We start from the raw sequence: 125,914 nt of genomic DNA on the forward strand, positions 1-125,914 counted from the left end.
GCCCTGTGTCCTGATTATGGTTTTTCCTTACTCTTTCCACTCAGTCCTCCTAGTTCACTCCAGGACCCCAACTCCTTTTTGCCTCTTTTCTTTTCCACCATCACAGTTAAGTCCACCCTCCTGTACCCAACACATTCCAATTCCAGATGTCTTGCAACACTCAGCTCAGGCAGAATCATCCAGCAATAGTCTATAGGGAAAATATAGCCAGAGCCCAAAATGGCTACTCTTTCATAATACAAAACTATTCTGAAGCCCTTCTGAATATTTTTCTAGAATATAATAAATAAAACCTGCACACACTGTTGCATCAGTTTAATATTCCCCTCCCAGGAAAAGTGTGTCTGTTCCAAAGTGCAGCCAGCCTGGAAGTGTTGTGTGGCAGCAATGAGCAAACCCCTTGAGTAGGGAGAACTTCAGGAATGGGAAAAGAATATAAGGCATGTTTTCTTTTCTCCCCTGTCAGACCTTTGAGGTAGACCAGACCTGAACACCAAAGCCATGAATATTAAAACTACTTGTATGATAGGGTTACGTTAACAGAATCATGCAAATCTGAATGAGTCTCTCCCCTCCTTGCCTTTATTCTAAAGAGAACTAGGGATTGGTCAAGTCTGAAATGCTTTCTAAAATTCCAGTTCCCGCTTTGGGCTCAGATTTCTTTTATCTGACCGTTTCCTTGGCTCCAGCTCTTCCTCAAGGTTATTCTCACAACCCATTGCACCTCCCTAAGCCTTCTCCTTGCATGCTATACAGTGTTATGGGACACAAAGCTGATAGTTTTATTGCAAAAGTATGGCCCATAAGACTATACAAAGTTTGCCAGGACCCTTTTTGTGACTGTTGAATGTACTCTTCAAGATCTGGGTCAACCTTTTAGAGCCTTTTTACATTTCCTGGGAGTTCTAAGAGGCCAAATTCCCGAGGCAACATCTCCAGATGTGACCTGCGCTAACCACTTTAGGAGCATGGTCCTCAATACGCTGGACCAAGCCTGATTCAGCCATCAAATTTATGCAAGTTGTACACTGCTGTTCTTTAGTAATATGGAGAGCATATCCTCTGGAGATCAAACTATTAACCCCTTCCAAATCTAATCTGTCTTTCAGGATATTTTCTCGATGCTTTGGACAGTCTGATTCTTCTCTCTCCCCACCTTGCTCTCTATGTTCCTTTTCTGGAGGAAGGGGAGTGTTTCATCTAACTTCTTTAGATTTAATGGTTTGATGTTTCTAAACAATAACTTTCCTGACTGATTCCTCAAATGAAGAGTATATATGTAGCTCAGGGTTGAGCTGTGAAGTCCTTGGTGCTCTCTGAGCCTGGTTGTTTTCTTGCAGACGTTTCATTGCCAGACTAGGCAACCTCTTCAGTGTGAAAAGGAGAGTAGGGGTTGCTCTCTGTTTATATACAGCAAACAACAAGGCTCAGAGAGCACCAAGGACTCCACATGATTCCTACAAACTCCTGAAGAAGCAGTCTGAACATGTATGAAAAGCCTGGCCTATTGGCCATGCCACTTCAGTTCCAGATCTTGCTATGTTGAATGGCAAGAGCTGAAAGACGGTTCTGCTTATGTTCAAATAAATAAGAAACTCTTCATCAGATCAGAAAGGATCCATGATCACATATAGGTCAAATCCCATTCAAGAGAAAAGAACTAGAACTGTTCTCCCAGACATTTAAAATATTAATAAATATTGTTAAAATCAACAAGAAATGTTTTTTTTAAAAACTGGGGCTGAGGAAGTGAGCTGAATATACATTAGAACAGGAATACAATCTCTGTGGTTGGGGGGTTTTAAGAGACAGGCTGGCAACTGGCATCCAGGAGTAGCCATTTTGGAAAGGATTCCTGCCAGTGGCTGTGTAATGTCACATGAATAAACAGGGGCATTTTAAAGGGGTCGGCATGGTTAATTCCCTGTTTTAGGTCTGTTAAGTCTATTCACAGGCTTAACATTTTTTTTCCATTTTTTGCTGGAAAATGGTAACAGCTCTCATCCAGTTTGGATTATTTATACTAAGGGCTTTTAAATCTGCAAAGAAAGAGGTTGCGGGGCCAAATGTGGACCAAGACAAATAGTTTAACCCTTTCTCACTTTTCCTCATTATAAGCTCAATTTTAGTAAAAACAAAGACCAAGCAACATACTTAGATGAACCCCGGGTTTTGGTTACCTATTTCTTTCCTTGACAAAACTGGACAGTAAATATAACCATCTTTCTGTAACTCATTGGTTCTGATCAGGCCATTTTGGATTTTCAGCAAAATCAAAATATTTCTCAAAGAATGTACCAATAATACCTTCTTTTTGAGGGTGGGTTCATTCATTTCCAAATTTGCATGTGCTCAACCACCTCATCCTACTTTTGAGAGGGATGAAGTAAAACACTGCAGACTAGAATAAACCTGGGCTGAGTTTAACTGAAAACAGAGTTCCTTAGGTCAAACAATATTTTCTGGAAAATTAAAAAGAATTCAATGACCAGAAATAAGTTCATTGTATGCCTCTTATATACAGTATTTTGTCCTGGACACTTGAATGGTAAACAATGCACTGCTTATCAGTGGAATGAAAAATGACTTCATTGGCCAGAGGCTAGGGAAAATGACAGCTGCATAGTCAACATGTATATGGAAAAGCAGCTTGCTAGAAACTATATTGAGGCTAAAGTTAGTATCTAATTATCTAATTCAAACATGTAGGATTAACCTCTCCTGAAAATATGTGTAAGTCTAATGGAAATCCTAGAACATTATGCTTATGAATATGCCTTCAAATATGCTCTATATCAGCTTTGGACAGTATCTCCTTTTAATTCTCACCTTTTCTCCAATTCTTACAGAACCCAGGTTTAGGAAAAAACCCACACCCAGAGTGACACCATTTTCTTATTTTCACATGGAAATGTTTTCACATATTAATTTGCTCATTCATAAGGTTTATATGTTGTATTAAACATGGTTTATTGAATAAGGCACTTTTGTTTGAGTTTTCATAACACAAATAAATATGGCCTGCGTACACAATGGCTGAGTTCACTCAACAGCTAAATCAGAACTGAACAAACATGAATTGGTATGTAAACTCAGACTCTGAATACTTGCTGCGTTAGAAAACTAGAAAGGAGGGCATTGTATTGACAAGAAAAAGGAAAGGTAAGCATCCAGGCTAGATATGAAAGGTTCACTATGTTAAAACTGGAATATTGGACAGATATAAACTATTATAGAAAGTAATAATTGGATTGTCCATATAAATGACACATAATTGGCTAGGCTATGGAGCACTGCCGGTGCATCATGATCTCTCCTATACAATCACTGTATAGTTCGATCAAACAAAGTGTTGCCTGATGCTGCCCAGCTGGCCTTTAGTGGGATTGGTTGACATTTTTAAGGTCAGGGGCCATTTCTGCAGAATCAATAATAATAACTCTAGGTTTATTTATATTATACAGTATTTTGAGACTATCTCGAAGGAAAAATGTATGAGTGCTTTTTCTTGCTTGACTTTTATTCCAAGTTCTCACTCATTTCTCCTGAAGGCCTAGTCCCTTTATCAACCAAGTCACCCTCAAGAACCCAAAGAAGCTCACACTGGTATTTTATATCCATATCAGGTGTCAGAAAAGCATAAGAAGGGACTTTCTTTAGAGGTAGATCAGATTATCCTTAACCAAAGACTTGCATAGCCATTTGATATTTGGTTCTTAAATTCGGATTTCTAAAAGGCTTTGGGGGGTGAAAGGGGTCACCAATGCACATGAATAAACATAGCAATCTTCTTATGAATTGGCAACCAGTAAAACAACTGGAACAGGGGCTAAAAATAAACAAAGAGTTTCCTATGTAGAAGAGATTGATTTTTTTTTTAATTCATTCAGAAATTATCTAGAATCAATGATGAACACTGAAGGGACCAAACCGTGAATGATATTAATTACTCAGGATGATAAAAAATACAGCAGACTCCAAAATATTTATCTTTGGATTTGATACAACAGAATGGCAAACACATATTTTTTAAAAAGGATATCATAGAGTTGAAAAAGCTGAGTTAGCATATCATTATTAACCACTGTTAACTAAACACTCTCTTCTTATAACGTATTATGCCCAAGCAAATAAATCATATTATGGCTTAATATGATAGCTGGATTTACACAACATGCTAGGTTCCCATAACATGCTGAACTCCAAACTATCCTATCCCAATTTAGCTTAATCGAACATGTTGTATGAACTTAGCCGTAACAGAATGAAGCAATATATTTGACTGGGGAATTTGAATGACTAAAATATTTAGCATCAGTATTTTGTTATTTCTTATTAACAATTATTACTATAGGTAGGGTTAATAAAATGTTTTAGTGGTTTGTAGTGTGGAAAAAAATTAATAGAGTATTATAATGTCTTAAAAGAGAAGTTCATACCACTCCACTGAAAAAAATTATACAGGTGGTCCTCACTTAACAACCACAATTGGGACTGGAATTTTGGTCACTAAGCAATGCAGTTGTTAAGCAAATCCAATCTGATTTTACGACCATTTTTGTGGTGGTTGTTAAGCAAATCACACGGTTCTCCATTGATTTTGTTCGCCAGAAGCTGGTTGGGCAGGTCGAACATGGCAATCACATGACCATAGGACTCTGTGACAGTCATAAATGTGAACTGGTTTGTAGCACCTGAATTGCAATTACATAACTGTGGGGATGCTGCGAAAGTCATAAGTGCAAGGACCGGTCCTAAGTCAGTTTTTAGTGCCATCGTAAGTCCGAACCATCACTAAATATATGGTCATTAAGTGAGGACTACCTGTACTGTTCAGATGCATATTTTCACTTTAAATATGTCTTATTCACATCTGGAACAAAAATGCTAAATACATTTATTACCACGTAGTTAGCATCAAGCACTGGAGCAGACTCCATACTACTCCTTTATTACAAATGTGTAATGACTTAGAAATTACCCATGTTCAGACTATAACTTTTCAAATCAGCTTGACAAATCATATTTTGCTCTCTTTTTGTTGTTGTTGTTTGTTTTGAAACATCTATGAAATGTAGAATTGGAATGAAATAGAGAAAAATCAAGTTTACTGTACTTTGTAATTGATGTAACATAGATAACTGCTAAAAATCTTCCTTTATTAATTCCAGAGACTAAAACTATTTAGTAGGACTGATAAATTCTGCCAGCATTTACCAGCCATTAAAAAACAATTTTGTGACCTTTATATATAAATGAATTATTATTAGAATATGACCTTTAAATATGAAGATAAGACCTGGAAAAAAGCTATCTTCCCAGTCTTCTTAAAGAATCAGCAGTGAAAATGAAGAAATATGAAAGCAGAGAATTATCATAGCATGCAAAATGAATTTTAAGATCGTTGACCATATGAATTTCCATTATACTACAGGTAGTCTTCACTCAGCGACCACATTTGGGACTGGCAACTTCATCACTAAGTGACACAATCGCTAGGCAAAACATCATGTAACCATGACAGACTTATGATGTCACTTCCCATTTGGTCATTAAGCAAGACGTCACGTGACTCGACTTGCAGTTTTACTGCCAGCTTCTCCATTGACTCTGCTTATCGGAAGCCTGTTATGAAGCAGCAAATGGCAATTGCATGACCGCAGGCTGCTGCAACAGTCATAAAAGCCCACCAGTTGCAAAATTCCCAAATTTCAATCACGTGACTGCAGGGACACTGTGATGGTCAAAAATGTGAGGACTGGTTGTAAAGTTATTTTCTTCAGCCCCATTGTAACTTCAAACAGTTGCTAAACAGGGCAGTCATTAAGTGAGGTCTATCTTTATATGTGCCTGTATTTGACCACTGATTCAGTCTGGGTTCTGAATTCAATTCCATATTTTGTTGAAGAGTGTAAATTCCCAAGGAAACTCTTTGCATGGGAGAATACCAGCAGAGTTGATTTCATTTGTATTCTTGCTATGTTACTGTGCCATAGTTCAATGAGAATTTTGTTATCATTGTTTTTTAGCCACCTGCTTAAGGGATAGGCTATGGATGTTTAGATTCTCCCCACAGCCTGCTAATGGATGGTAAACTCTAAATTCAGTTAGCATTACAGGATTTTGATATCAGGTATAGAGAAACATCACAGAGCTGTTATTTTGCAAGCATCAAAATTCCATGTTGCTACTTGAATCTTCAGGGATTCAAAGCTCAGCATCTCCTTGGGATTTTTCGATTCAAGAACAACGATTAGAGGGCCTCCATTCTCAACAAAGAAGACAGTCTCCTTAAGAAGGCTCATATTAACATCTTTTTAACCTCTAGGACCAAATGCTATTTAAAAAAAAAAAAGTCACAAGGGAGCAGAACCTCTGGTGTTCTTCCAGCAGTGATTTCTGGTTAATTCAAGTCTTTTTTAAAAACACATGGTCTGTCTCTTGTTTACGCTTCAGGTAATGGAGGATTAAAAATATAAGAAATAAGACATAAAGTTACCTGATGACTTCATGGACATTTCTGATTTGCCATTGCCTTTTCCCTTGATCATTTTTTGACTTCCCAGTTTAGCACCCAGCCCAAACTAAACTTCCCAAATTGTCCCTCATCTGAGTACTAACCTGGACTGATCCTGCTTACCCTTCAAGATAGCTCAGTGTCAACTAGATGCTGTCAACACCTTCAGCAATGAATAAATGCATCAGAAGAAACTGAGCAAAAGGAGAAATAGACAAGCTGGCAAACTTCCAACAGATGAATCAAAATGGAGAAGTTACTACCCCCCTACAGCAAGATATCTGAATGCTAAATTTAGACAGAATATTGTAGGTGGAAAACTACAATAACAGTTTCTTTCCTAGATTATTATAGTTCATATATCGTATAGGTTTTCAAAACTGTTCCAAAATAGCAAATAGAAAGGTTGTTATAGACAATCTTTGCCCCCTTTTGTCAACATAAAATAGAATACCTCAGTGAACTATTGAGCCTCAATAAACATCTAATTTCATAGGAATAGTGAATCTCTATGAACTGTATTCACTGCATTTGTAGATTTGTACTGGGTTCTTATGGTTTCAGTACTGTACTGGCAAACTAGGAAGTTTCCATTCATAACTGATATTTTGGAGTATAAAAATAAGAATGATTATTTATTTTATTTTATTTATTTTATTTGTCCCTGCCCATCTCCTCCCACTGGGGGACTCTGGGTAGATAATTATGTTATAGTTATCTACCACTCTTGATAATATTCTACTTTCTTGGTAAATGACTGGTTTCCCAGGTTAGGAGAACACATTATTTTTCCAAATAAGAAAAGATTTTGATTATTATTATTATTAAAATTCAGGTCCTGGTGACTTCAAAGAAATAGCATATCATTTTGTTTCAAATAAAGTCACATTTCTCTTTTCACTGTGTAAAGCCTTTTAATATAGGATGATCGTATCTTCAACCAACCTGAATACATTTGGCTTTCACTTTAGCTGCATACAAGAATATACCAGTGACAAATAAATGTTAAAAAGAGGATTCCACAGATGTTTCCAAGGACAATATTTCAATTAGGTCATAAAAGCCTTAACAAGGCTCTTGGGAGCAATAAACTAAGTAAACCCAATTTATAGCCACAAGTAGCGTTTAAAAGGTGGTTTTCATCTGGAGTTCTTTTGCCTTTTCCCTCATTTTGAGTTACTTAATCCATGCTAACCAATCCATATTGATGTTCAGAGTTTAGGAGGCTATTACAGCTATTCCCTTTCTAGATGTAAGATTTCACATATTGGGTGAAAAATAGACTAAATGCAAAAAAAATAAAAAATAAAGAGCAAGTTAAGTGCTTTTGGAAGCTCACAGAACATCAAAAATATTATTGCATGGTGATCACAAGAATAAAAGGAAGCAGAGTTGGAACATTTTAAATATTGTTATACATCTTAAGGCTAAGATGTGACATGAACTGAAATGTTCAAAGGTTGATCAGGATGCTGATAATGTATAGCTGAAAAATCTAGATATTTTTCAACACTTGGATTTACTGAAATTTAAGAAACCACAACAAGGCAAGCTTACTGAGATTTATAGAAAATAATAGATAACAGAAAAATAATATCCAACAGAAGAAGGGGGCAAAACGCCTCATGTTAGAAAAGGTAAGTTCTTCTCCTAGATTCATCTATTTATTGAACTTGATCGCAGCATGTGAACTTTGCAGAGAATTTATGGTTAAATCATCAGAATATGTATGCTGACAAACCCAGTATTTGTCCTATTTGTCATTCTGAAAGAAGACAAGACAGGATTCGTATCATTAAATAATGCACCACCACAATCTCCCCCTGAATGCCCTTCTGTGCAGGTGTAGAATATCCATACTGAAACTTAAGAATGGATTTCGAAGCATTGTATATTTCACTGACTTTTTGGAAAACAATTCACACTGGGAGAAGAAAGCAGCACAATCTATAAGCAGCTACAAAGGACACCCAATATAGTATAGATAGCTCAGTTACTTGCAAAGACTTGTTGCTGTTACATGAGACGTTTGTCAGCTTAAACCCCACTGGTGCTTAGCATAATTGTGCTTCTCTTCTGCTAACACTGTCTGACAAGTTAAATTAAGGTGAATTTTATTATTCAGCAAGAGATATTGAAAGAAGAGAAATTACCTTTATCACTTTGAGCACTAGCTGGCTGCAATCCATTTGTCTTTGGTACTCCATCATTTATCACGTAATGAGAACCAGTTTAATGTCAATGTGGATTCCTCTTTTTCTTGCAGAAATGCACACTTTAATGTTGATTCTATATGCTTTGATATGGACTATAAAGACCTGGATGGAATCTGTGTCCTGTCTTCCTAAACAGAGATGGGTAAGTCTCTCTGTTTGAGTCTACATCCCTTTTATATGGCATTCATTCACTTTTCTGAATGACTTTTTTAAAAAGTGCATGAAATTCTGCATTTCAGTGCATATTTCCAAATGTATTGTCTTAAATATTTCATTTTTTCATCTATTTTCATCTTTTTTGAACTAATTGACAGAAAATTGGGTCAGTAAAAAAAAAACCAGTGGGAAACTAACTTCATACATTGGACAGTGTCCCATCATTGCGAGCCATGTATAACAAGGATATATAATTTACCAGCTGTGCATGGTAAGCAGTGATGGATCAAGACAGGATTTTCCATGATAACAAATTACAGAATAGCTAGGGAGGACTTGCCTCAATAGCAAGCCTGCAGCTGAACAGGCCCTGCTACTCTTAGCCATCAACCTAACTTCAGTTTTTCTCCTGAAGCTGATCCAACTGACTAACAACAAGGTGATAAATGTGTAGCAAAATGTCACATTTTCCCAGCATATGATATTTAAAAATCCCTGAAATACCATAATATACCAAATTCAGAAAGCAGGAATGTTTTAAGGGGCAATGTAAAGGTATCATAATCAGTTCTTTTAAAAAAAAATCACATTTGAATTATAATTCTACACTGAAACTAAGTGGTCCTTACAAATAATTTTAGATCAGAAGTAGAAAATTCCAAAGCTGCTTCTTTTACTGTCCTCTCCTCAGCTTCCTAAAATGGTGTCACCAAAATTCAGGAGTACAGCTCCTAGTTTCACAACATCACAATTCCATAGCTATATCCAGCTGGAAATGAAGAAAACTGCTGTGGTAAACCTATGATAAGATTAACAACTATGAAAACTGAGAAGAAAGAGAAGTTAGGCTGAACCCCCATGACTTCCAATAATGGCATTATGTCACTGTCCTGTATGTTCAGCCCTAAAAAGCATTAATCAGTTAATTAAACAAAGTGATGTTCAGCTCCTGAAAAGCCAACCATCCCTAGGTTCGGCAGAATGTCACTGCCAGTCACTGCTGCCAATAGTTGGCTGGTGGGACAAGTGGTCTGATTATTTTTTTATGTTCCCACCTACAGTACATACTCTGTATTATTTTGCTGTTTCCAAATATAGCATACTTTCCTGGCTGTCTTGGAATAGGGGCTCCTGCTTGTTCTGTTGAGTAGAGCCTTGAAGTTCTGACCCAAAATTTTGCCCTGGGGTACACAAGGCATTGCCATGTTCTCTGCTCACAATGGATCCATCCAGGTCTGGAGGGTGATCTTGTTATATATAATTACAACATGGTATCCCAACATAGCACTTCTTAACAGTCAAAGGTTCAGCACACCATTAGGTTAGGAGATTAAACCTTCCTCTCTACCTATCAGATGTAGGCTTAATCTTCCTGTTAACCATAACCTACATTGCAGCCTATATATTTATCTCCAGAACAGGGTAGAAATACCCTGAATTAGGCCAGCTGATATCCAGTCTGTAACGCATCTTCACATAATTCAGTTTCATGGTCAAACTGGGTGAGCATCAAGCTATTATGTGGAGTAAAATAATTTACAACCATATATTACTAAATGGAAAGTTATATCATCAGCCTGATAGGCCAATTAATTAGTCTTTGGAATACAGCAATAACATTTTGATCTGCCATCTTGGGGACATCAGAAAAAAAAATCACAGGACAATTTAGGAAGGAACTTTTCAAAACAAGGAAATGTGCTTAAGCACCTCTTAAAGAAATTATGTTTAATCAAACACAGGACTTCCCTATTGTGAGAAAATGAAGTTTGGGGCCAAAATCAAAGAGAAGCTGAAAGGAATTGAGAAGTCCTTTTATAGTCTAGGATCAAGGAGGCTTCATCTTTAAGAGCAAAGAGGCCAAATAATGACCTGCTAATCTAAGTGGAGCATTTATATGGTTTTCTTTTTCATTTCTAAGAATCCAATAAAGCTCACAAATTTCAGCCTGAAGTTTTGGTGGGACTTCCAGAGACAACATGTAGTGCTACAGCATTCTTATGTGGGGAAAGAATGTAAATGCTTTTAAGGGCTACCAAAAGGTTAAAGACTTTAACTGCTGCTATTCACTCATTTAAATCACGTTTTAGAAACTGAGAACACATTGAGGCCAGATCAGAATTCCTTATTGGGAAATGTGTTTACCATTGTAAGAGAGAGCCATCCATTATTATTCTATTATGCCTTAATAATTCTTCCAAAGAGATAGGTTGGCCACAAATAACAGGGAAAGTATGCTTCTAAGCAACTCTTCTAACATTCTGTTTAAGCTATATAAAACAGGCGCCTTTCCCTTGTATTCATAACTGGGTACATCAGAAGATCCAAACTATATGATGGTAGACCATCTTGTCTCCTTCATTATCAATATGTCCTGGGTCTTCTATCCCATTTCAATTGTATTAGGAAACTCACACACTGTGGCATTTCCCATTGTCTAAATTTAGGCTCATGGAACTCAGTCAGATCCAAGAACCATATTCAGTTCTGCTCATACCCAGAAGGCTATCTGGGAATGGGACCTTGGAAGGGGAAACCCCAATCCTTTGCACAGCCTGCCTTTGATATTAGTTATTTTCTCCATACAGTAGAAGTAGCGTAAAGCTTTCCTCCATGCAGGACAAGACAGAGAGTGATAGTATACAGAATGCCACCCATGGGGGATAAAGCAGGCATGTTCAGAAGAAGACAAGGAATGCTTCCTCTTGGACAGAGAAATACCTTAAGGGAAATTTCAGAACTGGCCTTAAAAATGCAGTTATGAATGAAAAGCATATAAACCCAGAAGCCCAAACTGTGCACAAAACTCATTTCCGCAGCTGATTTCTTCCTATACCTGCTCCTCCATGAGCAATGGGGAAGTGAACAAATGGGAGAAGGCAGCATAAACATTCTACGATTAGCACAAACATTTTTATGGAATGCATTCTTATTCAATACTGTACATGGACTACCAGTTTAGGACGAATGTTAAACAGAAACATGGCTCCAGACATCCTGGATGCAGCTGATCCAGTATGAGCAGGTGTTTTATATCCCTAGGTGAAAGAGTCTGCAGCACAACTTTGAATGATGAATGCATCTGCAGTCCTGATGTTCAAAGAAACTATGAGTCAACTTTTCAGTCTCACAGAAAAATATCTGACAGAAACAGACTTAATAGATTTCCTTTTTCAGAATGCCTGATCTACATAATACACTAATTCATAGAACCTGTCTTGGTGAACAGCTGGATCCCACTGACAGAATTTAATTCTGCCATCACTCTTCCATTCTTGCATCTTTCTTCCATTTCTGCATTAAAATTGCACTAAGAATACAATTGTGTGGCTTCACTTTCTTGAAAATAAGCTCCATTGAACTGAAATAGAACTTAGTTCTGTAACATCATGTAATGGATTGCATTGTAAGACTAGTCAGAGGAAAAAATCCCATTTCAATCAGTAGAACATTTCCAGATATGGATAGTTATTGGAACAACTGTAGAATTTGCACCCAGTTTTTGCAAAAGACTATACACTGCTCATGCTGCAAAAATAATTTAAAGGAATTACTGCAGACCTCAGGCAATCACAAATTTCTCTGCTATTCATTAAAGGATGTGCAACTTTTTTCAAATCTTCCACAAGGCATCCTTTTTTCCAGACTTCCATAAAATTCTGAAAAAAAAAAATGCCCCATGTGTTAATAACAGAAACATATTATGTGTACAAGCACAACTTCCAAGTCATTTTAGAAGCACGCAGAGCCATAGAAGTTAACACTGGATTACTATCCAGCAGAAATATGCCACTACACTACAGTACCTTAACTATTTCTGAATAAATCGTGGTTACTCAGAAACTGACATAATGTTCTATTTTGGAAGGTAAGTGCAAAATATGGCAAGGCTTCCTTGTCTTTAATAACTGCATAGAAATATTTATATCACAGGCCTCACCTGCTAAAATAGAATGGCACTCTAAATCAGAATCAGATGCAATATAGTTTGCATATTATAATGAGTAAATATTGCAGTAAAGGGAAAAGAACTCATGGCATTCACAACAAACTGCAGTGCTATCAAAATAAGAAGATGCATGTCATAAATCATTGCACAAGTACGTAAACTGCTACATAATGTCATCACATATTTCATCATTTCCCCTTGTTTTCCCCCTTTCAGATGCCCATGATACAGCGAAGAAAACATTTATTAAACACAAACTAAAACTCACATATGACGGATTTTGGAGATACCCTGAGTGAGAAATCCTTGTAACGTGTTAGCTGTTTGGCAAGATCAGTCTGGCTTTATGGAGTGGCTTTCTTTGGTCAGCTCTTTTCTGATCCACTACTTTAAAGACAAAAGGAAAGCTTCTAAGAGTGTGATCTAAGTTATCTCCAAAGGCAATATGTCTTTTGCCAAAGGACCTTGTAGCCTTGATTTGCAAGTCTCCAGAGTCATCAATCATAATCAAGGTGTGATTCATCTATCCCATTCCCTACCAGGTTTTCCACTTGTATCTGTTGGCCAAATGTGGCTAAATTTATTCAGCAAGATGAATCACCATAAATATCTGTCCTCTGCAACTAATTGGATGATAGATTAAGAATTTCTGCTTGATGCTGAAATGTCTAGAAGATCCAACAGCAAGAAAGAATAACCAAAAAATGAAAGTGGATGAGGGGCAGGTGTCACTATTTCATACAGTTCCCCCACATACACCTGCAAGATGATAATTGTTGTACATGGGGCATGTTGCTGTTGCAATATCATGTCTCTTGCTGTTTTGGCCCATGATCATGTAGCAATCAATCAATCAATCAATGTCTCTTGCTATCCCACCTGCAACTGTAGCCCTGCAGAAAGCCTAATAATATGAAGCTCGGTCACATCAGTTTAAAGACCAAACTCTTATCAAATTCCATAAGTTCAGCAGCATTGCCAACTTAACAACATCTAAAGCATTAATGTTCCCTGCTGTCTTCATGAGCGATTCATGACATTCTAGTAATTCAGCTGTCCAACTGGTTCAGTCTTCAGGATAATGAATGGATCATTTAAACATTCATTTCTCAATGTTTGAATTGTTCAAGCTGACTATCTTATATATAATATTTACCTAACATGGCCTTCAAAAGTGCTGCAATACAGTTCCAACTATCCTGGCCAACAAGGCCATACCTGTGGAAGGAACTGAGAGGAAACTAATATACTTTAGTCTTGAATGCAAACATATCTCAGTTTACATTTCCAAATCAATATATGGGCTGTAACTTAGGGTCATTGGAAAGTCACCATTTTCTGAATTTTGCATGCTGTTTGGCAACTGCTAAAAAATAGTGAATTTGGGGGAAGCCTCCAGAAAAATCCACCTGTTCCTGAGAAGAGTGTCCAAAATCCATTACATTAGAAGAATTGTTTGCAAAACTGAGTACATTAGACAAGACAATACTAAAAGATACTGAAAAAGACTGTAATTAACCTATTTACCCATCCTTAAATCTGGAGATTATAGAATTGTAGTCTATCAGATATGAAGGAAAAGCTGCTGCATCGCATGGACTGCATAAAAACTCATTATGCATTCGGTAAAATCCAATGCATGCTTGCAAAAAACTAAGTATTCAGCTGGACTCATTCCTTGGGAAGAATGTTAAAAATGCACCTTTATTTTAGTTTTTCATCTTCAATTATTTTTCCTCTCCTCACCCTTAGAAAGATTTGGGCTTACTCAGAGGTTAAAATGAAGCTCATGTTTGCTGAGGATAAACTACCCAGATCTTTCCATTTTCTTTCAGATTCATCAGAAATATGTTCTGTTTCATCCTGCTCAGCCTCAACAACAAAGGTGCAGGGAGGGGGCCCACTGGTTACTCTGAGTGGGAAAAGTTCCCAGCTGACATACACCATACACAAAGGGCCAGATATCAAACAGGATGGAAAAGCTGATGATCAACACCTGCAAAGAATAAATGACTAAGAAATAAAGCCAGCAAGTTTGCTAACCCAACACATCTGCTTGAAAAGCTTAGCTCTTTAACCCACTCTCTCCCGCCCTGATTTCATTTGCCTATTTAAAGAAAAATGTGTTCCTTCATATTAAAATTAAAATACAGAAGGAAGGAAGAGAGGCAAGGACAATAAGATCAGAGTTTTTTCTACTTGGGCTTTTCCTTTTCCTAGTAGTGCCTTTCAACTTAGTCCCATTTCTCAAGCTACTGAAACAGACTCTATTATCACCATATGGATGCAAAAACCCCAGGTAGAAGATACTAGGGGTCAGAGAATTGTTTGAGATGTCAGAAGATAGTGCTGTCAATGAGACATGGCCTGCAATGCACTCAGGTAAATCTACTGCTAAAAATATATATATTGAAAGACAGAATCAGTACTGAAGACTTTCTTTTTTTAGTTTTTTTTTAAATATTTTTATTAGTGAAGTATACAAAAAAGAAGAATAAATCAGGGATAGTACAATAAAAGAACACATACATTACAGTGATTAAAATAAACATAAAAGTTAAGGAAAAGAAGAAAAGTAAGAAGGAAAAAGGATCCATATAATAGTAATATAAAAGCATTAAATTAATCTTATTATTAAATATAGACATAGAAAAACATATTGCTCCATTTCATTTTTATAATATAAAGACATATAAGGACATATCTTTAATTCTTTAACGTCAGGAACGTAAATTTCTATCTATGTAAAATAATTCTCTTTGCTGAACTCCAAGCCTAACAGACTCAGAGTTCTTCATAAAATGTCAAATTCTCTGTTTTGAAAGTATAATTCAGCATCACCTTCACAGCTTTAGTTACTGTATTTTTCCCAAAATACAATAGTAAAATGTGTAATATCTTTTATATCCCGCCTTTATTATTTTTATAAATAACTCAAGGTGGGGAGCATACCTAATACTCCTTCCTTCTCCTATTTCCCCCACAACAGCAACCCTGTGAGGTGAGTTGGGCTGAGAGAGAATGACTGGCTTTCATGCCTAAGGCCAGACTACAACTCACAGACTCCTGGTCTCTAGCCCATTGCCTTAACCACTAAACCAAACTGGCTGTCAATGCCAGCACAAGACATCTGATATCCAACCTTTTAAAAACATCTCTAAACATCCAACATACATGAAACAAAATACTCTGATAAATTAATTAACTCAATTCTCTTGAGACATAAGTTTAGTTTTTAAAATCTGGGCCATTCCAATTCCTCACCAGTGCTAAAGTAAGATTCAGTTAGCAAGCTAATGAGATCTTCTACTTGGTGTCTTTGTGTTCATTTGTGTCAGTATTTCCAATGACCTCATTGTACAGTATGTGATTGATGCTAAGATCACTGGCAGGTTGCTTCACCACATTCCCTGATCTGCAGCAGCTCTTCCCCCTGCCAGTTCCCTATCCCAGTCTCTGCCTTTAAGGGCGGGATGTGGTTAGGTCTTTCCTGACCTTCACTGAAGATACGCACGGGATGTTTTGTACACACAGCATCTTCAATAAGCCAGGGCTGCCCAAGTAGTTTTTCAGCAGAAAGATCCCATGCCATTATTTACAACATTCCCCCAATTGCTTTTATATTGCCTCTTCATGTTATCATTACCATAAATGTTTGGGTTGTGGTTAATATGAGAAGTCTACATTGAGAACCAGTTTGGTGTAGTAGTTAGGGCATCAAGCTAGAAACTGGGAGACTGTGTGTTCTAGTCCTGCTTTGGGCATAAAGCCTACTGGGTGACCTTGGTCCAGTCACTCTTTCTCAGCCTGGGAAGGAGGCAATAGCAAACCACTTCCGAAATCTTGACACGAAAACTGTAGGGACTTGCCAGGCAGTCACCAGGAGTCAACACGGACTCGAAGGCACAGGAATACTTATGATTATGATTATTTTCCGCCTTTATTTTATACAACTCACGGTGACATATATCATGCTCCCACCTCTTATTTTCCCCACAACAACTATCCTGTGAAGTGGGCAGGGATACGAGAGAGTGACTGACCAAGATCACCCAGCCAGTTTTCATGCCTAAAGGAGGCTAAAATGTATTTCTCCTGGTTTCTAGGCCAGTGCCCACTACACCAAACTGGCTCATAGTTTCATTGAACAGATTCAGTGTAAATCAATGTAAATCCAATGTAAATGCAATCTCTATCTTTACATTGAATAGATTCACCCATAAGTGTAAAAAGAACCAAGGTGTAAACCATTTGTTAGCTTCCTAATGCAAGCTCTCTCCCCTTGTTTAGAAATGCAGACATGAAGTTCAGAGAATTACCTCCATCCAAACTGTGTTTCACGGGGTCTTACTCAGAAACAGGTTATACCTTAAGCTCTTCAAGAATGAAAGAAAAGGAAACACTTACCAAGTTGCCTATATAGCTTAACCCTTTTAGGGACTCACCTAACCTTGACTTGAACTTTGAAGCAGTTAAATTCTCAGTTGGTCCCTATAAACAGAGCTAAGAAGTGCTGACATGTGTGAGGATAAAGGTCCGAAAATGTTAATAGGTTTTAGTGTCTAATACTTTTGATAATCTGGCCCCAAGTGTCATGGGTCTTTGAGGGTAGATTCCTTCTGTCCCATAAAGTTATGTATAGAAACATACTTCATCCCTTTGATCCCCTGCTCTATGTAGATGCGGCTTTATTCTTAAAAAGGACACAAACCACATGTTCTGTTGAAGAAAGAAACCCAACGGTCTTGACTGATACTTACCGCTTGGGATGTAGTACAATCAATATGAGGTTTTCTTTATGTTAAGATTCCATGATGTACCCTATAGTCAGCAATATTGGTATAGATTGTTTAGGGCTACCACGTATGGGTGGCAAAAGTCTGAATAATCACATAGATGGTAGCAGAGAGAAAGAGAATATTCTTATACAGAGATACTTGCTGCCAACTTGCTGCCCTAAGATATTATATTACCAAACCCAATAATAAATATCAAATCAAAACCATCTTTATTGTGGCCATAGGCCAGCATAGTAACTATGAAGTATTGTGCTAAGTTCATTTTTCTTAATAATCCTTGACATTCTAGACAGCTATGAAAACAAAATAAATGATATTTTTAAGCAAAACAATAGCAATTTGGAGAATTTTCTCCACATGACCACAGGCCTTTGCAGGGGCAGTCCAATGGGAACAAATGACAAAACCAGCCCCATGTCAATGTGATGCAAGCACCATCCCCTCTGTATGTGCATCATGGCATCACACACATGTATGGAAAAGGAGGAACTTGAATTGTGATGGCACAATGATACTTTTGTCATTTGCGCTGGATCCTGTAGAGACACTGCACTTAGGAAAGGAGCAGGAAGAAGAAGCCTGGGGGAACAAGCATCTGGTATAATCTTTGCTTAACTTCTTCTGTCTCTCTGGCTTTCTCTTCAGGGGCCTTGCCACCATTTCCACTATTATTTTTGCCTGATTACTAGAAAAAAGACGGAGAGAAGAAGATATATAAAAGATGAACCCCCCCATCCAGACAAGTGTAAACAATTTCAGTAAGTTAACACCTTCTCTAGTAAGAAAAAATAATAATCTCTTCTTCCCATATCACATCCCTTCTTAATAGTCAAATTAGAAGAAATCATCATTTAATCCTAATTAGCAAAGATCTATTAAAGGCTACCAGAGCTAGCATACAAATGTTAACCTTAATACAAAAAAAATCCATTTTATAATCCATTTTATCCTTTTCTCTAAAAAGTAAAGCAAAAGAAAACTCTCTTCACTTATAGACAAATCCTTAAAGCCTTGTCTCTTCTTGGATGATTTTTCAACTTCCCAGTCTAATCTAGACTACAGCTCTGGGATTTTCCAGTGGTCTCATATCCAGGTATTAATCTAGTTCATCCTAGCTTAGCTTTTTGGGATCAGCCAAGTCAGCTAGGTACTGCCCTCAATCAGTTGTAATTTTTCCTAAGTTTAAGAATAACTTTTGTTGATAGAGCAGAATACAGCAACATGCATGACTTGCTGGCAATCAGGCAATAATTTTCATTGCGGATAGAGTTACATTTCTTGCCATGCATTCACACTTCTGCCCTGCACTGGTTCTTTATATTATTTTTATTTCTGGTCTATCTAATGTAATTTATATTTACATCATTAGATGGCAGTGTAATCTTCAAAGACAATTCCATTGGTAATGTACAGCATATTTTTTTAAAAGAGAGGATTTATGCCAGTTGCTGCCATTTCTCTATTCCACTTCATTGTCTTACCTTACATTGGTCCCAGGATGAACCTGCCTCACCTAGAACATAGGATATGAGTAATTCATCACCCAATAACAGTCCATTATGGCCATAATTCAACCCCTAAGTGGGACAGCCTAATATACATAGTAGATAGAGCAGGTGACTATATTTCTCTGGCCCCACTGTGCATAGGATGAGAATATATCATGGAATGTTCTGATAATAAAAATATATGAAAAGGGGCTCTTTGTCTCCAGAGTGATCCTGGAAAAGTGACCTAGTTGCTGACACCTCTTTAACTAAGCATCATAATTGGTAGCTAACAGGTGGCTGTAGACATAAATGCATCAAGCTCCACTATGTTAGCAAATGTGGCTGAAACAAAAAAACAGCCTAAATCCAGCAAAGTTTGCTTCTGGGTTCAATTCAAGGTGCTGGGAATGACTGATAAAGCTCCGCATGGGATGGGGCCAGGTTATTTGAGAGACTGTCTCTTTCCAGTCACAGCTACCCATCCCATCAGGTCTGGCAGGAAGGCTTGTTGTGGGTTCCACCTAGGAAGCAATCTCACCTGATGGGACCCAGGAGGAGAGCCTTTTCTGCAGGCCACACCCCCCCCACACACCCCGGAAAATCATTGCCCCTGAGGTCAGATTGGCCCCAACCTTGTTGGCCTTCCTGAAGAGCCTGAAAACATGGCTTTGCCCTCTGGCCTGGGGATCTGGGAACATGGGTATGGAGCCTGCAAAGTGGCTGTATTGCTAGGGAAAGTGGGTGTGCTCTCCCACAGATTATGGGGTGTTTTTTTTAAATGATTTTAATGTTTTTTTACTGTTTTAATGCTTTTTAATGCTTTTTGTTGTGTTGTTTTTGGTTATTTGGTTGCATTGTTTTTGTATTGTATTGTTTTAACTTTGTATATTGTTCAGAGTCATGTATGTGAGATGGGTGGCTAGGTAAATTTAGCAAATAAATTAATAGAGCACACTATACAGTTAAGCAGAGAAGGATACATCAATGCTACAAAAGGTAATTGATGCAAATGTTTCTTATATTCCCCTCTCCGTTTCCTATATATGCTTATTGAATCTTGATTACACTAACACACTTGTTCCCTAATATATCAGAGCAGAATTTCACACATTTGAGAGACATTTACCTCTACATGCTCTCTGTGGTCAAATACAAGGCATTTCACTACCATCATTGTCACTGCTTGCCACACCCTTTCTTTTCAAGTGGAACAATATAATCAAATAATAAGGAAAAGAGTCCAATATAATCACAGTCATATCCCAAGTTTCTGCCAGTTTAGAGTATATGCGTCCTAGTTGGTAGAATTCAGACAACAGTATGTTGGTTGCAAGGTAGTCTTCAGTGTAGAGATCCAAGCTTGCATAGTGTCAGATTTTTCTTGTGGCAACTCTCAGGCCCAGAAAAGCATGAACATGCTTGGGGTAAAAATGGGCATTGGTTGCACCTTTGCCATGCTGGCCACAATGAACCAAAATTGACTGATATTGCATTCAGCCATTGGAAACCGAAGAAGGAATGAGAATTGTTTCTGTTTGATGAGTATCTGCTTAGGCACCTATCTGTTTTTTGAAGCATATGCTTAAACATAAGCCTACTTGTATAGATACAGGACAAAAGAACAAATATATCTTATTATTGTTTGTAGTGAAAGAGGGAGAGAGTTAGTGGACACAATGATGATGAAAGTAGGTCAAGAGGAGATCATGGAAAAATGTATATTAAAAAAAGGAAAAAAGTGTAAGAACTAGAGTAGAACTGCACTAAGAAAAGAACAATTTTGATGGAAAATTGTAAAAAAAAAATACTTGTTTTGGAAGTGGATAAGAGGGCTAAAGAGAACCGGTTTGGTGTAGTGGTTAAGGCATCAGGCTAGAAACCAGGAGACTGGGTGCTCTAGTCCTGCCTTGGGCACAAAGCCAGCTGGGTGACCTTGTGCCAGTCACACTCTCTCAGCCCTGGGAAGGAAGCAATGGCAAACCACTTCCAAAAAACCTTGCCAAGAAAACTGCGGGGACTTGTCCAGGCAGTGTCTGAGAATTGAACAGATTAAAAAAAGGAGGGAGCCTAAACAAAGAACTTCCAGCAGAGTGAGTGGAATTTGTTTTTTAAAAAAATGACGAAATGATGTGGGATGAAACCGAAGTGAAGGAAGGCTGGAAAGCTGAATTGTATAGATTTGTATAGGAATGATACTGATACGTTGAAAGAGTGGCATTGAAATGAATGTTATAAATGTCAACATCCAAGAAAAAGTAGATTTAAGAAAAGTTGTAAAAGTTATGAGAATGTTGGAAAATAGTGAAGCTCCAGGTGTGTATGGTATAACTGGAGAAATGTTAAAATATGGATATTGTTTGCTGATGAAGAAGCTGAGCAGGTTCCCTGGTAGACAGTTATGCAATAGTTATGCTTGACAGATTCTGGGCTGATCGCCTCTTTCCTCTGCCGTGGCATATCTGAATGATTCTCAGAGAGCAGGCTTCCAAGGATACAGTAGGACTCGCACAAGATAGGAACGTGTTTTGTTTCAAGCCTGGAAGAAAATAGAGCCATTGAAAAAGTTCCATCTGAAACACTGAATTTGCTCTGTTCCATCAAAACCCACAAGGTTATAGAGTTTTGACTGCATACAAAACTCTCAAAACATACACGTTTTTGAAAACTCTGAACATCCTCAAAATTCAGAACCTTTCAAGGTTGTCAAAGCATGAAGAACCAAGTTTTAGTCTGACCTCAAAACAAACAAAAAACCCACTTGGACCACATGGGTTTTTTTCCTGAGCTCAAAACACTTGGAATGTTTGCCATGTTACAAGGCAGTCAACTGATCAAAGATCCTTTCCTAGAGTCTGAACTATTACGAGGTCTCTACTTACCCAACACCTTAAGAATGATAAATGTGCTATATTTGTATCAGTCCTACCACTATTTTGTTGATGTTTTGTTTGTGTTCCAAAAATTCCCAAAAAGGAGCTTGAAAGAAAGACCAGAGAAACACTATGGCTTCCAGTTCAATCAACTCCCCACTCAAGCCTTTGGCTCTGAGGTTTCCTGGAAGTGTTCCATCCTATACTGCATTCATACAACACACTAATCCCTAAACCCTGGTTAAAAAAAAAACAATTGCTATGTACATGTTGTGCCCAAAGAAATGAACTGCACTATGTTCTAATGTACTGGTCTGATTCATATAGCAACCTAACCACATTTCCAAAAAGACAACGAACCACAAATCACTTCAGCCCTTTTTAACTTAGTCTAAAGCAGTGTTTCTCAACCTTGGCCCCTTAAAGATGTGTGTACTTCAACTCCCAGAATTCCCCAGCCAGCATTGCTGGGAGTTGAAGTCCGCACATCTTCAAGGGGCCAAGGTTGAGAAACCCTGGTCTAAAGTGTTGTAAAAAATCAGTCTACCTGTAAGCAGGGTCTGATGGATTGAGTGGGCTCTGGCAATGTTCACCAGTATGACTATCAGTTTCTTCTGTGTGTGGATGACATGACTTGTGACTGCTGTTACCAGCATAGTCTCATAATGATGGGAATTTTTGCTGTTCATTCACTTGTTGTAATTTCTGAATGAATCTCAATATCCTATGAATACTCATTCAGAAATTACAAAAAGTGAATGATCAAAATACAGTGTATTTGTATCCTTTTTGCTTCTACTGTAATCAGTCTATAAGACTGCCATGCTCAACACCTACCTGATGCCTTTGATATAAGAGTTGCTATACTTCTGTATTGATTCAATGATTAAAATGTTTACTTAATGCTCTTTTGCTGTAAGATAAGCTATGTAAGAAAATGATTTAAAAGACTGAAGCTTTCATTGCCCTTACGCAAACAGTAGCAGTGAAAACTTCACAGATTTACAGTACAGTTTTATAATGGAGCTTCAGTGAATGGGGTGGGTGGGAGTTGCAGACAAGCCAGAAAAAGGTAACCAAGAACAAAATATGTAATCTGGAAATCACCTTAGAGGAATGAATTAACAGTGCTCTAAATCCAGGGAGGTTGGATTTTCCCCTTTTAACTGCCACCAAAACAGCCTAGCTTTATATCTCCAGGTGTACGCTGTACACAACTTGTGGGTTTTGCCAGAGGCATGCAGTTGAGAGGGTGTCACACATTTGACTCTCACGGTTGCTAATTCTGGTGGCTCAGTCCCAGCTCCTTCTATTAGTATCAGTCAGAGAGAGGAGCTTCCAGGAGAAATCCAGGGAACTACAGTACATTTGTACTACTGGGTATAAATAAATGGAATATTGCCATATACAATATCAAGTTCTAGCCATTCTTGTTCCTACTGCACAACCTGTGTTACAGTTCAGTTGCCTATCTAGAACAGAACTCCTGTACAGAATTCTAGTTACATCAGCCCAGAGGCATTGGGAATCAGGCAATGTACACATTTAATAAATAATTATAATAACATTGTTTAGTGTAGTGCCCTCAGTTATACTGGGATGTTAGGCATTCAATGCAAGCTGTGATGATATCCTGATGAGTGATATCACTTGAACCCCCTTGTACCCTTACAAATACACATGGTTAGGACTGCAATTCCTAGAATATATTATTATATACTATTTCTCATGATATATCATATTCAACCCATCATTTCTTTCACCCATTAATTCCTGCCCCAATTTCCTCCCATCACCTTTCAGCTTTCCTACTTCACCTAAGAAAGCTAATCAAGTCTCCCTCCTGGATAGTTTTCAATCCCTTTCTGTGACCAGTATTTAGGTTTACTGTATCTACTGTTGAATTACCCTTCAGAAACGCTTTGGCTGTACATGTAGATGTGTCCGTGTATAAAATGCAGAAACATGTTCCATAGCTCTGTTTATCCAGATTTCAACAGTTTTCTGAAAGGAAATCAACCAGAGGAAGAATGTTTTGGGGCAGTATTCCAGATGACTAGATGAAGGGGTGGCTGTCTGTGTTCCAACAATGGTTCTGTTAATTCTTTTGCACAGTTTTGGATTAGCACATACAATAGCTTCAACTATTTGTTCAGCTTAGTTGTTTTAGATGCAGAAATCTATATATTTAGCAGAAATAAATGGCCTACATGCAGTTTGTTTATTTATTTAGACAACTATAAATAAATATGTGTACGCCACCCTACTTCTGGAAAGATTCAGAACAAGTTGCAGTAATAAAAATAGCTGTATCTCATTTCAGATTATGTTTGTGAGAAGTACTATCAGCTCCCATTCATAATTTCCTATCTCCTTGGCCTCTAAGACTTAAAATGTTCCTAATCTGTTTACCTATGAAGATTGGATTTTGTTGTTGATCAGTTCTCAACATTTTAATAAGAGTAGTACATTTTTTTATGTGATCGGGTTATGCTTTCCTATAAGTGGACTTGACATAAACAAATGCAACTCTTGGTTTGGTGGTAGTTGTAAAGGTTCGAAGCCCACACTTGTACCATCTTTTAGCTAACAAGCAGGAAACCTCCCAAAAGTTTGTTTACCTTTTTGTAAAGAGTTGTTTAGTGTCCTCTTCCCAGGTGAAATTGCTAATCGACATTAGTACAATGGCAATGAGCAACTTTACACAAAGTTTTATGAAGCTATTAATAGATACCTTCAGTTACATATTGTACTCCCAATATGCCGGGGGCATCAGTTAATGGCCTTTTGAAACATGTTGGTTCCTGTTTTCATGATGAAAGATCACCTGTAAGGATCTGAAAGCTGCTGTTTAACAGTGCATTATATCAGCAGAAAAAGGCATAAATTAACCATACAGATGTTAACCTTAAAAAAAAAAGCTATTCTGTATTTTTAAGCATAAACAAGGCATTCTTCCATATCATTTCCTATTGTATGTTTCAATATAAAAAGTGGATTTTTTGGTAGGAGTATGAATCAAAAGGATTTTTTTAAAGCTTGGATCAAAACAATTTTACTGATAGACAAAATTCAGAATGGGTCATATGTTCTGTGTTCCATCAAAACAGAACTCAATGCTTTCAAGTGTTCCAGCCACAGGAGACAATGGGAACTCAGAATAAGCCCCTTGTTACCTTCTTTTGTGCCTCCAGAACTTCAAGAGTGTGTGGGATGGCAGATTAAGCTACCAGACAATGAACTTGCAGAAATATTAGCAAAAGGAAGGATTTTTAAAACATTTCAGAAAACCTTAAAAAAAATTCCCATTGGAAACGATGGAATCATTTTTTCCTACATGGATTTCAGTTCTTTAAAAATACCTTTTTCATTATCCTACGCATTAATACAGGAAAGAACACAGTAGTCTCATCCAAGTTCTGCCAGTTAGCTGCTCCCAGCCCTAGGGTTAAAGATCAACTTGTAGTCAGGCAAATCTCACTCAAGAAAGGCAGTGGGGTTTCTTAATCTTTAAAAAATTAAAATAACCCTCTTCCCCAATTTTTCTATTGTCTGGAGACAACAGGGATTACTAATACTTAGCAAGTTCATGCAATAGAATTGTTGCCTTTTTTCTCCCCCTTTCTTTTATCAGGCTGGTTGTTAAAGAAAATAGTCAGTACTCCACTGCTGAAAGTTGTACGTCTTCCAGACAGTTTTGACTCCTAACAACTACCCCTGCAGTTTTATTGGCAGGATTTTCAAAAGCAGTTTGCCATTGCCTTCTTCCTAGGGCTGAGAGAGAGTGACTGGCCCAAGGTCAATCAGCTGGCTTTGTGCCTAAGGCAGGACCAGAGCTCATAGTCTCCCAGTTTCTAGCCTGATGCCTTAAGCACTGCACCAAATTGACTCTGAATAATTTCTGCATAGACAAGACTACAGCATATAGAATACAAAATATAATACTTCCCCTATTTTCAGTCAAGAAACCAATCCCTGCCTGCATTTGCTTTCTAAAACCAAAACACACATTCACAAAGGAATCAGTAACTGATAGTAGATATCCATACACATTCTTAGGTCAGCCAAAACCAAAATGCTTTGTACACCTTTAAATTCCAATAGGATAGAAAGAGAAAGCACAACTGCCCAGACTAATTTTTATTTACAAAAAATGATCTTTGAACAGCATCAGGAAGACTATAGCATTTATACAGAGCAAAATTCAATAAAGTATCCCGACCAGCTTAACTTTTGCATTTTAAACTCTAAAAGCAATTTTAAATTCTAAAACTCAGTATGGTGCACAGATTACATGCACACTAAACCCTCAGCAAACAATAGAGTCTTTCCATTTTTAAATCTGCCCTACAACAGCCACAGAGAAGTCCTCTTGTAGAGATAGTGCATGCGTTAGACGAATGGGTTTAGGTGTACATGTGTATTCTGTGAATACTCTTGTGTCCTTTTCATATTGAGACTTCAGAATATCTTTGAAAATAAAGGCACATTTCATTTCATCCTGAATCTCAAAATTAATAGGAAAAAAAATTACAGATTACTCTACATGGACACTAAAGTTCAAAAACCCAACCAGCTTTTCAGGAATTTACAGAAATTCCAACACTTCAGTGTAAACATTTCCCTACTTTCACTCGCAGGCTACAGACATGCAAGATCCCTATCCCACATAGTCTATGGCAGAAAGAAGCCATATGGACAATCCTAAAGTCCCTAAAAAGGGACTTTTACCAGTCCAGTGGCAAGCTATAAGACTATTTGCAATGCCACATATTGTTCCATGTGTGGAACAAAAAAGATATTTTTCCATTTTTTAAATAAAACTTTCAAAATGTGGCTGTTTTGGTTCAAACATGGAATAATCATAATAGCCATTTAAGCTTTGGAATGGTTGATACTCAAACTGCTTTGTACATCCTAGATTTTGGGATCATGACAGAATGAGGACAAACATTTCTATAGGAAATAACGGGAGTTGTTTGATGGTCCATCGATAATAATAGAAGAAGAGAAAAAGTAGTGCATTTTTATTTATTTATTTATTTATTTATTTATTTATTTATTTATTTATTTGTCATATTTTTATTACCGCCCATCTCCCCCGCTCGGGGGACCCTGCACAGTTCACAATAAAACATTTGGGTGGTTATCTCTGGAATTATGATATTCCAAGCATATTTTAGATGGGCCTACCTAAAAACAGCTTGAGGAGTTGGCCGCTCCCCCATCATCTTGTTTCTTTTTGCCTGTCTTCTAAGAGAGGTGCCTTTCCACACTTCTCTGTGAATCATCTGGGTAATCTTAGGTTTCTGATAAATGATTTGAACATTAATTCTACCTGAGCAAGTCAATGAAGCCAAAAAAGGACATAGACAACTTAGGAGAAAGGGCAAGGTTGTATACTAAGTGTTCTCAGTGTTTTATTTTTCCATTATTTCCAACTCTCTGTGGCCCAGCAGACAACAGTTTGTTAGGACTGTCTGCCAGTAACTGCTTCTTCAGGTTCTTGTAAACTCCTGCTTATGTCATCCATGATAGAGTTTAGCCACCTACTCTTCTGCTAGCATCTTTTTCAATTACCCTTTTTTTTTTCAAGCATCAGGATCCTCTCCAAAGGCTCTTGCTTCCATATTATATATCCCAAACACTTAAGCTTTAGCTTCATTAGCAGTGCTTTCAGTGAGCTCTGGTTTTACTTTTGTTGTTGTTTATTTGTTCAGTCACTTCTGACTCTTCGTGACTTCATGGACCAGCCCACGGCAGAGCTTCCTGTCGGTCATCGCCACCCCCTGCTTCCCCAGGAAGGAGTCCGTCACCTCTACAATATCATCCATCCACCTTGCCCTTGGTCGGCCCCTCTTCCTTTTGCCCTCCACTCTCCCTAGCATCAGCACCTTCTCCAGGGTGTCCTGTCTTCTCATTATGTGGCCAAAGTATTTCAGTTTTGCCTTTAATATCATTCCCTCAAGTGAGCAGTCTGGCTTTATTTCCTGGAGGATGGGCTGGTTTGATCTTCTTGCAGTCCAAGGCACTCTCAGAATTTTCCTCCAACACCACAGTTCAAAAGCATCTATCTTCCTTCTCTCAGCCTTCCTTATGGTCCAGCTCTCACAGTCATGTTACTACAGGGAACACCATTGCTTTAACTATGCGGACCTTTGTTGTCAGTGTGGTATCTCTGCTCTTAACTATTTTATCGAGATTTGTCATTGCTCTTCTCCCAAGGATTAAGTGTCTTCTGAGTTCCTGATGGCAGTCAGCATCTGCAGTAATCTTCGCACCTAGAAATACAAAGTCTTTCACTGCTTCTACATTTTCTCCCTCTATTTGCCAGTTATCAATCAAGCTGGTTGCCATAATCTTGGTTTTTCTGAGGGTTAGCTGCAAGCCAGCTTTTGCACTTTCTTCTTTCACCTTCATCAAAAGGCTCCTCAGTTCCTCTTCGCTTTCAGCCATCAAAGTGGTATCATCTGCATATCTGAGATTGTTAATGTTTCTTCCAGCGATTTTAACTCCAGCCTTGGATTCCTCAAGCCCAGCTTGTTGCATGATGTGTTCTGCGTACAGGTTGAATAGGTAGGGTGAGAGTATACAGCCCTGCCATACTCCTTTCCCAATCTTAAACCAGTCCGTTGTTCCGTGGTCTGTTCTTACTGTTGCTACTTGGTCGTTATACAGATTCTTCAGAAGGCAGACAAGATGACTTGGTATCCCCATACCACTAAGAACTTGCCACAACTTGTTATGGTCCACACAGTCAAAGGCTTTAGAATAGTCAATAAAACAGAAATAGATGTTTTTATGAAACTCCCTGGCTTTTTCCATTATCCAGCGGATATTGGCAATTTGGTCCCTAGTTCCTCTGCCTTTTCTAAACCCAGCTTGTACATCTGGCAATTCTCGCTCCATGAATTGCTGAAGTCTACCTTGCAGGATCTTGCGCATTACCTTAGTGGCATGTGAAATGAGTGCCACTGTTCAATAGTTTGAACATTCTTTAGTGTTCCCCTTTTTTGGTATGGGGATATAAGTTGATTTTTTCCAATCTGATGGCCATTCTTGTGTTTTCCAAATTTGCTGGCATATAGCATGCATTACCTTGACAACATCATCTTGCAAGATTTTGAACAGTTCAGCTGGGATGCCGTCGTCTCCTGCTGCCTTGTTATTAGCAATGCTTCTTAAGGCCCATTCAACAACACTCTTCAGGATGTCTGGCTCTAGCTCACTGACCACACCATCAAAGCTATCCCTGATATTGTTATCCTTCCTATACAGGTCTTCTGTATATTCTTGCCACCTTTTCTTGATCTCTTCTTCTTCTGTTAGGTCCTTGCCATCTTTGTTTTTGATCATACCCATTTTTGCCTGGAATTTACCTCCAATGTTTCTAATTGTCTGGAAGAGGTCTCTTGTCCTTCCTATTCTATTGTCTTCTTCCACTTCCGCGCATTGCTTGTTTAAAAATAATTCCTTATCTCTTCTGGCTAACCTCTGGAATTTTGCATTTAATTGGGCATATCTCCCCCTATCACTGTTGTCTTTTGCTTTCCTTCTTTCTTAGGCTACTTCTAGTGTCTCAGCAGACAGCCATTTTGCCTTCTTGGTTTTCTCTTTCTTTGGGATGTATTTTGTTGCTGCCTCCTGAACAATGTTGTGAACTTTTGTCCAGAGTTCTTCCAGGACCCCATCTACTAAGTCCAGTCCCTTAAATCTATTCTTCACCTCCACTGCATATTCTTTAGGAATATTAGTGAGCTCATATCTAGCTGATCTGTGGGTCTTCCCTAATCTCTTTAGTCTGATCCTAAATTGTGCAAGAAGAAGTTCGTGATCTGAACTACAGTCAGCTCCAGGTCTTGTTTTTACCGACTGTATAGATGTCCACCACCTTTGGCTGCAAAGGATGTAGTCAATCTGATTTTGGTGTTGTCCATCTGGTGAAGTCCATGTATAAAGCCATCTCTTAGGTTGTTGGAAGAGAGTGTTCGTTATGCAGAGTGAATTGTCTTGGCAAAATTCTATCAGCCTATGTCCTGCTTCGTTTTGTTCTCCCAGGCCATGCTTACTTGTAATTCCAGGTGTCATTTGACTGCCTACCTTAGCATTCCAGTCTCCTGTGAATGGAGTCTCCTGGTTTTACTTTACCTGGTTTGAATTATTTGTCCTCCTTGCTGTCCAAGGTACTTTATAAACCATTGCTCCAGCACTATAATTTTAAGGACAGCCAGTATGGTGTAGTGGTTAAGGCACCAAGCTAGGAAATGGGAGACTGTGTTTTCTGGTCCTGCCTTAGGCACAAAGCCAGCTCGGTGACTTTGGCCCAGTCACTCTTCCTCAGCCCTAGGAAGGAGGCAATGGCAAACCACTTCCAAAAATATTGCCAAAAAACCAGCAAGGACTAGTCTAGGGAGTCAACACTAACTCAAAGGCACAAAAATTAGTAATAATTCAAAGGCAACTATTTTACTCTATTCAGGGTTTCTGATGGGGCACTTTTGACATCCATCCATTATGACTAGAACACTATGGCCTTGCAAATACATAACTTTTTTGGCAGTGAAATGTCTCTACACTTTAATATTTTGTCTAGATTTGTCATAGTCTTTTCCCAAAAAGCAAACACCTTTTTATTTCATACTTATCATCATCCCTGTAATTTTTGCACCCAGGAAATTAAAGCCTGTTGCAACTTTTACATCTTCCCCTATTTGCATTGGGTTGGTACTAGCAGTTGATATAATCTTAGTTTAATACCAAACATCAGACCAATGTTTAGACTGCTGTTTTTTACCTCCAGCAAGCAAAGTCTAATATTTCCTAATGTTTCTTCCAGCAATTTTAATTCCAACTTCTGTTTCTGAGAAATACGCTCTGCATGTATGAAATTGTACATTTTGCATGCAAGTTAAATAGTAGGATGACATACTTCCTTGGTGCAGTCATTTCCCAACTTTGAACCAGTTTGTTGTTTCATGTTCTAACCATTGTTTCTGGATCAGCATACAAATTCTTCAGTAGGCAGATATTTATTTTATTTCTCATATTTTTATTACCACCCATTTCCCCCACTCGGGGGACCCTGGGTGGTTCACAATAAAACAGTATAAAATACAATAAAATCAGAATAATATCAATAAATATATATATAAAAAATAATAAAATCCAAGTGATGGCAGATCTAATTCCACCCAAAAGGGACCAGAACCGGTCCCGGTAGGACTAGGGAACCAACCAGCCCCAAGAGTGACTCTTCCTCTCCCCACTCCAGGCATGATGACAAAACCAGGTCTTCAGCCATTTCCTGAAGTCCAGAAGAGAGGAGGCCAACCTCACTTCCGGGGGAAGGATGTTCCAAAGGGCAGGAGCTGCTGCAGAGAAGGCCCGCCTCCTGGACCCCGCCAGATGGAATTCTCTTATATCTTCCTATCATTTTGTGGTCTCAGCCTGCTTCCCACCCATTTGACCTTCAGCCACCAAAAGTTATGCGTCGCTGAGATGAATCCTATATTTAAATAGTGTTTATTTTATTTAAATGTCAAAATAAATATGTTTATGAAAAACAAAATATGAAAATGTAAGTAAATATAAAGAATGTACCGAATAAAGGCTGGTTTAATTCATAATGGTTTATTCAATAAATTATGTCTAAACAAACCAGGTTTAGTTCAAATCTTTGTCTCCAACCAATATCTTCCTTATATTTAAACTCTTTATATTTTAATCCTTTAATTCTTTTCTTCACCAGTAAATCTATTTTGCAAATCTATTTGGTTGATTTGTATAGGTTAACTTGTGTAATCTGGTGTTTAAACTTACATATCTTCAGATCTCTGATAGGAAATCCCCTTTACGCTAATAAATATTGTGTCTATAGCAGGGAATTGGCAAGCTACCTTGATCAAGATAGTCCCTGGCTGACAATCACACAAAATTTAGAGCAAGAAGTATCTTAGAACGTTTCAGCCTTCAGATTTTCCTGATGCCTCCTTTCAAGTCCTTATGAACAACTTATGTAGGGATCAAAACATGCTAATTTCATCACTGCTAGCCAAGATTACAAAAGAATTCTATTTAACCATCTGTATTGAGTACACTCAGTAATGTTTCAGAGGAGGCAATTCCACAAGATTAAAGGGATCTGCTCACTGAAACAGTCCCGTTTCACGTGAATTTATATTTGTTACTATTTTGAGTTCATAACAAAGGGATGGGGCCATTTGCCCAGGGCATATGAACTCAGGCATCTAGGGGGCCAGGCAGATATAATGTGATCAGCTTCCCAAACAGTCAATGAGAGATAGTATGAGAGAAATAGGTCTGGAGGTGTTTTCTTTTCACTTTTGTTCAACCAGTCTTTTCCTGATTTCTATTGCACTCTCTCTCCCTCCCTCCTTGGGTTCCAGTGAGGACAATAAAGATGACATCTATAAAATATAACTTGCTGGATCATACAGATAAAACTTTGCAATACATTAATTGCACCCATGCAGATCATTCTATTTTCAGATTTGGTGACTGATCAAAATGTGCTTTATAGTTGCATCTTATTGTTCAGACAATAGTATGTTGCATTAATTTCTTTGCATTTGTAGGTTGACACTTACCGAAGGCAATATTGTCAACCTTTTCTAAGGTGTTTATTGATTTCTTCTTCAGGACTCTTTGCAAGATCATCTATAGAAGAGTCAAAAAAGTCAGAAATGGTAGCCACAACTTCATGAATGGAATCCTACTCATGAGAAAGAGGCAAGGACATAGCCATTATATTGAATTTAATTTCATGGACATAGCCATCATATTGAATTTTTTCACTCCTGCAGATGCCCTGGGTGTTTGTCTACATTGGTTAATCAATTTTAAATTATCTGTTTCAAGATTGAAAAAAAGAAAGAATTAGTCCCACTGCACAACTTATTAAACTGCTTGGAAGCCCTGGATATTCAAATGTGAGTTTAATTATGCCAAGAAAGCATGCTAACTCAGTGGCATAAAACAGGTTCTGCATAGGGAAGATTCAGGTGACAGGACTGGAAAAGTATGTTGGCCTGCAGGCCTCTCATGTGGATTAATTTGAAGCCATGCTTCAGTGATGATACTTAGCCCATACTATGAAAAACGTGGTCCAATTTTTCTACATCACTGCAGGTGAGGAAATTTGTTTTTAAAAAATAATGTGCTTTTATTTATTTTTCTGACAAACATTAATACAGAACATTAAGACAGCAGAGCAAAGTATTTTAGTTATCACATGAAAAAGCAAGAGCTTACCCAAGACATTTGCTTACTGGAGTGAATGATGTATGTGCGTTAGACAGGCAGAATATTGTAGGAGAGCAGTGTTGGTCAATGGTGGCAAAAAATCAGGAGTCTGGTAGTACCTTTTCCAACTAGCAAATTTTATTAAAAGGCTTCTGATACTGCAGCTCTCGAAAGCTTACAGCTTTTAATCAAGTCTACTTCTCATGGAGCGAGAATTGCCAGATGCACAAGCTGGGTTTAGAAAAGGCAGAGGAACTAGGGACCAAATTGCCAATACCCGCTGGATAATGGAAAAAGCCAGGGAGTTTCAGAAAAACATCTATTTCTGTTTTATTGACTATTCTAAAGCCTTTGACTGTGTGGACCATAACAAATTGTAGCAAGTTCTTAGTGGTATGGGGATACCAAGTCATCTTGTCTGCCTCCTGAAGAATCTGTATAATGACCAAGTAGCTACAGTAAGAACAGACCATGGAACAACGGACTGGTTTAAGATTGGGAAAGGAGTATGGCAGGGCTGTATACTCTCACCCTACCTATTCAACTTATATGCAGAACACATCATGCAACAAGCTGGGCTTGAGGAATCCAAGGCTGGAGTTAAAATCGCTGGAAGAAACATTAACGATCTCAGATATGCAGATGATACCACTTTGATGGCTGAAAGCAAAGAGGAACTGAGGAGCCTTATGATGAAGGTGAAAGAAGAAAGTGCAAAAGCTGGCTTGCAGCTAAACCTCAGAAAAACCAAGATTATGGCAACCAGCTTGATTGATAACTGGCAAATAGAGGGAGAAAATGTAGAAGCAGTGAAAGACTTTGTATTTCCAGGTGCAAAGATTACTGCAGATGCTGACTGCAGTCAGGAAATCAGAAGACGCTTAATCCTTGGGAGAAGAGCAATGACAAATCTTGATAAAATAGTTAAGAGCAGAGACGTCACTCTGACAACAAAGGCCCGCATAGTTAAAGCAATGGTGTTCCCTGTAGTAACATATGGCTGTGAGAGCTGGACCATAAGGAAGGCTGAGAGAAGGAAGATAGATGCTTTTGAACTGTGGTGTTGGAGGAAAATTCTGAGAGTGCCTTGGACTGCAAGAAGATCAAACCAGTCCATCCTCCAGGAAATAAAGCCAGACTGCTCACTTGAGGGAATATTAAAGGCAAAACTGAAATACTTTGGCCACATAATGAGAAGACAGGACACCCTGGAGAAGATGCTGATGCTAGGGCGAGTGGAAGGCAAAAGGAAGAGGGGCCGACCAAGGGCAAGATGGATAGATGATATTGTAGAGGTGACAGACTCGTCCCTGGGGGAGCTGGGGGTGTTGACAACCGACAGGAAGCTCTGGCGTGGGCTGGTCCATGAAGTCACAAAGAGTTGGAAGCGACTAAATGAATAAACAACAACAAACTAGTCAGAAAAGGTACTACTGGACTCCTGACTTTTTGCCACCAGAGGCTAACACATCTCTCCTCCTACATTGTCTATACCTGGTTGTGACTCAGTGTGATTCTAAATGCACTTCACAAATGAAAGGCTTCTGAAATCATTCTGAGAGGTTTAATCTTCTTGAATCTTGCCAAACAATGGTACTTCTATAAAATTATGATTCTTTCCAATTGACTCTAGGGCCCAAGCACACTTCTGTCATGTGAAGGCCTTCCAGGATGTTCAGAATGTATGTGCTGTTGGAAAAATTAATTCAGAATCCCTCTGTTCCATTTTTTTTTCAGTTTAGGCAAATGATTTATTTACTGCACATTTCATATGCCTATACTATATTGCTGGGATGCTTGTTAGCGACTAATATAAATGATTTCCATAATTATTTCCACTTCTCTGTGAGTACGTTCTGTGGGATACAATAGATATATCTACTTTTTAGTAGGCATATATAGGCTTTGATATCAACAATAACTAAGAATTTAGACATATCTACCATATCCATGATTGCAAGCTGTTTCTAGGACCTTTTGCTAGAAAGGAAAGTATAAATCCCAGAAATCAGTTTAACATTTCAAATTTTGTAATGTACAAATGTAGGATATATATCTGTTTAAATAGTCAGATTTTGATATTAAATATTCAAAAATAAGACTATTTCAAATATCAAGATCTTGTGTGATAATTGCAGTTTATCTACTGTCTTGTCCTCTGTCTTAGAGAGCCATATTGGTAGTTAAGATTCTGGGTTAAAAACCAGGGGACCGTAAGTTCTTGTCCTGGCCAATCACTCTTGCTCAGCCCAACACCACATCACATGGTTGCTGCTGTTGGGAAAGTAGAAGGTGAGAGTATTAAGTAAGTATACTGCCTTGAATTGATCAAAAATAAAGACAGAATAAAAATCCAATAAATAAATAATGGGAGCGACTAGAATAATGCAGAAGAAATCAATTCTCATGAAACTGAAAAATATCCAGAGATAGAATGTTTTCAGTGTTTTGCAGTGAACAAGAAACAGCATCTACTATTTTTTCAGGCTCAGTTGCAATTGAGTTGCTGTTTAGAAGTTGCAGTTTATAAAGTTTCAAACCTTCTTTAAAACTCTGCAACCTTTGAGGTCAAGGTATTGTGGCTAGCTCTAACAACAGCTATCTTATCATATAAAACTTTTGAATGAAGATTACAGATGGCTGCAATTTACTAGTCTTCCTGTTCTCTTTATGGTTTCTATCTAAAGCAAGCATGTAATGATGCTGGCTAGCCAAACCAGAATATTACTGACACGTATTTTATTCAGTGTTTGCTTCATTTTGGTTCCTGGGATCTTCTTGAATCTCATTAGCGAAGTCATTCTTAGAGTCTATTGTATATTAAACAAAATTCAATATTTTGTTATTTATACATTTTTAAGCAGCTGTAGGCATTACACAGAACCAAGGACGAGACAGAATGTGACAGTAAGCCAAGTGCTGCTTGTTTAGTTTCTTGGAAGCCTCTTAACCAGAATCCTTTATAACCAGAGCAGGGAGGGCAGACCACAAATCCACAACCATTATCCAGTTTTTGTTCATTTTTCCTTGTATTAGTGAAGAGGGTAATGTAGACTGTTTATAATTCTTCTGCAGTCCTGCTTTACCAAAGGAATTTGTTAGAAGAATTTAGCTGTCCTTAAAGTCATTTGTCCAACATTACTAATATTCTTAAGGGGGAACATCTAAGATTTTTCCAAGAACTCTTGTGAACACTTTTTCAAATCATTTTCATGGAACAGAAATGGCCTAGCATTTCATGTGAGCTTCTCAAAGATTCCATGCATTTAAAAGTATAACTTGAGAGGACAGCAATATTTTCATTACACAAACAACAAATTCATTTCTGCAATCCTCATCTGGCAGATATTTGAACAAATGGATTTTACGTTTCCTATTCTGAGGTAAGCGCTGGGGTAAGTGTGGGGTTTTGGTGTCAAGAGGAGTTCATCATTATTCATGTAGACAGAGTTTCTAAAGTACAGACTAGATACTGTTAGTACCTCTGATAAGATAGAGAAGACAACCTAGGCAATCAGAAATCTGATTCAGATACCATAGAATGGTCTATTCCAGCATACCCTAACTTAGTATGCTCCAGATGTGCTGGACTACAGCACCCATCATCCCAGCCAGAATGTGGATGATAAAGGTGCAAGGCCAGTACATCTTGAGGGTGCTAAGTTAGGTAAAGCTGATCAACACTGACTGGTTATAACCCCCAGAACAGTGCTTTTCAACCTCAGCAACTTTAAGATGGGTGGACTTCAACTCCCAGAATTCCCCATGCTGGCTGGGGAATTCTGGGAATTGAAGTCCAACCATCTTAAAGTTGCTAAGGTTGAGAAACATGCCCTAGAATCTCAGGCAGGTTTCTTTTCCAGATCTGCCTTGGAAAATTCAGTTCTGAATTTGAGAGCTTTTGCATATAAATCAAACTCTCAGTGACAGAATTACAGTCCTTTCGTTGTGAATAAAATGTCGGTAATGGTCTGAAAGATACTAATAATATACATTAAAATAGATACAGTGAATAAAAAAGATCTGTGCTAAGACTATATATAGTTTTGCTAATCTAAGGAAATACATAGAATCTTCAAAAATAAGTTTTGTAGTACCCTCAGTACCAGCGTTAGTGTATTCAGCAGCATTAGTTGTATGACAACCTTGAACTTCCATGATATCATTTCAGATTTCAGTAGCAAAGACAAAGAGCTTTACAAAGTGGAGATGTAAGGTCCACAGTGGGGCTCCAAGGCCACTCCTGGATGTATTCAGGATTGAATGGCCAAGTTAGGAGCAGGGTATATTTCAGGAGCACTTGGGATTATTTTCAAGGATCTCACAATAATGATAACATCAATATTAATAGAGACCCATCAGGTTGTTGTTTTCTTAGTTTCTAATTTAGCATACATTTTTCTTGTATACAAGACATGGAGTCCAAGTGAATGTTCAAAACCCCAACTAGCTCATAGTTATGATGTGATGAGTTTAAGAAATATGAGCCTCCAAAATGTATTTGATTTATATTCTGCCTTTCCTCCAGGAGCTCAAAACAGTTTACATGGGGATCTCCCTTCATTTTATCCCCACAAACATTGCTTTTTGAGATAGGCTTGGCTGAGAGGAAGTGGCTGGCACAAAACACTCACAGAGTTTCCATGGCTGAAGATGGCCATGAGCCTGGGTCTCTCAGGAACTAGTTCAACACCTTAAGCATTACACCTTTCTCACTTCCTTTCCTCTCATGAAGTGATGACTCTGGTGAACTAGCTCCTTAAAGAACAATAGTGAAACAAACAGATAGAAGTATACCTTTAATTCCATTTAAATGTGCATTTTAAATTCAGTACAAATATAGGGGGCAGTCCCATAGTTCCTAAGGCAGTCAACATCTCTTTCTACATAAGACCATTCAACAGGAAACAGTGTGTGCATAAAAACAGAACACCAATCTTTTATCTTGTAAAACAGTAACCGTTAAGAGATGTCGCTCCATTTGTACCATTTGGGGTAGCAATGTTCCCTTTTTGCACAATGATACTACTTTGGGAGTAAATATTGGCACTGTAAATGATTTTTATTGTAGGACAGGGTTGAACTCTCTTCATAGACCAATAAAAAATAAACTCTGTAATAAATAAATATTTAAAATAAATATATGCACTCTGAAGATATATAAATTAGGTCCATCCTGAAGGGAAAAATAAATCCGGATTTTGCTGCCCAATTACTATAGTCTTCATAAAGCTCCATGTTAACCATCCACATGGGTGTCAGTGATGTTAGCCATTTTCTCCTAGTTACCTACAGTCCAACTCCCACACTCTTTAGGTAATTATTTATGCTCCAAGTACAGGATGAAATAATCCAGAGCAGTTTTGTTAAGTCCAGTTCAAACTTCTCCTTGACTAGCACAGAATGAGCAAACCTAGAAGAGGCTGGCCATCTAGATTTTAAGATCCATTCTACTAAATCCAGAGATTAGGCATGAAGGCTTGTCTACCACTAAACAACTTCACTGATGCCTGCTTTCTAGATCTCAATAATTTTCAACATTTAGAAGTTTCTCTTGCTTTTGTGACTGCAGAGGCTAAGATCCTGTTCCTCTTCTGTGGTTAACTTCAACTGATTGCTAACACGTCCTTGTAGAGCTCTGGCACTCTTTCAGGATCCACCGGTCTGGGCAAGAAATGGGTGAATTTCTGATGCCTTTTGGACCTTGCCCCATCTCTGGGACTGCCATCTTTGTTAAGTGCCACAAAGTACCGCCGGCCTGAGTCCCTGTGCTTGTACACATTGGAGGAGTAGGTGTTATACCAGTTCTCTTCAAACTGCTCTCTGAAGACACATTCAGGAGTGAGCTTCTCCTACGGGGGGGAAACAAAGAAAAATCTCTTCAGCCAAAATATATAGACATAGAGATAGAGAGATGATAGAGCTAGAGGCAGAGATAATCCTATGTTGATTTTTACCTCAAAACATATGTCTTTCAGGTGTTGAGATATTTTTCTCACTTTTATTTCTTCACTGTTTTCAGGATAGTTGTGGTATATAAATAGAGATATTGCTTTAATAAATGATCCTCCTCCACAATGGGTGTTTTATTATCAAGGAAAGAAAGAAGATATCTTAGAACTCTGCCTGCTAAAGAACAATTCCTGTATTTCTGCATTTATTGTATAAGATCTTCTCTTTCTGCCTCCTTTTCATTTTCACAAGCAAAAAAATGAGATTAGGCAGCAACTGGCTTTATAAGGCTGATGCTTGCAGTGAAATATTACCTGCCATACAACTATGGGCACCTTTTAGTTTCTGGACTACTAATACTCATGTTCCCTTCTCCCTATTACTCCTAGTTATTTGGATCTATTTCTCCCTCAAAACCTACAGTGTTTTCTATATGCACATAGTACTTCCCAAACAAGCTGTGCTTTAAGTTATTTTATGCACTAAAGCAAACTTCGCAGATTTTATCATTCTTCTTTTGTTTTGTTTTACAATTACATTTCTATCCTGCCCTTTCTCTGAGAAGGCAGCTTACTTGGGTAACCCCTAATTTTATTCTGACAATAATAACCCTGTGAGGGAAACTGGGCTGAAATGGGCCCCAAGTTATTCAATGAGGCCTTCAGCTTGGGTCTCCCCTTCCCAAGCCTCACATCTTAGCCACTAATTACATCTGCTGGCCTGGGGTTACACTAGCCTCTCTTTGTTTAAGGAATTTCTACATTTCTGGGAAATCCTGAGTATAACAGCAGCTTCTAGAAGGCATGTCTGCAGGAGTGATCAAAAAAATCAAGATGGCAGCCCCAATAGTGTGATTGAAGCTCCATCTGTTTTTTAGGCATCTGCACCTCAAAAACAGGCAGAGCTTCAATTACACCGTCATGGCCCCCATCTTGACATTTTTTACCACACCCTACAGACACTCCTAGTTTCGCATGTTAGTTTGAATTTACAGGGCACACTGCCTCAGTTGGATAGAACCATGTTGTCTCCTCTTGCATAGATTAAAGAGTCCCTCTTTTGGGGGAGATGGGCGGTAATAACATTTGAATAATAAAGAAATTAATTAATTAATTAAAAAGCACATCCTAAATTGGATACAATATTGCTGGGATGAGGACAATAATTAGCAGAACCTGTCTGCCATTTGAGGAAGGGGGATAACTCAATAACAGCTTTTCCTGCAGACATCGTTGAGTCCCTTTGCCAAGTGGCAAATGCATTCCATTATTAAAAAGTGAGGTGGGCAACCATTTGCACCTGAAGGCCACAGTTGTGTGGGTTTTTAGCTGTCTATTTCCTTTGTTTCCCATCTCAGACTGGTTGAGAATTGCACTGAATTTTGGTAACCAGGTTTTGGAAAACTCTCAGGGTATAAACACATGAAGATGCAAATAGAATGGGAGCTACATTTCCTATAAGGCAACTTCCTATGAAGTTACTGTCTTTGCACCGATGGAACTCAGGTAAGTTTCACGGTGTTTCACTTAATATCTTAAGTTATCCAGATATGACCACTTGGTATTAGTGATGCAGTTTATTCCAGATAATTCTCACTTTGTGTTAATCCACTGAATACCTTCATACTATTTTTCCTGTGATAAGTAGCTACTATAAGGCTGTGATCCCTCTTGTATTGATACCAGTGGCAAAATTCCCAGGGATTATAAAGATTACTGCTAATGTGAGTCTGTAATATGAGCTGGGCGATATGGAAGTAATACTTACAGAACCATAAAGCTCTCCTTTCTCATTCATTCCAAGGTAAAGGCCACTGTCCACCCCTCGAATACTGACTAATCCCACTGCCACACTGATGAATTCAAGAATACCTGCATTGAGAAAAGAAAAGATTTGTTTTTAAGGTTTAATTAAATACGGTGCAGTTAAGTCTCATGACAGAGATAGATAGAACATTTGTTACACACAGTTAAATGTGTGATTGATACAGTATGCAGAGCGGTGTTATCAAAGCATGTTTCCCTTAGTAATAATAGAGCAGTGTGATACAGTATATATTGGGGTTGATCCAATAAAAAATAAGCACTGTTAACATCCCATTGATTTCAATGAAAGAGCTGATTTGTCCTTAAATCTCTCCAGTTAAAATACACAGGGTTTACAAGGGAACTTTAGTTGACTGTGACATTGTGTGTTAAATAATAACAGTGTTCAAATATTTGGATTGTTAGAAAGAAAAGCTTTTGATAGCTGATCTCTCTCTCTCTCTCTCTCCCTCTCCCTCTCTCTCTCTCTCTCTCTCTCTCTCCATGGTTTCCTTTGAAATAATGCCATGTGTTTTAGCTAAGGTTTTGAACACCTATGTTTTTCAACATTGTTCTATTTTCTGAATTATTTTCTCTCTAAGGAAAGCTAACAATTTTCATCATTTGCAGCCTTTGGAGTTTAATTGAAAAAAATGTTTGAGACTTGGGGTGTCTTGCTAATGTAGCAAGGCAGCCAAATCTTTTGCAAAGATCAGATATTCAGTATTTTATAAAGACTGCATACTCCATCTTTTCACTGCCAATAAATCATCAGAGATTTTGGAGTTCCCAATATTCAAAGTTCCATTGAAAGATATGGGAGGTATTCCGTCTTTCTGATATCATTTTCAAAGACACGTTTTTCCTCCCCAAATCATAATAAGCAGGTGATTTAACCAACAAAGAAACCACATCAGACAAAGTACTGAGAATGGTGATAGAAGAAAGAAGCCCCAAGAATGTTTGATCTCAATCTCAAGCTTTTTTTCTTGTCTTTTCTTTTTTGCAATTATTCCATGTTTACATGCTCTAAGAAGCTTCTCTTCTGTACAGAATTTTTGGTTGAACTAGAGTTGAAACAAAACTGTTTCCAGGATTTTGTTTATCAGTTCAGATCTCTTAGAGCAGTTTGTTGGGACTAGTGAGAAATATCAGCTGCACTTAATAGCAGTAATGATACATTTTGTAGATATTCATGTACCAACCACACAGTAGTAGCAGGTTTCTTCAGAGAAAACGTTCTCTTCAGAGACTTTCAACACCCATTTGTTTGCCCTCCCATACACATCTAGCAACCTCTTCCATTCAGCGTTTAAATCCCCTGCAGTCCACAAATAAAGTCCTAAATAAACCAGTCTAATACATTGCAGAGATTTAGTTAGATCTTGGACCAGTGGATACTATAGTGTCAGATGGGTTCCTGCAGCATGTACAAGCTAACACCTGCTTTACATTGGACACATTGGGTAGTAGTCTCTATCTTTTTCAGCTTTACTTTCCAATCTGCAAAATGGGCACAGTGAAAACTAACGGGTCTGTTCTGAGAATAGTTGAACTGTCTCAAGGCAGAACTATTTTTTGCTTTCTTGCTTGTCTGCCAGAATGTATAGTGCTCAGCTCACATGTTTCTGCTTCCTCTGGAATTAAAGCCTCTGGACAGTGTGATCTGTGGCTTCTGTCCTCTGTGCATACTAAGTGAAATTTGGTTGCATATTCTTGTGCAATCCTGCATGCATTTCCTTATGCACAATTCCCACTGGAATACTGAAGGGCTGATACCCGTGCAAAGACACAGGAGTGCATTGTAAACAACTATATATAACAAAACGTACAATTACTTTTTTAAAAAAGAAGTGAAGTACTGGAGAAGTTAGAGTGAAATCCTGAAGTTGACGTATAACAGTTCTCTCAGTCAGATCAATGTGGCTGAGTTTATATGCATTACAATACATGTAATAGTTTTGCATGTATATACACTCCCATCTTGCTTTTAGCACACATCGGACTTAGAAAACATTAGAGCTTGATTTTGAAAATGAAAAGTCCTGACATTGGTATCCTTTGATTAGAAACCATTGTCCACATCAAATAATGCCATGTGTCCTATGCGGAAAGTTCTTCCACATTGTGAAGGAAATACTAACTCTGTATGGTAATGGTGATAAGTGCCTTAAATGCTGGGTTGCATAGAAGCTGTGCTTGTCAGTTACGGTTTTCAAGCCACGTGCATGGGAAAGAGTCTGACACATGTTTATGCAATTGCTCCATGGGACAGCCTATATGTAATTTCAAGCATTATTACCTACATGGATGGATTTCCCATGCTCCAGTAAGGCATTGTGTGTTAAGCAGGCCATGGGGATGTTGGAAAGGCACTCTGTACATGTTCAAAAGCACATATGCCAGTGTGTTGGTTGTGTTGCTTGAAATGGAGCTTTGCAAACAGATTGTCACTTTTTCTAACCTGATCTCTCTATCTCCTGCCTATTTGGTGCATGGGGAAGGCTGCTGTCCCCAACGCTCTACTTCACCATTAGCCCAGGGCCCTCTGCAACAATCCTAACCCAGATCAAGGCACTGCTCATGGAGGCGTGTGTGTTTTCAAACATCCTCTGCCTGAGATCCGTTGCTATACCATCTGTTGCTATAGGATGCTTCCGTCACAAGGGAAGAAGCTGAAGAAGAGAGCAGGTGGAAGGAAGGAAGGAAGGAAGGAAGGAAGGAAGGAAGGAAGGAAGGAAGGAAGGAAGGAAGGAAGGAAGGAAGGAAGGAAGGGGGAAGGGGGAAGGGGGAAGGGGGCCTTACCGAAGAGGCTGTGGTCTTGCCTAGTGCCTTGAACGCTGCCATCCGGCAGGATCTGTAGGTGGAAGCCAGTCCTGCAATACAGCTGTCTCCGGCGTAGGATGCCCTGCAGGTGGGCTAAATCCGTGGCCCCAGCCGCGACGCCCCCTCGGGATCCCCCCTCCGCTTGGGTCAGGCGGTCCCCTAGCAGGGGCGGCCTCTCCCCCGCAGGAGGCAGGAGGAAATGGGAGCCCACCTGCTGGCTCATCCCCTCCAGGCCACTTAAAAAGCCCCCCACTTCGGCTAAGGGGGCCATGGAGAAGCCCGACCGGAGGGCTGCTGCGACTGGAGAGGAACGGGGAGGAAAGGACAGACGAGGACGGCGAGAGAGAGGGAGTCCCTCGGCAGAGTCCGACCTCAGGGCTCAGAGCCGGCGCTGGAAGGGGTCTGGCAGGCAAGGCGGGCTCCGCGTCAAGAGAGCAGCTGCCTGTCCCGAGAATCTGTCCTCTCCCCGGACATGGGGCTGGTGGGGAGGCCGGGCTGGGCTTGGCTTCAACATCGACAGCCGCTGCAGGTGGGACGGCCGGTGATGCCCGATTTGCTGCCGCTGCTGGGGCTGCTGTTGGTAGCGCCACTGGCTTGGCTTGGCTCGGCGTGTCTTTGGGGAAACCGCCGCGATCCAAGCGAGGCCGCTCGAAAGTGCCACAACAGCGCGCGTGGGGGAATCTCTCGCTATATATACGCGCGGGGCAGGTTTTCCCCCCTGACCTATGCTAATAGCACTGGAGCTGATGAGCGCCGGGAAGCTGGGGCGTTTGAAATCTTAAACCGCGCTGCTTTCCCCTCCTCACACCTTTTCCCTCCTGACGAAGGGGACTTCCGAAGGTGCCCCGGCCTCCCTCCTTCCGTCCGTCCCTCCCTCCCTCTCTCGCGCGCGCCTAATCGGCTTCCAATTTAGCCCTGGAAACACGCCTCTCCCTCCCTCCCTCTCCCCCACCCGGGTTGTTGTCGAGGATGCGAAAAAGGATGCCGCCGCTCGCTCCCCTCCGCCTGGTCCCTTTTGATGTTGAAGCTCCTCGCCGCGGATGAATCGCGAGCCCCGTTTGGCAAAGGTGGCGGGACGGGGGGGAGGACCCTGGAAGCTTGCCGCGAATTACGTGGACAGGTGCAGGGAAAGGTAAGAAGGAGAAAGGGCGTTACCGGAGGGTTAGGCCTGCTCAGACACACATGAAAAGAGGGAAGGGGGGGGTGAGAGGGAGAGAGAGAGAGAGGAATAAAGCAAAAAGATCTAACAGGTCGACTCCTCGATTTTTCAAAACACTCATAAAAGTGTTACATGTATTATCCTTGCTTTTTATCTTATTACGTGTCCCTCCCCTCCAAAAAGAGAGGGGGGATTTTCTCTCTTTTTTTTCCAAGCTAATTGGCATAGTCAGTGGGGGTTTCCCCTTTCCTTAAAGGATACCTTCTTTTCTACTTGGTTTAATAGAGGCACTACGAAGCAGGGTCATTACTGTTTTGGTGTGCCTCTGTTTAGGGTTTAACAGTATTAGACGTTAGCCATACAAACAGAGACCAGAAGAGAAACTGAGGAATGCTTGGAAAGCTCTCAAGAGTTTGAAAGGTCCTAGCAGGAACAATCAGCAAAGACAGCAGAGGGGAAAAAAACGCACAACTGTGGGTTGTGACTAACCATAAATGTCCTCATTTTCGTCAGGAACAAGTAAGATTCCTTTGTTTGCACTGGCATCAGTGTCTCTGCTAAGAAGCTGGTTCACCATGGAAAGATGACTGTTCTTGCCCATCTATGTGGAATCTGGCAAAGAAATTTCACAGTCACCAAGATTTCAGGTAGCTCCTCTACTGGACATAAATGCAGGCATAGTTCTCAACAAGGACCTGGTGTGATGGATCCATAATATGCCAATGTTAATATATCCATAATATGCCAATCTGGTGCTTCAGATGATGGAGTAGGGAAATCTGGTCCTGGCTCAGGCACCCAAGTCAACTAGGTGACCTTGATTCTTTCTCAGCCTTGGAAGTAGGCTAGAAAGCTTGGTGGACTTGTCCATGTCCACCACATCCTCCATGTCCAGGAATCAAGACTGAGGCAGGGAAAAAAAACCCTATTAGATTTTTGCCACTCTCTTATTACTGAGGAGGGGAGAATGTTCAATCTTGACTAAACTTAACTATGCTTAACTCAATTATTCCAATTTTCTGGATTCCTGTGTGGTGGGAACTCGGCCCAAGTTACGTTAGCAGGATAAGCATCCAGAGCATGATCACATATGATCTGAAACAATGGAAGCTGAGTTCCTCTCCCTTTAGGCTGCACACACATTTCTCTTATTACACAACATAATTGGTGTACAGTTTTCTTTACTCTGCACTCCATGTAAGGAGGTTTGTTTGTTTGTTTTTGCATTTATCCCTCAGGACCCAGGACTGAGTGCACATATGCTACTTAAAAGGGAATTCTAAGCATGTTTACTTAGAAGTAGGTCTCAGTGAGCTCATGGGGATTATTATTAAGACTCCAGCCTCAGTGCACTTCATGTTGAAAAAGATAATGGTAAAGTCTTCTTCAAATTAAGCTTGACTCTTGGTGTCTTCATGCACAAGGCTAGGGAGTTTTCTTGACAAAAGCACAGAAGTGGTATCTCCGTATGTCCATACCTTCTTTTGAGGTGTGTTTTTGACTTCCCAGCCTAGCCTGATATGCACATCTGCCTAGAAATTCAGTTCAGTGGGATTAACTTCCAGGTAAGTAGTGTAAGACTGCAGTCTAAGCTTCACTTTTGGCTTGATGTGTTAAATTCAAACCAACCAACCAAATATCTTCTAATATACTTTCATCAGAACTTTAAACTTCTGGCATTTTGTTTTTGTTTGTTTTTTGAAAATGTGGATTTGCCATCTCATTTCAACCATCCTATAATTTTAGCTCATCTGTGAACAGTAGTATTCCATCTGGGATATATTTTTAGACCTCCATCTATTATTTTTTTTCCATGGAATATGGAAAACATAGAAATATGGGAAAAATTGGGAGAAGATAGTTTGTGCTTTTAAATATGCTTTCCTCTCTTATATGATCTCTCTGATTGAGACTGACCCTTGTTATCTTTTAGCCCAAAGGTGGTATAAAATGTGTGCCCCTTGGTTGGTTTGCATCCTACATTATGTACAGTATGTTCTGGATTTTAAAGATGCTCTTTGCATCCACCAACTGGATACTATAGGACATGCTGTTCTGCATTATGCCATGAAAGAGTTCTCAATGAACTAAAAAAGAGAGAAAGGAAGAGAGAAATCAAGCACTGGAGGGGGAAAGCCAGTCTGAATATTTTGTTAAAGATGCATGTTTTAACATGCATGTTTGAGTAACTTAAATAGCAGTTTGGGGGGAGTGATAATGATTTATCAAGTGGGGTTGAAATAAGTGTCAATCTTTTGCTCCTCAGCTGTATTCCTAGCAAAAATTGCTCCTGTGAAATTTCTGTTTGCATTGGGAAGAATGCGCTATTAGTCTATTTTAAGTTAAGTCTATGGAAGAATAGGCGGTGGTGATAGGATGGAACAAGAACATAAGAAGTGTGTTGCCAGATTGGGCCATATGCCTATCTAATTCAGCACTCTGTATCACAGAGTGGCCAACTGGATTACTTTGTGAAGCCCACAAGCTTGGACTGGACAGACAATAGCCCTCTTTCACTGCCACTTCCCAGGAGCCAAAATATTTTGTTTTTGATTGGTGTGCAACAACTAAAGCTATCATGTAGACCTAGCTTTGCCTTCCAAAATACATTCCATCTCTCTTTCTCTCTCTCCCCCTCCCTCTCCCTCCCTCCCTCCCTCCCTCCATCTCTCTCTCTCTCTCTCTCTCACACACACACACACACACACAAGTCCAAATTGATATCTTGCTGGGTCCTCTGTGTGAGCAATCACATAGTTGGAAACTTGCATCTTACCACTTTCTTCTCTGTAATCATTGTCCTCTACTTCCTTCTGTGTCTCCAAACCCTTAAATACGGTATGTTTTATTTGTTCAACAGCAGCATGTCTACAACAATACTGGAATACAAAATAATAAAGGATATATATGTTTAACACTGAACATTAGGTAGTTGTTGCTTTCAAATGAATAAGGAATTATGAGCATTAAGGACAATCTTCTGCCATTTACACCAGCCAGTGTATTAAGGCCTTCCCATCCATAACCCCTTTTAATAGTCAAATAACTAATAGCCAGAGAGAGACGGTTTTAATGGTGGCTACCCTGGAACTGTGTCAGTATCAGTGCAAGCCTGGATATGTCTACTCAGAAGCAAGTCCCACTGAGATCAGTAGATTTACTTCCAGGAAACTATGTTTTGGATTGCTGCCTTTGGCATCATTTTGGCATCAACTGAAAACCTCTGTTTGGTCATATCTTTTAGATGTTGGTTGAATTTTGTCCTGTGCTAATAACGCTGCTTAATCACCTCATTATTTGTTTATGGTTTGTTTTATTGTTATGTGTTTTAGCTCAAATATCAGTCCATTCTGAGGATGATTGTGAGCTGAAGAGCAGTGTATCAAATTACAGAAATAAGAAGTCTTGTTCTGATCATCAGTGGAACTTGAAAGCCCTGTCCTCCAAAGATGAAATTGACAAGACTGCTAGCCTTATATATAAGCAAATGGATTTGAACAGCAGGTCCCGTAGGAGGAAGAATCCACTTAATAAGGACAAGTTAGGTTGCACACCATATTATAAGACACTATCCAAGTTTATATAGAAGGCATTATCAGCCAGTCTTTAAATTAGGAAGGTAGGCAATTGTTATTCCTCACACATGTTGGAGCAGGGTAAAAAACTGTTTCTTGCTTCTGGTGGACTATCTGTATAAGCAGCCAAATTAAATGTTCCATATAATATTTTCTCTTACATACAAATATACTATTTCTCTGTCTCCTTTAATGTATTAGGAATATATAGACCTTATTATAATGATCCAAGTATTGCTGAATCTGGGTCACACAATGATGTATCTAGTTCATTGTTCTGTTTCATAACTGTGGGAAGATACTGCATTCATAGATTCTTCAAAGGATAATAGTGTTCCATAGAAAATATAGAGATGTAGACACTGTACAGACACCAGATTGTTATGAGATTGTTCTAGCTTCATTAGTATGGCAATATTAAGAAATAAAACAAAATGAAAACTTTGAATATCATTATTTTATTTAAGAATGAACTTATTTATCAGTATTTACTTGTTACTGTTATTTCTTTGCCTCACTACTCCAAAAAGGGTCTGAGTGGTGAAGGGATGTCTCAGAAGTAGGATATGTACTATATATGTCACTGTTTGTTTGTTTTTAAATTTTCTGTGGTTTCTTTTATTTTTTAGATTTTTCTTCTTTTTTCTATTCTTTGTTCTGTTTAGACTTTTTATAGTTCAATTTAGCATTTCATTCTTTATTTCACTGCTTACCTTTTGTATTTTTGCATTCTGTTTATTTTTTTGTACCCTAGCTGTAAAATATGATAAAATGGAGAAAAAAATGTATATATCATATATATGTAATGTTTATTTATCTTATGTATTTATATCACGCCCAATGATTCCAAAGATTTCAGAAAGGTTACTTTTCCCAAAAGACATAGACTAAAACAATGCAATGAAATAAAGATAATGAGTAAAGCGGTAATAGCCACGTTAAACTATGAAGAGGCACACGTTTTATAACAGACAATAAGGCATCACTACTCTGCAGTTGTTAGATCCTGAAGGCGAAAATAAAAAGGCAGGTCTTCAGCTGTCCTTGAAAAACAATGGTGTTGGCAACTGAATAATCTCTAGGGAAAGGCATTCGAAAGCCTAGCTGCCATGACAGAGAAGCTTCTGTCCTGTATCTCCACCTAACACATCCTACCCAAATGTGGAGGGGGGGGGGATCAGAGGAGATTAGAACCACCCCCTCCTCCCAAGTACATACTGGAAGAGATACTTTTTCCATTGATGACCTTAGATAAAACTTGTCAAATCTTGAAGTCCAACCAAGAGTATATCAGCAACCAATGCTTTTCTAGGGGTCAGTGTGTCTAGAAAGTGCTGTCCCATTTTGTGCCAGCTATAGTTTCTGAATTATTTCCAATGGCAGACAGATATAACACCCCCCTTGTAGTTCTCTAACATGAAGGTTACCAGACCATATACAACAGGCCTTCTGAAAGTGTATATATACAAACACATATGCTTGACTGCTATAAATTCCTTCTTTCTTCCAAATAAAATTTATAATATATAACATATATAATCAGGAAATTCTCACAGTGTTGTCAACTCTGCCTTACTCAATGTCAGCTCAGGAGGGACAGCAAAGACTGACAGGTAGCACATTTCCAGTGACAGGTGATGTTATTGGTGTGCACTCTAAAGCATCCCACTTTTCCTCTAGAGCAACAGTGAATGACAGCACCAGAAACCACTGGTGTTATAGGTGACAGTCTCCAGCAATGTTCAACTCCCATGAGAAAAGATCCCGCACCAGCTGCATATTACTTTTATTTTAATTTCAGATATAACCCATCTAAATGCAAAACTTGTTCACATTTTAAATTATGGATTTCTTGGCATAATGGTTCATTGTACTTATTTTTAGTTGGGTTCTCCAGGCTTAGGGAGATAAATGCTTCAGTACTGATCCTTCTAAGACTGGAGAACCCCAACTAAAAGTATGTATATTCAATTATATCATAATAAATGGAGGTGACCAATGTGCTAGTATCAGACTGAGGAATGCTGGGTTCAGAGACTTCGTTCTCAGAATTCTAGCAAAGATAAAAGAGGAGGAAAGATAACAGGCAAATCTGAACTGCTAGGAAATCTGGGGGGATATAAGACAGGTACTGTATAGTTAAATTGTATTTCCATATGCAAAATCCTACCTATAACTTCTTTGAATCTTCCTAATAACCCTATAAACTGTTTAATTATTGATTTGTTTAAAAAAACAGAGAAAGCAAGATAATTAATTTGTCTATTGAAATTTAATTTAATCTAGCTAGAGTCTTGAGTTCATCAAACCATATTGACTAACTTGTAGCTTGACTGCATGAATATAACACTTCTAATGCACTAATACATTACTATGTATTCTCCCCAGCATTAGTGCATAGTATAATTTCATCTAAATAAATGTTCTTCCTGAAGACAATTCAGAAAGGAAAGAATTACTCAATGGGTTTACACTTTTTGTTTAAATTTATAACAATGAAAAATAGTTGTAGAGGAATAGAGGAGAACATGGCAGTGTTTTTTTTCTTTTTATAAGTCTTCTTCCATGTGTCTTTTCAGTCACCATGTAAATCTGAGAGATCAAATGGATTTGGGTCCTCTGCTTTATTTGCTGGATAGAGTTTGGGGCTAATTAATTGGCAGGTGGCTTAAAGCAAGTAATGAAACACCTTTTCATAACAGCAGTCCTAAGTACTGCCCTATGTGCACCTGAATGATAAAAAAAAAGAAGATTGTTGAAAGTAAGTGATTTATTGTGGAAGGATTTAAAACCTCAAAATGAAAATAACATTGAACACAATGATCAGATAAATCACTTCGAAAGGGAGAGAGAAAGCTGGCAGACTTCTTGGAAAACGATCGCAGATAGACATTATATAAGTTTAGCTTTCAAATAACAACAGCTTGTCATGTGGCTGGACCCAAAAAATCCTCCATAATCAAGCTTTCAAAGCACATCTGTGTAAACATTATCACATCAGTGTAAAACATCAACCAATGGACTTTTGCTTTGAACCAAATCTTCTTAATTGCAGGGCTAAATCAAAGAACTAGATCAAAGTTTAGAATCTGTAGAATAACCAATTGTTCAGGTAGTCCACACATTTCTGTCTTAAAATGCCAACAATCAACAGTGTTTGAAACATGTATTAAGTCTTCTTTTTTAATATATAGCACAATGGGGGAATCAAACTATAATTAATGTAGCAGCCCAGCTCAAGACATAGCAAACATGATTTGATGCAACATACTCATAGCTAAGGAAGAAGTTATTACACCCTGAACATTCAGATACTATTGCCAATCAAAGCAGGGGTTGCTGCTACAATCAGAAAGAAAGGTAGATGTGATCCAACGTTACCTGTAAAACATGTAACTGTGAATGAAGACTACCAGCTGAAAACCACAACAAATGCTCATTACTTTATTTCATTTATATCTGTAATGGTAAGTGGGAGAGACCTTGAGAGATGGGGCAAAGAGATGCTGCCTAGGGAACAGTCAGATGAGAGAGGGCATAGCCCACAGCTGCATAGTGGATGGACAAGAGGCTCAGAAGGGACCGTCCCTAAGTTCTTGGACTGTAAAGGTGACAGTGGGAGAATTGTACTTTCAGACTTGCAAGATTCTGTCAATGTAGCTTTACAATAAAGTAGAATTAGCGTATCTGGTCATGTTTTCTGTCTGGTCTACCTGGTAAGGCTGACATCAATCTCTGCAAGTGTGAAAGTGTCCCACTAAGACTAGGACAAGATCATTATTTGTCTAGCTTCAGTAAGGTGGTTCTACCATATTCAGTAAACAAAGACCATGCCTTTATACTAAAATATTCCTATTGTTTGCTTATATTACTATTTAAAGAGCTATGTATGAACATCCAAGTAAGATAGCAAATACATTTTGGTCTAATGATTTATTTCTGATTTACTAATCTACTCAATTTTGGGGGCTCTAAATAGAGGACAATTTGAAAACACACATACAAAATGTCCTGTTAGAAATAAGAGACCATAAATAGTTCATGGAATGAATTCACCCTGCCATCTTGAAAAGGCAGATTTTTAAATGTTTTCACAAAGGGTCAGAACAGGACCCTGAGAAAACTTAAATTGTGTGTGTTTCTGTGAGTACACTGCTTATGTCTCCTAGTTAGTGGGAAATGGGAAACAGTATGTTAGCTTGTAAGATAGTATTTAGATTAAAGATCCTACCTTTCATTGGCATGCTGGGGCTAAAGTCAGCTTTAGCTGCACTTGTGGCACACACTGGCCCAAATGTGCCCATCTGACTGGTGTGGTCCTTACCATTAGCAGGGAATACTGTATGTGGCAAATGTATGACTAAGGTTGATAACTTAGACCACTTTCCCTCCCTCTCTCTCTCTCTTTCCTTCATTTGACCAAAGCTGTGATGGACAATGAAAGTCAATCTCTATGAACCCTTCTAGTGATGGCTATGGCATATGGAATTTGCAGCTTGTAATAAAAGCAGGATAAGTGATAAAGAATATGAATTAATAAATGGAATGAATGAAAGTTTAAAGCAAATATGACAATGAGAGAAGATAATATACAATGCATATAAAGAGAAAAAAGATAGTTGCAAAGAATGTAGTCAAAGAGAACTCAGAACAATAAAAGAGGGAAAGTAAGTGCAGAGCAATTTTGAAGGCTGTAAAAATACTATATTGGTAATGGTAAGAATGCTAAACAAGAAACTTCCAACAGAGTGACTGCGATTGAAAATAATGAATGGGAGACAGGGAAGTAAGATGCTGGAACCAGCATTTTAGAGATCTGTGTAGAAATGATAGTGATTTGTCAAAAAATTGAAACAAATGCAATAAATGCTTTGTCCAATAAATATTGATTAAAAGAAGTCATAAATGCTGCCAGACTGCTGAAAAATGGTAAGACTTGAAGTGTAACTGGAGAAATGTTAAAATATGGATGTGGCTTGCTTATGGAGTGGTTATCTGATATGGATGTGAAGATTGCATGCATGCATGGCAGTTGGAAGGGTGCCATTATTGTTTCAATATTCAAAGGGAAACGTAGCAAGAGTGAATGCAAAGATTACAGGGGATTACTTTGTTAATTGCACCTAGGAGGGTCTTTGGCAGAATTCTTGCGACAGTGTTCACAAGATCATAGTGATCAAAATTTGGAAAGTGTAGTAGACTTTATTATCATGCAGGGAGTTTGCCAAGTGGATTTTTGCTCTTCAGCAAGCATTGAGAAAGTATGAATGTGAGAAAGAAAGTTTATTGTATGTTTGTTGATTTAGAGAAAATTATGATAAAACAAATATACTTGATTTATGGAAAGTTTTGCTTGAATATGGAGTTGAAGATTGCTTGGTGAATGGGATAAACAGCAGTATATAACAGTGTATACTGTAAAGCATGCATGAGAATAAATGAAATGCTTAGTGAACAGTTCAGCACTGAGCAGGAAGATGCAAATATGTAGTATCTCCTTGGTTGTTTACTATGTTGGTTGTATTTAGGCATAAATGTACAAGGAATTCTTGTGATAATATCAGAAGTGAGTTAGTTGGGGATATGGATGTGCGCATACTTGTGTTTGCAGCTGATACCATATTGTTGGCTGAGAAACTGAATGATTTGCAGCAAATGTTATTATATTAAAATGTTCTATATTACCATGTTATAATATATATTGTACCATGTTATTATATGACACAACAAAGGGTACTGATATGAAAATTAACATATCATCCATGCCAATAGTTGCATTTACCAGGGAAAATCCAATGAACGATTGCAAATTATACTTAAATCCCAAAAAAACTTATAGCGAGCAGATGAACTTGTGTGTATTGATAGAATGGAAGTAAAGATGACAAAATATTGTAGATGGAATATTAAGTTGTGCAAATGCTGGGTGCAAGGTTGTACATAGTAACTATTGCAGATATCAAATATTTATTGAAAGAAGCAAAAGTGGCTATGTCTAAGAGTGTGCTTCTATCCATATTGTTATATGAAAGTGAGAGTTGAGCGTAACAAGGGAACCATAAAAATAAGTTCAATAGAATAGAAATGAGTTTCTTAAGTGTGTGTATTAAAACAAGAGAAAAGATCAAGAATAAATGGGTACTGAATGAATATAGTTTGAATATGAAAGTAAGCAACCAATACAAAGGAATCATTTTGATGTGGTTTGTTCATATAAAAAATTATTTAGAATTTGATTGCAAAACAAAAAAAGGAAGGCAGAATAAATGAATCAAAAGGGTATGCTAGTCTATGACCATAATAAAGATTTGATTTGATTTGAATCAAGAGGAAAGGGAAAACTGAAGAAATCATGGTTGGTTAAAGCTGATGAGCTATTCAAGAAAAGGAAGTGGGAAGTTTAAAGAACAAAGGCAATTATAAAGCATTGTACAGGCATGGTAGAAGCAAAGACGATTGTAAGAATAAAAAGATATGAATAGTGAATGTTGTTGCTGTAAATTAATTAGGTTTCCTTTTCTTTTTCTTATCTCTTTTGATTTCATTAGCTTACTGTTTCATACTCCCTTTCAGCACTCTGCATGCTGTTGCTTATCTCAAAAAGTAACAGTGTGATAGGGATGTCTGTATGTGATTGTCGGTTTATATATATGACATTCTGTAACGATAAAAGATTTGTTGTTCTTGTTCAGTTATTCAGTCACTTCTAATTCTCCACCATCCAACGGACCTCATTTCGCTAGGACTGTCTGCTCAGAACTGCGTCTTTGAGTTCTTGTAAACTTACGCTTTCAGTGGCACTACCTAGGCAACTTGTCTTCTGTCAGCCCTTTTAAAAAAGCATCAGGATCTTCTCCAATGACTTCTGCTGTTGCATTAAGTGTCCAAAATATTTAAGCTTCAGCTTCATTATTAGTATTTCCAACGAGCAATCTGGTTTTACTTCATCTAGTATTGAGTTATTTATTCTCCTTGCAGTCCAAGGTATTCTCAACAATTTTCTCCAGCACTACAATTCAAGACATCGTTTTTTCTTTGTTCAGTCTTTTTGATGATCAGGTTTTCACAGTCATGTTAGAACTACAAAAACCACTGGTTTGACCACAGATACCTTTGTTATTAGTGTGATGTCTCTGTACTTTAATATATTGTCTAGATTTGTCATAGACCTTTTTCCAAGTAGCAGACATCTCTATATTTCTTGGCTATAGTTATCATCACTGTGAAATTTTGAGCCTAAGAAGATAATGGTATCCTTTTGGGGCAACTCTCAGGGAGTTGTGGGTGGGCGGCGTGGTTTTACGCTGGTTCACCTCCTTCCTCCAGGGCTGGTCCCAATCCGTGTTAATAGGGAGCAAGAGATCCACACCTCCTTTGTGAGGTGCCACAGGGCTTTATCTCTCTCCACTCCTTTTTAACATCTACATGAAACCGCTGGGTGAGATTATCCGTCACCACAGGGTGAGGTATCATCAGTATGCTGATGATACCCAGTTATACATCTCCATCCTGGGTGAGGTAAATGACACCGTGACCACTCTCTCCAGGTGCCTGGGGACTGTGGGGGCCTGGATGGGGAACAACAGGCTTCAGCTGAACCCTGGTAAGATGGAGTTGCTGTGGATTAATGGCTCCTCAGGATCTGGGAAATTGTCATCTCTAGTTCTGGATGGGGTCATACTGCCCCAGACCCGGTGTGTAATTTGGGGGTCCTCTTGGACTCACAACTCCTGCTCAAAGAACAGGTGGCAGTCGTGGGCAGGAGGGCCTTTGCTCAACTTCATATTATGCGCAGGTTATGCCCTTTCCTGGACCAAGCGGCCCTTCGAACAGTCACTCATGCCATGGTCATCTCCCACATAGACTACTGTAATGTGCTCTACATGGGGCTACACTTGAAGAATATCCGGAAGCTACAGCTGGTCCAGAATGCAGCTGCGTGGGCAATCTTCGGTGCCCCAAGTTTGGCACATACTGTATAACACCTCTGACCTCTGCTACGTGAGCTGCACTGGGTCCCAGTTTGCTTCCAGGTCCAATTCAAGGTGTTGGTTATCAACTTTAAACCCCTACATGGCATGGGGCCAGGTTACCTGAGGGACCGTCTCATCCGCATCACATCGACCCATCCCATGCAGAGAGGGCATGTTACGGACCCTGTCCGTAAAGGAATTCCACCTTGCAGGGTCTCGGAAGTGGGTCTTGTCGAGTAGCTCCCGCCCTCTGGAACATCCTTCCCCGGAGGTGAGACAGGCCCCCTCGTTCCTGGACTTCCATAAAAAATTAAAAACCTAGTTTTGTCAGCAGGCCTGGAGCAGGAAGAGGAATGGCCACTTCAGGGGATGGATGGCGCCCTAGGACAATCTTGGAACAGCCCTTATACTCACAGCCTGATAGAGAACTTTTAGCCATCTAGATTTTATTATATTTTCATTTTTATTGTATTTTGTATTTATGATCGTCTTGAATTTTAACTTGTTTTTATTGTAAACTGCCCAGAGTCCCTCCTGTGGGGGTGGAGATAGGCAGTGATAAAAATCTAATAAATAAATAAATAAAGTTTTCAACTTTAACTCTGCCTTTTTGCATTGGGCTGTTGACATAATCTTAGCGTGGGGTTTGTTTGTTTGCTTTTTAATACTGATCTCTAGACTGGCTTTTGCATTCTCTTACCTTCAGCAAGAAACTGTAAGTCTTCCTTGCTTCTAGCTATTAAAATAGTATAGTGCATTTTCAAGGTTGTTGAAGTTTCTCCCAACACTTTTAATTCCAATTTCCATTTCTTCTGGCCTAGCATTTCTCGTAATAGATTCTGCATATAGGCTACATAAATAAACAGAATACAACCTTTGTCACTCCTTTCCCCAATCCAAACCATTTAGTTGCTCCATATTTTGTTCTGTTGCTTCCTAGCTGTTGTAAAGATTCTTCCATAGGTAGGTGAAATGGCCCAGTACATTCATGTTTTTAAGACCTAGCCACACTTGGTCGTGATCTACACAATCAAAAGCCTTTGTATAATCAATAAAGCCAAAATAAACATCTTTTTGGCGTTCCTGTTTGCCTTTTCCATTATGCATGGGATGTTAGCAATGATCTTGAGTGCACCAGCCTCTTCTGAATCCAGCTTGTACATCTGGCACTTCTTGTTCCATGTATTGTTGAAGCCTGAATTGCAAACTCCTGAACATTATCTTACTAACAAATAAGATAAGTGCAATTGTTTAGTCCTGTAAATGTTCTTTAGCATTCACTTTTTTGGTATTGGTATATGCATTTACCTTTTCCAGTCCCTTGGCTACTGCTGCATTTTCCTTACCTCCTTATAAACTACAAGAGGCATTTTAACTGTATCATCTTGTAAGATTTTAAACTGTTTGCATTTCATGATCAAAGCTTCATATGCATCATCTGGTTAGGCATGTTTTTTGTACAGTTCTTCTGTATATTTATACCATATCGTGGTTAATTTTTGTCCAATGGATCTTTGCTTTGTCTTTTATCATATCCACCTATGCATAAAAGGTTCCCTAGATTTCTGTAATTTTCTTAAATCTGTTCCCACTTGATAGTTATCTTCAGTTTCTTTGCATTGCTGATTTAGCTATACAGTAATTTCTAGTCTCTTCTTGGTCTTCTCAGGAAGAGGTGGGTAAACTTTCCTTAAGTCTTTGTTGCCTTTTGCTTTCCACCTTTCTTCAGCTGTTTTTGATATGTCAGCAGGTAGCCATTTCACTTTCTTTTGCTTTTTTGTATTTTGGAATATTTTTGTTTGCTTCTTTAATTGTAAAACAAATTTCAGTCACAAGTTCTTTATGTGCTCTGTTTATCAAATCTAGTTCATTAAAACTGTTCTTTACCTTAACTGCATACTCATATGAAATATAATTGAAGCCGTATGTTGTTGGCTTGATGATTTCGTTTGCTTTTTTTAGTTTAATTGGAATTTTGCAATGCATTCATGATCAGAGCTGCAATTTTTGTTTGGGCTGAGTGATTAGAGCTCCTCCGTCTTTGCTTGCAGAGTATGAAGTCAGTCTTATTTCAGGGTTCATCCATCCAGTGAGACCCATGGTTAGACCCATCTTTTAGGCTTTCAGAGGAAGACTTTTACTACAAGGATTTTCTGAGCTGAACTGTTGTAATGCTTTCTTCAAAGCCTGAGAGAGATTTAAATTCTGGCCACCTGGGCATTCTTCCTTTCCGGTTAAGAAAATGACCTCCTTGTCAGTTCATATGGGGGCCCTTAGTAAAAGACAAAAATGTCTCTGCCTTAATTAACTGTGAGATAAAATGAGTTCTAAAAGTGAACACTACTGAGATTTCTTTAAGTTTATCTTATTCTTTTCAATAATTCTTCTTTAAAAAAGCCTAGGAAGAATCTTGTTTTCTATTAATTTGGGATACCCAAAGCTTGAAAACTCTTAGTCTGTCTGTTGTTTCATTTGGTACACCAAGGGCAAATTTTCTACCTATGTAAAGAGACCTATTCCAGTCCATTTCAGTTCCATCTTGACACTTCTGCTCTGACAACATTAAGTTTGCCTTGGTTCATGGTTCAATGTACTAATACTATTCATATCTGTGCAGCACCAACTTTTTCTTTTGCCTCTGGACATGTCAGCAGCTGAATTACCTTTCAGTTTTAACATATTAAAGCTGGAGGGTTCACTTTCTGGCCTTTTGCAAGGTGCAGAAGACTGTGTTCTTTACCTGGGTATTGGGCCAGGCTGTTGGTGTTGTGATTATATGGTTTTTGAGACACTGGAAGTATGATCTGTTGTTTTGAAATTGTATCTATTGTGATTGTTTTTAATTGATAGCTAGCCATCCAGACTCATGTGTCAGGTGGGTGGTCACATAAATTTAAATAAAAAATAAATACATTAACATGGTTCTGATTGTGAATATCCATTTGGCTTTCTTGGAGTGGGTTGTCATATCCTCCTCCAATGAATCATAATTTAGTCCAATTCTTCATCTGCTACCAGTGTGCCATGGGTGATCCTTCTGAGAGTAAAGATTCCCAACAATATACCTCCTAACATTACTGGGGTGCACAAGCCCCTTCACCACTACATGGTAACTATCCATGAAGGGGGTTATTATTTTGTAGTGATTAAATATAGACACTTAGGATCCCCTTAGTGGCCAGACTAAATGCATTTGTTAAATGCAAAGATTGCATTGGATAAAGATAAGGGAGCAATATTTTATAGAAACATTGGAGAATCTTGTATATATATTGAAGTTTGAACTAGATCTGAAATGAAAGCACACTAGGGTAATAGATACCTGTTGACAAAACAGCTGTTCTGCTCCATCTGAAGCTTCTCAACTGTAATCCAGATTACCACTAAATTAGTGTTGGTCAAACTGCTATGCATGTTGACCTCAACCCCCTAATACGTAGAAAGCGCTAGGTTGAAAGGCCAATGTAAAAAAAACAAATCCATGTGGCTTATACACAAAACATATTTTTTTGTTTGTTTTGTTGTTGTTGTTTTTAGTTTGAATCATAAATTTGGCATACATTAGGGATAAGCAAATCAGTCTTTCTCATTGGATAACAAACAGCTGAAACATTAGTCAAGTAGTTGGCAGCTACATTTATTGCAAGCTCAACATAATGTCCTTAAGTCAAATATCAAGATGCTTAAAGTAGCAGCGAAAGTGAAATACAAAACAAACTGACTTCTTTGAAGTGCTTCCTTTCATGTTGAAGCTCGGAAGCAGTTATGCCATTTTATCAAGTACCGGGAAAAACACGATAAGGTTCTTTTTTCACCTTGCTGTTTGCACTAATCATGTGACAGGAAAAGATAACACCAAAAGTTTTTTTTTTCTTCCTTCTGTATTGCTATTACAGAAAGTTAAATATATTCAAAGAGTGTTTTTTCAGAGTGCATTATTCTACTTTAAGTATATCCTGCAATCTAATCATTTTCTTTTTACTTCCTAGAACAATATTTTCAGTAGTGTTAAACAAATATATAGGTGAACAAGTTTGTCCATTTTTAAAAAACTTGCAATGCAAGTAACGATTATTACTTCAGTTCAGAAAGATAATGGAAGAGGGTTCCTAATTTGAGAATGACAATTAGCATGCTTACAAATGAATTATTACATATCAAGTTATCAACATCCCATCAAGTTGGTATTTTAATGGTAGCAATGGTCTCAATGGAAAATCAAGAACAGAAATGCATGCAACTAGAAAGTCAGTACACATGTATGTCTAGATCAAAATCCTTTAGCCTTACAAGACCAAAGAGGACTAGATTATAAATGAATATACAGAAAATGATAGCTAATACATTTTGTACAGTATTTTAACTCTACAGCAGTGCATGGAAATGGATGCACTTCTATAAAGCCTGCCTTTATTCCTCTAGAAAGCCCTTCTGGATTTTAAATGTGCATGCAAGAAAGTAAAGAAGCATGAAAAGCCAATTCTTGGAATGCTCCCACAGTTCAGGACAATTGATATTCCACAAAAGATATGGGTGACTTTTGGCCCTCTGTCTCCATGAAGCTCTATCTCTTGCAGCAAATAGCTATTTAAAGCACACTCATCTAGTTCTTCCATATCATTCTGTGCTTCCTTTCCCTGCACCTTAAAGTTTTTTGCCTATCAAAAATATATGGAGTTAGCAAAATCAGCTTCAAGAGAGCCACAGCTGTAAAATGCTTCAAGTCCTGAAGCAGCTGCTCTTTGGGAATCACCTAACATCAGTAGGTGGCTTTGAGGGAGAAGAAGGCATTCTGGCTTCTTCTACTGACTTCATCTAGTCAACCAGGGAGAGGGCTGAAAATAAGCCAGTCCTCTGGCTCAGTGTTTCTCAACCTTGGCAACTTTAAGTTGTGTGGAGTTTAACTCCCAGAATTCCCCAGCCAGCATGACTCATTGCCAAGGCTGAGAAACACTGCTCTGGCTGGATCTTATTCCCCATACCTATCAAACTGAGTATGTCAATAGTTAGAAATTCAACCCAAATAGATATTTTCAGCCAATCTGTTCTGGGTACAACATATTCAAGTTCACATTTTTTTCTAAAAACCTATGTGAACACTTCCACACAAAAACATTACATAAGGTCTCAAGATCTAAGTAACATTTTCACAGGTACATCTGTGGTGAGGTAGAAAACATAAGCATCCACAAGAGAAGCACTGTGATCATCATTAAATCAAGCAAGCCAACAGAATCTGTGACCTGTCCAGCCAAATATAACCTGTCCAGCCAAGCTGCATAGTCTGCCAGGTGCTTGATATCACATCCTGTTTTTATCTACTTCCACCAGACAATCCCCATTTTAAAAAATTATAACTTTAAAGCTACTGCAATGTTTATAATATCTACATATTTAACCATATTAATATTATAGGAATGTTTTAAGATATGCAGAGAGGGCATGCTGAGGACCCCATTGGTAAGAGAATTCCATCTGGCGGGGTCCAGGAAGTGGGCCTTCTCTGCAGTAGCGCCCGCCCTTTGGAACATCTTGCCCCCGGAGGTGAGGCTAGCCCCATCGCTCCTGGCCTTTCAGAGAAACTTGAAGACCTGGCTCTGCCACCTGGCCTGGGGCGGGGAGAACAGTCATGCCTGGGGTTGGCTAGTGCCTTGAAGTACCCCTTCCATGCAAAGACTGAACGAGATCACAGCCATCCGACTTTACTCTTACGTATATTATTAATGATACGTAATTTTATAAGGCATTTTATATATTTGTTGTTTTAGTGATTTTGTTGTAAACCACCCAGAGTTCCTCCGGTGGGAGGAGATGGGCAGTGACAAATCTGATAGATAGATAGATAGATAGATAGATAGATAGATAGATAGATAGATAGATAGATAGATAGATAGATATGTGCTCATTAATTCCCTGAGAATGACACAAACATTGGCTTTGCTTTATTTCAGTCAATAAGCTGGAAATGTTGACAGTTGTATCTTCAATCAAGCTGGATTCTTGTACTTAACTATATGATTAAAATGAACTTTATTCTGCAGCAAAAATCTTGATGGGAGGGTCTTAAGAAACACCAAGACATAAGTAGTTGCAGATTAAACAAAAAATTAGCCTGCAGGTCCTACTGTAAAGTGATTAACTTCATAACTGAGTGAAGACATCCAACTTGAAAGAAAAATAGATCACAGTTCACCTCTTGATTCATATGCATTTGGAAGTGCCCAATGCAAATTTCATGTTCAAGTTAATTGTGGAGTTAACAATTATAAAATAGAAGAGATTAAAAAATATATATCGTTAAGAAAATCACAAGGATCAGAAAATATATGATTATTATATATATAAATGCTGTGGCTGTTTTTCCATTTAAAATACTTACCTATATAACAGAGATAATTGATTAAAGCATGCTTCTGGAGCACCAGGAATCATAGGTTTGAATTCTAGTTCACAACTATCCTCCATCCTATCTGAAGTTCCACAAATGGCAACAATAAAGTAAAATAAACAATAAAGTAAAATAAACATCATAGTGTTTGTTTTTTTAAATACCTTCTTCTGGTGTTACCAAATGGTCCATAAGCACAGGCCAGCCTAGAATGCACAGAGTAAATGTATCTCTCCCATTAATAATAGAAACAGATGATTTTCAATCCTGCATTTCGGTGCACGTACTTATAACAAGTAATTGGTGTAACTGCAAATCAGGAGTAGTTGGAAATGAAAATAAATGTTTGTTGCCCAGTCACTACACCAGTCTGGTGTAGTGGTTAAGCTGCTGGCCTAGAAACCAAGAGACTGTGAACTCTAGACCTTCCTTAGGCATGAAAGCCAGCTGGGTGCCTTTAGGCCAGTCCTCCCCTTGCAGCCCAACACACCTCACAGGGTTGTTGTGGGAAAAAGAGGAGGTAAAGTAAAGGTAAAGGTTTCCCTTGACGTAAAGTCCAGTCGAATCCGACTCTAGGGGGCGGTGCTCATCTCCGTTTCTAAGCCTTAGAGCCGGCGTTGTCATAGACACTTCTGGGTCATGTGGCCAGCATGACGACACGGAACGCCGTTACCTTCCCGCGGTACCTATTGATCTACTCACATTTGCATGTTTTCGAACTGCTAGGTTGGCAGGAGCTGGGACGAGCAATGGGAGCTCACCCCGCCGTGCGGTTTCGAACCGCCGACCTTCCGATCGGCAGCTCAGTGGTTTAACCCGCAGCGCCACCAGTCTGGCGTAGTGGTTAAGCTGCTGGCCTAGAAACCAAGAGACTGTGAACTCTAGACCTTCCTTAGGCATGAAAGCCAGCTGGGTGCCTTTAGGCCAGTCCTCCTCTCGCAGCCCAACACACCTCACAGGGTTGTTGTGGGAAAAAGAGGAGGAGGAAGGAGTATTAGGTATGTTCCCCATCTTGAGTTATATATTAAAAAGGTGGGATAAAAAATATAATAGTCATAATAATAATCCTTGAATTGTTAGGATGTTCCATAATATAAATATAAATTTGCTAAATAAACAAATATTTTATTTCTTAAATATCCATTGGATCAGGCAGTAAAAGAATGCAGCCTTGTATCTGCATGTCAGAGAAGAATTAGGAAAAGAACCCCAAAGCAGTAATTGAACCAGGGCCCATTCATTGATACGCAGTTGTGAGATGGCTGTTTAAAACGAATTGGACAAATTCACAAGTAAATTCTTCCAGTTGCTCTTCACTACTACATCTAAATAGAATTTCTACACTCAAGAGAATATAGCTCTAAACAGCACTTGCAGCTGCTGGCAGAATGGTTCCCAGCACTTATCCTTCTAGGCGCTTCTGGCTTTTACAGGTAGTCCTCGCTTAATAACCATTCATTTAGTGACAGTTCAGACTTATGACAGTGCTGAAAAAAACAACTTGCGACCAATCCTCACACTTACGACTGTTGCAGCATTCCCCCCTGGTCACGTGATCATGATTTGGTCACTTGGCAACCAGTTCACATTTATGACCATTGCAGTGTCCCATGGTCATGTGATTGCCATTTTCGAACTTCCTGGCTGGCTTCTGGCAAGCAAAATCAATTGGCAGCTGCATGATTTGCTTAATGACCATGTGGTTTGCCATAATGTCCATGGTGATTCACTTAATGGCTGCTTCACTTAACAACCAAAATTCTGGTCCCAATTGTGGTTGTTAAGCAAGAACTACCTGTACTGGGGGGGCTTTCAGTCAGTGCTGACTCCTGGACAAGTCCCTGCAGTTTTCTTGGCAAGATTTTGTAAGTGGTTTGCCATTGCCTGCTTCCCAGGTCTGAGAGAGAGTGACTGGCCCAAGGTCACCCAGCTGGCATCATGCCTAAGGTGGGACTAGAACTCACAGTCTCCTGGTTTCTAACCCAGTGCCTTAACTACTACAGTACACCAAACTGGCTCTCTTTCTGGTTTGTAGGGAGCCAAGAGCAAAAGAGAACCATGTTTTTGTAGGTTCAGGATAGAATTTCAGAAGATAAAGCTCAGGTGACAACCTTCAACTGCCGAAATCCCCTCTTCTACACACCTGCTACAGGTGCAGCACTGAGGCTCATCCTTTTTTGCTTAGTTACATTATCGGCTGAATGTTATCCCATTACAGAATTATAATAGAAGCGGGAGCCAACTTTTCTCTTTAACTGGACCATTCTGGGCCAAAATACTCTGGGGGTCTGAACAAGGCAACTAATTCTTATGCTCTTATTAGCCCAGGATACGCAGAACAAAGGAAGGCAGTATTACTGGGAATGCGTTGTTAGTAGGAAGCCCCCGCAATCATCCTGGCTTCCAATGATTCAATCCAGGTCGCAATCGCAGGCACCGCGAGATACCAGCCGGACGGAGAATTGCACTGTCAGCCCTCGCCAATCCGGACCTGTCAGAAACGGGAAGCCCCAGACAAGGAACCCGCGGGGCTGGCGGAGGGTCCGGCAGACAGAAGGAAGGACACGGGCCCTGCCCGAGTGGGAGGGGTAGGTGGCATTCGGGAGGCAGAGTCCCTCATCTCGCGCTTGGCAGCTCGTGCTGCTCTCGCGAGGTTTCCTCGCCGCGGCTGCCTCCGTCGCCACCGTCGCCTCGGGACCTTCGTTCGCCCTGCCACTCCGCGGAGCCGGCTCTATGGCAGCTTTGCGGGGTCTCTTGGGCAGGCACCGTTGTCGCCTCCCCCCGGAGGCGGCCCCCCGCCGGCCGCTGTGGGGCCTGAAGGCTGCCGGCTCCAGCCGCGAGGGGAGCCGGAGCGGGCTGAGCATCGCAGCCGCGGGGGCTGCTGGCGGGGCGTTCGCTTGGTTCGCCTGCCACCACTTCTACGACCGCCGTCCCCACCAGTCGCCCCCCGCGCTGGGGCTCGGCAGCCGGAGGGAGCAAGGAGAAGCCGGTGCGCCGAGCCAAGGCCGGGGGCTGCTGTCCATCCCTGTGGCGACCGCTGCCAAGGAGACGACGGTAGGAGTCTGGCGGGGGCGACGGAGAGCGCGAGCGCCAGCCTTGGCCCGCCCCTGCCTCCTTTCCCGCTCCAGAGGAAGGGAGGAAGGAAGGAAGGAAGGATGGATGGATGGGATGGAGGCAGCCGTCGCCAATGATGCTGTTGGGGAAGCCGGGGCAGAGAAAGGGCGCCCTTTCCCGCAATCGCCCATGGTAGCCTTCCCTTTCTTCAGTTCTCCCCCGAGCCTTACTGGGGGACTGCTAGGAGGACGCTCTTTGCACGTTGACGAGGGGCAACGCTCTCCTAAAGTCCCCTGGAGAAGAACAGGATTAGGCACCCTCAGTGAAGTCAGTACAAATTACAAATCAGGATCTGGAGGAGGACACAGGGGGCCGTTTTTTATTTAATGTTGAATGTGAACTAGTGGTTCTTTGGTGTGGCAAATACATTCTGGGGCTAGGAATGGCTGGTGCGAGGCTTACCGTTTTCCTATTCTCAATGGCATTTCTGAGCTTTCTTGTTCGACAGTTATTCAAAATGAAAAGCATAAATGGGGAGGAGTAGCCATAAGAGGCTGAAAGGACAGGCCCTGGCAACTTCCAGAACTGGAATGACAAGGTTAGGATTGGAATGATAGAGTGGCAAGAATGAAGGGCTGTGTACATTATAAAATATAATATTTGAAGTGAATGGACTAAAACTGGAATGACAGCCCCAAGATTCATAGTTGTTTTCTGGGCATAACACTTCTGAAATTAAGTTGATAGGAGAACATTGTGTCTTCTGCCCTACATTAAGGGTACTATATAATAGGAAGGAGGCAATGGCAAACCACTTCTGAAAAACCTTGCCAAGAAAACTGCAGGGACTTGTCCAGGCAGTCTCTGAGAATTGGACACAATTGAATGGATTAAAAATAATAATAATAATAATAATAATAATAATAATAATAATAATATTGGCATATACTAACATTCCTAATCACAGACAAATAATCTGTGTAACCATAACCATACCTACATGGTCACAGAAATATTCTTAATTTAGGTCCTAATAATGTGAATACTTTCTGCAAGTGAAATAGGTTGGAATTTTAAAAGTTGTTGATGACAGGCAGAAAGCATGATGCTATCATGACCTGCAGTTGTAATAAAGCCCAACATAGTTTTCTGATGTGAAACTACTTTCCAATAATCTTTTGCACATACTGATATATGCTGATTTTTTTCACAAGTCCTAACTCCTAAAGTCATGCAAGTTAATTATTTGTGCAGTTAGAGAAAAGAGTGAATATACTCTTTATATTTCATTTTCCCTCACATATGATCCCTACATAAAGGAAATGTTTACTGGTATGTAGTTTGTAGCATACTTGCGGTCTGTATTACCACATTCTGATCCTATAATCACAAGAAATTAATTGAATATTATAGATACTCAATGATAGGGTCAATATGCTGGAGTGTGCTTCTGCACAGCAGAACCATCCTTCCTATGCTACTAAAAGAAATTGTAATGGTTAATAAATTTTTACAAGATCTTTGGCTGAACATGCAGTGATACTCTTCCTTATTGTGTATATTATTATTTTAGGCCACCAATTATGTCTACAATGTCAGTGCCCCAGACTCAAGTTGGCCTTTATTAGAACTTCCAGGCTCAAGCAACACACTGTTATGGCAAAAGATTAGAAATAAATTATTTAAAAATGAAAGTGGCATATACTAAGTAGTTGTCAGTTATTTAGAACTAAATTGCTGAGGACCTTAAAAGCAATGCAATCAAAATTTATAAGAACTGTGATTCATGTTCTTTGATCTGTACTTCTTCAAGTGGGTCAGGCTACACCTCTGTAGAGGCCCTCATAAGAATTTCCCACTTGAATTATTGGCTAAAACTAATTTTGGGGGATGGTTCATTAGTTCAGTCAGTCCTCATCTATAAATTTACCTCCTCCTGGAAAAAAAGTTTATTTTAAGATTTGTCTTGTGGCCTCTCCACTTAATCCCTGCTAATGCTTGGACCAGAGGAAGTATAGGTCAAACAGTCCTTGATTTGGATCTGTAGAATGACAGATCCAATATTCAAACCATTGCTGTGAGAGCTCTTCAGTAGACCTTTCTCTATACCAGGAAGGCATTTAAATTAGCAAGGCTCGATATTTTACTTTGAGTGTATTGGAGGTAACATCTTATCTTGAGAATGCCAGTGTCCATGCTTGGATGAGGCCATCTAGACAGTCATCTTTATCTTTACTAAATGTACAGGCTGCCTGAAATGGAGGTTGTGCACTTTTTATTAGCAGATTATTCAATTGAAATCTCTATGAAAATTGCCAAATTCTGTTAAATATCTATTGTTTTTAGAAGATGCTGGATTTGAATTATATTCCTGCTTGAATAGTCTAGTTAATTATGTCTTAGATAGGTCAGCAACATTAAATGTTTGTCATCAACTGCTCTTCTGCTCATAAGTAAGTTGTGTTACTTATTTATATTGTACTATTCTTGTTTTGCTTTTTGACTTTTGACCATAAATAAAATAAAATAATGACAGCACTGAAAAATACAAATGAAGTGGTGTAATTGAAAGCTATATAGCCATTGATAGAAGATATATAGATATATAGATATACAGATATATAGATATACATATAGATTAGCAACCTTTGGGTTCCTTGAGATTGCAATGCTAAATTCAGCAGCAAAATATCCAGTTTTTAAGCAGCATGATTTTTACCTTTTTTCTTGCAAATTAAAAGTCAAAATGGATGATTGATCTTTTTTGACATTTAGTGCATCCACTTTCATCTTTAAAATGACTCCATCAATTCCCCAAAACAAGCCAAAATTTTTCAGCCTTGATCCACTGCTGATGTCAGTGCAGGGGACACCACTTCATATCGTCAAGACACCTCCTGAGCCTAACTAATAGTAGCATAGGAACAAATGGGAGATTTGGAGAGTAGCTTAATAGCTTGCATCTTGAGTTCTTAAAGTTTTGTGATAAAGTAGCAGAAACCACACGAATGGCAAACTTGTAGTCTTCAAATGTTCCTGAATTCCAACTGCTATCATTCTTCTCCATTGGCTGCATTGGCTACAGCTAAAAGGAGCTGTGATTCATCAACATCTGAAAGGCTACAAGTTCTCTCTGTCTGGTCTCTATACGTTTCCATCAGATATTCTGAAAGCTGCCCAGAATCGTAGCAGATTTTGGTGGCCTATAAATGCCATAAATAATTTTTTTTAAAAAAATAACCAATCTATATTTTTTCTGATTTTCCACATATTTTCTTTAAGGCATTTTGATTGATACAGTTTCTTCAAAACAAAAAATGGGATATATGTCATGAAATTCAATTTAGTAACTGTAAAAAATGGATATTTCAGTGCATAATTTCCATGGTCACAATACAGGTAGTCCTTGCTTAACAACCCTTTGTTCAGCAACTGTTAGAAATTACGACAGCACTGGAAAAATGGTCTTAAGACATTATGACAAAGATACCGCTGTTGCAGTGCCCCTGTGGCCATGTAATTAAAATTCATGCACTTGGCAGCTCATCCGCACTTACAACCACAGGGGTGCTGCAACTCCCCCCACCTGCCTATCTCCCCCCTCCATCTATGCCTTTTGGCCCCTTGCCGCCCTGCACTCCACCACCCCAGTTGACCTGCCATCTTCTTGCTCCCGCTGCAGACAAGTCACGCCCAGCCTGACTGCTGGACCTGGCTGGGCCAGCTTCAGCTGCAGAAGAAGAAAAAAATGATAAAGGCAGCCTCTTTGCAAAGAGCTGCTGGGCAGGACTGCGCTAGCTTTGCTTTAAAAAAAGCTAGCTTGGCCCCACCCAGCAGCTCTTTGCAAAGGGGCTGCTTTGGGCTTTTTATTTTTTGCAGCCAAAGCCTGGCCCAGCAGCCAGGCTGGACACACCTCCTCAGCAGTAGGAGCAAGAAGCCAGTGAAGGTCAACTGGGGCGGCAGAGGCAGGGAGGCAGGGGTCTTGGAGTGCGGGGTGGTGAGGATGACGGGGACTGGATTGGGGTGGCTGCAATTTCCTGGGTCATGGCAAGCAGCCTCAGCCACGCAGTTCTGGGACTGCTTGCTGCCCCCGCAAGGCAGGGTTCAGGGCAGCCAAAAAGGCAGAGATGTGAGGGAGAGATAGGCGGGTGGGGGAAGTTGGAGGCAGTCCCTTACCTTACTGAGGCTCGGGCCTGGGAGGGACCAAGCCTGGAATGGCTTGGATTGGGGTGGGTGCTCAGCTAGCAACCAGTAAAATTCACTTAATGACAACAAGGGGAATTGCCAGGATTGCTGTTGCTAAGCGATGCAGTCACATGACATCTCGCTTTATGACTGCATTGCTTAGTGATGGAACTTCCAGTCCCAATTACCGTTATTAAGGGAGGACTACCTGTATGAACTTATAAACTTAACAAGTCTACATATTGTACACTGTAAGCATGAAACAATTTACAGGCATTTCTTTCCTGTCCATTCTTGATTACACTTTTGCTGATAATATTAGTGTTTAATATTAGTTTTGCACATTAGACATTTTTTACTGCTTCGTCTCCTATGTCTGAGAAGTAAGAGCTTCATTCTAGTCCCAGCCAGATATGTAGTCAGACCAGTTAGGGTATGTAGTTATTCTACTCCTAGTCTTGTTGTTCAAGTCCCATGATGATAATTCCATGCGAAGGAGGTGGTCGTTGATTCCTAACCTTGTCACTTGGATCTCTGATCGTTTGCCATTGTTGCTGTGAATAAAGTATTTCTATCCTTTTGTTTAAAATTGTAAAGAACCACAGATACGACCTTGGCAAAGAAATGTGGCAGTTAGCAAAACATGAGTTAAGCCCAAAATAGGAAGAGAAAGTTAGAAAGAAATTTAAACTGACTTGTTGGCATAAGACGGAGGGAGGGAAAATGCTGCCATGCCTTCAGGATTGATGTCAGCCCTTCAAGGTAGGTCAGATCAAGAAACAGACTCTGTAAGAAATACTGGAAGTCTATATAGGTTCTAGTAACAGATTTTTGAAAGCTGGACAGCGTTTTCCCTCCATCCTTCTTGTACCAAAGAGAATTAAGACAGTCATTTTATTTCTGAACTTCTTTTCCTGGGCTTAATTCATGTTTTGCTAACTGCCACATTCCATCTCCAAGGTCATCTCTGTAGTTCTCTACAGAAATACTCTATAGTAATAAAGGTACGATAGAAGATTTGTTTGTGTGCGTGAGAGAGGAACTAAATATTTTAATTTCTATTCTAGTGGTTTGTTTAACTTCCTTTCAGTCTCGATTCCATTCTTCATTTGCACCTCATACTAATCTCAGTGTCATTCTCAATTCTCATTATTTCTTATTAATTTTTGAATAGATTTTACTGTTTGCAGTGGATATTTTTGTCCTTTGTATATTCCAGTCTGAAGTTTGCAGATACTTTATTTGGTAAATGCTTGTTTGCCTTGTCACTGTTAAAGACACAAGACTACTAAATTTTTCACACACACACACACACACCACACACACATACATATAAAAGGAAAAGATAAATTAATTCCCCTTCATCCTTGATGGTTTTTGTGTGCATACACAAATTGGAGTAAGAAGTTGCTATGAGGAGGAGTTGCCAGCCATCAAGCCATTGTGCTGTGTTGCTCTGAAAAGTTAACTTGGTGGGAAGCCAGGCAAAGTGAAGCGAAAGTTTTGACCAATGAGAAAATGGCCCATCCACAAGCTCTACAGAACTTCATAGTTTTAAACTGGAATATCACACCTCATGTGATTACTGAAACATGCACCTGAGCTATTATGCTTGGCTTCCGAACACGGCATGATATCACACAGAACTGGAGCTGATTCCAGAACAGAGCAAATGTCCTGTATGAAACCGCCCACAGTTATTTCAGGGTCACGGGCTTCTGTCCTTGCTTCGTATGCCTGGCTGTGGGGAGATTGCCTGAATCAGTACAGCTGCTGTTTGGGAAGGGAAAATCAGGTGATGAGTTCAAATACCTCCCTTGCAAAGATGCAGATACTTCAGTGGAAAAGCTGCATTACCCCTTTCTTTGCCATACCTTTGCTTGTCATAGGGTTTGTTGTAAAACTACTTGAAACTTACCTTTTTTTTAATTAAAGAGTGGGAACAATTGCATATGAGAAAATCCAAGTAATTTATGATGGATTATTTATGTATTGGAAGCATTTTTATTTTGAGCTTTCAGAATGGCTTATGTACAATGAATGAAATGGTTCTTTTTTGTCATTTTGTTTTCAGTGCTCATTCATGTCACCTGTAGATGGAAATTCAAAATTTTTGTAACTTGAAATATTATCACGTTTTATAATTTTAAATATTATCTCATTTATAGCCTAGAGATAGATTGCTTCTTTTGAATTTATTTATTTGTTTGTTTATTAAATTTGTATAGCTGCCCATGTCACATACTGTATGGGACTCTGAGTGGCTCACAGCAATTAAAAACGACAAGAACAATAACAATATAAATAAAAACAACAAACATACAACCATATTAAAAGCACTATTAAAAACTCAATTCAGCCTAAACATCATCGCAATTAGCCGGTGAATACAAGCAATACATCCCATCCAGTAAAGCCACTAGAAAGGCTCACCACTAACACTGGCCCCCAAACACAGTGGCACAGCCATGTCTTCAGGCCCTTCCTAAAGGCCAGAAGGGTAGGGGCCAATGTACATTCCAGGGTAATGTTGTTCCAAAGGGCAGGTGCCATGGCAGAAAAGGCTCCTGAGTCCTGTCAGACGTCATTCCTTAGTTGACAGGACCTGTAACATGCTTCTCCTGCCAGATCTGATGGGACAGGTAGATGTAGCCAGGGAGAGACAGTCCCTCAAATATCCCAGATTTCACTCATGAGTTCCAGTCAGGCTGTTTTATAGATGTATTTTAATTATGTCTTAAATGTTTATTACCAGTTCCTTAAGCTAGACTGTTTTATAGGTGCTACAAATCATTTATGGACACATATCTTGTACTGGTCTAAGACCACAATAAAATGACTAACTGAATATCTGTAGATGGTGGGAAGTTCTGATTAGTCCCATCCTATAACATTTGCGGGACGCGGTGGCGCTGCGGGTTAAACCGCTGAGCTGTCGATCGGAAGGTCGGCGGTTCGAAACCGCGCGGCGGGGTGAGCTCCCGTTGCTCGTCCCAGCTTCTGCACACCAAGCAGTTCGAAAACATGCAAATGTGAGTAGATTAATTGGTACCGCTTCGGCGGGAAGGTAACGGCGTTCCGTGAGTCATGCTGGCCACATGACCCGGAAGTGTCTATGACAACGCCGGCTCCAAGGCTTTGAAACGGAGATGAGCACCGCCCCCTAGAGTCGGACACGACTGGACTTTACGTCAAGGGAAACCTTTACCTTTACCTATAACATTTGCATGTATGCCACACATAGGATTTTGCACATATTAAGAGTTTTTATTATATATTCTGCATAGAAAATTCACTGTGTTTTGAACTTGTCCTCCCAGTAGGATAGTAATGTGTGTCTTGTTGCAAGCTTTTTTTAATTGCCTTTTTCCTGGCACCTAGCCATACTTTTTGCACACAGTTAGATAAGTACTATTTTTAAAGCAAATATTTTAGGAATTTGCCAACTGCAAATTACATTTGCTGGACAGATTGTTAAGTTTTAAAAAAAAACCTGTATATTTGGAAAGAAGTATCACAAGTTGGATTTGTGTTAATAATTTAAATTCAGAGCAACTTCTGGAATTGGGGCAGAAGTGTTTTTATTTTATAAACATTAATATAAACATCTGTGGTATATGAGGTTATATGCACTTCATACACCCTCATGTATTTTATGATTCTTACAATAAATATTTTCCAAAATGTACCTTATATATGAATACAAATATTAAGATACTTTGTTTGCTCAAAGAGCTGCACTGCAATTGCTTATAGGCATATTCGTATTAAATAAAGTTATACCAACTCTAGATAATCATAGGCACCCTCATTGTGAGTTGAAATGCCCCCATTTTCCTCTGCATGGTTACATGTGTTTGTCTTGAACTAGTCAGTGAGGAGTGCTACCATAATCATCTTGAGAGAAGATTGAATTCTTCAAATGACACATTATTAGCAAATTACTAAAACCCAAATTTAGTAGACTAGATTTATCTAATGAAATGGACTGTGATCCATGAATGTTTTTAGAGCAAGAAATCAGCCTTAAGGTGCCACAAAATGCTATTTAACTAAGTGAATTTATTGGTTATACTGTCAAGTGATTCAATATCCGCTAATTCTGTTAGAAAATGGATATTAAATAGGTGTACTCTAATGAAACATAGAAGTGCTGATACAGAAGAGATTCCAAGTCTTACTCCCTTCTGTAAATGATAACAGACATAATATATAAAGACAGTACAGCAAGAGTAGAGTACAGCCTTGTCAATAAAAAGTACGACCTTGTCAATTAAAAGGAAGTATTATAATATACTCATTCTAGCATTTGTATTCCTCACATGCAAAACTAAGAGCTGATTCAAATGTTGTGTTAAAGCATGATTTATTTCACTGTGATTTATTTAATAAATTTATAGACTATTGAAGGTTCATACAACACATTAATGAAAACCAAGCAAACCACCTTGTGGCTAAGGCAATATATGCAGCAAGTTTATTTAACATTTGGAAGCACATACAAGCATCTTGCCAAGATATTTGGTTGCTAGGTTGCTCTGGGAAACATTAATATCTTTCTGGTTATTGTGGGAATTATAATGTACAAAAGGAACATTAATCCATTTTACTTATTTTTAATTAGTCTACTTTTAAAAAAATATATTCTGAATGGTAAGCATTTTAAAAATAAAACATATAAAATCTGGCTCATGGGTGAGGGGAGGGAGGGGGAGTAATATACAAAAATATTTTGTCCATTGAGATATTGTGAAATTTCATAGTAATACTTGCTAGACATGAGATAACAGTACAGTGAAATATGATAAATTTGCAGGACAACTGGCAGATAAATATGAAAGTATTTCTGTATATATAAAAATTATATAGTTAAGAAAGATCAAATAGCAGGACTATTGCGTTTTTCTATTCCAACATTACTTAAGAACCTTTTTTTTTTTGGTTTGGGATTTTCCCACACTAAAAATGTGATGTTTAACCTCTTGGCCACCCAGCATGCAAACAAAATTATATCACTTTTATCTACTTGGGAGCATACTGTAATAGCCTGAGGCCAAGCAAAGAATAACTTTTAAAACTACTTTCTTTTCTTTTGTTTATATAGAATCACACTCATTTCAAACAAACTTATTTTATATCAAGGAATGTGAAAATTGCTCATTTAACATGAAATCCTTTTAAAACATCCTCAGATAAAAGTTGTAACAACTTGGCTTGAAGGTTGATGATTCCATATGAAATTTTGGGAAGAATACGCTTTATAATCAGAAAGCCTATATACTATAATCTAAGTGGAAAATTCAATTGGATCATCATAATTAAATTGTAATCCTGTGTCCATTTCACTTTGGATTAATGGCAGCTAGTACTTATTTTTATTATCTCAGTCAGAATTAACTTACTGAATGTTCTGTTTTCCCTGTGGAAACAATGTATATTAAATTAGAATGTAATGCTTAGACTACTGATAATGGATATTATTGTTGAGTTACATCTTACCCACTCTTGGCATCAGTTTCCATACAGTAGATCTTTTATCTAGTGTTTAGTTCTTTCACTGTGGGAAAATCGCTTTTTTTCCCTTTAGAGTGAACCTTTTGAATCAGTGACCTTAAGGAAACATGAGACCAACTCTTGGCAATGAACCATTTGTTTCTTCTTCTTCTTTAATCTAGGAAAAAAGATGATGTCATGCTTACCAGAGTTTAACTTCATCTGAGAACATAACTTAGAGTTAAGGAATTTTCAGCAATATTATGATTATTCATTATAAAAATGGAATATGAGTATGTTATATATTATTGTATATTTTATTTAATATGTTTTAGTCACATTTTTGTATACATTGGCACATCAAAATTTATTCTGAATAAAAATAGTAACTTCTTTACCCAATTAGATTAATCACATACATGTTAACTGTAGCACCACTTTAGAAGAAACACTACCTTATTTATCCATAAAAGTGGGGAAGAGATGCCTCTCCAACTCTTTGGGTGCTTTTGTCACCCAGAGTTTTTTTTTAAAAAAACATATGGATTCAAATAATGTTTATAAATTTAAAAATACGTTTACAGACATAAACATCTGCTATCAAATAGAGGGGGGCGGGAATACTACTAATTGATCAAATTTTAAAATTATTAAAACTGTTATTTTCTACTTACCTAACTAGGAAGCATGTCTCCTTCTGATTAGACTGGACAAAGATCTTATTATATTGTAATCTATATGTTAATTAATATGTTAAACATTGCAACATTCATTTGTGGGGGGGTTTTGTACAATCATTTTGATAATTTATATATATATATATATATATATATATATATATATATATATATATATATATTCTGCATCTATCCTATCCTTTTTGGAATTGTTATAAAGATGGGGTGAAGAAATAGCTAAATTACTAAATTCTAGTTTTCATATTTTTCATTATTCAACATGAGCAACAACCTCCCTAACAGTTGTTTCTGACATGGAGGAGAGTTATAAATACATTGAGAGAGAAAAAAAACTAAAACAAGTAATTAATTTGTGTACCTTGGTAGGATGTTTACAAACACATGTGAACGCTGATGGAAAGGAAGTGGGTAGTATGTGGCCTTTAAATATAATAAAGAAATACATATCCTATGTGAAGTAACCAACAAGATGGAGAAAGTTAACAGGTGCACCTTTGTTCCATAAAAAAAGAAAAATGATCATCGTGTACTTCTCCAGAAAAGAAAAGGGCACTTGGGTAGAAACAAAAGCTGTGTTTGTGTGTGTGTGTGAGTGTGTGTGTGTGTGTGTTCACCCAGTAATAGCCAAGTAAGGTTACATCATAAGCAGGCACGCATTTGCTCTTTAAGAAGATTCTTTACACTTCGCATGCTGCACAAGTATTTTTACTTTGGGAGCAGATAAGAACTGTTTTTGACCAGCTAGAGTCTTTTGCTGGTCATGCCAACTCATCAAATCAGCCACAGTTTACTTGAGGATATTTCTTCAAGGTTTTCTAGTTCCTGCTACTGTCTGCATGATATATTTGCTTCATGATTTTTCCCTTTATTAACAAAGCTCCTTCCACAGTAGGGATGTGGTGGAAGCAAGGATAATTTGCAAGGACAGAAAGAAATGGAGTAGTATAGTGAATGAAGTTGGTTTAATCTAGTTTTATCTCATGCCTTTAATTTCTTTGTCTCACATTTCTTATTCCTTTTCTACATTCTGCATTAACGTTGCTTACTCTGAAAGGGAATAGCATGAAGGTATGCATGTATGTACCAATATCCAAATTTTGCAATTGCTATGGTAGGTACATCTTCTTGTGATACTGATTTTGAAAACTAAAAACTTCTGAGTGGGAAATACATAGGCAAATATTCATACTGTTTAGAAATGCATGGGCCATATAATCCATCTGAATTTTATCACATTTTTATTCTTACTGTTTATTTATATTTGTATTTATTGTATTTATAATTGTATTGAATTTTAACTTTGCTTTTGTTGTAAACTGCCCAGAGTCCCTCCTTTGGGAGGAAGATGGGCAGTGATAAAATTTGATAAATAAATAAAATAATTAAAAGATGTTCCCATTGTTGTATTGTTGTAACATACCATATAAATGTACAATGTTACTGAGAGATCCTGGGAAAGAATTGTCAGTCTGTTGTTGGTTCCAGGGAGCTATTCCTCAAAATGTTGAGGAATAGTTTTAGTATCTTTGACAAAATACTGAAAATAGTTTCCTGCTTATCCTTTGCTGTATGGAAAGAAAAAAACAGAAGGACAGCAGCAAAAGCAGATGAAGGGAAAAACCTCAGAAAAGAGATAAACCTTTTAGCTTTTTTATCCTTTTTAAAAGCAAATACTCAATTCAGTCTTTTGCTTTACTTTCTAATCTTTTAAACCTAGAAATATGGAGATATAGTCTCAGGAATGAAAAATTACTTGCAAATATTCCAAGCTTGATTGTTGTCATCTAATTTGGTTGGCTTCACATATAAACTAGCTGAAATGTTCCATGACTAGAATTAGAGAAAAATTGAAAGACTGATGAGTGCTCATTTGGCTATACTGCATGCAGTGTAGGTGTTCTCAGTTTGTACCACATATTAATGACCCTTGCTTATGCTTTTATGTAACACTAGGCAACCCCGTGACCTGTTGGGTCATCATTTCAGAGATATTTCTTTACCAGATTCCTCAATGCCTTCAACAGTGGCAGAGCTTCTAATGTACTTGAACATTCAGGGAGATATTCAGAGATGTATCTGCCTTGAAAGTAGCCAGTGTTGAACTGTATAGCCCAGTCAAACATCAGCATCTGACCACAGGAAATGTTTTATGACATTTTGTATTATGTCATAAAATGTTTTATAAAATTTGCCAAATTTCTATTCCACGGGAGTCATGGCTCCTGGATTTTGGGTGCATTCTGTAAGTTACCTATTTGAGTTACCTTGGTTCAAAAATTGCTGCCCTACGATGCACCACTTCACCCAGTTAAAGGTTATAGACACGAGAGTTTTAGTAGTATATGGATTTGGTTTGTTTTCCAGTTGTCTCATTATGCATTTCTATAGCCCTTTTCAGCATTTTTGTAACTGTAGATAGCCAACATCTCATATTATAATTATTCCCACTGAAACAAATATGTAATCTGTCCCATTTGTTCCATTGGTGATTTATTTATCAAATATATAAGGCCAACTGACTCCCTAATAATGCTGGTTGGCATACACAATTAAAAACAGTTTAGAACAATATACAACAGCAAAGAGTGATGAATGTCCAGGAAGAGCGAAACAATCCCACCCCTTTAGAATAAAACTTTCCAACAAGGGACTCACCACCTATCTTAGTCCAAGACCTAGGGCAAGAGCTCATTTAAGGGGTCATTTAAAAGAGGTTGGGGGAGGATCCATGGATCTTTGGGGAAACGCTGCTCCAGAGAACAGGCCCTGCCACAGAGAGAGCCTACTTCCTTGATCCCTTCCAACTTTATGCCAGGACAAAATACATTGAAAAATGCTTCTGCATCAAAACAAAATGTTATGTTTAAAACTTTTCATTAATATCTTAATAATCAATGTTACGTTAGCACATTTTTTCATTGTATTTAAATACAAACCATGCACAATAATGTTAAATTCAAAGAAGACGAAAAAAACTATTCTGCATGAAAATGTCTTGATAATTCCTAGTATGGTAAAGATATACAGATCTTTGATTTCTTCTGAAAGATACTGAGAATACTTTATTGATTATAAAAAGGATCAGTCAGCATTCTGTAAATGTGCTTCTCTTGAGTGGTTCCCTTAAATGGCTAATTACAAGAAGAACATGTACTATTCCATACTTCAGCTAGGATTAAGAGACTGCAAAAAATTAAGGAAAAAAAATGTTCCAAATTAAAGTTACAGCCCAACTCAAATGTTATGTTCAAATGTTCTGAATGAGCTGTGCTCTGGAGGAACAAAAAGTCTTGAGTAGTCTGCTATAGAGGATAACAAGAATTAAAAACAAGCCTTTTAATTCCTTCTTTTTGACTGTAGGATCACAAACATACGTGGAGTAATATATGGTCCATATTGATGCAACCTGCCCCTATGTACAACCCGCCCCCCCAAAAAACAAAACCCTGCAGAGGAGGACTTTTAAACAGTGCTTTAAACATTCCCTTAGAAAGGAATGGAAACAGTGGTTGAACAGGCTTTTTATCAGAATACCTGAATAAATAGCCACAGAACTGAATTCAACACAGAAGCAGAAGCATTCAAATATATGAACTGGCCTAATTCATGCAGTTGTCTAGGAAATTAGATATGGACCACATGTGGAACTTCACCCAATACACTGAAGATGGTTTTAAGAGATGCCAAACTATATGGCACTGATAACCATTGCACATTGCTGTATAATCTGACCTTGTGCAAAATGCAAGCAATACAAGCACTGTAAACTGCTACTTCTGTGCTAAGCTTGGAAGTATGTGCGGCCAACTGCATATTCAGCAGAATACTAGCACCACCCCTGTTTTATGTTTATAGAAATCATCAGCTAATCCGTTAAAAACAAGAAGTTTCATCTGCTGGTGATCTAACAATAGCAGCACAGGAAAGGGAATCTTTCTAGACTAGAAAGATACAACAGGAGAAAACATTAGAAAAACTAATCAACTGTTGTTACAAATCAAGTTAGACCAAATGTAAATTTGATTCAGGTTAGATTCTTTCATTTATATAATAAAGATGCAAGCCAGAAACTAAATATTAAGGTTGAAAAACAATAAATATCCAATATACATCAGAGTGACCCTGGGGCATGCATTTCCATTTAAAATACAGACAGAAATTGAGAAACAAAACCAGTGCCTAGAATGTGATGTGAAATGTCCCCTGTGCAAGCACTGAGTCATGTCTGACCCTTTGGGGGGATGCTGCTTTTGCAATGTTTTCTTGGCAGACTGTAGTGGGGTGGTTTGCCATTGCCTTCCCCAGTCCTCACCTTCCCCAGCAAGCTGGGTAATCATTTTACTGACCTCGGAAGGGTGGAAGGCTGAGTCGACCTGAGCCGGCTACCTGAGAATCCAGCTTCGGCTGGGATCGAACTCAGGTCATGGGGAGAGTTTGGGTTGCAATGCTGCCGCCTACCACTCTGCACCACACAAAGCTCTACAGTGCCATTATCTAAAAGCTACGAATTCCTGTTGGTGGGATTCAGCCCAAAAAAGCATAAACTATAAGGTCTGCTAGAGAAAATGGATGGTAGGCACAAATAAGAAACTTTGGAGAGAATGATGTAGGCATTAATATCAAAGAGTAAAAGCAGAATGGGTAATTTAGAAGGTTCTAAATCACCTCTGTACTAAGGTTCCTGGGTCAAGCATGAGCACAGTTAAATGAGGGTAATATCTATGGCCAGAAATCAGTGACTTTGCCAAGAGGCAGACACTGCATCATCTCTTACCTTGTCCCTTGTTAGGGGCAGACTGTTATGGGATAGCCAACTCATGAGCACTGCAGTGTGCACCATGGCAGAAAGACATCCAACTTGATGAATAGACATGAGTAGATGATGCTTTTACTGTGGAGTCCTTGGTGCTCTCTGAGCTTGGTGTTTGCTTGCAGACTTTTCATTGCCAGACTAGATAACATCATCTAGATTCCTCAGTTCAAGCCTGAGTTACATATATCCTCTTCTATTGGAGATGATTTTACCTCACATAATGGGTAGGTAAGAGCTGTTTCTTATTAAGCGTAACAGAGTGAATCTGTCCACATTCTTTCCAGTCCATCATCCCAATTTCCTGTCCCCCATCTTACATGACACATGGGATAAGATCACACATGGAGTTGGTCATTTGCATTTCACTTAATCTACTGCCTCTTCCATTATTGGCCTGGGCCTTGCATTGTTCAGTTCCAAGATACATATGCTGAAAGACCAAGGCAGGGTTTCTTGAAGGAATATTCAAATATATATTTAAAACTATATACTGATAGTCTCAATTTTGCTGTAATTAATTTGAGAGAGTCAGTAAGGATCCATATTTTTTTAAGGACATCTAGCAAAGATGCTTCCAGCTAATAAAAGAAATCTGTGTTTTGCTTGCTTGAACTGGCACCTGCATCCACTTAACTAACTCAGCATCCTCCTCAGGGCCAGCAACATCAGGCAGCTGCACTGCATTGCCAACCACAGTAGGTCCTCCTGAGACTAAGAGAAACAAGTAGTAGCAGGTATACTGTTTTCCAGTGTGGAATTGCAATTTTTTCCTTCCACTTACTTTTTTGCCACCTGTTTCTAACTTCATTTTTCCTTCCTTTACACTGGACATTCTGCCTCCGGTCACTTTCCTCTTACCTTATTATTACTACAATTGTCCTTCAGCCTTGCCATTTGGAGAACAATGTTTTTGGGAGACCTGTTGCAACAGCAGTAGGTTTTTCATGCATGCTTACGTGATTATATCTTTGAAAACAAAAGGCAGCATATATTGCATAAAACCATTTTAATAGTCTTTTTAAGAACAGAGATTTGTCATTTCATTGTGTGTTTCAGAATAAACAGTTATGAAAATGCTAAGTGAGATGGAGAAACATATTTATCTTGCTATACAAAAGATTCACTGATTTCTAAAACCTATAATGTGATAACAAATTTAATGGGTGTAAATTCAATATTTCATGAGTCTCAGAGAAATTATCAGTGATTGTGCCCACTTGTATATGACATTTACCCCTTTGTTTAAAATAATTCCAAAGCTTGTTTTCTGTGTCATCCAAGAAGAAACTGCTTTCAATAATTCCTTTACCCTGAAAGTCTAATACAGAAGTAGGACAATGCCCAGGCTCTAACTCTGATTCCCAGACAGGAGACAAGAAGCAATATGCTTACTGAAAATGAGAGAAGAGGACTGAGCCCCTAAGACTTCACATGTAATTAATGCTAGCATTTCACTGAACATCTGTTGATAGCCATGCGCATGAACACATGGAGTAACCACTGTAAACAGGGTTCCACAGCAGTTTCCTCTTGTGGAAAAGTTTGTTTTGGTAACTACACTTTTTGTCTCTAAGAGGGAGACATAAGCTGAGGAAAGAACTGGAAAGCAATTAAGAGGTGGCAATATTTCTTTTAATCATACCTTTGCAAACAACTTCGGAATTTCTAAGTCAAGGGAAGATGTGTTGCAACTACAGGCCAGATATTCATTACTGTCCTTATGTTTTCTTTGCTCTCACAGATAGTCTTTCGATCATATTTGGAAGCTATGTCATTCACCCACTATCAGTGTGATTCAGACAAGTGAAAACTCCAAGTCCAGCAATAATAACAAGAGAGATTCCAGACAATCACCTGTTGGACTGCCAGTGTTTTTGTTTTAGTGTTGGAGCAGGTATCTGAGTCCAGAGTATGGAAGGCTGGAAGACCCAATTCTCCTCTTTCTAAAACCTCTGGGTCTTCACATACTGGCCCTGCCTTCTGCAGTGGGGTAGCAGCTTGACAGTTCCTACTGCCACCACCTGTCTTTCAGGGAGTTCCTCATCTGGTGTTGTCCCCCTAATCCAATGTGTGTGAGAGAAAGAACTATCTTTCTGACAATTAGAAGGTCTAATGCAAAAAAAATTAATTTCTGTAATGCCACTTCCTGGCTGTATATTGTATGGGTGTGTGCCTAAAGGACTCAACCTTTCTTGGGAGGTAGTCAAATATCACAAGAGATTTAAAACGTCAAACTTTATTTAAAAAGAAGAACAATAACATGGAACATGGCCTTTAGTTTTAAATATGCTTAAAATGCAGATATTTAGTGGTAAAGAGATAAAGTACAAAGATTCGAACACTGGAAAAGAACAATTTAGAAGAAATTTACAGAAGAAAGGGTGATGAAAATCTGCTAGAAATTCAAAAATTCTCTGTAAAGAGATTGGAGTGAGATCCAAATTATAACAGATCACAAAAAGGTTATAAATTTTAAAAAACCTTCATGCCCAACCTTAGAAATGGATAAAAGCTAAAATTGCAGAATTCACCAGTTTATCCAGAGAAATAAGGACAGTGAAACTTTGAGACTTAACACCACAGCATGCATAAATAAACAGACAAACAAACAAACAATGTTTGAACAGGGCAATTCCTGGCTGTTTTACCTTCTGAAGTAGCAGTACTTGAGACTGCTGCTCATCTGCTTCATTCTACCTCCAGCAGAAGAAGATGGGGTATTTTCTCTCTATATGCATCCAGTAGGGGGAGTGAGAATTGAGCTTGTCTGGGAGGTTACACTCACAACAAGTGTCATGTATGGCCTTGCAGACCATCTGATACAGTTATGTTACATATAAAGCCATATGTACCATACATTTTTAGTGGGATAAACAAAGGCTACAATGTACGGGCTGTCATGAACTTCCAAAGACAGAAGAGCCCATCTTGAAGCAATGTTGGCAACCTTATGCCTACAACTTGCCTCCAACGTGCTTTTTTTTTTTTAAAAAACAAGCAAAGGAACAAAAAATAAGCAGTGGTCTGAGTAGGGTCTGCACAACTGCAGTTGGAATGGGGGAAAGATTACCCACTCCATTCTCTCACTGTTCTGCTCCCCCTGCAACCCGTGACTGCAGGAATTGGGGGATAAAAGGAAAACAAAATTATGTCTTTGAAGGGCCACTTTAGGACTTTGTCTTCATACCAATAACAGGAAGAAAGTTACAACCGTTTGCACAATACACCTGAATAGGTATCAGCTTAGCTCAAACCCAGGCTATGTGGAGTTAAAACTATTGGCCTCTAACCTCCTTTCACAGGGTGCATTTAAAAGATTGGAGTGACTGAGTCAACTGATGGTTAAGTGTGCTTGTGTTAAAAATCAAAATAGTACAAACACCTAAATAAAGAATTCTCTTCTGAACGGACATGCATGCATTTGCATTGTTACTCACACACAGATGTCAGTTTGTTGATTATTCGTTTAGTCGCTTCCGACCCTTCGTGACTTCATGGACCAGCCCACGCCAGAGCTTCCTGTCGGTCGTCAACACCCCCAGCTCCCCCAGGGATGAGTCTGTCACCTCTAGAATATCATCCATCCACCTTGCCCTTGGTCGGCCCCTCTTCCTTTTGCCCTCCACTCTCCCTAGCATCAGCATCTTCTCCAGGGTGTCCTGTCTTCTCATCATGTGGCCAAAGTATTTCAGTTTTGCCTTTAATATCATTCCCTCAAGTGAGCAGTCTGGCTTTATTTCCTGGAGGATGGACTGGTTTGATCTTCTTGCAGTCCAAGACACTCTCAGAATTTTCCTCCAACACCACAGTTCCAAAGCATCGATCTTCCTTCGCTCAGCCTTCCTTATGGTCCAGCTCTCACAGCCATATGTTACTACGGGGAACACCATTGCTTTAACTATGCGGGCCTTTGTTGTCAGTGTGATGTCTCTGCTCTTAACTATTTTATCGAGATTTGTCATTGCTCTTCTCCCAAGGATTAAGCGTCTTCTGATTTCCTGACTGCAGTCAGCATCTGCAGTAATCTTTGCACCTAGGAATACAAAGTCTTTCACTGCTTCTACATTTTCTCCCTCTATTTGCCAGTTATCAATCAAGCTGGTTGCCATAATCTTGGTTTTTTTGAGGTTTAGCTGCAAGCCAGCTTTTGCACTTTCTTCTTTCACCTTCATCATAAGGCTCCTCAGTTCCTCTTTGCTTTCAGCCATCAAAGTGGTATCATCTGCATATCTGAGATTGTTAATGTTTCTTCCAGCGATTTTAACTCCAGCCTTGGATTCCTCAAGCCCAGCTTGCCGCATGATGTGTTCTGCGTACAAGTTGAATAGGTAGGGTGAGAGTATACAGCCCTGCCGTAAGCCTTTCCCAATCTTAAACCAGTCCGTTGTTCTGTGGTCTGTTCTTACTGTTGCTACTTGGTCGTTATACAGATTCTTCAGGAGGCAGACAAGATGATTTGGTATCCCCATATCACTAAGAACTTGCTACAATTTGTTATGGTCCACACAGTCAAAGGCTTTAGAATAGTCAATAAAACAGAAATAGATGTTTTTCTGAAACTCCCTGGCTTTTTCCATTATCCAGCGGATATTGGCAATTTGGTCTCTAGTTCCTCTGCCTTTTCTAAACATAGCTTGTACATCTGGCAATTCTCACTCCATGAACTGCTGAAGTCTGCCTTGCAGGATCTTGAGCATTACCTTACTGGCATGTGAAATGAGTGCCACTGTTCGATAGTTTGAACATTCTTTAGTGTTCCCCTTTTTTGGTATGGGGATATAAGTTGATTTTTTCCAGTCTGATGGCCATTCTTGTGTTTTCCAAATTTGCTGGCATATAGCATGCATTACCTTGACAGCATCATCTTGCAAGATTTTGAACAGTTCAGCTGGGATGCCGTCGTCTCCTGCTGCCTTGTTATTAGCAATGCTTCTTAAGGCCCACCCACTCTTCAGGATGTCTGGCTCTAGCTCACTGACCACACCATCAAAGCTATCCCCGATATTGTTATCCTTCCTATACAGGTCTTCTGTATATTCTTGCCACCTTTTCTTGATCTCTTCTTCTTCTGTTAGGTCCTTGCCATCTTTGGTTTGATCATACCCATTTTGGCCTGGAATTTACCTCCAATGTTTCTAATTTTCTGGAAGAGGTCTCTTGTCCTTCCTATTCTATTGTCTTCTTCCACTTCCGCGCATTGCTTGTTTAAAAATAATTCCTTATCTCTTCTGGCTAACCTCTGGAATTTTGCATTGAATTGGGCATATCTCCCCCTATCACTGTTGCCTTTTGCTTTCCTTCTTTCTTGAGCTACTTCTAGTGTCTCAGCAGACAGCCATTTTGCCTTCTTGGTTTTTTCTTTCTTTGGGATGTATTTTGTTGCCGCCTCCTGAACAATGCTGTGAACTTCTGTCCAGAGTTCTTCCGGGACCCTATCTACTAAGTCCAGTCCCTTAAATCTATTCTTCACCTCCACTGCATATTCCTTAGGAATATTAGTGAGCTCATATCTAGCTGATCTGTGGGTCTTCCCTAATCTCTTTAGTCTGATCCTAAATTGTGCAAGAAGAAGTTCGTGATCTGAACTACAGTCAGCTCCAGGTCTTGTTTTTACCGACTGTACAGATGTCCGCCACCTTTGGCTGCAAAGGATGTAGTCAATCTGATTTCGGTGTTGTCCATCTGGTGAAGTCCATGTATAAAGCCGTCTCTTAGGTTGTTGGAAGAGAGTGTTTGTTATGCAGAGTGAATTGTCTTAGCAAAATTCTATCAGCCTATGTCCTGCTTCATTTTGTTCTCCCAGGCCATACTTACCTGTAATTCCAGGTGTCATTTGACTGCCCACCTTAGCATTCCAGTCTCCTGTGATGAAAATAACATCTCTTTTAGGCGTGTTGTCCAGTAGGTGCTGCAGATCCTCATAGAACTGCTCTACTTCAGCTTCTTCAGCATTTGTGGTTGGAGCGTATATTTGGATCACTGTGATGTTAGATGGCTTGCCCTGAATTCGAATTGAGATCATTCTGTCGTTTTTTGGATTGTATCCAAGCACTGCTTTAGCCACTTTGACTATTAATTATGAAGGCTACTCCATTTCTTCTGTGGTCCTCTTGTCCACAGTAGTAGATCTGGTGGTCATTTGATGTGAAGTGGCCCATTCCAGTCCATTTCAGTTCACTGACGCCCAAAATGTCTATCTTTAATCTTGACATCTCACCAATAACCACATCCAATTTGCCCTGGCTCATAGATCTTACATTCCAGGTTCCAATGGTGTGTTGATCCTTAGAACATCGGATTCGCCGTTCACCACCAGCACCGTCGGCCGCTAGCCGTCCTTTCGGCTTTGAGCTAGCTGCGTCATCACGTCTGAGGCTAGTTGAACTCATCCTCTGTTCCTCCCCAGTAGCATTTTGACATCTTCCGACCTGGGAGTCTCATCTTCCGATGGTATACCGACATATCTCTGGTTGTACTGATCCATTTAGTTTTCACAGCAAGAATACTGCGGTGGGTTGCCATTACCTTCCCCAGGGATCGCATTTAGTCTGACCTCTCTGTCATGACCTTCCCGTCTTGGGTGGCCCTTCACAGTTTAGCTCATGGCATCATTGAGGTGCTCAAGCTCCAGCACGACAAGGTAACGATCCTTTGCTAAAGATAGATGTCAGTGGATTCTGCAAAACACAGCTGTTTCTGTTAACTGTTTCTTACTATTCATAAGCATGGTGATTGGATTGAGTACTTCTGGAAAGCTTTATCACAGCTGCAGTAAGAGTATTGTCATCCTCCACACTTTATCTTCCATGAATAGATGGAGGGAGAAGAGATTTAAGAGCTAGACTAAAATCTTATTTAGGTTAATCATACATTCATGACAGTTTGCTTGATATAAATGACCGTCCAGTTTTGTAAAACTGCTGAGGTTTAACCTGATACAACATCACTGCAGGATTGGCAAGATTAGTAAACACAAATCTTAATATCGTTTGATGGGGATACATTTCCATGAAAGTTTTTGAGGTTTGCCGCTAATTACTTAGAGATTTTAATCAGATAATCTCCAAAAGTAAGAATAGAAACTGGACCCTTATTGACTCTTACCCATTACCTCACCAGTGCTTTTGTCTTCTCTGGGATCTCATTGCATGCTGTATCAGGTGTGATTTTCATTGTGTTTACTAAAAATGTTTGAATCTGCATAACTTTGGCACACTTTGTTTCAGAGCAACATGCATTCATAACAGCCTTCAGTCTGATAATTGTGTGATAGAAGTTCTTTCTTTTACAAGCAGCTTTACTTATATGTCACTTTACAGCCAACAAGACAGTATGCTTTTTCTTCAAGTTTCCTAGTTGACTTCTCTTAAAAGTGTGACCCATAATAGTATCACAATAGTTAATACACTCTTCTTTTTACAATAAAACAGAATGGTCAAATGATTGTCATATAGAGCTAAAGAATTTAAAATATAAAAAGAGGTGAAAAGTAAAGGAAAAGGTAAAATGGTTTAGTGTTTGAGGCAGAGTTTGAGATACAATAATTGGAATAGCTAATCATTTTTTAATCTTTTGTTGAAGGTCACAGAAAACAGACCTGATCATGAAGATCTAGATCTTTATGCAACTTCCCGGGAACGGCGGTTTCTAATGTTTGCCAGTTTAAAATTTGAAGGGCAGCTGTTTATGACACCTTGTGATTTCATCCAATCTGTTACAAGTGATGAACCAAGACGTAAGTATGAGATTTGTACCCTTAAAAAAACCTACAATATTCTTGCTGCAGTGAATGCTTGTAACTAAAGCTCTGTTATTTGGTGGATGCACAGCTCAGATCTTTTTTATTTTTGCAGTTATGTTTTAGTAATGGGTATTCTGATTGGTTGTATTCTTAGGATATTTTAGGATCCTATGCTGTTGATGATTATCCATTTTTGCTTATGCAGATCAAATGCATCAAATAAGTCTCTATTGCTATGGGGCTTGCAATATTAAAAATTTTAGTGATTTTTGATACCCCATATTTAAATCTGAGATTTAGCTAAGTATTACTGAGATATCTCAAAGACAACATGAAAAGCTGATGTCTGAGATGTTATGTAAAAAAGGAAATAGATAGATAGATATAGATATATTTTCAGAAAGATCGTATCTTTTCAGAAATTGCAAAGTCTTTTCATCAGGAAAAACAATATAGTTCAGCAGTGCTGTGGATTCAATCAGCAGCACAAGCCTGGGAATTGATGCAGGTGATTTAAGATGTTACAGACAGATACTACATTTGCGCTCACATGCACTCTAAACAAATTTTGGAAATAGAGTCAAAAGTGCTCCATTGCTCTAATAAAGAGAATTGTGGCAAGTTAAAGATTCAGAAATTATATTAACATAAAAGCTGAATAGGACTAAGTCATTTTTCTATATAGAAAAAGAAAGAAAAGAACACCAGTGAATAAATAGGTTTAAAGCCTACAGTATCTTGGTCTGGGATCCAACATATCTGAAAAATGGCCTTTCTCTGTATTTTCTCATATCCCTGTTGAGGTTAGGGCAGTAAGCACAGTTTGCTGTCCTGTCACAGATGAACAGAAAGTGAATAGAAGCAGTCTGAATCCAAGGCTGCAATGATAATTTTAAATTACAGGTAGTCCTCATTTAGCAACTGCCTTGTTTAGCGACCATTCACAGTTATGACAGTGATGAAAAAAGTAATTTTATGACCAATCCTCGCATTTACAACCTTCGCAGGACTATAAAGCAAAGAAAAGCTGAAGTAAAATCATAAGCATAGTCACAATTTCACTTAGTGACTACTTTGCTTAACAACTGAATTGCTGGTCCCAATTGTGGTCACTAAACAAAGACTACCTGTATGGAGTTTAAAGTACCAAGACAGACATTAAATATTTTTGAAACAACTTAGCAGCCAAAACATAAGATTCAATTAACTCTAATCAATGTAGCATTGACTAAAGTGTATATTCTTATTTTTAAGGCTAATCGTATTCATATTTCTGAAAATATATTTAAATTATTATGGTCATTCCAAATTTCAAAAGAAAAGATAATCAAATATAGAATCCAGTGACTGTCTAGTGAACTATTTTTTTTAATCTTTTTATTTAAAGCCTTGGCCTGAATTGATAGCTGCTATATCATGGAATTCAGGTTGGTACCATTACCAACACCAAAAATACTTTACAAGGCCATGTAAAGAAGTTTTACTTTGTAAAACTAGAAGTCATACAATTTCTAATATTCCTAGAGGAATTGTTCAGGTGTCACTTCAGTGCTGTCCTTTGTTGTTCCGTTGGATAATCTTATACAGTTTAATCTGCTGGCTATAACACAGCTGTATATTTATATTTAGGGTCAGGTTATTAACCGATCATTACATTCATTTGGACCCAGCTTTATGCTCTGTGAAAGTAAATTCCACTGAGTCTTGCTGCAAGTATGCACTGAAATCTAAAATCCTGTAGATCTGAATTACATAGTTAGCATTTTTAATTCTAAATATAACTTTTAGAAAATATAAACTATGGGGAAAATGACATTTTCACATAATAATAATAATAATGATAATTTTCTGTCAAGTCTTACATGTCTATTTCATCCCAATATTCTACAAGCACTCCAGCAAATTGTCCATTCAGTGTCATTTTTCTGTTTTGTTGTTCCCTAGCTTGTCCATTTCAATTAATTCAGTTTATTTTAGTTACCAGTCACATTTTGCTGCAGCAGCTCTCTTTTTGATATAGTTGCTTTTTTAAAAAATGGGTTTGGGTTTTTTTTCCAGAAATTTTTACGAAAAGTGTGTTATTTATTATTCACATTTATTTTGAAAGTCTTGTTCTGTTAGAACAAATATTATCATTAGAAATAGTGAGTCTGTCAGGTAAATAGTCAAACTGTCAGAGAATGCCCCGGCTGTAAACTAGACTGGAAAGTCAAAAAGCACCCTTGAATAAGACAATGCCAAACCACTTCCTTACTACTGCCAAGAAAATGACATGGACATATCCATTAAGCTTTACTATTTTTAGTGAAGAAGCTTTACTATTTTTTTCATTCCTATACTTTTTGTGATACTATTTGTGATATAATAGTTCTACCTTGGATCTAATATTAAGTCACTTGATATTCCCAGCCCCACATATGACTAAGATCAGAATGATCTGCGTTTAAAATGTGTTACTAAAAAAAATTGAGACTAGAAAGGTTATCTATTGAGATGATAAGAGATCGAATGGATATTGATCATGACAGCAGTATATACAGTAGCAGCATGCCATTAAGTACTGCTTTAAGTAATTTGTTTTGTATTTGTTTTAGGGACAAAACAATGGAAGACCCTTTCAAAACAGGTATGTTACAGTTCCCTTCCAAATTAGGATTTAAACACTGACTCAATCACTAGTAGCATTAGGCAAGCTGTGCTCTCTTTCTCAATTTCATGTATGGAAATAATATTTGTCTAAGGCTGCTGTGCATGTGAGGTCTTACTTTGCATATTTTATTATATAATTTAATCTGTATTTTTATTAGAAATGTTTTCAAGCGTTGTAACCTAAACATTCAAATATCATGGGATGTAAACTCTGTCATGGGTAATCTTTTGTCCTGTGAATGTCCAACCCTATACTGTCTAGACATATGTTAGTGGGTATAGTTTTGCAAATGCCCTGAGTGTTTATTATGAAAACTACTGTATGTCGTCATTTTTTTTTAAAAAACAATTTGTAGGAATTGAATCAGATACTTGTTGAAACTCCACCAGTTTGGAAAGGGTCATCAAAACTCTTCAGGAATCTCCAAGAAAAAGGTACATAAGAATATTTGCTTTGTGGAATATTTGCTTTGTCTTTACTGTGACGTTCCTTTGATTCTAGAGTAGAGTTTATGGTACTGTTACTTTAGCATAATTTGAATTTAGCATATGTTTATCTACACCTTTTCTGAAAGAAAATTAAATCAGAATTATCTGGGTTTGCTTTGGCATTTTTGATATTTGGGCTTTCAGTATAAATAATTGAAAGATTGTTAAGTCTGTATTGTTGTTCTGTCATGTGTTACTAGATTTCTTTTACTGCTTTTTGTTGTGGTCAGTTTTGGTCATGTCTGTGAAAAATCTTGAACTCAAATTAATAGAAAACAATCAGCTATTTTAAAATGTCCTTTTATAAATAAATTGATAAATAGTATCTATAAATAATTAGATATAATTGATTACAAATAATTAGAATAAATAGATAAACAGACTTTAAATTAGAATTGTGTACAAAAAGTAAATTAAACTAGATTCTGTTAATTTGATACTGATGCAGTGCATTACCCTTGCTGTCATTAGTATCTTAAAGGGTACATTTGCACTGAGATCTGAAACGTATTCATAGATTCAGCATTATGTTGATGCTCCATGTGCCTCCAATAGTCACTACTACAGAAGGTGATAGTCTTCACTTCTGGTTCGGTGGTTTGCATCTCCAGTTTCTTTGTCCGTTTTAACATTTAAAAATGCTGTAACAGTATTGGGCAAAAAAACCTATATGTGAGTCTAATACTTGTGTGATAGTTATGCTTTTCTCATTACAATTTTTATTTCCTTACTTCTTTTATTTGTACACCAGCCATTCCTGTAGGCTATGGGCAGCTAACAATCAAAATCATTTCATAAATTACAAACACTTCCCTCAAAAATAGTACGGCAGTCTACATATATTGCAAACAAAATTGACAACAATATCAGAGCTATCAAAAAGCTATATAAAATCATGTACCTGCCAGTTTCAAACCTCCACCACATCATGCCCTCCTCCTGTGCTGGATGGAACAGCCCAGTCTTAATTGCTCTGCTGAAACCCAGGAGGGGAGGAGCGGGCTGTCAAGGCAGGACTGTAGTCACAGCAGGATGACCCCAGCCTCATCAATGTCACATGCCCGTAGAAGGGGTGGGACTTGGATTGCTCTGCTGTGACCAGCATCCTGTCTGTTTTGAAATCCCCACCCCATGCCCAGTGGATGTCTCTGGCCCAGGGACTGGAAGACAAAGGTCATGCCTGCACCAGCCTGAAAGGGTGAATAGGTATGAGGGTGGCTGTGTCACTGATACAATGGTTGGTGAAATACTTCAGATTGTATCCGTGGCAAAACCTGTGTAAGGTAAGAGGGAACCACTTCATCAACCATGGTATAGTTACTGATTTCTTTCGTTCTTGTGTTTGTTTTTACATGCTTTTCTTTTTCCCCCCATTTTTTGTGTGTTCTTCCATAACAATTGTTAAAATAAATAAAATGTTTTTTAGAAAAGAAAAAACAGAACCTCAGCCAACAGTTATTTCCTTTCGTGCATGTGTGCCTGGTTCACTGGAATAACTTCCACAAGGTCAGAGTTCCCTTTAGATGAACTGGGCCGTTTTCAGTTATTTTTTTAATAAAAGAGGAAGGTGCTCCCTGTTTTCTGGACAGTTTCACCCTCCCTCCCCTCCCTCCCTCCCTTTTTCTTCTTTGCAGAAAGCAAGCACCAGGGGGGAAGGAGAGGAGAGGATGAAGTTGATCAGGATGAAATAGGTACAGGCAATAGCACTTTGGCTTGCTGCAGAGACACATTAAATGTGTGCTGTGATGGCAGCACTTTTTGTACCAATGTACTGTCCTCATATCTTGAGGAGGAAAGTACAGTGGCATTGTGGTGTAGAGGAGCCCTTTTTAGTGGTTAAAACTACCGTTTATGATCCATTATTTTTGATAGAAAGTTTCCTTGTCAAATGTCAATACATGCATAAGGTGGTTTTATAGTTCAAAAGAAACATTGCACAGCCACACTATGAAAATACTAATCTATGGTCTGATTTCCAGCCTTGGGATGTTATATAAACAGATTGCCCGTACCAATGGAGAGTGCCAGAATGTGGAGGGAGATCCAGGCTCCATTACTACTGAGTTAACAATCATGTGTCAGTTACAGCTTCAGCTTTAACCTGTTGTGAGAATAGAATTGGAAGAGCCTTGTAAGCCCCCATGAACTCCCTGGAGAAAAGGTGGAATAAAATGCAGATAACTAATTTTACTATATCTTCAATCATTATTTGCTAATATTTAACTAAAAATATGATACTAATTTGTTGACTTGCTTTTTCAGGTATAATTTCTTACACGGAGTATCTGTTTTTACTATGTATCTTAACAAGTAAGCATTCAGAGTAAAATGTATTTTACAGATGGGTATGATGTTAACTGTCACATGTGTCAATAAACAGTTTTTGTTTTTGCTGTCTCCTAGCAAAATATTACTAAAAATAATTGAACATGTAAGTACAGTTTCTTCAGACAATTTAGGTTAATTGTTTAGCAGTTGTTCTGATAAAATTATATCCTTTATTCTGCTGAGAAATACACCATTTAGTATAGCAATTACTATTGTGGAAATTTTTAAAACCCTCTGTTATTGTCAACAGGCAGTAACAAAATAAAAGTAAACCTTTACTTCTCAGTTTTAGATTCTTAGCCCTCATACTTGTGAAACAATTGCGTGACCATACCTAGAAAGTATGTATGGGATTGCTTGTTTTAAGATTTTCCTTTCTCAAAATTCTCCTTTATACAGAAAATTAATCTATACCCAGTTCTTGGATAAAATCACCAACATGTTCCCTAGAAGAAGGGGAGGAACATCTCTCTGAATTCCCAACTTCGTTGGGAGGACAGAGCTGTTCTGGCTCCTTGTGGTCAGGAAACAACCCAAAAGTTAGCTAAACAGCTGACTAGCTGTGCAGCACAGTTAGCACTCAGAAAGGCTACACTGGTTTTATAGTACCGGTTTTTCCTTTATTCTGACAGCAACCACAAGGTGGATAAAATCTGTAAGGCATTATCTTGAAAGGAAATCAGGAGACTGGCACAGATTGGGAACAGAAGCAATATAAACAGGATTTGGATTGGCAATGTGGACAGCAAATGTCATGCTGATACAGTTTTTTGCCAACTCAGGAAATAGGTGGATAGTACTTTAACTCACCAGTGGGGCAAGTCCCTTGGTATAAATACGAAGTGTTTTAACATTTTTCCGTATGACAGGCTCATGCCATACCTAAATCTATGCTGTCACTATTTAACCCACATCTGAAATGACATTTCATGATCTATGCCAGTGTTTCTCAACCTTGGCAACTTGGCTGAGGAATTCTGGAAGATGAAGTTAACACGTCTTCAAGCTGCCAAGATTGAGAAACATTGGTCTATACCTCCTGGCATTCATATCACTGTAATATTTTAGTAATAGTAGCAGTAATAGTAGTAAATAGAAGTTTTATTTAGTGTGCACTAATAACTAAAGTCTTGTGCCCACTTGGTAAGGCATGGAACATCAGTACATTTTGAAATAGTGAACAACGCCACAAATTTCATTTCTCTTTTCTGCAGAAATGTAAGACTTTTGTAGCATGGAAAGAAAGGGGGAAATGAGTATCGGGCTACCTCTTGGAGGTTGATAGTAACATTCGGAGGACCAGAAATGCTGTGGAAAAGAGGCATTCTGCTGGTGTAATAATACACTTAGGGAAAGGCTATTGGCATTCTGTTGTCATTCGAAGTGGATCTGGCTCTCTACAGTGTTTTTGACCAAACAGATCCAAATTATGTGTAATAATAACCATTTTAGATGTTGAAACACAGTACAGTCCTAGTCAAATTGGCAAAATGGAGCTGACAGACTGATTTTACACGCATTCTCACTTCAGTCTTCAGAAAAGCATTTTTCATGCAGCTGAAAATGCATCTGGTAACAGAGATTTCCTGAAAAAAATGATGTGGAAGAGAGATTTGATAAGAGTTAAGTACAGGTACAGATAAAGCATCCCTTTTGCTAGTAATCTTAGGCAGATCACTCCATTTTTTCCCTATGATTTGGAAAGTGTTGTATTCAGATACGTACAGCTGCCAGTGTAACACATACAGGTAGCCCTCGCTTAACAACCATTTATTTAGTGACAGTTCAGATTTACAATGGTGCTGAAAAAACCGACTTACAACTGGTCCTCACACTTATGACCGTTGCAGTGTCCCCACTGTCATGTGATCACGATTTGGGCACTTGGCAACCGGTTCACATTTATGACCGTCGCAGCATCACATCACATGATTGCCATTTTCAACCTTCCAAGCCAGCTTCAGGCAAGCAAAATCAATGGGGAACCACGTGATTCGCTTAACAGCGATGTGGTTCACTTAACGACTGCAGTGATTCACTTAATAACCACTGCAAAAAAAGCCATAAAATTGGGTCAGATTCACTTAATGATCACTTCACTTAGCAACTGAAATTCTGGTCCCATTTGTGGTCATTAAGCGAGGAGTACCTGTAACTTGGTCTTTAGCTTCAATATGACCCTTAAAAACATTTCTCTATTATATCTTTTTTTCTTATCATTTCTTGGCAGAACCACATGCTGGCTTTAGAATAGCATTCAACATGTTTGATACAGATGGAAATGAAATGGTGGACAAAAAAGAGTTCTTAGTGGTAGGTACATTACATGTCTTTTTTTAAACTGTTGCTCTTTTTTAACGTGTTTTAACATGTTTTTAACATTTTTAAACCTGTTTCTAAGGAAAAAAGATTGTTTGAATAAATGTTTCATTTTTGTATCTTACTCCAGAATGGGTCAAATTCTAAAGAAAAAAACCACCTCTCATTTAACAGTAACTAATCTATCTGAACAAATCATTCCCCCAAACTTTTATATTGTACAGTTTTTTATTCTCTGGTTCTCCATTTGAGTCTTTTCTAATTGACTGACTAGACTTCTTCATATGTTGCGAAGTGGTTAATAGAGAGACACAAGGGTGGCTATCTACTGTAATAACCCCATGTGGCTGTGAAACAAACAGTGCCTAAATCACTGGGAGGGAATAGGAGGGGAGAAGGGAGAAGGTGAACTGAGGAAGAAAGATGAGAAACAAGGGAAACAAGAGACAGAGGAGGAGGATGCTTCTAGAGGGCTTTTGAAGCACATCACTCGTCCTTCCATATTCATGGATTTTTCAAATGGTCATTGAAATTTTGTAAGGCTCAGTTCATAAGTTTTCCCATCATTCAGAGCCAATCAAGTGGCTGATATCAATGTGCTTGCTGCCGCCGGGGGGTAGTTATTTTGTTTTTTATGGTTTTTAATTCTGTAAGCCGCCCGGGGTCACCGTGTGTGAGTTGGGCAGCCTTACAAATCTGTTTAATAAACAAATAGATTTCTTTCATAATTTTTCTTTCCAGAAAAATTTGTTCTTAGACGCCATCAGTTTGGAGGCAACCAGAGTGGTGTGGGAAGAGAGCAAGAGATAAAAATGAATAAAAATTTCCTCTGCAGTTCATAGACTAAGTAACTGGAATAAGTCTAATGCTGTTCTGGCATTTTGAAGGCATGAAATGATAGCCATCTCATGATTTGCAAACATGAAGCATGGACACTTCATAGATCACAGCTGAATTGCTACTGTAAAATCAAGAGAGGGAGGAAGATCATGGTACAGTTTCATCTGAATAAGAAGGTCAAGGCTTTATATTTAAAAGATCCCAGAAATGCTATATGAAATAAGTGTAAATTATGACCAACATTATAGAATAAGGGCTTTGAGAAAAACTCCCACAGAAACTTTTAATGTAAACCAAAGATTTATCCAGTACCTGCCATTTTACCTTTGGCTATAAGATGTAAAAGATCCTGAAAGGAAACTCTGAGTGAGCTTTCATGTAAAGGAAATCAATATAACCAAGTCAACAGTATTATTCTTTATGTTGATACTTATTAAGTCTCACTGCATAAAGAATGTGAAACGTGATAATGTAGAGTTTGTAACACCCAGTTTGTCATGTATACAGCATAACATTAAAAATTATCCAAATTAAGTCATCAAATGCTTAAAGATTCTTTTAAAAAAAAACCTGTTTGCTTATGTCATAGGTTTGAGGTCAGAGAACAGAGGGATTTTGTTCCCTTGATACAAGAGATGTTGTTTTGTCCTTTCTGCTTTCAACAGTCAATCCCATTATTTTGTTTCAGACAATGTTCCTATGAAAAGTGCTCCTAGATTAATTCATGTTCACTGCCGTATTCTTTGGTATCCTGTAGCACTTCTTCTACACAAAAGGTTCATTTCCAGAAGATCAAATGAGCTTTATTGATGAATGCAACAAGATCTTCTTCCCTGTATCTGGTGTAAGGGAAATCAAAGCATGGAAGATTTTTTTAAAAAGATCTTTTTGCTTTTTCAATTACCAACACTCGCTTTACCTTTTCTTGATAAACTGACCTTACATTTTAGTCCAATGTGAGCTGTTTCAAATGTTCAAAGAATATATGGTATAATCTCTTGGGTCAATGCTACTTCAGAATGCAGGTGGGAGATTACATGATGAAGGCTTCTACAGTACATTAAGAATGTTCTTTCCTTAGAAAGATAATATGCCAGGTGAAAGAAATGAGGCTAGAACCCTTCTCACTTAAGGAATAGCTTTCTAAATGTGGAAAATTTTATTCGAAAATGAGTGGAACATGAAGGTTCATCCTCTGTTCTGAAGTGGTGCATTTTCAGTGGAACTGTTATGCTTTTAATGAATACCAGTATTGGTTCAGAGACTCAACTGTTTCTAAAAACACAGTGTATTTGCTAGTTATCAAAGTTATCATTAAGGCTGTAATACAGCTACCATTAGGTCAAGAGATACATCAACCTTTGAACGAGGTTAGATCACATAGAAATATTTCAAAAGTGAGCATAGGATGAAATTAGATGATATTAATTAAATGTTAGTATTATGACTTTTATTGAATTATTTAACTATTGAGTTTTAATATTAACATATACATGCTGATCCCCATTCCCTCACATGATTCCCAAGTTTTATATTTATTTTAAACTTCATTCCCAAGTTTAAAATAAATATATATGAGCAAAAATATAACCCCTTCTCTCATATTCTCCCACTCACAAACAAAATACAAACTTTTTTTTCTCTCATGCATACATACACATACCAGTCTTGATAACAGTTGCCATTATAGGTTTTTTTATATTGCTTTTTATGTTTTATTTTGAATTTTTATATTGCTTATTTTGTATTTGTATTCACAGTCACTATTGTGAGAGGAGAGGCCTTACAATATAAAGCAAATCAGTTAATAACAGAACTGAGGGGAGGGAGCTTAAGGGCCACAACTTACCACCCAATAGACTTCATACAACATTTGGCCCAGGGGTTTTGTGCCATAATTTATCCAATGTTAGATGTAGCATATCAAGCCAGGAATGTTTAGCAGATTTTGATCAGGTTAATCAAATCAGTTGTAAACAGCTGATGATGATGCTTAAAGAGTTTGTTCCTGTTATTAATAAAAAGGTGTGGATGGTAGTTCTTGGAGGAAACTGTAACCCTAAGCATCCATTTGCATGCATAGGGCCTAATGGGACTGTAACACCTCATTCTGTTAATAAATTGGGGTTTCAGCGTGCTACTAAACATTATGATATCGTATTTGCTTTTATCTATGGGAGAATGGGGACGCGGTGGCGCTGCGGGTTAAACCGCTGAGCTGCTGAGCTTGCCGATCGGAAGGTCGGCGGTTCGAGACCGCGCGGCGGGGTGAGCTCCCGTTGCTCATCCCAGCTCCTGCTCACCTAGCAGTTCGAAAACATGCAAATGTGAGTAGATCAATAGGTACCGCTTCGGCGGGAAGGTAACGGCGTTCCGTGGGTCATGCTGGCCACATGACCCGGAAGTGTCTATGACAACGCCGGCTCTAAGGCTTAGAAACAGAGATGAGCACCGCCCCCTAGAGTCGGACACGACTGGACTTTACGTCGAGGGAAACCTTTACCTTTACCTATGGGAGAATAGTGCTTACAAGGAAAATATATACAAAAACTCCATTATATTAAAAATAAATACCAAAGATATTACTTACATTATTCAGTTGGAACTAAGGCTCTTTTTTTCCCCCTCACTTTGTGCCCCAAAGCATTGTCTCTGATACTATCCATAAACATCCTTATAATAGAACCATAGATGATGGAAATGACTTTTTTTTTTCAGCTGCAAGACATATTTAGAAAGAAAAATGAGAAAAAAGAAAGAAGAGGAGATGAAGAAAAGCATGCTATGCTGGTAGGGGTTTTAGAAGGAATTAAACAAACATTATAGAGTTCCTCATGATTTTTTGAATTTTGTTCTCAAATAGGATATAGGATAAGATTATTACATTAACAGTAATAACTGAAGGTGAACATTTTTTCTGATGAATATGAGCCTTTGTCACATCCCAAACTTTAACTGAAACAGAAATTGTAGAAGATTTAAAACCAAACAAACATATCTTCAGACTGATGGTTCCTATGGAAATAAATGATTGGTTTTTTCTGGCACTGTTAAGCTGCAAGTGCAATTGCAGCTAATTTGGGTTAGGGAAAATAGGTGCAGTAATCTTTAGCACCGCACTTCCATCTTTTTTTTTTTAAAGGGATAATAGTTTTGACATGGGAAATAATTTATTGGGCAGCTAAAACTATTACAGAGGAGCTCAAATTTACTTTATCTACTGTGGGCAGGGTATTTCTCACATTACTACTGTACTGCAGATTTTTTAAAACTGCAGTAAAACACTTCTCCAGCTTAATGGAAGTTATATAAAAAAATCTATGCAATTACTTTAATGCTATTCCATATGCCATTTTTAAAAAAAAAAGTTTAAAAAATGTTTCCATCATCAATAATAATCACCTTGATAAAACATGTTTGTGTTATTAGGTATCTAATATCTAATATAATTATAATGACTTTTCATTTGAATGGTACTGCATTATCTTAATTAAAATATATATATCCTCCAAAGGCCTTTGGTGCTACTTAAGAGTAATTAATAACTACAATGTTAATGAGTGCCTATTGCAAATATTACAATTACTGGGATATTTGCTACATTATAATGTGCTTCTCTTTCCAAGAGGTTCCTGCTTGTGTCAAAACTCTGTCTTTAAAAAATATGGAAGAATAGGATGAAGAGCATCTAAGCCTCTTGGGGGGCAGCGGGGCGGTTTACTGGTGAAGGAAAAGATCGACACAGGAAGAAATAAGTGGCAGGCATGAATAGATTTTCATAAACAAATTGCCCATATCAGTGGAGAGCCCTTTAAATAAAAATATTTCAGATGTTAGGAGCAACCTTGCAATTCCTCCTTTCCCCTCCTCTAGCAGTTCTTTCCCTTTCTGTGGCAGGTACCGAACCAGCCAAAAAGGAAAAGATTCTGGCCCTTTGTCTGAATAATTGTGTCATCTTAAAAAATTCTTTTGTACGGATTCTGATGGGGTAGAACTCTGTTCCATTATTAGTCTTGCATAATTGTATTTTTAAGGTCACAATGTGAATTAAAGGTCATTAAAAATCTATATATTAAAATGTTATGGCTTAAAACCTTAACTAGAAAGCAGAGTTCATAATGTTAAAACACAGGCTTGTATATCTTAACTAACTGGTGATTTATTTCCCTTTTTTTCTATTGGTTTTGTTTTGAAATTCAACTCTGCTCTTCACTCATACTGCTTTATATCAGCATCTCCAGCTTTATGGATACCACAGTGCTACTAATGCTGTATGTACTCTAAACTCTTTTACTTTAAGAAGTACTAATCCAGAAGTACTAATTTCATGATACAAACATTCTTTACAAGATATACAGTATTTTGCAATGACTAGATTCACACATTCACTAAGCCAGAATGTGTTTCATTTGATTTTGGCTTAGCATGTGTTAATTCAGTCAGCTGAACTGTATTCAATAAAGTATGGTTATATAAACTATGGCTTAGTGTAATGTGTGGAGTGAATCACTATTAAAGCCACATGTTCATTATTGACCAAGAAGGCTTATCTGTTGTAAGCCTAACTTGGAAATTCTTTGGTTCTATAATACTGAGGAAGAAGGATAAGATAGTCATTGTGATTTTTGTCCTATCTGTTCACCAAGTGGGTTCCAGATTTATATCAGAGGTGGAGGAAAGGAGAAGCTGATGGGAGATGCAACAGCTGTTTGTTCTTCCACTTGCTTTTGATCTTCTACAAATGTACTGGAATTTCTTATTTGCAAACTGTTCTGCTTTATGGAGAAGCTATATTTAGGCTTACAATCTGAATAGGTTTTTCATATCTTAAAAACTCAGAGCAATGACATAATTTCTTGACTGTATTAAAATTCAAGTCTTAGTATTTGTGGTGAGAGATAACAACATGTGTAAGATTATATACTCTATTTGTATACTGCCAGTTTGAGTTCACTATACTATAAAGGTGAATTTTAATACTAGGATACTAAATTCAATAATTAAGCTATAAGCTATTCTTCAGGCAGTCTATTTTGTTTAGAAAGAGCAAAGACATATTCAGTATTATTTGGTGCTTATGTTTCAATTAAGCATTTAAGATGAAAGAGGTCAGAAAATTAGAACAACCCTTACAGTGAAGCCTAGCTTCTGTAGTCTAGGAAAATTAGAGCAAGAGATGAGCCAGACAAGAGAAACAATCAGTTTAATTATGAGTTTCTGATTTTAACCAGTCAACTATCTGCTGTTGGAAATGCTGTCTTTTTTAGTACCAGTAACATTCTTAAATAATATAAGTTAATAACCATTAAGGGCATATCATAGATACAACTGACTTGCAGTCAGAGTAGAGAAACTTACTGCTATACCTTCATATTACATATTACTTTCCGAGGTCTTTGCCTGATACATGCAGTAAGCATGCATTGCATGTGCCTTCTGACAGACTAACAAATGTTGGATGAAGATGAAGCATGTACAATTGGAAAAACACTAACTCTTCTGTATTGATCACATACTGTATGTATTGTGAACATTTTGCTGGATATTGAGGCAGCAATAATAGATACCCACCAACTTTCAATTAGGATCAAGGCACTGAGGCATACAAAGGCCTGATATATTTCTCTATATAGTCAATAGGTTTACAGACTGACACAATGTGTTTATTCCTTGAAACTGAAGATGAGGTTGATGGACCTCATACAAGAACAGGAGCTCTTTGCCATTTGTTAAATGTGAATCTGAACAAAAGAATCTCAAGCCTGAAAAAATTGGGGCTGCTTTAATGAGTAGCAGAGAAGGCTAGGTTTACATGAGGTCCAAAGCTTTTCTTCTGAGTCATTTTCAAAATATACACAGATGTAATAGAGGCTTAAATCATTAAATATCAAAACAACACCCTCTTTGTGGCCTACAACCAGCTCCTCAGAGATTAAAATCCAGAAAAAGTTTTCTTAGGTCAATGGAAGATTTCAATGAATTTAATAGTAGAGTGGACCTATGGAAAGCTACAAAGAACCAATACTGGATGGAACCAGCAGAGGAGCTGGGACCTGGGTCTGGCGAAAGTTGGGAAGTATGGAAATCACTGAGCACATGGGCATAGCAAGATCCAGAGATACTCTGAACAAATGGGGCTACCCGGTGGCCTCTGCCCTTTGTGAATGTGGAGACATGCAGACAACACACATGTACACTTGTCCTCTGTGCCCTGATCAATGCACATTTGGGGACCTTATGACAGTGCAACAGAACGCAATTAATGTTGCCAGTTTCTGGGCAAGATCTGTTTAACTTTTATATATTTTAACTTTTATATCTTATTTTTTAAATTCTGTGTTTTACAGTATGCCTTATTTTAATTGTGATGCTTCTGACACAAATAGAGACATTTCCCCCTCATTTTTTAAGTTACAAATAACCAGTAATCATAAATCCTTTAAATCCTTTACACAGGAAGATCCACAGACTGAAGAGTGGACTTGCCATAGTTTTTAATATTGGCTTTATTTCTCCTTTTCCCTATATCACCACTATCATCTTCAATCTCAGTGACTCCCTTCAGGTCATCTAAACATATCAGTCCCTGTACAGGTAGTCCTCACTTACCGACCATCTGTTCAGCAACAGTTTGAAGTTACAACAGGGTCGCAGCACCCCCATGGTCACGTGATTGCAACCTGGGCACTTGGCAACTGGCTCACACAACAGTTTCAGTGTCCTGTGGTCACATGATTGCCATTTGCAACCTTCCCTGCCAGCTTCCCACAAGCAAAGTCAATGGGGAAACCAGCAGGGAAGGTCACAAGCAACTCTGGTAAGTCGCTTGCACTCTCCCCTGCCTGTCAGCAGCCACCCCCAGCCTTGCCTTACCTGCCGGCCCACTTGCAACCCACCTGGGATTGCTTAACAACCTGCAATCTTCGTTTAGCAACAGCAGTGGGGAGTGCCAGGATTGACGTTGCAAAGTGATGCGGTCACATGATGTCATGCTTTATGACCATATCCCTTACAACAGAAATTCTGGTCCCAATTACTGTCATTAACTGAGGACTACCTGTATATAACTGGATCCAAAATTATAGCACAGTTTTAATGCGGAATTAGTTTTAAGTTGGATCTACATTCTTAGGCTTGCTCACTTGAAATTTCATTCAAAATTAATGTGTTTCTTCTTAAGTATATTTGTGAATCAGAATGTCAGTTAATATTATTTTGGTAACTCTTAGAAGAATGACAAAGTATTTAAACACATACATTGTAAGCCTTACTTTGTCATCTAACATGCCACTGCAGAAAACCTAAAGTAACATAATCTCTTTGCATATAATTAAGGATACCTTTCTTGCCAGAAGAAAAATAGCTACATTGGATAGTAGTATTCAGATGTGTGTGTGTGCGTGTGTGTATGTATAGACACACACACACACACACACGCATTTGGGGACAGGGGCTGGTATTTATTTATTTGAGAGGCTATGTTGGCTTCTGATGAAAATTCTGTTTATCGTTCAGCCAAAACTGGGCCCCGACTAAATTTTTCATATGTAAATGGGTAAGAGAGAGGTGTATGTTTAGGTCTCTCCTATTTAAATAAATATAATTTAAAGTCCTTAATTTTTACTAGATTATTTTAAAAATTCTTTTAATCTGATATAAATAGTACTATAGTTTTGGACAAGTAAAAAGATTATATATTTTTATGAAGTTGAAATTGCCTTTCTTGTAAAATCATACGATAAATAAGGAAGCAGTTCTCAGACCACTCCAAAGATGTTATGATATATAACTGTTCTTACTGACTGTTTTTTTTTTCCCCCTCTCCCAACACCTCCGCATGTTGAAAATTCTACAGGTGCTCAAAACAGCTGGAGAGGATCTTGTTCCAAGAAGCTATTGGGACACTCTGAGACGTAGCACAAGTCAGGCACTCTTTTCAGACCTCGCAGAGGTATAATAAAACCTCTGTATGGTCCATAAATGTCCTTCACTGTTTCCTATGCCATTTTATTGTGATTCCTCATTGTAAATATTCTTTAAAAATATTTTTGTCTTGCTTTAGGCTTTTTTTTTAAATTATTTGGCCCTTGGCATTTGTTTGGTATCTGTATTTATTAAGCACTTGTCACAGGTTTCAGAGTGTCAGTCCTTTCAGCTCTGGGATGTCATTTTCCAAAATGACAGAATTAATATTGTGTTTCATCACCGGAAATATTGGATGTTTATTCACTTTGTTAAATTTTTTTAAAAATCCATAGTCATAAATAGCCTTCCCACATACCTAGAATTAAACTTTATATTTGAAGGATTGGAAACCCCCTCCTGAAGACCTGAAAACCTCCAGCTGTATGTATTAGGTGTCCTAACAGCCAGGAACCACGCTGAGACAAGGAACTGGTCTCTAATGTTTTATTGCTTGTACATAACAGGAATCCTAACAAACTGAAGAAGCGTGGGAAAAACCCAGACATATAAACCCCAAAGGTTAAGGCGGTCCCAATCTGCGTCTCTTTGAATGGCTGCCCAATTCCTCAGTGCTACGCATGCGCTTAACAGTCTGGATGGGAGCCCCCTGCTCCCCATCCTTACTCATGACATTAGGGCTCCTGATTCTAGAATACTGGCCTAAATTGGTGACCTTAATGAAACACCTGACGATAAAGCATTATCCCAGTTAAATTCAAAAATTTTGGAACCTGCTCCACATATATAAGCAGCCAAGAGCAGCTTCTGGAGAAGCAATGCAAGCCTGGCTAACAATATAGCTACTTTAATGATTTGAAAAGAGGTTTCCCCTTCCACTGGAAAAGCTTCTGGAGCAAATAACAACAGTAATAAATGAATCCACATTCTTAACATAGCCTTGACAGTGCCAAAAACGATATGACAAAGAAGGAAAAGGAGATGGGAGAGAGAAAGGAAAACTAAGTAACTCAGGTCCAATTCATAAATATAACCCTTACAGTGACCAGCTCATAAAGGATATGGGCTACTCAACAAGTCTTGCATGATATTATCACCTAAGTGTGATCCTGTTCTTTCTTACATAGGGGTTGCCTTGATGGTCTCAGACAAGCTGGTCACAGAAATGCAAGTTCTTTATTACTACAGTGGTAGTTTTATTTGTCTAGATGAGATGCCAACTCAAATCGTAATCTTCTGCATCTTGATTATTTAAGATGCATTATATATATCAAACAATTTTCAGGAGGATGAAATTTTGATAATTAAGCAAGGGGGAGAAAAGGTTACTCTGCCACCCCCCTCGAAATAATGCAGAATACTTCTACAAACAAAAACTAGAGTAGTTTCTATGAAATAACTATATCTGGACTATATAGCATATGAAACTGAAAGTTAATTAGTCACATATGAAAAATCCATGCCTGGTAAAAATTAATTCCAAAATTAAAAAAGTAATTTTAAATCAGAAAATGTGAACTTATATTTTAATCTATAAAGCAGTTTCTTGTAATTCCACCTTTCATTCCTACTTGAGGCTTTTCCACATAAGAAGTGGGATTCTTAACATTTCTGCATGTATAGATTTTTCTGAGACGCAGCTGATTGTTAGGACCCAAATCCAATGAGCATATGAAGTAGGCTTTAATAAGTTTATTTCCCCCAACAAATTCATTTTTCATTTTATTTTTACATTAAAGAAGCAATGAGAGATAAAAATGCATGGGTTTTTTTAGCATAATTCTTTAAAATATGCAGTGTCTTCTTTAATTTCTATAATTCATTTCATCCAATGTCAAACTGTTTTTAACTATCACTGATATATCATTGTAACAGTATTTTATGTTTGTTGAAGAAATTAACAGATTATTTGTTTAATCTGTGAGCAAGAGTAATATATTAATTACTAACTGGTTTTGCAAAATATGAATGACTGTATTTGATGAATGACTGTATTAATGATATTTTTAAGTAGAAGGCATTGTTAGTATTTTATTTTCTTTATTTTTGTTTCTAAACTTATGCACTGAATTTACTGTCAACTGCTAATGTGTTTTAAGCGTGCAGATGACTTTACCAGTTTACTGTCTGATACTACATTGCTGATACACTTTTTTGGAAAGAAAGGAAAGGCTGAGCTTAACTTTGAAGATTTTTACAGGTGACTTTATTTTATACTTTGAATATGTATCATGCTTTCATTTATGTCTTTTATTTTTGTAAAGTATTTTTCTGATCTTGAAAAAAAGAAAAGCAGAACTACTTGGATGAACTTGTTTACAATGCAAAAAAAATGACATTTTATCATGAAGTGCAGAAAAGCAAAATTGAAGGTGCTATGTAATGGACATTTCTCAAAAAAAAAATTCAAATGATTATAGCAGTGCTAAGAGGAATCTGGGCCTTAGCTTTTAGCAGAGAAATTAACCTTATTAATTATTCATAGAGAAAATGAGAATGAACAAGTTAATTCAAGCAACCAGTTTTCCTACAGCATATTTTCAATGTCAGATCCTTCAAGCATTGTTTAAAGGAAAATACTTTTTAAAGGATGTTCTTTTTCTTTTATTTTGATGGTTTGGTGTTTGAAAAATGTCATAGCTGAATAAATTGTTGCTAGTGCTTTGGTTTTTAAATTAATAGTAGGAAATATTCTAACAAATACTGGAACAGGATTTTAACATTAGAGATGTCTGCTATTATTCCCCTGCATACCCCATAATTTTTAAGACTCTGATATCAGTATTTTCATAAACTAGGTTTATGGACAACCTCCAAACTGAAGTCCTTGAGATAGAATTCCTTTCCTATTCTAATGGAATGAACACCATCAGTGAGGAAGACTTTGCTCATATACTATTAAGATATACAAATGTGGAAAATACATCAAGCTATCTGGAAAATGTCCGCTGCAGTATCCCAGAAGAACAAGTAAGATTTCCAACAAGAGTCCTCGGCATCTGCAGAATTTTCATAGCCATATTCTTTTTAGCATCCCAATCTTGTTAACTATGAACTGGAAAAGTAAACTTTTCCAAAGTACTTCATTTCCAGATAGTTGTGCTTAAATATGAAAGCTGCAATTCATTCATAGTCCAAGACTGAAGATGCTTAGTCCCCATACAGCTCTGGCTGATAGTAGGAAAGGAATGTGGGAGAGAAGGGAATTCCACCCTGGAAACCTGTTAAAATACTTCTTTAAAAGATTGTATGAGATTCCAGGATATGTTTGCCCATTTCCCCATGAAATAACTCCAGTGCCCTGTATAAAAATTCTACAGATGAATCTTTCAACATGCTGATAGAAAAAAGTCCACTTGCTGAAATTCTGCTCATTACATCATCACTGAAGTGCCTTTAGATTACACATTGGCAATAATGTTTTCTCCCACTCTAGCCATTCCAATAATAATATATAATTTACATAATTCCCTATATAGTATATATTTATTATTTTTACATTTGAGATTTTTACGGATGAACTCCAATTTCAGCCAATTGTTACTCTGAATTATTTGATAATGTTATTACCAAATTCAAGTTCTATAAAATTAGAAAATCAAGTCCAATATGCATCCTTCAAAAATAACATTTTTGAGCAATTCCTCTTGCTGAGAGTTGAGAGCCAGTTTGGTGTAGCAGTTCAGGTGCTATCCTGGAAACAGGGAGACAGAGAGTTCTAGTCCCGCCTTAAGCATGAAAGCCGGCTGGGTGATTTTGGGCCAGTCACTCTTTCTCAGCCCAACCTACCGCACAGGGTTGTTGTGGGGAAAGTAGGAGGCAGGAGTATTAGGTATGTTTGCTGACATGAGTTATATAAAAAAAGGTGGGATAAAAATATAATAATAATAAGTGTTATTGGTCTTATTCTTTCCTGAACAGAAGGTTTATCAAAGAGAGAAAAATTTTTTTTATCTTGTTTGCTAGTATGCTTAATAATTTGTAGAAAGCCAGTGCTGAGTTGAGTGTTCTTCAGGGTCTGACAGAGGTTTTCAAAGACCTTGTGTTGCGATATAAATAAATAACTTGACAACCAATAATTCGGGAAACCAAAGTGTTGCCAGGAGCATATTTCAGCAATAAAGCAATATAGTGGAAGCTGAATTCATCATTGTTTGTATTAAAGTCACCCCTTCATACATCGGTTTTTTTAAAGCATAATTCTTATTTGTAGAAGGATCGGGTTTAACTATTTCTGAACCACTTGCAAACAGTTAGACTTCTTTTCAAATACTACACCTCTCAGTATACTTCACTTTTTGATTAGGTGAGCTAAAAGGACATAATCAGCTATTATTATTTAGCAGTTAGTAGCAGCTAAAAGCCTGAACTGAAAAAACAGCTGGCATATTTAGTTACTCTTACATAGATATTTCACTTGCAACCAAGTCTGTTTATTTTTAATTTCTATAGCCACCCATTTCAACCAAGTGACTCTGTTAAAGTTAAAGCACAGTACTAAGAACAAACCATTAATCAATGAAACATGAATGAACTGTAAATAAGTAAGTGCTAGTTACAGGAATAAAGGAGACAGAACATTAATGGTTTTTCCCACTTCCTCCAAGGAATCAGAGGGAATAGAGAAGTGGCTGGTAGTGCTGTGTCTTTGCTTTGCCTCAATGAGAAAAATGTCACCAGTGATAACTCAAAAAACAGGATATGCCACGTGAGCAGATTGTGAAGAGTTCCATTCCCCTGGATAGGCCTGCTTGCAGTATATTATTGCTGTATAATTTAAACCCCATATTTCTATCCAGAGAACAGTATGCCCTGCTTCATATGTGGGACCAAATGTTAACTGGGATAAGGCCAATTGTTGCTGTGATATACAGTATATGAACATTTACCTGCTCCTGATTAGGCAGCCTCAGCATAGACTTTGAAACAGACATGAAGTCACCATCAAGATTGCCCAGCTAATTCAGGAAGGGATACTGGTAAGCAGAGTGGTGGATTGTCCTGGCCTGGCTGTTCTGTCATAGCAGCATGCATTCCGATTGGCAGATTGTAGGGTAGAACATCTGGCTTGTACAATTCAGTTTCTATGAAAATAATCAAATTTTGCTATAAGGTTTTTATTACCAGATATGCTTTGATTGCATCAATGATCTAGCTGTAACTATACTATTTTATTCTGTTTCATCTGCTGTTAACTTGTGCAATTTGGGTCAGTGAACGTAATAGGATACTGAAGACATAGGCTGAAAAAATAAAGACCAGTGATTCAGATATAAAACTTTTCTAATTAATACTGCTCATCAATTGCCATTACGTATCCAGGAGACAATCCCTGCCTTAGAATTGAATTCATAGTGCTAGACAGAAAGCATTCTGAGAAGTCTCTATCAATGATAGCTCGTATAGCAGTTAGGTAAATGAATTGAAGTATGAAACTGGGATAAGAGTCTCAGAGCTTTACATGGTACCAAAGTGTCTCTTCCAAATAATCTTTAGAGAAGGGTATCCTATATATTCCCTTTTTTATACTATTACTAATTTTTAATAAACCATGGCCAGTCATAAACCCTTGTTATTGCTGCATTAAAAATGACATTTATATATAATACATACTTTGCTGGCTTTGATCAAGTCCAGTGAATAATTAGATAGCATAATAAACCTTTCTCTTGTTTAGCTGAAATCTATTTCTCAAGCAACAGAATGAAAACAGCAAGACAGATAGGATTAAATACACAGGAATTAAACTTCCTTAAGTTGCTATAAATTATACTCTTACTGCTTGAAGGCTTTAAATATATAAATATCATTAAACATGTTAGAATATATTTTAAAAAGACAAGATAATCCTGACTGTGCTACAGAAGGAATAGCTGATTTGTCAGCTAGCATAGCAGTGATACAGTGTTCTAATAGGTAAAGGGAGTTAAAATTGCCTGCTGCATTTTTACTGCAAGCTTTTTGCAAGGCAAAGAAGGCATTCCAGCAACTGGCATCTTTGGTACTAATGTCAACATTACTTTATTTAACAGGGCATTACATTTGATGAATTCAGATCATTTTTCCAGTTTTTGAACAATCTAGAAGATTTTGCAATTGCAATGCAAATGTACAATTTTGCGAATCGTTCCATAGGACAAGGTACGACTGTCTAATGTCAAGATTTTATGCTTTTTATTATTTTTTTACTTATTTATCACATTTGTATGCCATCTGACTCCCAACAACTCTGGGCAGCTCACAACAACTAAAACAAGGAAAATACAATAATACCGAGTAAAAAAATATAAAAGATGGTGAAAATTAAAGACTGGACAAGAACAAACCGAAGGGTCTTCACACTCTCTTGCCAAAGGCCTGGACAAAAAACCAGGTCTTCATGCAAATAACAGCAGAGTGAGTACCATCTCTGGAGTTCTGGGGAAACTTCGTTCCAAAGGGCAGGCGCTGCGATAGAGAAGGTGCACTTCCTGGGTCCTAATAGATGACATTGCTTAATCAAAAGGACTTGGAACACACTGTAATGGTATGTAGGAAAGTCCTTGGGAGACGGGGCCAAGAGATGCCACCTAGGGAACTGTCAGATAAGAGACAGCATAGCCCGCAGCTGCATAATGGGCAGGACAAGTGGCTCAGAAGGGACCCTCCCTAGTTTTTTGGGCTGTAAAGGTGACGGCAGGAGAATTGTACTTTCAGACTTGCAAGATTCAGTTAATGTAGCCTTACAGTAAAGTAGAATTAACTTATCTGGTCATGTTTCCTGTCTGTTCTACCTGGTAAGACCTGGTAAGTCTGACATCTTGCAAATCTAAAAAGTACAATTCTCCCACCGTCTCCTTTACAGCCCTGTTTGGAATCCTAGGCAGGGGTGGGGCAGGCTTTGTGCTGCAAAGAAGGGGGGAAAAGGCTGCTTTTGGATTTTTTCCCCTTCTTTGCAGCACAAAGCCAGCCTCATAGAACCCAGCAGCTAAATAGGCTGGGCATGCCTAATCAGCAGTGGGAGCAAGAAGATGGCAGCAAACTCCAGCTGGGGTGACAGAGCACAGGGTGGCAGGGGGCCAAAAGGGCATAGATTGGGGGGATAGGCAGGTAGGAGGTGCAATGCCCCTACAGTCGTAAGTGCAGGTGGCCTGTCAAGCACTCAAAATTTGATCACATGACCGTGGGGGTGTTGCGACAGCCATAATTTTGGGCACGGGTTGTAACTCCCTTTGTTCAGTGCCATCGTAATTTTGAATGGTTGTTGAACAAATGGTCATAAGTCGAGGACTACCTGCATTAAGGACATGCCCTCACAACAAAGCCTCCATTACAGTACCAGCATGCTGCTGAGATAAGCTGAAGCTGGGTTAGAGTGATCTGGCACAAAAGTAATGTTTTCTGTTGGAAAATGGGGGGGGGGCAATTCCATTCAAAGCTTCTAGTTTTTAAAACAACAGAAGTTTCTCTATATCTCCAGAAGAGTGAGGAGCTGGGAAAAATTGACTCTGTACATGACCATATGGTCCAGTTCCTGGCCTGCCCATTGTGTACATTCTGGGAGAAGCTTTTGCTTGTACCCAATAATGTGGAGTGGAGTAAAGAAAACAAAGGCCAGGAGGCACTGTTTCTCCATTGCTGTCCCTTAGAATTAAGTCTTGCTCCCTCTCTTCATCAATTGTTATGTAAACCCCTGTGACTGTCTATTGCTTTGGTAGTATAGAGAACCTTGGGTAGTTTTAAAAGAAGAGGAACAAGATTTCAGGAAAAGCTAGGGACCGAGGGTCGGGGCGGGGGGGAAAGATTTTAATTTCTCCCCAGATCTCTGATTAAAATTATCATCTTATGTATGATGGAAGTTAAAGTTTTTGTATATTTATCAAGTAATGCCATCAATGTGTCATCAAGTAGTTTTGTTCAGCATACTAATTTGCTTCCCCAGATGAGTTCAAGCGTGCAGTTTATGTGGCTACTGGTTTGAAGCTTTCACCTCATTTAGTGAACACAGTCTTCAAGATCTTTGATGTAGATAAGGATGATCAACTGAGTTACAAAGAATTTATTGGTATTATGAAAGACAGATTGCATCGAGGATTCAGGGTAAGAATATAAATTATTGTTTCATCATAAAATGTTTTTTATGTCAACAGCTTATAAACTATATTGCTCTTTCCACAGCCATTCAAAACTATCCTGCTGTTGAAGTTAAAACTATTATCCATGTATGCCGTAGTTGCATCCAACCTCTAATTTAGAGGACTGGATGTTTGTTTCTTCTCTAGGCCTAACTACAAGCAATAGCCTTACCATTGATCAAGTTGATCTTCAGTTCTTTATTTAGCAAATTTAATTTTGTTATTACAATTTGTATACAGTAGATGCATATAAAATGCTTTTACAAAATTAATTAAATATTTTATATAGTCCTGATGGAAGTTCATTAGGGCAATTAATTTATTAATAGATGTAAATTAATTTTGTCACAGATGAATTATGAAATAATTCTACAGAACGTACTGTGTAATTTTCTATTTAATTTACAAGTTTAAATTAGCTCGGATTCTAAAGATTTTTAAACCACAGAAAACCTGATATTTATTTAAAAGACGGTAATAAATGTTACAGTGTAAAGATTTTAGGTTAACAGTTGAAATGAGCAACCATTCAAATACATGGCTTACAAATTGATTGGGCTATGCAGCTGTTTGAATCAAACAACTGAAACCTTGATCCATGTTTCTCATCAGTTGTTCAATCTGATTTTCCCCTTTATTGGGTCTCTGAATCTTATTCACTTGCTGTACTTGTTCCTAGCATTCTTCCCCAAGGGGGGGAAAAGGCTTTGGAGGAGTGTAAAGCTATGTAGCTCTTGAGATTGGCCACAGCATGTCCACAAGGTTTCTCCTTGATGGAGGCATCCACATGACTCCCCACTTTCATTAAAATAAGAAAAGCAGAATGAACACAAACTCCACTTCTTGTGTATGTGTGTGCAACATTATGATGCTGATACAAAAGTAGTGCAGTTTGCATTGGCCTGCCTTTGCTTTTGCCATTTGCCCCCCCCCCCCCACATTGCCCTTTAGCAACAAAAGACACATTTCATTGTCATTTTTTTCTGATCTTAGCTGCTACTCTCTCCTGGCCCACTTTCCTATACTCTGAAGAACATTCCACTTTTCCACATTTTGAAAGCTGTTGAGTGAAGTAGAATGTAAGCTATTTTGGGTGAGGCCAACTATTAGAATCAAGGAAGTGTATCAAGCAGGATACTTCACATTTCATACTTCAACATGATCTGAACCTGAACTATGAGATCTTAAAGGTTGGATTAACTATATAAATAGCATTTTAGGACTTCGAATTCAAGGATGTTATTTAGTCCAATCCATGAGAATCAGTTACTTTTTTGCCAAGATAGGGTACCTCTCCTCTTGGCCTTTACTGGGACATGACAGACAGAGTACTTAGATCAGAGAAGAGGTGGCAACACAGACTAGTAAAAGGCATTTAGTAATGCCACCCCAAAAGCATTGAGGATGAAGTACAGGTTGAGCACTGCCCCCCAATATTCAGCCAAGCAAGAGGAAGGGAAATCCTCTTCTGCAGGGACTTATCTCTGAATACATAGGTCCTGCCTAACATACTTAAAATCAATCACTCTAATTTAGTTAACACTCCTATTTGTACTGATAAAATCCCATTGCCTTCAAATGTGTTGACAAAATTTATTTTATTCCTTGTACTGCAAATACTTTTGAAAATTTGTCACAATATTGTGAAGATGCTACAGTATTTGTGTTAATAACTAATGGAAATTTAGAATATGCTTGTAGCATTATTCTAAATACACACACACACACACCACATGGTTCCATGATTCTGAATAAAGATTGTTTCCTTTGCACATGTATTGCTTTATAAATTGTTTTGAAGATCACATCTTTAATTTTGTCCAATATGTTCTACTGCCATCTTGTGTTGTATCAATGAATTGCCCAACAATATAGTATTAAATTACATGAAAGTAGGCAAGTAAATATTTTCATGTCTTAAGATAGCAGTTTTATAACTTTGTTCATAAAACACAATGCATCCGTCTTAATCAAGATTTTAAAAAATGTTTAGTGTAAACATTTTGCCACAACTATCCTTTTTCTTTATACAGGAATATCATGCATAGCTGCATTACAGCTGCATGAGTAGTAGATCCTAAAATAATTTTACTGTTTTTTATCTATAACTAATAAATAGTATTTTTTTCATGACACTGTCTTCCTAATGCTCACCTGTGACTGACTTTGCATGCTATCCTCCCATGCATACTTCTTTGTCTTCTGCTTTTAGGGTTACAAAAACATACAAAAATACACCACTTTCAAATCCTGTGTGAAGAAGGAACTCAACAGCAGACAATGGTATGCTTTTGGGGTTTTGTTGTTTTCCTGGACAGTATGACTAAAATTGCTGACAGGAAGAGTTCACTATCCACTTTTCAGTTGACAATTGGAATTAACTTTATTAATTAGAACCAATTACTTCAGCTTTATAAACTTATAAGCATGCCAGGAATGTGAATGGTATTACTTGTGCAACTTCCATATGCTGATAGAAACAAACCAAAGATAAACAATAATTACGTGATTGTAATGCTCTCTGAAATTGGGAATCCAGCATGATTAACACAAGATGCATCCTTTCTATGGTTATAATTTTTAATGCTTTGTATCATCAACACCAAATTCTTTAGTTACATTTTTTCTGAAACTAACATTTTTTTCATTATTCTTTTCCTCAAGAATTTTGCTAAGGAAATTTGAATTTCCAAATAATATGGTATAAACTTCAAATTATCCCATAAATTGTCGTGATCTGAGACTCTTATGTTATCTTTTTTATATTGGCCTATATTAATTTATATTCAGTACAAGAAAATGCTACCTGCATTAATACATCAATACAAATTAGCATCGCTATTTTTTCCTACTTTTTTTGTAATTATACTGTATATACTGTATGTATGTAACATGTAATATATTTAGTTCAGAAAATATATAACCAACCATTAGATACTATCATGATTAATCTGTATCCCTCATTCGTACTCTAAATTTGGAAAATGTACTATTTTGGGGCTTCTCTAGAAAGCAAACAATAGCTTTCTAAAAGAAAATTTTGACCTGCATATAGGTTTGTGATTTGTACAGGGAATTTGACAGCATTAATCCAGAAGAGTTGTTTTATTTAGCGTTTTTTAAAAGCATAATTAATAGATATAAAACTTTATTTGAATAAGGGATATTTAAAGAAATCCAATGAAAGGGAAATGCAGAATGAAAGAGAGATGCAGAAATGCAGTATTCAGATTAGTGGACTCAGTTGATGCCCTTCTTCTAAGACTCTGTTATACATAGAACAGCCAGGAAATAAATTCTGAAAGAAGTAGAATATTTCTATCACATTTCAATACAGTATTGTAAGCATGTGAAATGTTATGCCTACTACATAGTTCTGAATTGGGTGAGGTTGGCAACAAGCCACATCTTTAGAGACTGCCAAATGACCTTCAGACTACACAATAGAATGGCCAGAGCCAAATCACACAATACTGTATCTCTGGGTTTTCATATCAGATCTCACAAGATTTGTATTCCTACACTGGAGGTGCTTAAAGCATTTGGATGGCCAGCTGTTGTGGATGATACAGAATGGATGCCTGCAGTGGTCAGGGAGTTGACCTAAATGAGGTTCCTTACATCCTGTAATTCTGTGATAAGATTATAGCTTATTTATTCTCAATCATTGTTTTTTTAAATTCATTTTCATACATTTCATCATGCAAAATCTTGTGACAGTGTTGACCTCCTAAAAAAGTAACTAATAGACTGAGCAATTGAGGCAGGGAGTTAAAAGTGTTTACTTCATAAGGCCAAAACAAACTTTTTATATTTCTTGGGTGGTAGAAAATAACCATCTAAAATAGTAGGACCTCACAAGGAATGTATAAGTATTAAATTGGCTATGAAGAGTTCCACTGAGTGTGAAAATGGAAAGATTAAAAAAATAATAATAATAGGGATTAGAACATAATTTAACTGATCCTGGACATTTAGGGAGATAATCACTCTATTTTTGTTTTAATTTTGCACGACGATGGTAGCTTCTTGTGAATTATTTAGAATTCATAATTTTTCATTGTATTTGTACATACAGTAGCTTTTATGTAGTGCAGCTTTAACTATGTTTTGATTCCTTACAGAAAAACTCCACAAATGGGTTGAAGAACTACTGTGTTTGCGTGATGACTCTAACAGGCAAGCACTTCAGAAAGCTTTGGAAGCACCTTCTGAATCAAAATATGCTGAGATGAATGCCAAGTCACATCTACTTTTGATCAGCATTAATGTTTGCTGCTTTTTTTCTTTTGCAAACTAACTACAGAAATCAGGAACAGATAGTACACTAAACATTTTTCAGCTGAAACAGTATCTCACAATCCTAGACTATACCTCCTAAAGCTCTCTACCTGTATGATCCAAAGTAAGACTCATCTGATACTTTCAGACTTGCTGCATCTCCTGCAAGGGATTCATTTGTATCTTTTTTTCACGTTTAAAAATTAGCTTCTGACTGGTCATCTGCAGAGCAAACCCATCCCTTCTTAACTCAGTTTCACTTTCTCCCACCAGACTAGGATTATACTTTATTAAGGTTTTTCCCCATTATCATCTTTCAGTCACTTTGAACCTATGCTAGTGAAGAAATTTGGGATGTAAGTCCTTAAAACAAGTATAAAAGTGCATGCAGTTACATGTGAAAATGCTTTAAAAAACTTTTCAGTGAAGAAAGAGCAGGGCAATCTAAGAACTCTTTATGCAGAACCCCGTATCAGGGACAGACACTTCACATGTAGCAAGATTTGTGAATGATTCTTTACCACATTTACCTGGGAGGAGTTGTTGTTTTTTGAGCAGGATGGGACTGTTTCATTTTAAATACAATGGTCACAAAATTCTATAAAAATACAGATTTATTTGGAAATATTTTTTTAAAAATCTACTGTAGTTTATTTTCTCATGCCATTCCATTTTTGTAGGTTGTTTCTTAAGCTGACTAATGTGCCCATAATAATTGCAGCTATACAGGAGGAAATATTTCCATCTGGTGTTATCACAGGAACATGGATTCAAAGTATGAAATGAGATTCATTTTTAAACAAAATCTAATTGTGTAGATAAAAATTGTAAAGCTGTGCCTGTCACTATGAATTATTAAAACTAATTAAGGTCTTGTTATAGATAGAATCTAAGATTTTTTTAAAGAAAAACCTATAGACTATTTAAATTGGATATTTTTTATTCAATCCTGGTGTTTTTCATTATTGGCATTCAGTTTAAAACAAATTAAGTACTTTAATTTAATTGATCTAATGATAGTAGCTTTACTCTATCACTTTGCTGTAACACTGTAGGTTGATCAAAGCATATTGATTTTAAATTTTATAATTATGCGTAATACTACAAAAAATAAATGTATACCTTATTTATTTATTCCATGCTGTTCATGAAACAGCTTGGATACTAACAACTGTGAGCAGAGCTCTATTTGCAAAATGGATCTCTCACCCTGTCTTCTCCCTGCTGCTACCCTTGTGAGAGCTTCTGAAACCACAGACTGTGATACTATGAGAAATCACCAAAGATCTCCTTTTCAAGAACAAAAGTCACTCCAGATCCAAAACTGTCCTCTTTTGTGTTTTCCTTAGATAATAAATCTGCTAAAAAATACTTTAGGTATAGTAAATGGAATTCAGGTAACTGACGTGCAACAAAAAATAGCCTTTAAAACTGTTGCTATCTATCTATAGTTTTTATAGCTGCAAAAGGAATGCAATACATGTAGAAATATTTAGCCATATTCAGTCACAAACTATTATGTTTTGTTATCTCTCTCTCTCAAAGCTTTTCATAATCAAAAAGATTATAAATGTAGCTTCCATTAATTTATAACACCAGCTTACTTAGGTTACAGCTCTAAATGAGACTGAAGGTTGATCTTTGAGTTAGAAATCCAAGCTGGAATCCCACTCCCCCCTTCTTTTGGAGTTTGCTCTTTATGCTGTTAGCATGGTAGGGGAGAGTTGGGAGGGTCTGTTCATCTACTAAATCCATAGCTTCTTGCCTCCCAAATCAGCCCTGAAGCTGGAAGGGGATGGAGAGAGATGGTAATAATTTTCTTCCCTCATTTCTGCTCTTTCACAGTAATTTAATAGGGCTTCAGCTATATCAAAGACTGAGATATTAAAGTTTTCCCAAATAGCAAAATAGGATTGTCCTGATGATAAATCATGTGCATAAAATTATTGAACACTCTAAAAATATGATTTTTTTCTTTAAAAGAATCAACAGCTGCAATTTTCTAATAGCTCCTGAACAGATAAATGTAATACAATTTTCTTTTCATATGTGCTCTAAAGATTCGTTCAGATGGTTACCAGTATCTGTCACAGCACGTCCACATTTCCATCAATATTGGTTCTAATTAAATGAATAATTGTATAAATAAGCAAGGTTGAATCACATTGCCACCTCCTGTACTACCAGTTGTTGAAGGATGCTATGAACATTTGAACCAATCTAACAGAGTAGCACTGGATTTATATATTATCTTATACGCATAGCCAGAAGTCAGAGGGTTACCTATGCCATTATAAAAGTTTTAATCTTACATATATATCTCATTATTTCACTAAAATTGAAACAGTACTCATGGACTGAGATTTGTATTGACCTTGGTCTAAACATTTTGCTGCATGAATAGGAAATGCTTCTGCAGCTCCTCTATCTCTTAAAAATGGCTTGTAAGATAGGGGAGAGTTCAGCTTTTCAGACTGCACAGAAAAATCTGGAAAAGGATGAATTAGTGAAAATCTACAAGAAGGGTGTCTTCCACTTCTACTTACAAGGAACCTCTTCTGAATTAAGTTAATTGAAATCAATGGAATTAGATGATACATAACTAAGATTGCCATATCATACTGAATTAACCAGAACAACATTTCCTAAAATGCATAAACTGAAAACAGAAAAACTGAGTCAGTCTTAAAGTAACAACTCTTAGGAACAACAATACTGAATATGATTTAGGACAAACTGGATACTAGTCCATATTTCAAATGGAGGGGAGATATTGTTATCCTTTTAGAAATAAGACCACTGTGAATAAATAACAGAACAAACATTTGAATTTTTCTTCAAAATGTGCATTTTTACATGGCTGCTATTAAAACTGAACAAAGTACAACATTAATTCAGATATGTTTTCATTAGAATCATTCCTATCTATATTATTTTATATAAGAATAGAATAAGCTCATTGTATGTTTGATTATTTAGAGAAAGCATATGATGAAGTAGATAGGCTTGAAGTATGAAACATGCTAAAGGTTGACTGCTGAATTTGAGTATAGCAGTATATGATGTATGTAAAGCATGTGTGAGAATAAATAGAATTAGTGGACAATTCAATACTGAGCAGTGAATAATAGAAGGAAATATAGTGTCCCCTTGGTTGTTTAGTATAAACATATAAGGAATGCTTGCGCTGATGTTAGAGGTGTGTTGGTTAAAGATGTGAATGTGTGTGTATATTTTTATGCCAATGACACCATGTTATTGGCTGGGAACCTGAATGATTTTCAAAGAATGACAGATTTGTAGCACAGAGGTATAGATGTGAAAATTAATGTATCAAAGATGAAGGTAGTTGCATTTCACGTGGAGAATGGAGGCAATAAAAATTGAAATAAATGGCAAATATTAGAGCAAGTGTCTGAATTTATACACCTTGGCAGAATGCTTAATAAACTTGGGGAAATGGGTGGAAACCTTTTAAGACATGTCAGTGCTCATAGAAAGATAGTAGATAGTATCTGATCTGTTGCAAGGTATGTTTGTTGATAGAAGTAAAAATGGGTGGGCAAATGGTGTGCTTTTGCCTACATTCTTATATGGAAATGAGACTACGTATGTTCAGAGGTAACGACTGGGGAAGGCAATGGCAAACCACCCCGCTATAGTCTGCCAAGAAAACATCACGAAAGCGGCCTCCCTCCAAAGGGTCAGACATGACTCGGTGCTTGCACAGGGGACCTTTCACATTCACCATGTCCAGCAAAACAGAGAAGTTGAATGCAGTGTGAATGAGGTACTTCAGAAGTATGTATGTAAAACAGGAAGAGATAGGGTAAAAAATGAATGGGCACTGAAAGAATTTGAACTGAATATAAAAAGTGAATGACTAATATGAAAAGTATATTGAGATAGTTTGGTTGTATAGAGAGAATGGATAACAATCAAATTGCAAAACAAATATGTGAAGGTACAGTGAATGGGTTGAAAAAAGGGGGAAGCCTGAGAATGTTATGGTTGAATGGAGTTGATAACAGTTAAAAAAAACCAATGGGCAGTATAGGATGTGGTGGAAACAAGGGCTTTTGGCAAGGATAGAAAAATATGAAGAGGTACACTGAATGGTGGTGTTTTGAACTAGATTTTGCTCCATTCCCCCTTCTAATTTATTTTGCTTCCTATTTCCTAGCCCTTTTCTATACTTTCCAGTTTTGTTTATCCAAAAATGGAACAGTATGATGGCTACATATAAATGAATGAATCTTTACCTTAGTAAAAGTACCTCGGTTCTATTATTGTGGCATTTAAAATGTGGTGTTGTTGTTGTTTATTCATTTAGTCGCTTCTGACTCTTCGTGACCTCATGAACCAGCCCACGCCAGAGCTTCCTGTCAGTCGTCAACACCCCCAGCTCCCCCAGGGATGAGTCCGTCCGTCACCTCTAGAATACTTAAAATATCATGTCCCATACAAAAAAAAATCAGATCTTTCCAAATTCGAGCATAATGGCCTTTTCAACAATAATTAACTAAATATTTAATATTTAAAATCATAGATCAAAAGGAGTGGACAAATTGCATTTGTTTAGCATCTCTGACTTAAAGTTGAATCATTATTACACTGCATTTGTTACTTTAATACTAGAGTTGTAGTGAAGAGCCTGTAGGCTAGCTTTAGTTAGGATTGAGACTACCAATACCCAGCCTTTATACTCTGGGCCTGTCACAAAGAACATCTACAACCCAACACCAGCAACCACCAGTTCCTGCAATTTGGGCTTCCAGTTAAAAGGGAGATTCAGCTGCAGCTCTGAGACTCACTCTGTTAGTGTTGGAGAAAAATCTCTTAATCTTGGACTGCTTATTTAATCGGTAAGCAGAAAAATTATCTATTTATCTTTTAAGTCCTGAACTCTGGGGAAAAATGATGACTCCAAAAGTTCATCACCAGAAAAAACAATTATCCCCCATCCCCATCCCTTTGTTCACTGAAGGAAAAATGTCTGCAGAAAAGCTTGAAGATGAAGGTTTTAAAGAAGCCAATACAGGTAATCCTCACTTAGCAACCACAGTTGGGACCACCAACTCCATCACTAAATGCCGCAGTGGAAAATCACATGACTGCAACAGACTTACGACCTCACTTCCACTTCAGTTGTTAAGCAAAACATCACGTGACCATGATTTATGATTACTTCCGCATTCTTCATTAACTCTGCTTCTTGCAAGCCAGTGGCAAAGCACACAAATGGCAATCACATGTTTGTGGGACGCTGCAACGGTCATAAATATGAGGACTGGTCACAAAGTTTCTTTACACCATTGTAACTTTGAACTGTCACTAAACAAGGCAGTTGGTAAGAAAGGATTACCTGTACTGCTGATAAACCTGATGAAATGGATATCATTTCTGATGAATGAGAGTTATTTTGAGTCCAGAACCTGTTAGCCTTCCTCAGAAAATTTCTAATTTGGTGCTTCTGAAATTTTTCATTTGGCTATTATAAATGTATTCAGCTAAAGTTGAGATAATTAACCAGACAAAATGGATACCTTTCATCAAGATATGCAAGAGTTAATGAAGGTTGTTGCAGGATATCATGAGACAAAGATTGATCAACTCAAAAGCACTGACCAAAAATGCATTAAAAATGGTGCATCTCCAAGATGAAATAGTTTGGATGCAAAGTTCTTTGTACAGAAATAATCTTAATTTGAATACTTGCTTGAACGTGGATTAAGAGCAACCTCTGCTGGCTTTTATGGAGCTTTTCTTATTGTAAACTAAACATAATTTGGTACCCGAATCTGACCACCATATGGGCTGTCATTATCAAAATCAAGGTCTAGGACATTCCTTATTTGTTGGGATTGCCTACTCCCAAGGGTATTTGCTCATCCCTCAGGCTCTAATAGGAATGGCACTCTCCTGGTCCCTTCCTTGGAACAGTGTCATCTTATGGGACCCAGAAGGCATGCCTTCTTAATGGTGGCTCCTGACTTTTACAACAATCTTCTCCCAGCCTGGCCCTGACCCTGCAATCCTTTAGGAAGGTGGTTAAGATCTGGTTCTTCTCCTGGGCCTTTGGGTCAGAATGAGTAGTGTCCCCATTTTTAGGAGATATAGTATATTCTAGCCAAGCTTGCCATTTTTTGTCTACTTGGTTTTAATGATATGCTTTGTTTTTTTCTATTTGTTGGTTTTTACTTTTTCTTCTTTCTTTGTACACAGCCCAAAAACCATGTTGCCTGAGTGGGCAGCCATATAAATGCTATAAATAAGTAAAAATAATTTTAAATTCCTTTCTGAAAAATATTGTTCAAGAAGTTCAACATGGTATCTAAATATGACATTAGGAATGAAAGGAGTTGCAATTTACCAACATCTTCAGGGTAGTATATTATTTATACTTGATGTAAGGTATCAAAAACAAAGATGGCAAGGACCTAACAGAAGAAGAAGAGATCAAGAAAAGGTGGCAAGAATATACAGAAGACCTGTATAGGAAGGATAACATTATCGGGGATAGCTTTGACGGTGTGGTCAGTGAGCTAGAGCCAGACATCCTGAAGAGTGAGGTTGAGTGGGCCTTAAGAAGCATTGCTGATAACAAGGCAGCAGGAGACGACGGAATCCCAGCTGAACTGTTCAAAATCTTGCAAGATGATGCTGTCAAGATAATGCATGCTATATGCCAGCAAATTTGGAAAACACAAGAATGGCCATCAGACTGGAAAAAATCAACTTATATCCCCATACCAAAAAAGGGGAACACTAAAGAATGTTCAAACTATCGAACAGTGGCACTCATTTCACACACCAGTAAGGTAATGCTCAAGATCCTGCAAGGTAGACTTCAGCAATTCATGGAACGAGAATTGCCAGATGTACAAGCTGGGTTTAGAAAAGGCACAGGAACTAGGGACCAAATTGCCAATATCCGCTGGATAATGGAAAAAGCCAGGGAGTTTCGGAAAAACATCTATTTCTGTTTTATTGACTATTCTAAAGCCTTTGACTGTGTGGACCATAACAAATTGTGGCAAGTTCTTAGTGGTGTGGGGATACCAAGTCATCTTGTCTGCCTCCTGAAGAATCTGTATAACGACAAAGTAGCAACAGTAAGAACAGACCACGGAACAATGGACTGGTTTAAGATTGGGAAAGGAGTACGGCAGGGCTGTATACTCTCACCCTACCTATTCAACTTGTATGCAGAACACATCATGATACCACTTTGATGGCTGAAAGCGAAGAGGAACTGAGGAGCCTTATGATGAAGGTGAAAGAAGAAAGTGCAAAAGCTGGCTTGCAGCTAAACCTCAAAAAAACCAAGATTATGGCAACCAGCTTGATTGATAACTGGCAAATAGAGGGAAAAAATGTAGAAGCAGTGAAAGACTTTGTATTTCTAGGTACGAAGATTACTGCAGATGCTGACTGTAGTCAGGAAATCAGAAGACGCTTAATCCTTGGGAGAAGAGCAATGACAAATCTCGATAAAATAGTTAAGAGCAGAGACATCACACTGACAACAAAGGTCCGCATAGTTAAAGCAGTGGTGTTCCCCATAGTAACATATGGCTGCGAGAGCTGGACCATAAGGAAGGCTGAGAGAAGGAAGATCGATGCTTTGGAACTGTGGTGTTGGAGGAAAATTCTGAGAGTGCCTTGGACTGCAAGAAGATCAAACCAGTCCATCCTCCAGGAAATAAAGCCAGACTGCTCACTTGAGGGAATGATATTAAAGGCAAAACTGAAATACTTTGGCCACATGATGAGAAGACAGGACACCCTGGAGAAGATGCTGATGCTAGGAAGAGTGGAGGGCAAAAGGAAGAGGGGCCGACCAAGGGCAAGGTGGATGGATGATATTCTAGAGGTGACGGACTCGTCCCTGGGGGAGCTGGGGGTGTTGACAACTGACAGGAAGCTCTGGCGTGGGCTGGTCCATGAAGTCCCGAAGAGTTGGAAGCGACTAAACGAATAAACAAGGGTATCTAAATGCCTTGATGTTTAAATACCATGACACTGTTGATGTATTAAATTTTGATGG

At 38.1% G+C, this 125,914-nt stretch overlaps 2 protein-coding genes across 2 annotated transcripts; one reads left to right on the forward strand and one right to left on the reverse strand.

The window, feature by feature from the left end:
* Positions 1-38,732: 38,732 nt before the first annotated feature.
* FGF20 (fibroblast growth factor 20) lies at positions 38,733-44,113 on the reverse strand. The gene is made up of 3 exons (XM_063310199.1): positions 43,822-44,113; positions 40,979-41,082; positions 38,733-39,111 (listed from the first exon to the last, which is right to left on the reverse strand). The coding sequence occupies exons 1-3, from the start codon at positions 44,111-44,113 to the stop codon at positions 38,866-38,868; spliced, it is 642 nt and encodes a 213-aa protein (XP_063166269.1). The 3' UTR covers positions 38,733-38,865.
* A 21,528-nt stretch (positions 44,114-65,641) lies between these two features.
* MICU3 (mitochondrial calcium uptake family member 3) lies at positions 65,642-121,422 on the forward strand. The gene is made up of 15 exons (XM_063310469.1): positions 65,642-65,991; positions 88,762-88,915; positions 91,516-91,547; positions 91,927-92,005; positions 94,322-94,369; positions 96,618-96,700; positions 100,265-100,336; positions 101,779-101,817; positions 105,402-105,497; positions 107,569-107,669; positions 108,268-108,439; positions 111,502-111,610; positions 113,391-113,548; positions 115,796-115,866; positions 117,708-121,422. Coding segments are annotated over exons 1-15 (1,536 nt in total). The 5' UTR covers positions 65,642-65,670; the 3' UTR covers positions 117,709-121,422.
* Positions 121,423-125,914: the final 4,492 nt, after the last annotated feature.

This window comes from Candoia aspera, chromosome 8 (assembly GCF_035149785.1).
Source record: "Candoia aspera isolate rCanAsp1 chromosome 8, rCanAsp1.hap2, whole genome shotgun sequence".
Taxonomy (NCBI): Eukaryota; Metazoa; Chordata; class Lepidosauria; order Squamata; family Boidae; genus Candoia; species Candoia aspera.

Bases quoted from the DNA above. Each gene is read 5' to 3' on its own strand.
- FGF20 (XM_063310199.1), bottom strand. From the start codon at position 44,113: ATGGCCCCCTTAGCCGAAGTGGGGGGCTTTTTAAGTGGCCTGGAGGGG. The intron at 41,083-43,821 runs GTAAGGCCCCCT...TTCTCAATGCAG, and splicing joins GCAAGACCACAGCCTCTTCG to GTATTCTTGAATTCATCAGT. The intron at 39,112-40,978 runs GTAAGTATTACT...TCCCCCCCGTAG, and splicing joins AAGGAGAGCTTTATGGTTCT to GAGAAGCTCACTCCTGAATG.
- MICU3 (XM_063310469.1), top strand. From the start codon at position 65,671: ATGGCAGCTTTGCGGGGTCTCTTGGGCAGGCACCGTTGTCGCCTCCCC. The intron at 100,337-101,778 runs GTAGGGGTTTTA...GCTTTATATCAG, and splicing joins AAGAAAAGCATGCTATGCTG to CATCTCCAGCTTTATGGATA. The intron at 113,549-115,795 runs GTAAGAATATAA...TTCTGCTTTTAG, and splicing joins GATTGCATCGAGGATTCAGG to GGTTACAAAAACATACAAAA.